The 109,050-nt window shown below is 46.5% G+C and overlaps 5 protein-coding genes across 7 annotated transcripts; 4 read left to right on the top strand and 1 right to left on the bottom strand.

The window, feature by feature from the left end:
• Positions 1-5,658: 5,658 nt before the first annotated feature.
• Positions 5,659-12,002, top strand: Tm4sf19 (transmembrane 4 L six family member 19). The gene is made up of 5 exons (XM_005071683.4): positions 5,659-5,926; positions 9,865-10,066; positions 10,770-10,835; positions 11,388-11,557; positions 11,680-12,002. Exons 2-5 carry the CDS (start codon positions 9,866-9,868, stop codon positions 11,861-11,863), a joined length of 621 nt encoding a protein of 206 aa, XP_005071740.1. The 5' UTR covers positions 5,659-5,926; position 9,865; the 3' UTR covers positions 11,864-12,002.
• An 11,371-nt stretch (positions 12,003-23,373) lies between these two features.
• On the top strand, positions 23,374-34,289 carry Dynlt2b (dynein light chain Tctex-type 2B). The gene is made up of 5 exons (XM_005071557.4): positions 23,374-23,596; positions 25,513-25,646; positions 27,590-27,659; positions 29,223-29,286; positions 34,139-34,289. Exons 1-5 carry the CDS (start codon positions 23,484-23,486, stop codon positions 34,184-34,186), a joined length of 429 nt encoding a protein of 142 aa, XP_005071614.2. The 5' UTR covers positions 23,374-23,483; the 3' UTR covers positions 34,187-34,289.
• A 1,649-nt stretch (positions 34,290-35,938) lies between these two features.
• Positions 35,939-72,656, top strand: Pcyt1a (phosphate cytidylyltransferase 1A, choline). Of its 3 annotated transcripts, none has more exons than XM_040750924.1 (9): positions 35,939-36,078; positions 53,275-53,401; positions 59,961-60,060; positions 62,520-62,636; positions 63,546-63,697; positions 66,099-66,177; positions 66,697-66,839; positions 67,819-68,007; positions 68,957-72,656. In XM_040750924.1, the coding sequence occupies exons 2-9, from the start codon at positions 53,285-53,287 to the stop codon at positions 69,161-69,163; spliced, it is 1,104 nt and encodes a 367-aa protein (XP_040606858.1). In that variant the 5' UTR covers positions 35,939-36,078; positions 53,275-53,284; the 3' UTR covers positions 69,164-72,656. The 3 variants fall into 3 exon arrangements, with proteins under 3 accessions (XP_040606858.1, XP_040606859.1, XP_040606860.1); XM_040750925.1 differs by lacking the exon at positions 35,939-36,078 and adding an exon at positions 36,104-36,346; XM_040750926.1 differs by lacking the exon at positions 35,939-36,078 and adding an exon at positions 36,360-36,489.
• Positions 72,657-73,006: 350 nt separating this feature from the next.
• Slc51a (solute carrier family 51 subunit alpha) lies at positions 73,007-84,173 on the bottom strand. Its single transcript, XM_005071555.4, has 9 exons — positions 83,934-84,173; positions 83,098-83,192; positions 77,642-77,796; positions 76,730-76,803; positions 76,024-76,182; positions 75,120-75,231; positions 74,739-74,885; positions 73,978-74,083; positions 73,007-73,510 (listed from the first exon to the last, which is right to left on the bottom strand). The coding sequence occupies exons 1-9, from the start codon at positions 83,969-83,971 to the stop codon at positions 73,374-73,376; spliced, it is 1,023 nt and encodes a 340-aa protein (XP_005071612.1). The 5' UTR covers positions 83,972-84,173; the 3' UTR covers positions 73,007-73,373.
• A 10,220-nt stretch (positions 84,174-94,393) lies between these two features.
• On the top strand, positions 94,394-100,944 carry Zdhhc19 (zinc finger DHHC-type palmitoyltransferase 19). Its single transcript, XM_040750923.1, has 10 exons — positions 94,394-94,460; positions 94,645-94,728; positions 94,828-94,975; positions 95,322-95,443; positions 95,990-96,129; positions 96,813-96,985; positions 97,290-97,395; positions 99,654-99,739; positions 100,061-100,235; positions 100,686-100,944. Exons 3-10 carry the CDS (start codon positions 94,830-94,832, stop codon positions 100,788-100,790), a joined length of 1,053 nt encoding a protein of 350 aa, XP_040606857.1. The 5' UTR covers positions 94,394-94,460; positions 94,645-94,728; positions 94,828-94,829; the 3' UTR covers positions 100,791-100,944.
• The last annotated feature ends 8,106 nt before the right edge of the window (positions 100,945-109,050 follow it).

The following is a 109,050-nucleotide window of genomic DNA, read 5'->3' as shown; positions in this document are numbered from 1 at the left end:
TCTGTGGTGTATTTCTGGTCAATGCGCCCTCATGGAGTTTTTCAGGTTTCTGGGCATTAATTAATTCCATAGTAGTAGGAGATCATTTATTGTTAGAATGATTCCCCAAATTGAGACCAATGAGATGGAGAAACTGCGCCATCCACTGAAGCTTTTATTTAAGATATTCGTGAAAGACCCTCCCGAATATCTAGTGATTGTAAAGGTGCTAGAGGAAGCCTGATATCAAAAGGCACATGGAGGCAGAGAGCTATAACTGCTGGCTAAGACACACTGGACTCCACTTGCTCTGAACATAGGGCATGTGAGACACCTGGCTGTGATGTATCCATGGACACACATAGGCTATAGGCAGATGCTTTCTGAAGTCAGGATTTCTCTGTTGATGATTCCCTGGTTTGGGCTGTACCAAATTGTGAATATTTGATGTGTTGTACCTAGTTGCTTTATATTAATATTGCAACTTGAGGTGGGGTGGGTGGGTGGGACAGCAGGGTGGGGGAGGGAGGGGAGTGGAATGAAGAAGTCTTTTGAAGACATCAGCTCACTGTGGTGAGAGAGGGACCAAACTCAAGGAAACCTCTGATCTATAAATTCAACTGCTGCATTTTTTATAAATACATGTAAATGTCCTGTTGTAATATTTGATCTTGGAAATAAAAACAAAAAATTTTCAGTATTTTTGTCATTGTTTTTATCAAGTAATGGGTATAACTTTTCATTTACATAATTCAGATTCCAAAATTTGTCCTTAAATTCTCATGTTTGAGACACTTAAGTTACTTTTTTGAAACTTGGTTTCTCAGTACTTTGAGGCAGGAGGATCAGGTGTTCAGCTTGAGCTATATATAGCAAGGTCAAGGTAAGCCAGGGCTACATGAAACTCTCTCTCAAAAAAACAGCCAGAAATGGTGATAGAACACCTTTAGTTCCAATACTGGGGTGCGCAGAACTCTCGTGAGTTCAAAGCTAAGCTGGTCTTCATATCAGTTCCAGCAGAGCCAGGGCCACATAGAGAGACCCTGTCTCAGAAAACCAAACCAAACAAAAAATATCAACCAACAAACAAAAACTAAGACACTTAGTTCTTATTGACCAAGGGTAGTTTGTATTTGTCAGGTGTTGTTTGCTCTTGTTTTTTCTCCATTCTTAGTAATATATTAAACATTTAGTTTAAAGGGTTATGAAAGCATTGAGTTAGCTATAAGGCTTGAAAGTACAATTATATAGTTAACAAATTTAGGCAATGAAGTGTTTACTCTTTTTTTTGTTTGTTTTGGTTTTTCGAGACAGGGTTTCTTTTTTTCTTTTTTTTTTTTTTTCTTTTTTTTTTGGTTTTTGTTTTACAAGACAGGGTTTCTCTGTTTTGGAGGCTGTCGGTCCAGCCTGGCCTCGAACTCACAGAGATCCGCCTGCCTCTGCCTCCTGAGTGTCCTGAGTGCTGGGATTAAAGGCGTGCACCACCACCACTCAGCTGATGCGTTTACTTTTTCAGACCGATAATAATGACAAACTCAGCTAAAATGGATATGTGGTGTCATTGGTAGTACAAGTCATCTTCAGCTACATAGCTAGTTCAAGGCCTGTCTGGGCTACATGAGATCTTACTTCAAAAAACTAAAAAACTAAAAACTCCATTTAAACAAATGAAAGGAATAATTACTAATAGGGCAAAAAGTCAGGAGATATAATGTTATATAATAAGCATTGAGGTTTTGCCAAACTAACCACGGGTTAGTTTGTACTTTCCTTTATTTGAACTGTTAGTGTCCTTAAGTGCCAGACTTGCCATGTTCCAACACACCTGTGATCCTTGCATTTTAAAGGCTGAAACAGAAGGATTGCTGAAAGTTGAAGGCTAGCCTGGACTACAGAATGAAAACTTGTCTCAAAAAATGAACAGCAGGGGACTGGGCTGGAGAGATGGCACAGCATTTAAGAACAGTCAGTGCTCTTAACCAAAGAACCCAGTTCAATTCCCAGAACCCACATACGGCAGCTCACACCAGTTCCAGGAGATCTGGCACCCTCATACAGACATGCAAAACACCAAAGCACATAAAAACTAATCTTTAATAAAAATGTGAAAAGCCCGGCGTTGGCGGCGCACGCCTTTAATCCCAGCACTCGGGAGGCAGAGGCAGGCAGATCTCTGTGAGTTCGAGGCCAGCCTGGTCTACAAAGTGAGTTCCAGGACAGCCTCCAAAGCTACAGAGAAACCCTGTCTCGAAAAACCAAAAAAAAAAAAGTGAAAAGAAAAAAAAAGGTGTAAGAAAATGGTAAAGTCATATAGTCCCTGTCCTCAAGGAATTGGTGAAGCCACAGATTTTACTAAGGTACGAAAAGGAACCAGTGGGTGATTTTGTTTTCACTAGAAAATTGAGGGGTAATAAGCATGGTAGAGTGCTGTCTACCCAGTTCAAGGGTTAGTACCCAGTATAGGAAAGAGGGAATTAGGTAGCATGAGCATGTTGGGGCGTTCATATTCATACTGACTCCTGACCTGAAGGCTGACAAACTAAGAGCAGGAGTATAAATGCAAAGACTGGAGCGGGAAAGGGAATTTGAGGTTCTGAGGGAGCCAGTTGTGTGGTGAGTGTAGGAAGTGGATTGGAATGTGTAGTTCAGAGGCGTTGGGAAGAGAAGGGGGGAGCTTGCAGTTTGATCTGGGATGATGAGAAAACATGAATGAAAAGTTTCTTGCTAAATGGCATCAGACATGATTGGTAAGAGCAAACTTTTCTCCATGTGTTAACTTCTAGGCATAGCATAGGAAGCCGGACACAAGAATGGAGCTAGGAGAGGAACTGGAGTTAGAGCTGAGAAATTACTGGCATAAGTGGAGCTCAGCGCTGAGAGTCAATGAGGTTCCCTGGAGGGGCAGTTAGGAGGGTCCAAAGCCTAAGAATCACCCTGTAAAGAGACTGCCCAGGAGGTACAGCTAGTGAGGGAGAAGAGGTGCCTGGGAACCAAGGGAGGGTGTTCAAGAATCAAGTGTCAAGCTACATCTAATGCTGCAGTGTCTGTTAGAGCTGGTCACTGAAAACAAAAGCAGTTTCAGTGTGCTGGAAATGAAGCCCAGCTTGAGTGGGCTCACGTTTTCAGTATTTCTGTACTAAGGAAGGAAACACCACCCACACTTCCTCTCCAATGACTGATGGTGTCTCTCAACCTCTTGAAACTTCTTTTTTCCTCCCTCCAATTAAAGCTGTGTGCTCTGTCCTGTCAGCTGTCAGTGGAGGGTTAGTCAGTCACTCTAAAGACTGGAAAACAGCTGGCCTGCTGGGCCTCTTTCCCTTCCTCCAAATCCTTTTGTCTTAACTTCCCCTTCTCCTGTCTCAGACCCCACCTCAGTACCCCTGAGAATGGAACATCTGTGTGTCCTGCCCCCCCCCCAGGCCTTCCAGCCTGCCGAAGCTTCTATGGTATTAACCTTCCCACCCCAGCCCCATTCATAATCTGACTTGCAAGTGCCCTGGTGAAGTGAGGTCCAGACGATGTCTGTAAGAGCCAAATTCCCATCTGTGAAAGGATGGTGACCAGCACTCTGCTGCTTCCCAAAGCTGAGCTCATGAGGAAACTGACCTAACGGGACCTTCGTAGATCTGTTTGCTGCCAGCATGTGCATAGTTTCTGTATAAAATGTAAAGTTACATTTATTTGTGTGTGCAAGCAAGTGTCACGGCACTCATGTGGAGGTCAGAGGACAGTTTTCAAGAATCAATTCTCATCCGCCGTGTGGGCCCTAGAGATCGTCAGTCTTGAAGGCAAGTATCTTTGCCCATTTAGCCCTCTTGGCAGCCTGCAGTATATAGGTTATTGTGTGGCTTGCAAGTTAATCATTGAGTTTTCACAAATTGACTCTAATGAGCAGTGACCCAGATATCGTTACCAGCTCCCCACTTTATGGTTTAAAGCTAGTTACAGTCCTTTCCCTTATTCCACACGTCATGCTTTGCCCATGCAAGCCAGGCAGTGGTACACAGACTATTCATCCTGGCTCAGGAGGCAGAAGCAGGTTGATCTCTGTGAGTTCAAGGCCAGCCTAGTCTACAGAGCGTTTCAGGACAGATTCCAAAGGTACACAGAGAAACCCTGTCTTGAAAAATCAAAAATAAGTATACTACCCACACATGATTGCCAGCCATTAAGTAAGCCTTTGGGCTAGAAACAATGATACTGAAAAGCTGAATGGTAACTGGTAATTGGTATTCTAATTTATATTACTTGTCTAAATAAAAGATGTTCTAACAGAAACCATATATAAAATTCCCTTTGCTGGGCTGAGGTCCAAGAATAGAAGGAAAGAACTAAAAAGATGTGTTTTGTATCTTATTTAAGTCCCAAAATTTGTGAGGGAGGCACTATTTTATAACATAAAAAAGGGGTTCAATAAACCGTCTGTGCTGGTTAGTTTTTATAAACTTAACACACACAAAGTAACCTGGGAAGAGTTGTTAGGGTCAGCGTCTGAGCCCTGAGAACCCTAACAAGACAGGCTTGGAACTCCTCATCACTAATGAGATGAAGTGCTAGTGAAAAGCAGAGGAGGGAAATGTAATCAGTGAGGCAGCAGTAGGAAAAGAGGTCCACTGAGTCGGCCACCCCTCAAGTCTTCTCAGTCTGGCGACATTTAGGTTTCAGTACAGGGACGGAAGAGAGAGCATGGCTAAGCAGCCCTGGTCAAGGGTTGCTTCTGCTCCTGTCTTCTCTTCTGCAAATGGACAGAAAAGTGGTGACAACTGCATGAAATCTTCCCAAAGACAAATTCTTCATCCAGCTGGCACCAAGCTTCAGACTTTTCCTCATCCCAGCATGAGATTCCTGGGGAAATTACGACTTCTTGGGTACCATTGATTCAGTAGTCTGATAGCACAGTACCTCCTTAGAATGTCCTCATTCTACCTGGGTGGCTGCCCACACTGTTAACCCCAACACTCAGAAGCCAGAGGCAAGCTGATGTCTGTGAGTTCAAGGCCAGCCTGGGTGCAAAGACATTCAGGGATACACAGAGAAACCCTGTCTTAGGGGAAAAAACAACATGTCCTCCTTGCCAGGATGGTTATACTCAACCTAGTATCTCTATTGAATTTCAAATTTCTGGAAAGATGAAGAATTCACTTATTGCCTGTGAAGTGGAAACTAAACTGTATTTAGTTTTTGGGTGGTCATCTCAGTTGCCCAGACTGGTGGTCCTCCTGCCTCAGTCTCTTGTGTACATCTTTGCTGTTACTGCGCCATGGAACTATTCTAAGCTATTTGCTTTTATTTGGGGTTTTGCTGTATTTTGCTTTTGAGACAGAGCTCCTGCTCCCACTTCCCTTCTTGGTGTCGGGGCGCCTGGACAAGGGGCCTGGAAGAGGGTTTATCTAAGGCAGGTCTGGTGCTCCCGTCACAGCGCAGCATACAATGTTTGTTGTGACTGTGATACTTATTAGAGGGTGGTGCCTGGTGCTTGAACAGTCCTGACGTCAAATATGAGAGGCGAGAAGGAAGAAAGGGTGGGCTGTGCTCAGTGTTGCTCCCACGGAGTCCAGATTCGACGAGCAATGATGATACAGCAGGATGGTGCAGCCGGTGTGGGGGCAGGGCGCTGGGGTAGCTCTCCAGCGTGACTCATTAACACCATTGAGTTCATGAGGCTAGGCCTCTTGTTTCCTTCCTTGGAGTCACGTGAAAATGAGCAGAGAGTGGGTCACAAGCTTAGGGTCCGCCTGTGACAGAATGATCCTTCAGTGGCAGCCCGTGGGCAGCTGTGGGCACACATCCCCACTCACGCGTGAATGTCCAGGCGACCTCTATATATACAGACCCTGCAAGCCTGGCCCCGTAGGAGTCCTGGCTGGGGCTGCAGGAGCCAAGGCCCACTTTGAACAGGGCACCCTCCACGTTGTTCTCCCATCCTGACTCTTGCCTTCAGACACAGGTAAGCCAAGATGAGAGGGTCGGATGAAATGATGTCCAGAACAGCAGGGCCTGGCAGTTAAGAGCGCCAGTCTTGCGATTCGGAGACTTCACTGCTGTGGGACTTGGGGTGGTCTCTAACATTCTCTCCGTGGTCTTCAGGCCACTCTCTGTCCCTGCCTAGAGTGCCTTTCCCATCCAGCGCCTCCCAAGCAGTCAAGCTCTGTGACAGCCCTTCCTCCTTGTCTTGCAGGCAAAAGTTAAGCGTCTCCGTGTGAGCCTCTGCCTTTACCACACTTCTGTCTTCTGCGTCTCCCACACTTCATTCTCCTTGCCTTTTGCCTGTTCTGCTGGCTTTGTAGTCCTCAAGGAAAGGGACTGGGCGCTAGCACGGGGCCGGGCAAAGACTAGGCATTAGATTAACATCAGCCGAGGAATTAAGGGGAAGGTGGGGAACGCGGTAAACAGACGCAGAGTTGGTGCTCCCCCTCCGAGACAATTGCTCCTGTGCCCAGACAGTGGCTGATATTTGATTGGATTCCCCAGCCTGCACCTCAGGTTCCAACCCGGGGCTCCTCTAGCCTGGTTTTGAGATTTGACCTACAGGGCGTGATGGTGCCTGCCTGAGATCCCAGCACTTAGGAGGTGCAAGCAGAAAGACCAGAAATTCAAGGACTACAAAAGACCCTATCTCAAAAACAAACAAACCCAAATTTAACCTTCTGATCCTGCCAGTCTCTACCCACATGAAAACGAGCCAACCTGTTTCCTAATCTTCTAACTCACGTATTTGGAAGGATTTCTGATAATTTTGAGATTTCTAAGGGAAAGGTCATGGAGAGTGTATTATGCTGGCATTATACTGGCCTGTCCCTGTCACCTGGCAGAAAGCACTTAGGCAGTAGCTACCCTCGTCAGCCCAGGGTTCCATGATTGTGTAGTCTGTGCGCAGGTGCAAAGACCCCTTTAAAAGAAAGGCCCCTCCCCCTTGCCAGGCTGTGGCGGTGCACACCTTTAATCCCAGCACTCAGGAGACAGAGGCAGGTGGATCTCTGTGAGTTCAAGATCAACCTGGTCTACAAGAGCTAGTTCCAAGACAGCCTCTAAAGCCACAGAGAAACTGTGCCTCAAAAAACCCAAAATAATAAATAAATAAATAAAAGTCCGCTCACTTAAGCTCTCTTTGGCGCGGTTCCCCTGGGGGCAGACAGGACTTTTCCTGTCTCCTTCTGTCCTCTCTCTGTGTCTCTTTACCTCTTTTCTCTTTCCTTCCCTCCCTCCCCTTTCTAATAAATCTTCTCACTAAGCTCTGTCTGCCTGGCATGTTTGTCCCTCTACCTCGGTCAATCTCGCCTGCCATGGAGTCCGCCAAGGTCCCCATACAAGGTTCCCCTTGCATTTTATCATAACAGAGGAAGCAAAAGTCAAACCACACCACAGCCCCCTGTTTCTTTAGATAGAGTAGGGCCTCCTTGTTTTTTTTTTTTTTTTTTTTTTTTTTTTGGTTTTCCTAGACGGGGTTTCTCTGTATTGCTTTGGAGACTGTCCTGGAACTCACTCTGTAGACCAGGCTGGCCTTAAACTCACAGAGATCCGCCTGCCTCTGCCTCCTGAGTGCTGGAATTAAAGGCGTGCGCCACCACTGCCCAGCGGGCCTTCTTGTTTTTACTGCAGAGTCCCATGGGCAGGCCAACACCGTCAGGGGCAGACTTGTGTTAATTCCCCGTCATGTGTCCTTTATTTTCACTTAAAACTTTATGTTGCAAGCTGAGCATGCCCAGAGACTTTTCTGTCCATTGCTTCTACATATGCACACCCCCAAATGTATCTAAATTTTCATTTTAGATTATGACTTGAGCTTGCTCAGATGACTTAACAGAGTTCACATGTACACTCTGCATAGGCCCCATTTGCTCTCCTTGACTGTACATGTAATACATCTTTCTCCGCTCTTTTACATCGTGACTGGTTTGGGACGGCACTCACCAAGACACCAGGAGTTCACTGTGTTCAGTTGTAGGGTCTCTCTGAATTCCACTCACCCAAAAGGCCACACTCAGGTTTGTAGTTTTTCCTCCATTTGTCTAAATTTGTTTGTTTGGTTTTTTGTTGTTGTTTTTAGTTTTTGTTTTGTTTTGTTTTTCGAGACAGGGTTTCTCTGTATTGCTTTGGAGGTTGTCTGAGACTCGCTCTGTAGACCAGGTTGGTCTCGAACTCACAGAGATCCGCCTGCCTCTGCCTCCCAAGTGCTGGGATTAAAGACGTGTACCACCAATTCCTGGCTTTTTGTTGTTGTTTGTTTTTGTTTTTTTTTAGACTAGGCTCATTTAGTTTAGGCTATCCTCCAATATGCTATGTAGCCACGGCTAGCATTGAACTCCAGATCTCCTACTTCCAACCCCAAGGAGCTGGGATAACAGGTACACACCACCATGCCTGACTTCAAGAATTATTTATTTGTTGATTATCTGAAGTTCAAGTTCAGCACTGAGAGTCTTTTCTTGTTTGTTTGGTTTGGAAGGTTTTGAGACATGGTCTCTTGCAGGCATGACTGGCCTCAAGCTCACTTTGTGGAGGACAGCCTGGAACTCCTAATCTTCTTGCCTCTATTTCCCAAATCTGGGGTTATGGGTTGCGTGTGTGCCACCATGCCTAGCTCAGGCTCAATAATTTTCGACCCCTTCCTGTGACTTTCCCAAGAAGAAACAGGAGAGTCTGGTTTTGATACTTGGGGATCTTGTTAGACCTCATTCACAGGTGATTATGAGCAGGTGCTAAACTCTGGGCCAGGTTCAAATCACAGTCCTGAACGGCCAGTAACATGCCAGTCCTTACTGGGCCCTGACAAAGTCAGTCCTCGAGAGACTGTGGGTTAGTGTCACAAGCGGAGCACTGCCCTTAAATGGCAAGATAATGCGAGGAGGAAAAACTGCCTACATCACAAGATGATGAGGAACTCTGTACAAGGGGAAAAAAATAAAACAAAGCGAACCCACCCCAGCACAGTGGGAAGGAATGCTTTCCAGAGGCCTTGCTTCTCCAAAGCTGGACACAGGTCAGATCCTGACAGGAGCCGGGGGGCTGAGTCTGGTGCCAGAAGGTAGGGCTTCAAAAGCAGGCCTCCATCACCTTCCCTAGCGGCTCACCTCGGCCTTCCTTCCAGGTCCCTGGCATCCCTGGGTAAAGGCTGTTCTTTACACCCACCTCCGCTTCCCTAACATGCCCCTCTCCTCTCGAGAGACCCAGACATCCTTGCACTTGGAGCAAGGATGTGAAAGGGTTTGGGAAAGGCCACTCACCACACAGACCAGAACTGCAGCCGGAAGGGAGGTGCATGGGGGCAGGGGAAACATGAACTGAAGGAATCACAGGCCACCAAAGGGCTGTGGGGCCCGCTGAGGAGAGAGCCTGCCTCTTCGGTGCTGTCCCTGGAAACCATCTCCTTACTGTAACTGTAGTTTACACAAGTAGAAGCAAGGCTACCTAACTAATGCCTTTTGGTTTGAGGCTCTTTTTATTTGTGTTTAGTTGTTGCTGCTGCTGAGACAAGGTCTCTCTTTGTAGTCCTGGTTATCCTGAAACTCACTGTATAGCCCAAGCAGCCCTCACTCTTACATTTTTTTGTTTGAAGCTCCTAAATTACTGGGATTGCAGGTATGAGCCACCTGCAGCATTCATCAGGACTTTCTTTTTATGGCTGAGTATTTCTCCATATGCATAGAGAAATAATCACTGGTTATAATAGGGCACACACAAAATGTAATGCACTATAGAAATGTGTGTGGTCGAAGCTTGGCAGAAAATGCAGGATGTAACTCCAATTATTGTGGAGGGGTTAGAAAGGCAGTGTGTTGTAAAATTGCCTCAGTTGTCCTTGATGTGACCTGTTCCCAGAACCCATCTATCTCCTGTTGGGTATTCCCACCCTGGCTCTGCTGTAACACTCTCCCATAATTCCAGGATGCTATCCTTTCCCCATGTGATGGCCTGCTCACGGACCTGCTCCCGCTTCCTCGGACTGAGCCTTGGGACCGCATCCCTGTTTGCTGCTGGGGCCAACATCGCTCTCCTCTTTCCCAACTGGGATATGACCTACCTGACAAGGGGCCTCATTGGCAAGCATGCCATGCTGGGCTCTGGGCTTTGGGGAGGAGGATTCATGGTATGTGTCTTGGGTTCCATGAGTGAGAATTCCCACTAGGAGGTGGTGGGGGTTGGGGTGTTCCAACAAATTGGTATTGGGTCCATAAACAGCCCAAGGAATAGGGGAACTTGTCATGGCTTTCTGGAGTTTAACTTGGGACCAGGAAAGCTAAATGAATGTTAGCACCTAAAAGTCAAAACAGGCCTAGCTCAACCTTGGCCCTACGACCATTTTAACAGCTGAGCTGTGTGCAACAGCTAGAAATGCAAATTACCCGGTCTCGCCGGGCGGTGGTGGCGCACGCCTTTAATCCCAGCACTTGGGAGGCAGAGGCAGGCGGATCTCTGTGAGTTCGAGGCCAGCCTGGTCTACAAGAGCTAGTTCCTGGACAGCCTCCAAAGCCATAGAGAAACCCTGTCTCAAAAAACCAAAAAAAAAAAATTACCTGGTCTCTTCTTCCAGGTTTACTTATTTTTATGTGTATGGGTGTTTGTTTGACTGTATGTATATATGTATGTGTACCATGTGGGGGTGCAGGGACCTTCAGAGGCCAGAAGAGGGTGTCAGACTCCCTGGAACAGGACTAACAGTGATTGTAAGCCATTGAGTGTGCTAGAAACCAAACCTGGGTTCTCTGAAAGAGCCACCAATGCTCCTAACCACTGAGCCATCTCTCTAGCTCCTACTTAGTCTCCTCTTAACACACTTCTCTGCTCTCCAGGTACTGGTGGCGGCGACTCTCATCTCCATGACAGGCTACTTCAGAAAGAGCACACCCTGTCTGTGTGTAAGTCCCCCCCACCTTTAACACAACTCTCACATTCTCGTCTCAAGGCTGAGGGTTCAAGGGGCACGTTTAGTTTCCAGTCTTGAAGTCACTTCAAGACTATGCCCTTTAACAACTTCTTCCTGCCGTTTATGCTTGGTTTGAAAAGAAAAGATCAAGAGTGGAATTTGGGGGCTTTAAAACCAATAGCTTGTCATTAGAGGAGAAAAGTGGACATGCACAAGCAGGTTTCTAGTTCTGAGCTGAGACACTACAGTAGACTAGCAAGGGGGTATCAACCTGCTGGAGGTCCAAAGACCCACAAGCAGGTCCATGTGCCTATCTGTCTGTCTTTCTGACCTTTCTCAACAGTTTCTTCTTGACTCTACCCAGGACAGACACCTCATCAGCCACCATTGGATATGTTTTAAAGGAATGTGTCACTCTGCACCCCCACCCCCCATGATAGGCTGGGAGAATGCCTGGCCACCAGAGAAGTTAGATTTGGCCATGTCACGCCACCAGCCCCTGACCACAGCTCTGAGTAACCTCTGTCTCCTGCCTCCACTACAGATGCTTATTGCTCTGTTATCAAGTGGCCTGGCTCTACTTGGGGCCTTGGTTTGCTTTGTCACTTCTGGAGTAGCCTTGAAAGAAGGTCCCTTTTGCATGTTTGACGTCTCATCCTTCAATCAGACACAAGCTTGGAAATTTGGCTATCCCTTCAAAGACCTGCCCAACAGGTAACGGTCACCCTCACAACTACAATCCTGTGACCTGGGCCACCAGAGCTCCAACCCTGTGTTTTTCTATTGCAGTTCCTTGATTGGTTATTTTTGTCTAACCCCCTTGTTATGGGTGCTAGGAATTATTTGTATGACCGCTCGCTCTGGACCTCCGTCTGCCTGGAGCCCTCTAAGGCTGTGGTGTGGCACGTGGCCTTCTTCTCCACCCTGGTGTGTATCAGCCTCCTCCAACTTCTCCTGGTGGCCATTCACTTCATCAATAGCATCCTCGGCCTGTTGTGCAGCTTCTGTGAGAAGAGCTAGGTAATGGATGTCCTTTCATGATGTGTTGCTGTTCTCACTGCAAGGACAGGGCTTGAATCCCTGTTAGGCCTTCCTATGGCTGCCAGCACTTTCTTGCACAGTGGGGGAAATAGTACAATAAAATGAAACTCACAATGTACTTTGAAGATGACCCAGTGTTATGCCCCGTTTGTGGGACCCCAAAAAACCCACCACCAAGGAGGCGACTCACCGAATGCAAGAACAAAGCTCTCTTTATTGGCAAGCTTCAGACTGGATTCTGCCTGCTCGGAAGCAAGCAGAATAGGGCTTATAGCTAAGGGGAGGTTTTAAAGGGAAAGTTCTAAAGACTGAAAGTCTCGAGATTCCAAAGCTTCCATGGTTACTTAGGGTAAAACAATAACTATGTTTAGGCAGGATACAATTAAGCAGGATATTTTCGAGGAAATAGTTTGTTAATTATCTCCTGGGTCAGGGATTCCTATAACCTCGAGTTGATGGCTCTCTGGTCTTCTTTAGGACAGAGACATGTTGACACAGCTGAGGTGTGCTATCTGGTCTCAGGCTTCTAGTCACATACCCAGTTCTTTGCTTAGCCTTATCTGTCAGGCTGCCTTTAGGAACTCAGAAGAGCTTGAATTTTTTTTCCTATATGGGCTTTGAAGTCTAAGTTTTCAGACTTTTACTAATTTTTCCTATTTGACCAGTAATAGAAAGAGCATCGAAGTCATTGCTGGTATATGGGGAGGAGCTTTTAACTTGAAAAATGGTTTCATTTCAGCCTCTTGACAGTCCCAGAAAAGCTGGCCATGTGTTAACACAGAGAAGCTGAGACTCCCCAATCTCATACACACAACTATGTGACCTCCTAAATTCTAAATTCAAGTTTGCCATTGTAATAGAACTGTGTTTCCTCAAAACCATAGGTGGGAGCCCTTGTGATAAAGGGCTTTATTTTGTTTTAAACAATTTATTTAACTGTATTTTATGTGCATTGGTGTGTAGGTATCAGATCTCCTGGAACTGGAGTTTCAGACAGATGTGAGCTGCCATTTGGGTGCTGGGAATTGAACCCAGGTCCTCTGGAAGAGCAGTTGGTACTCTTAACCCCTGAAAATTCTCTCTAGGCCCAATATGACTGTATTGGAAACAGGGCTTTACAAGGTAGTCAGGGATATAGAAGTCATAAATGTGAGGTCCAGATGCAGTAGGATTGACACCCTTACAAGAAGAGTGAGAGGCTGCGCATGGTGGTGCACACCCATGATCGTCAGTTCTAGACCAGCTGGGGCTACATATTGAGACCATGTCTCAAAATATTAGGGTCTAGGACGTAGCTTACTGTTACAACATAAGCAGAGTTCTGGGGTCAGTCTCCAGTACTGGAAAAGGGAGGGAGAGAGGGAGGGAGGAAGGGGAAGGGAAAGGGAGGGAGGAAGAGAAAGGGAGGGAAGGAAGGAAGGAGGGAGAGAGGGAAGGGAGGAAGGAAGGAGGGTGAGAGGGAGAGGAGGGGGAGAGGGGGAGGAAGGGAGAAGGTTACAGATCACCATGCTTATTAAGAGTGTGCAGGGTTTTTTTATCAACTGGTGAGTAAGAGCAGGCAAGTGCCTCAGAAAAAGACTTGGTAGAGACTTGAAGCACCTTAGTGTTCTTAAAGTCTAAGGGCTACAATCACATCCCACCAGGTGCAGGTTGAGGGCTTGTTTTTAAATAATTATAGACCCTTTTCTAGAAGGGAGAGAGGAGCCCTTTGATCTGTAAAACATACAAGTGTCAATTCTCAGAGAAACAGTTCCTTTGCATCCGTCTGTCCATCTCCCTACTGGAAGAGGGAACCTTTGACCTATAAAACACCTTGAGCATCCTTTATAAAAGGGAGGGAGAAACCCTTTGTTTACATGCAAGATGAGGCTCCAGAGAAGAAGTATGGGCTCAGGGTAAGCTGACCTTCAAAAGAGGGACCAATGAAGGAGGCTCCCTGTATAAAGATGCCTGCTGCTAACCCTTAGGACCTGAGGGTTAACTCCAGAAACCACGTGGTGGAAGGAAAGAACAGACTCCTACACACACACACACACACACACACACACACACACACACACACACACACACACACACAACCTGGGGGTGGGAGAGATGGTTCAGTGATTAAGAACACAACCTACTCTTCTAGAGAATCCAGAGAACCCAGGTTTCAATTCCCAGCCTTCACAAGGTAGCTCACGAACATCTGTAAGTCTAAATTCAAGGATTCTCACACCCTCTTCTGGCCTCTGTGGATGCATGTAAGTACACAGACATACATACAGGCCAAACATCCATATACACAAATAAAATAAAACAAATTTAATTTACATTTATTTATTTATGTATGGGGGGTAGGAGTTGTGGCTGTGCCACAGTGCATGACCATGCTTGTGGGGGGGGGGGGAGTAAGACATCCAGATCTCACTTGTTACTGAGGAGCAGGGAGTCAACCATCTGCAACCTGAAGAGACAGGGCCCACAGAAATCAAATCTGCTGTTACCTTGATCTTCTACTTCAAACTTACTGAACTGTGAGAAATATGGACACGGCAGCTCTCCTGAGGTAGGAGAGTCGTGACTGAAGAGAAAGACCTTGTCTAACAACAGCAACATCACAGGCTTCTGTTGACTAGTCCTCCCAGGCAGAGGAAATCTGTTGCAGTGACCCTTGGAGACTAATAGACCAGGCTGCTTTCAGGGTCTATGTTCTCTTGGAAGATTCCCCTCAACTCCCCCACTTCTCCCTCTCCGAACCCTGCCCCTCAGAAAGCCCTCCAAGAGGCAGCTCCTTCCCCAAACTCCTCCCCCAAACTCCTCCCCAAACTCCTCCCCAGGCTTACAGGGTAAGCCTCTTCCTTACCTGGAGATTTCCTGGGAGTGCTTTGTTCATATTATATCTGGTATTATTAATTTGGCTTGATTTGGCTTATTGCATCAGTGGAGAAACCCACTACCGGGGATCCCATACTTATCAGTCTTCAGTAGAGTTGAACAGGTCGTGTATTCTGAGTGCCCACAATACACATACTGTAACTCCAATCCAAAGGTGCCCAAGACAAGCTTCTCGCCCTGGTCCCTGCTCTGCCCTTCAGACTGATGATCCACTTATAATTTGGACATCATATGCTAAGAATTATGTGAGTGCTGGGTGATGGTGGTCTTTAATCCCAACACTCGGGAGGCAGAGGACGGTGGGTCCAGCCTGATCTACAGAGTTCTAGTACAGCCAAGGCTACACAAAGAAACCCTGTTTCAAAACAAACAAACAAAACAATTATGTTAGCACTCAACACAGGTGCCAAAGAGCTCAGGGCTAACCATGAACTCCAGAGAAAGCCTAAGAAAGACTTTGTGTCTGAGCTGATGGGACTTGGAAGAGTTAGTCCAGCAAGGAGGAGTGAGAGGGTGTCTTAGTTATTTCTCTATTGTTGTGAAGATATGCCATGACCAAAGCAATTTATAAAGTAATAGTTTACTGAGGCTTACAGTTACAGAGAATGAGTCCATGATCACCATGGCAGAGAGTATGGCTGCAGGCATGGTGCTGGGGCAGTAGCTGAGAGTTTTGTATCTTATCTGAAAATCTGGAGGCAGAGAGGAAGAGACTCTGCCTGTCATAGGCTTTTGAAACCTCAAAACCTGCCTCCAGCAACACACCTCCTCCAACAGTGGCATGCCTCCTAATCCCCTTACTAAACAGTTCACCATTTTCAGACCAAACTTTAAAATATATGAGCCTAAGGGGTATATTCTCATCCAAACCATCGCGGTGTCAGACAGATTTCAGGCTTGTCTGTGCAGGGCTCAGGCCAGAAACAGGGCTGGTGCTGTTGAGCCAAGGGGCAGCTACAAAGACTGTGAGCACTGAGCTAGTGTGGGCTGTGTGGTCTTTCTCCACAGCCTTAGTGTGCTGGCCAACTCCAGGAGGAAGGCATACAGCCAGCCAGATCATGAAGAATGCCCTGAGGACAGCCCTAGGAACCACTGAGAGATTTCAAGCTTGGGACACAGGAAAGCCACTCTGTGAAGGATGGTCAGGGAAAGTGGGGTTTGGGAGTTAGAACCAGGGAGACCAATGTAGGCCTCCCCGGTGAGCCCTTTGTTTTGCTTTGTTCTGTTTGAGATAGAGTTTCATATAGCTCTAGCTGACCTCAAACCCACCATGTAGCTGAGGATGGTCTTATACTCCTCCTGATCCTCCTGCCTCCACCTCCCAAATGTGCCACCATGTCTAGCTGAATAGTAAAATTAGTCCGTCTCTCTGGAACTGGTAATGGGGTATCTCCCCAGCAACTACCCCTTCTGAACATCATAGAAGACATTTTGGAACTTTTAAATACAACTATCAGGTTGAAGGTTACAAGAGAAGCTTGGATAGACATCAGAGAAGATTCCTTCTCTTAGTTTTTAAATTACATGTGTGTGTGGCATGTGTGTATGTGGGTATATGCACATGAGTGCAGGTTGACCTCAGAGACCAGAGCACTGGATTCCCTCTAGACCTGGGTTACGGCACTTGTAAGTTGCCTGATTTGAGTTCTGGGAACCCAACTGATGGGGGATATCCTTCTGTGTATATGTTTCTCTTATTGGTTGATGAATAAAACACTGTCTGGCCAATGAGGCAGGAAGATAGGCGAGACTAGGACAAGGAGAATTCAGGAAAAGGTATGCAGAGAGAGCCTGCCAAACACAGTTGCCATGTAGCCAGCCAAAGGGAAACAGGTCTGGTCATTCTATGGTACGCTAAGACCATGAGGAAATACATAGATGAATAGAAATGGGTTAATAACTAAGACAGAACTAGACAGCTAGGCATTGGTGGTGCACGCCTTTAATCCCAGCACTTGGGAGGCAGAGGCAGATGGATCTCTGTGAGTTTGAACTACAAGAGCTAGTTCCAGGACAGCCTCCAAAGCCACAGAGAAACCCTGTGCTCAAAAAACAAAACAAACAAAAAACACAGAGCTAGACAATAAGAAGCCCTAGTCATCGGCCAATAATTTTATAATTAATATAAGTCTTTGTGTGTTTATTTGGGGCTGAAGTGGCTGCAGGATCTGGCAGGACAAGAAAACTGCCAGCAGCACCCAACTCTGGTCCTCTGCAAGAACAGTAAGTGCTCTTAACTACTGCACCATCTCTCCAGCCCTCTTAGTTTTTGAATAAGGAAGAGGTCAGGATCTATAGCATTCTAAAACAGGATCCAGGGCTGGCACTTGTAAGCCTGGAAGCAGTCTAACCTGCTTCTTCCTGACTTGTGCCACAGAGCAGGTGTGGATTATTTGCAGCAGGATGTCCCAGGCTGTGGTTAGGGGTTGGAGCTGTGCTCTGCAAACTTTTTGTTTAAGGGACAGACCACATTGTAGGTATTGAGGGTCATGTAGTTCTTGTGCAACTTCTCATGTCTGCCATTCAGGATAAAAGCAACCTGGAAGATGCAAACCAGTGTGTTGTGTTCCAGGGGACTTTGTACATAGAAGAAATTTTTGGAAATTTTTAGTGAAAGTTTTGGTAAATCTTTCAATTTCTGAGCCAGGGGGTGGTGGCGCACACATTTGATCCCAGCACCTTGGGAGGCAGAGGCAGATTGATTTCCAAATTTGAGGCCAGCCTGGTCTACAGAGTGAATTCCAGGACAGCCAGTGTTAGTATTCAGGCATCTGTACTGGCCTGTCTTTGGTATTCTGACAGAGTATGCTTTCAGCTGCAGCTCCTAAGAGCACTACCTGTGTTCACTGAGTTCCCCTTTAAAAGGGCTCTGCCCACCTCCCTTCTCCTATTTCTCCCTCTCTGTCTGCTCCTCCTACCCACTTCCTCTTTCCTGCTGCTCCCCTTCCCTAATACAAAAGCCCCTCTGCTTGCATCCTGTCGCAAGACATCTTTCTCACACTGCTTTTCTTAAATTACAACAGCCAGGACTACACAGAGAAACACTGTCTTGAACCCCCCCCCAAAAAAAGCACTGTTAATTTCTGTAATCTTCACTTGTCACAAAATACCACTTCTGCTTTCTGTTTTCTTCTAAAATGGCCTCACTCTTAGTCCTGGCACTGGATTTATAGGAATGTTCAACTGTGGGGACACCAGACCTTGAGCAGAAACCCACTTCCCCTTCATCCTGGGAGCAGGCATCTATGTAATGTTTACTGAAAACAATTCAGTGCTTTAGGGCTCAGATAGGGCTTGCTCACTGAAATACCATGCCTTTCACACCCCCTACGGCTAGATGCCTCTTCCTGTTTCCCTGTGGTGCCTCCCCGATTCTGGGGCCGGAGATTAAACCACCAGCCAGGAGGAAAGAATGGTATGTAGATGAATGGCAGAAGTCCTTAAAAAGGGAAGCTCCTTTTTCTTAGAGGGACTTCTCCTGAGACTTCTCCTGAGACTCCTCCTGAGAGCTCTCCTAAGCGGACTTGGAATCTCCTCCTAAGCTGACTTGGGAAGCATAACGTTTTCTTAAAGCAACCGACCGGTCTCTGTGTCATCTATCCCGACCACCTCGATACATTCTTGGATGCAGGCCGCACAGCAGGTGCGACATTCAACCACACCACTTTTTGTTTTTTTCTTTTGACTTTACAGTTATTACAAAAATATAAAATTGGGATAGTAGTAAGGCCTGTAGTCCAAGCACTCCTGAGGCTAAGGTAGAGTTGCAGGTTACCAATCCAAACCTTGCCTCAGCTGATGGGAAGGCCCTATTGCTGAACCGGAGAACTCAAGCTGGTGCCTAACGAGAGGCTTCACCCCTGCTGACCAGCCTTCGTGGTACTGGAAGGAGTCCTGAACACTACCTGGGCCTCCAGTAGTGACTTGCCTGGAAGACAATGGTGGTGCAAATGTTGTGAGTGTAGTCAACCACTTTCTGATTAGATTCAAGGCTCACTACATGAGATGGAACCCTGCCTGATACTACGAGGATGGCCAAGAACCTGAAACTGGATAGGCCATGGGTCTAGGGGAAAACCAAACGCTATTCGTCTGCTAAAGGAACATTGCAATAAAATGACCCCTAATGACGTTCTGTTATACCTATATATCAGCCTCTTGCTCAACTATCAACCGAGAAGCTTCTTCTTGTAGTAGATGAGAACTAACTGGACAGTGCAGAGTGAGACTTTAAAGTCTCAGTCCTAAACGGCATGTCTTCATCAAACTCCTCCCCTCAGGGCTTGGGGATCTATTCTGAAGAGGAGGTGCAAAGGCTATAGAGCAGGGGTGATGGACTGAGACACACATAAACTCACAGAGACTGTGGCAGTGTGCACAAGACCTGCCGAGCTGCAAGCTAGACAGGGTGCCAGCTCTGAAAGGTAAAAACGAACGCAGCCTCCTATCCCCAACCAAGAAGCTGTCTGCAAATTGTACCCTCTGGCAAAGGAAAATTAGTTTCCTTCCAGTGAGACTCACTGGGGATATTAAACACACTTCAGGTAGACTGTATGCCCAGGAATAGTTGGTCAACACAAAATAAACGTGTCAGATCCAAAGGAAACTAATTCCCCGAACTCCAAAAGTCAGCCCAAATATCCAGACATGAGCTTAATGTGGACTATAGGAAGATTTCTGCAAGTTTGATAAAAGCCAGCATTCCTCAGAAACTTGTGAAGCTCATTCCCATCAGCCAAAAAAAGTCATTCCTCTTATCTCTAGTAGAAGGGCAGAGACAACGGCTGCTTCTTGTCCTGCACATGCCTGTTCTCTCCCCTCCCCCAGCAGCCTGTGAGAGACCCACAGTTTAAGCTCCAGCCAGCTGTGTTTTCCACGTGGCTCTGGCTCTTGCAGCCTGCAGACCCATGTGGATGCCTCCCGAATCTTCTGCTCCTCCCTGTGCGGTCAGACTGCAGTCCTAACATGCCAGTTCCCAGTTTCTACCTGCAGTCCTGAGGCTCGCTTTTCATTCCCAACTTCCTCACTCCTAAAACATCTTTTATTCCTATGGCTTCTTGTACTGTAAACTCTTATTTCAGGATTTTCAAGTTGGCCATCTGACAGGTTTCCTGTGAAAAGTTTTGTTTGTCTTTCTGTTCCATCTTATTTGTTTATAGGATGGAAATGTGTAAATGTATGTGGCCACATGCTTGTTTCTGACTGGGCTTGGATGTCTTGGTAACAACTAGTTGCCTGGGCTCAGAATTTGCCTCTGGGCTTTTCTGAATCTGATGTAATGACAGAGAAAGTTATTTTAGGCTATTCTACATTATTAAAGAAAAAACTAAGGAATTGGGTATGGTTAAAAATCTGTAGCAAAAGTTAATTTAAAACTGGTAATTCCACTGGACGTTGGTGGCACATGCCTTTAATCCCAGCACTCGGGAGTCAAAGGCAGGTGAAGAATGTCTGTGAGTTCGAGGCCAGCCTGGTCTACAGAGTGACTTCCAGGACAGCCTCCAAAACAATACAGCGAAGCCCTGTCTTGAAAAACCAAAAAACAAAAACCACAAAACAAAACCCAAAAAACAAAACAAACAAACAAAAAAATTGGTAATTCCAATTTATAACTGCTCTGAAAATAACACCATTTTGAATAGGGTTGAAAAGAGGGAGGTCATGTGACTTCACCGATACCTTACAACAGGTCTCCAAGATGCTTTAGATTAGGATGGATTTTTGTATGATAATTCCCATCCTGTCCTAAAAACAAGGTGTATGAAAGATAAGGTTTAAAACAATGCTGGTTGGGCTGGAGAGATGGGTCAAAGGTTAAGAACACTGGCTGCTCTTCCGGAGATCCTGAGTTCAATTCCCAGCAACCACATGGTGGCTCACAACCATCCGTAATGAGATCTGGTGCCCTCTTCTGGCCTGCAGGCATACATGGAGGCGGAGTGTTGTATACATAATAAATAAATAAAAGCTTTAAAAAAACCAAAACAAAAAAACAATACTGGTTTGCTGAAATATCAAAGCTGTACCTCCATTGCTAGCAGCCAAATTTTGTAATATAAGAGTAATTGTGAAAGCCGGGCGTTAATCTCAGCACTCGGGAGGCAGAGGCAGGAGGATCTCTGTGAGTTCGAGGCCAGCCTGGTCTACAGAGTGAGTTCCAGTACAGCCTCCAAAACAATACAGAGAAACTCTGTCTCGAAAAACCAAAAAAAAAAAAAAAAGTAATTGTAAAAGCACTAAATTGTTTACACTGTGAAAACTGGGTTGGTTTTGCTTTCTGGAGATACTAAACTGCTTATACCTAAGAGATAATGATGCCCCATCCTCTGACGCTACAGAGATCTGAGGATATGACATTTTGATAAAAATGGGGAAAGAACTCTGCTACTGCATCAAGAAATTGGGCCTGAGCTAGGCATTGGTGGCACACGCTTTTAATCCCAGCACTCGGGAGGCAGAGGCAGGTGGATCTCTGTGAGTTCGAGGTCAGCCTGGTCTACAAGAGCGAGTCCCAGGACAGCCTCCAAAACCACAGAGAAATCCTGTCTCGAAAAAAAAAAAGAAGAAAAAAGAAAGAAATTGGACCTAGTGGAAACTGATATCAGCCTCTAGAGATCCTCTTTGACCCTACTCAATCTCAAATTCAAGCCTGTATTTTATAGGTCTCATCCCCCTGCCAGACATGTCTTCTTACTGCTGAGAGGTAACCTTCACTGGGAACTCTGAAGGTCTGAAAGACAACTCAAGGTACTCCTGGAACAGGTCATACCCCGATTTGGCATGCAACACCCCCTGCCCCCCAAAGTTCCTGAGACATCAGTGCTGGTACCACCTCTCCAGACCCAAGGGCATAGCTCATTTACTCATCTAGCTCATTCACCCGTCTCTCTTTTTGTACAACCAGGGCACATCTCCATTCCATTCTTACTGGCAGTCTTCACTCCTCCTGTGGCTAGCCCCATTCATAGGGCTGGTGATAATAATCTATTTTTCTCCTAGCAACTTGCCTTGTCCACTTCCTCAAGAAACAGATAACTAAGGTCTGTAGGATGACAGTTAACCAAATGCTTCTTCACCCACACCTCCCACCGAGCATGAGCCCACTGACTACCAACTCCCTCCCCCACATCGTCTCGTGCCAACAGAAAGTAGCCAGAAGAAGCCAAAAAGGTTGGGCTGTCCAGTTGTTCAGTTGGGCGCTCCGCTTCAGAGCTCTGCTGCAGTCCTGTTCCGTTCCTCCCCATTCCAAACCCTGCCCCTAAGTCCGCCAAGTGGTGGCTTCTCCCCTGCCCACAGGGTACTTAAGCTCCTAGAGATGCCGCATGATTTCTCCTCCTCTGTTCTCCCAAGAGCACCAAGGGGTGCTTTGCTCATTAAACCTGGACTTTTAATTCCCAACTACCAGGGATTCAAAAATACCTATCAATTACCTGTGAGGACTATCATCATATCAAAGTTCATGCTGGCCTCCAGGCTCCCTCAGCATCACAAGAGCCTGTCACACATTTCAAAGTCCATGCTAGCCTCCGAGCCCTTCTCACCTCCTCTTCTGCCCTAAACTCCTCCATGGGCTTCCCTCCCCACAGCTACTCATTCTCCTTGTAACCCTGCTCTTCTTGCTGTGGTCTCTCTGTGCTCTGCTCCTGATTCTCTCACTATTTTTCCTCTGTTCTCTATCCCCCGCTATTCTCCCCTCTCTCACAGAGAGCCAGACCAGTCTGCTGACCCTGTCCACTCCGCTGCTTTCTCTGTCTGCTCTGGGCTCTTTCAGATACCCCTGACTGTTCTCTTATATCTATAGTAAAAACCTTAACCACATCATGGAGCAGTTGTGGCATCAGCTTACACAGAAATCAGTGGTATTTGGGTAGACTTTTTGCTTCATTTTGCTTTGTTTTGGGTATATCTTATTGATCTTATACTTGTATACTTTGGTTTCCAGTTTGATAGGCTGATGAGAGCCTGGGTAGCCTACTGTGCTTCCTGCAGGAGGTAAGGCAACCGGCTTCACCTGTCCTGAGTATCTCACAGCCAGAGTCCCTGTGGTCCAGCTTGGGCGTATTTCTGGGATACCCTTTGGAGAATTAGAGTTTTCTTTGGATCTGTCAGGGAGGTGGGGAGGCATTGGGAGAAATTGTGATGAGAATATAATATACAAAAATTTCAATAAAATACTTGCCTCAAAAAACAAAACACACACACACACACACACACACACACATACATATATATATATATATATATATATATATATATATATATATATATATTCTGGGGCTGGAGAGATGGCTCAGAGGTTAAGAGCACTGCCTGCTCTTCCAGAGGACCTGAGTTCAATTCCCGGCAACCACATGGTGGCTCACAACCATCTGTAATGGGATCTGGTGCCCTCTTCTGGTGTGCAGGGATACATGCAGGCAGAGCACAGTATTCATAGTAAATAAATAAATAAATAAATAAATAAATCTTAAAAAAAAAAAACCGATGGGTTTGGTCCTGCGGCTTGCTGTCTGCGAGCGGGTGGATAAATTCCCTAACTCCTCTTAAGACTGTTAGACACCAGCTGGTATCGCCAGTGCGCATGCGCAGGGAGGGCGTGGTTGTGGCATATCACGTGAGCGACCCGTTGCCCTGGGGACGCGCTCCCAGGACCTAGGGGCAGCCGCGATCGGCTAGGCCTCGCAGTAGAGAGTAGAGATCCGCAGGATCCAGATGCGGGATTATGTCTTTGTCTACCCGCTTATCTGTCGGCGCCACCGAGGGCTTGTTCGAGGCCGACAAGAACACAGGGGAGCCCGAGAACACCTATATTCTGAGGCCCATTTTCCAGCAAAGGCGCGTAGCCGTCGGGACCCAGCGGGCAATGTCGGTCGGGAGTGGGGCGCAGGCGCGGAGAGGGGCGGGGCTGGGTGGGCTTTAGCCTTCCGACGTGGCGACTTTTCCATCACTGAGCTCTGTGGTGGGATTGAAAGGTCTCCTCTTGAGCTATAAACTGGTGCGTGGGAGTGGTTGACCTCTCCGAGGCTTTAGAGGATCAGCACGGGGGACAGGAAAAATAGAGGTTGGAAACAGTGTGCAAGCAGTACTCCCAGAGTTACCGCGTGCTCACCTGTGCCGGGATACTTCTGGCGTCCGACTTGTGGGGAGTCTATACAAAGCCCCTCCCATCGACCACCACCCCAATAGGTTGCTTAGAAGAGGGCGGTCACTTAAGTCTGTAAAACCTTACATCACTAACATCATCTTATAAAAGAAAAAGGATTTCGTGTGTAGAGTGCACGCGTGCTACCGTGCACCCTGGTCAGAGGACAACTTGCGGGAATTGGTTCTGTTCTCCATTTTGTGGGTCCTGGAGATTGAACTCAGGTTACAGGCTTGGCTGCAAAGGCCTTTACCAGCTGGACAGAGAGGATTTTTTTTTTTTTTAATTCCAGGCGAGAGGGGGAGGAGTGTAGATTGGTGGGTGGCTGTAGAGATAGCTCTGTCTGTCATGTGCTTGCTCTGAAAGCAATTCCTGCACCCATTAAAGGAGTCATTGCATATTGTGATCCCAGTGATGAAAATTTGATCCCGGTATTGAAGAAACAGACTCTGGGACTCCCAGGGGAGCCACCTTTACCTGCAAATCCCAGTGAGAGACTGCCTCAAAAACCAAGGTGGAGAGCTGGAGATAGTCTCAGTGGTTTAGAGCACTGGCTACTCCTCCAAAGGACTGGGGTTCAGTTTCCAGCACCCACATGACAGCTTTCAACCATCTGTAACTATAGTTCCAGAGGATCAGGTGTTATCTTTTGGCCTCTACTGACAAACAAAACACCATAAGACATGAAATATAAATGCATCTTTTTTGAGAAGTAGAGATAGTCCTATATGTGATAGCAACTTCACGCTGCAGTTTCCCCATGGATGTAGAAATAGGTATGCTCAGTTACCTCAGTAAATGTTCTAAATGTATAGAATGGCACTGAGCTGTGTTCTCTTGTAGACAGTGCAGAATGGGGTCAGTAGCAAATATATGGGAATGATCCTATGAGGTCATATGAGACTTGTCTGAAGAAAGGCTTAGCATTTTGTGAAAGATGGAAAGAGCATAAGCAGGGGCTGGAGAGTGGTTAAGAGCATTTGCTGCTCCTGCAGATTACCCAGGTTTGGTTCCCAGCACCCACTTGGCAGCTCGCAATTGTTTGTAACTCCAAGAGCACCAGTAGTTACATGTGGTGTACATACATACACATAGGCAAGAACACATAAAAATAAATAAAATCATTAAAAACCTTAAGCAGACCAGTGAGATGGCTCAGCTGATAAAGGCACTTGATTTCAAACCTGACCTGAGCTCAGTCCTGGAGACGTAGGTAGTGAAAGGAATAGACGACCCCCCACACAGTGCCATGACACAAAATAAATATAAGAAAGAAGGGCTTAAGGAGAGAAGCAAATAGCAAGTTTGTTACCACTGAGCGACATTCCCAGGCCCTAGATACAGCATTCTGTCTGTTTACTGCTTTTTTGAGACAGGGCTTCCCTGTGTAGCCCTGGCTGTCCTGGATCTCACTCTGTAGACAGGCTGGCCTCAAACTCTCAGAAATCCTCCTGATTCTGCCTCCCAAGTGCTGGGATCTAAGGGCACACATCACCACCTCCCAGCTAGATACAGTATTTTAGGGCTACTGATGACAGAAAGACTGAAGTGTGAAGACACGTTGGGGTTCTGAGCTGACATTTAGATATTCTTAAATTGTTTGTCTTAGATTTAGACCATCTGTGGTTAAAGACTGCATCCATGCTGTGCTCAAGGAAGAACTGGCAAGTGCTGAATATTCTCCAGATGAAATGCCTAATCTCACAAAACATCTGTCAGAAATCATTAAAGATAAACTAAAAGGTAATATGATTACAGCTGGCAATGATGTTCCCTTCAAACAACCAGTTCTACCCGTTTGTTCCTGCCCCCCCCCCCCTTTGATACACTCTGTGTAGTCCTAGCTGTCCTGGAAGTCACTCTGTAAACCAGGCTAGCCTTGAACTCATAGAAATCTGCCTCCTGAGTGCTGTGATTAAAGGCATGGGCCATCGCTGCTCACCTGGCATCCTGCCCCATCTTTTTTTTTTTTTTTTTTGGTTTTTACGAGACAGGGTTTCTCTGTATTGTTTCGGCTGCCCCATCTTTGAACCCAGGAGATGAACTATGCATTCTGTTAAAGACAACTTTTTCTTCAATGTCTAGAATTTTATAATTATTTGGTGATTTTTACTCAGGTGGGATTTTGCAGACTATAGCAAAGAGTAAAGCTTTGCATGAAAGCATCACAGGGAACCAATGTCCAAGAAACCCAAATATTCAGAAAGGCCTCCTTTCCTTCATAATTATTGCTTGCTTTCCTACCAACTTTCGATTGTTTTGTCTGGAGTTCAGTACCCTCCCAGGCTGTCCTAGGCCCACTTCTTGCTGAGTCCTTAACTGCTTTTCTTATTCAGCCCTCTACTCTTGCCAAACTTGACATATGAATAGTACATTTTGTGCTTTTTGTCTCTTGCTAACAAACTTTTTTGTTTTTTGAGACTGGGAACTTTGTATGTAGACCAGGCTGGCCTGGAATTCATGGAGATCCACCTGTCTCTGCCTCCTGAATGATAGGAGAAAAGAGGTGTGCCATCATGTTCATTTTTTGTTTATTTGCTTCTGTTTTTGGAGACAAGGTTTCTCTGTGTAGCCCTGACTATCCAGGAACTTACTTTGTAAATCAGGCTGGCCTGGAACTCACAGAGATCAGTCTGCATCTGCCTCCTGAGTGCTGGGATTAAAGACAGGCACCATCACCACCTGGCTCTCATGTCCTATTTTTAATGTTAAACTGTCAGAAAAGTTATTTACTTCTGTCTGTGCTACCCTCCTTTTATAGTGTCAGAGATGGAGTTCTGGGCTTCCTGTGTGCCAGGCAAGTGTTGTACCACAAAGTCACAATCACAAACCCAGCCGTAGCCTCCTTTTTAGCTTTTCCTTTCTTTTCATTTTATTTGGTCAAATGTCACAATTTTTATTCCATTGAGGCTGTTCTGTAAGAGTGGAGGATTTGTTCTCAAAACAGTATTCCTTTCTTTTTTCTTCTTCTTCTTCTTTTTTTTTTTTTTTTTTTTTTTTTGGTTTTTCAGAGACAGGGTTTCTCTGTATTGCTTTGGAGGCTGTCCTGGAACTCGCTCTGTAGACCAGGCTGGTCGTGAACTCACAGAGATCTGCCTGCCCTTGCCTCCCGAGTGCTGGGATTAAAGACGTGTGCCACCATCGCCTGGCTCAGTATTCCATTTTCATCTAATACATGAATTGGCAGCTGTTCACAGTATGTTTAGTATTTGAATACTCACAGGATAAATATAAAGCTATATTTCTTCTGTAGTGTACACTCAATGGAAAGTAAGAGGCATTATTAGCAACAGCAGGTAAGAAGGTACAGGTTACGTAATAAACACTGGGGTACCAGGGTAAATTAATGACAGTTAATGAATATTAATTTTAGGGCATTAAATTCTTTACCAAAGAAAGTACTTTAGGTACATACTTATAATAAAATCCGTTCTCCTATGTCTCAAAAATAGTCGTGCTAAGCCAGCTGGCATGAGTGAGTGCTCCAGGGCCTTACATAGTCACGTGCAACTATAAACAACTCCGAGAAAGAAATTCACCCGTCGGCCAGTTGGTCATACTGTGAAGGCCAGGGCTATACAGTGAGATCATGGCTCCTTCAAAACCACCACCACCACCAACACAACAACAACTCAGCTTGAATACGTACTTGAATAGAGATAACTTTCTTTTCTCTTCCTTTCTAGAACTGGGATATGACCGGTATAAAATGGTGGTGCAAGTAGTCATTGGAGAACAGAGGGGAGAAGGAGTATTGTGAGTAGTTGGTTTTCCCTGTCATACCTGTGCTCCTTGGGAGTTATCCATTGTGTGGATAGATAATTCAGTAAGCCTTTGGCTTACCAGATGCAGCTATGCACTGAAGAGGTCCTGGCTAACGGTCTAGGTGGGTTCCAAGGTTGACGTCCTTAGAGTCACCTCTTAGTCATGACACTGTTGTATGTTGTGTATGTGGGTATACCAGGATCACTTAGCAGCCCATTGTCATCCGGGCCTGACTCTGACGTCATGACATTGCGTTCCACATTGTCTAGTTTGCAGTATGTGGGGTGGGGATGTTGGACTTAGGGCCTTATGCATAGGAAGTAAGTGATCAACCCGTCACTATAGTCTCAGCCTCCACAAATCTAGAAGCATCTTCAGAACGTTTTTTTAGAAACTTCTACTGATTTGGATTGACTTTGTTAGGTGTAGTCAGGCCAAGCTCCAAAGAGTCCTGGGAGCTGAAGAGACGGCTCATCAGTTAGGGCACCGGCTGCCAAGCCTGACAACCCAGGTTAATCATTGGACTCAACTTAGTGGAAGGAGAGAACCAACTCATAGTAGGTGCCCTTTAATCTCCATTTATGCCATGTGTACAAGTTCCTTTCTTCCATCCTTGCAAGACATTGTATAGGGCCCAGTACTCAGGAGGCAGAGGCAAGAGTATCTCTGTGAGCTCGAGGCCAGCCTGGTCTACAGAGTGAGTCCAAACAGGCTCCAAAACAATGCAGAGAAACCCTGTCTCGGAGGAAAAAAAGAAAAAAAAAAAAAAGAAAAAAGAAAAACCAAAACACTACTCTTTGATTTAGCTTTATTAGTTATAAATATAGTTTGATGCTGTATTTATATCCCTCCAGTCCCTAACCAGTATTTTCAAATTCTAGTTTTGTTTTGTTTTTTTCTGAGACAAGTTTTCACTGTAGCCCAGGCTGGCCTCAAGTTCATTTTGTGACTGAGGATGACCTTGAGTGGTGTTTGGATTACAGAGTTGCAAGACTGTACTTGGCTATTGTTTGTCTTTTAAACAGGGTCTCACTCTGCTGCCCTAGTTGGTTTTACAGGTTTGAACCTTCTAGTGCTGGTCTAGTTAGAAGACTGAATTCTAGCTCAATTGTCCCTGTCTTGTATAGGTCTCTACAAATGACCATGTTGGATGAAGTATTCTGTTGGGTCCTCTGTAATACTTCTTTTCCTATTATCCTGCAGGAATTGAGCCCACTGAAAGTCACCCACAAGTGTGCGAACTGAAGTAATCTATAGTGGAGGGCCACTCTAAGTACCAGGATTTGAAGTGATTGACCCCTGTAGTTGTCAGGTAGCCAGCTGGGGTGCTGAGGTGGCTAGAGGCCCTGGCTGCCTCACCTGGAGCTGCAAGCAGCCTCACCCATGACTCCTTTCTCCCTGGTTGTCTAACATACTTTGCTTTACAAATACATCGCTCTCCATGTGCCATGGACAGGGTTAGTGCAGGGTCCTGTGAGGTTGTAGGGAGTGAACTTGCCCGTGGCAGATCACAGTTCAGATGTACACTGCTGACATTCTTGATTGATATTTCAGCATGGCTGCTCGATGTTTCTGGGATGCAGACACTGACAACTACACTCATGATGTCTTCATGAATGTAAGTCTTTGGGCAACTCCTTTCTCCTGTCTGGGGATACATGGCTAGTGTATATCAGTATTTTTGAGACACATCTCTCAGATTTCTGGATAAGGTGCTTTTACTGAAACTGTTTTTCTTTTTGAGACAGGATTTCTCTGTGTAGCCCTGAATATCATAGAACTGTAGACCAGGCTGGCTTTGAACTCAGGGATCCACCTGCCTCTGCCTTCTGAGTGCTGGGATCAAAGGTGTGCATCATCACCGCCTGGTATCATCGATTTTATTTTATTTTATTTTTGGTTTTTCGAGACAGGGTTTCTCTGTAGCTTTGGAGGCTGTCCTGGAACTCGCTTGGTAGTCCAGTCTGGCTTCGAACTTACAGAGATCTGCCTGCCTCTGCCTCCTGAGTGCTGGGATTAAAGGCGTGCGCCACCAACGCCCGGCTAGTGATTTTATTTTAAAATGTACTATTTTATTTGTGCAAAAATCACAAGCAAAATTCATAGACATTTCTGCTTAAAGCAGGAAAATGATAAAGTGGCTTCTAATAAAATAATTTTGCACATGCACACATGATGGTGGTGCACACCTTTAGTCCCAGCACTCAGGAGGCAGAGAGAGGCAGGTGGATCTCTTGAGTTTCAGGCCAGCCTGGTCTACAGAGAGAGTTCAAGGGCAGCCAGGGCTACACAGAGAAACTGTCTCAAAAAAAAAAAAAAAAACATAAAAAACCTTTAGCCACCACATTGGCTACTTGTTTTACTTATTGCTGAGACTAGATACAACAGGAAGCCACTTAACGAGGAAAGGTTGTGTGGCCTCCAGTTCTGGCAGTAGAGTCCACTGTTGTGAGGAAGGCCTGGCAGTAGGAACAGTTGGTGGCTGTAGCAGGAGGAACTTGCCCGTGTTCAGGGCGGGTCTTTCCTCCTCAGTTAAACCTCTCTAGCGACGCTCCCATAGACTTTCCCAGCAGTGTCTCTGAGATGACTCTATACCTAGTCAAGTTGGCAGTGAAGATTAACCTACAACCCCATCTTAGAGTTTCTATGGCTGTGAAGAGACACCATGACCACAGTAACGCTCATAAAAGAAACAGTTGGGTGCTGGCTTACAGTTCAGAGGTTCAGTCCGTTACCATCACGGCCGGGAGCGTGGCAGTGTGCAGGCAGATGTGCTGGAGCTGAGACTCCCACACCTTGCAGGCAACAGGCAGTTTACTCTGTCACACTGAGCCAAACTTGAGCAAAAGAACCCGCCCCCCACAGTGACACACTTCCTTCAGCAAGGCCACACCTCCTATAGTACCACTCCCTTTGGGGGCTATTTTCTTTCAAACCACCCCCAACCTGCCACCCCCATCTAAATCACTGTGTTCCAAAAACTCATTCCTGATAATCCTTATGAGAGTAATAATAAACTTAGTTTAAAACTATCTGTTCATTTGAACAGACCACACTTCATTGAGCTACAAAAGAACTTGGATGAAGATTCTATAAGCAAAGATGAGTTTCTTTCAATAATAAAATTAGCTACTTTATCTTAAAACCACTTCTCAACTAAAGAGAAATAAAAGGAACTGTAAAAAAGAAGTAACTGGAAAACCAGAGTTCCTTCTGCCTGGCTGCTCACAGGTGCCAATGAGCAGAGACAGGAATTGAATCTTTGCTTTATTCAGAGAGCTGACAATCTGAGCGGACAGTAGATTGACACCCTCAAAAGTGTGTCTGCATCTCCTCATCAGGCAGATGATACCGGGAGATGCAGGGCTGGGTGGGAGACAAAGACAGTCATTCTGGAGCTCAGGCTTACCCCGTTAGTCGGGTGCTCAGCCATGTTTTGGAGGCCTGTGATGTCTGTGTGTTTCTCATTAACATCCCTCACATGCTTCCTTTATCCAGCTGATGTATGGGCTCAGGAACTTTAAATACTGGGTGATGGTTGTTTCTGTATTATCCTTGTAGTCCTCCAGGGGCATCTGGGATGTGGGTAGGGTTTACTCAGAACAGACAATTAGGGGCTGAAGACATGGCTCAGCAGTTCAGAACATTGGCTGCTTTTCTAAAGGACCCAGGTTCAGTTCCTAGTCCTCACATAGCAGCTCTGGACTGTCTGTAGCACTAGTCCCAGGAGACCCACCACCCTCTCTTCTGGCTTCAACAGGCACTGCACACATGTTGTGCACAGATGTAAATGCAGGCAAAACATACAAACAGGTAAAATAAGAGATTTTTTTAAAAAAGAACAATTAGCTGGGCATGGTAGTGCAAGCTTTTAATCATAGCATCAAGAAGGCAGATGAAGGCAGTTTTGTGAGTTCAAGGCCAGCCTGGTCTACAATTTAATTCCAGGATAGCCAGGGATATATGAGAGACCCTGTCTCAGAAATACAAACAAACAAAAAACAATGATGTATTCTGATAGCACATACATGCATATTCCTTTCTACAATATTAAGTAAAAATGTATTTTATAATACAGAATATGAAAGTACCCCATCTAGCCTCTCTTTCACCTATCACTTTCACTGAACTGGACATAGTAGTGTATGTCAATGTTCCCAGCACTCGGTGGATATAGGCAGAAGGATCAGGAGGAGTTCAAAGTCATCCTTGGCTATCCTGGACTACAAGAGAACCCTGTCTCAAAAACAACAACAAAAAATCATTAAAGAAACACACATACATACATACAAGACACCAAAAACAAGAAAACACAAAAGTTTCATTTAAACATCGATAAGTTATTGGTACATGTGTTCCAGGTCACTTACTTTGATACTTTCTTCCAGAAATCACCCCAACTAATTAATAGAGTTGTAGTTAGTAGAGCAGAACACAAATTGAACTGAGTAAACTAGGAAGGGGGTTCCATTTCTAGGTGAGTCACTTTGATTGACCTTAAGGAAACCATTGGATAATTCTGAGATTACATCATGAATATTAGAAAGTAGGTTTTCCAAAGATGGGTGTGGCTTCCTAATACTGAGGAAACTTATTTAAAAATATAGATGCCAGGGTGTTTTGCAAATAGATTCTCATCAATCAGTGACTCTCAGTCTGTGGAGAGTTTCCCACATGCTCCTGCTAGTTGCCAGGATTTACAAAAGCATCATTATGAAGTGGTGCATTTCTCTGATCTTAGCACTTGAGAAGTGGAGGCAGGAGGATTAGAAGTCCAAGGCTATGACTACATGAGACCCCCCCAACCCCCTGTAAATCCCCACAAACAAAACCAAAGTGTCATTCTGTGAATAATTGCAAAAACAAAACAAAAACCCAAAACCAAGTCTTCCTCCACAGATGTGCTCTTGTTAGAACACACAAAGGCAGCCATAGCAGCAGAGTGCTGCCCTTCAAAGGGCTGGCTTCTGACTCATAGTTAGGTACCGAGTTCAGCTTGTTTTCCTCCTTGCTACCAGGCTAGAGTAAGTTTGGCATGACAACCATTGATTGCTAAGACAGGTAGAACTCCTGGAGTAGTTCTTAAAAACAATCACAAGTCTAATTGAGCTCTGCAATTAAATAAAGTTTAATTTAGCTCTGGTGACGTGTAAGCGAAAAGATGGACAAATAAAGCTTAGCCCGGTGATGCAGGCCTCTTAATTCCAGGTGCTCAAGAGGCTAAAGCAAGAGGTCTCTACTTGAAGACCCTTTTGGCAAGAGTGAATTCAAGACTATCCTGGGCGATTTAGTGAGATCTTGCCTAGCATGTGTTTCCCTATCCAGAGTGTATGATAATATGCTGTTATTGTCAATCATAGTATCCTATAGTACTTACTCTGGGTAATGCACTTATTCCAATAATCTCAAAGCATTTGATAATTATTTCTGTGTTAAGTAGGGGGATATAGAATAATTTTGTAAATACTCATTATCTAAAGTTTCATTCATATATTTTAAAAATATGATTCTTTTTCTATCTTCCTGTAATTTTACCTCATTGTTTCAAAAATACATATATAAGTATATATAAGTGTGTGTGTGTGTGTGTCTTGTGGGTATGTTCATGTGAGTGCAGGTGTCCCCAGAGGTCAGAAGAGAGTATCAGATAGATCCCCTATGAGCCACCTGATGTGGGTGCAGGGAACCACTTAGCTCCTCTGCAAGAGCAGTGTGTGTTCTTCACCCCAGGTTGTTTCTACAGCCTGCTTTTTGTTTTTTTGAGACAAGAGTCTCACTTTATAACTCTGGCTGGCTGGCCTGGAACTTCCTGTGTAGACCAAGCTGGCCTGAAGCTCAGATCTTGCCTGTGTATACTGAGAGCAGGCATTAAAGGCATGTACCACGATATCATATAATTAATTATATGTATATATAATTACATAATTGATTATATGTGTGTGTGTGTAATTAAAGAGGCTGACCTCCCACTCTGTCCTCCTTCCTCAACCTCAAATATTAGATTCTGAATGTTAATTATATATAATGGGTTTCATTGGCATTTCCATACATGCAAATAGATTGCTTCAATTATCCACTCTCCTAACTCCCCTCCTACCCTACTTGGCACCTTTTAGTAAGCAGTCTTGTAGGTATCATCAGGAAAACGTTATAGCTGCTCATTGGAAACCTTGTTTCTTGAAGGAAGAAATCTTCATAATTGAAAATTGACAAAAAGGGAGGGTATGGAGGGTCAATCTGTAATCCCTACACTTGTTAGCTTGAGGCAGGAAGATTATTTCAAGTTTGATTGTCTATGTTGAAGTCTTTGGGTTACATGTGGAGATTCTCTGAAAATAGAAGAAAAAGTTAGTTATTTATACTAGTATAAGCGCTGGGTCAGTCTTCATTCCAGTTGCCTCGTTGACCTGCTTTCTCTGTAGCACTGATATCCTGGATTTGTATCTCATTTATTTATTTATTCTTTATAGGACAGCTTATTCTGTGTTGTAGCAGCGTTTGGTTGTTTCTACTATTGAATCATTGGAAAGAATGACTGTGACTATGAAGAAACCTCGACTTTTTTTATATTGTTAAATATCCTGACCAAATAAAAATAAGTTGATACTTTGGCACCTAAAATCTGTTGTTTTAGATTTTATATATTTAATAGTTTGACTTTACTATGCTGTCTGAGCTCTTACAACATTTGTTTAGTGCCAGGGTCTGAGAAGCTTCAAGTTGTAAATAAAGTAGAATCCCTAAAAATCCTGTGTTGGCTACAATATATACTATTTTTGCCATGACCACTTCCCCATAGAGGTCCTCGGTGTCTCCTCCAGTTAGCTGTGCTTATTTGGGCCATTTTATCTTGAACTTAAAGGTATATGTGTCAGATTTTAATCATTTTTCTCTTTGGACCTCAGCAGTTATCTTCAAGTAAAATGTGCAAACAAATGCATTCAAGCTTTTTTTCCATCTTTCTTCTGTAACTTTATGCACCAACACTTGCCTTATGTCTACAAAATCGAGCTGGGTGTGGTGGCTAATGCTTGCATTCTGGAGGCTGAGGTAAGAGGCCCACTGCAAGTTCAAGGCCAGCATGGGATACATAGTAAGTTCCAGGCCAGCCTGGAAATAGTGTGAGACCCAGTATAATAGTTACTTTTAATCCCCAAACAAAAAGCTCAGCACCACAAAGGGGATGGAGAGATGGCTCCGTGGCTAAGAGTTAAGAACACTTACTGCCCTAGCAGAGGACTAGAGTGTAGGTCCCAGCACCCTTGAAGGTGCTCACCAAGGCCTGTCACTCCAGCTCCTCTGTCGCCTTGTTTATGGCCTCTGTGGACTCGCACAAATCTTTTTTTTTCTTCCTTTTTTTAGATTTAAGTTAGAAACAAGCTTGCCTCACATGTCAATCCCAGCTCCCTCCTCTCCTCCCCGCCCTCACATCAGGCCTCCCAGCCCCCCACCCAATCTCTACTCCGATCCCCAGGGAGGGTGAGGCCCTCCATGGTGGATCTCCAGAGTCTGTCATTTCATCTGTCATTTCATCCAGGGCAGGGCTTAGGCCCTCCCCCAACGGTCCAGGCTGAGAGAGCATCCTTCATTGTGGGATGGGCAGCCAAAGTCCATTTGTATGCCAGGGATAACCAGCACATTTTTTTTTTTTTTTTTTGGTTTTTTCGAGACAGGGTTTCTCTATTGTTTTGGAGGCTGTCCTGGAACTCACTTTGTAGACCAGGCTGGCCTCGAACTCACAGAGATCCGCCTGCCTCTGCCTCCCGAGTGCTGGGCTTAAAGGCGTGCGCCACCACTGCCCGGCCCAACCCGCGCAAATCTTAAAAGGAACCTTTACAAAAGTTCACCGTAGCGAGTTCGCTCTCTTAGACTGCACACCCTGATTCGTGCATTTTCCTACCAGTGCCATCGCCTGTGCTCAGGCTCAACTACTTTCTCAGTCGATTAGTAGGGATCATTTCTTGATGGGTCACCCTAGGTCAACATAACCGGAACAGGTGAGCTCAGACCCGAGCATTCCCCGAACGTGGCTAGCGGGCTCTAATTCTGCGGTGAGGTTGGGTGTCAGGGCGCAAGGGACGCCGGGAGGCCACAGGCCGAGCGAGTCCCCGCCGGCAGGAGGCGCCACACATCCGGTATTCCGGGGCTGTTGGCCCCGTGCCTGGCTCCGGTGCTTTTGCTCCATCACTCCACCCGCCCGGCACTGCTGGAAGCGGAACTACTATGTCAGGTTGTGGTTTTCAGGGATGTGGTGGTGGGATTGACAAGAGGGCGGGCGGTAGGCGGGACTTCCGGTGCGCAGTCCGGTCAGATGTTTCCCGGGCGTCTCCCCGCAACCTATTTGACTTCGCTAGTCGGTGACGCGGCGCGAGGAAGGAATCGGACGGCCCCGGAGCCTGGGAGAGCTGCGGTAAGGAACCCGGGTGGTGTTTGCTTGCGTGGGAAAACGCCGGCTGGGACCGTGCGGGGGCTGTGACTGAGGCGCAGCGGGTCAGTGACAGCCAGGGAAGTGTGAAGCAGGGGCTGCGAGGCTACTGTGACCGAGGTACAATGACAGCCAGGACGACTGTGACCCAGCGGCGGCTGCTTGTGAGGGGTCTGCGACCCCGGAGCAGCAAACGCGAGGGACTCTGACCTCGGAGAGCACGAGGCAGAGGCTGCGACGGGACCATGACCGAGTAAGTATGCTGCGGTGACTACCGGGCACTGAGTGATCGATGGATAGTGACTGAGGGGATTGACCCGAGGGAGCATGGAGCCGCGGCTACGAGGGCACGCTCACCAACAAGCAGAGACTTTGAGGGCTGACCTGGAGAAGAATGTAAGATCAGGAATTGGGGTTGGTGCTCCACGTTGTGTTTGTGTACGGAGTGAGTGAGCGAGTGAGTGCCTGGGCACAGGTCTTAAACCACACTGCCGTGGGGCTTACCAGACAAGAGCTTGAACCTGACCGGCAAAGTTCTGTGGGCGAGAACTTAACTCAGCACCGAGTTACAGCTTCTTCACTAGTGAATGGGAAGTTCGGGTTCGGATTAATGCCTCCCAGCGATGCGTCCCTGTGTACTGGCTCGTTGTGAAGACAGTTTAGGGGGGTGGCAACTGAATAAAAAGACAACTGTACTAGACTAGAAATCCTCACTGTTAAGGATTATAAAATGGGTTTCAGGTATGTGTGTTTGCAATGGTGAGGTAAAGTTAGTTTTGTACATCTTGCAATGTATGCAGTAAAATGTAGCCAATGTTTGAAAACTGGGTGTGGTGACGCACAGCTATAATCCTGACACCCACGAGGCTGAGGCAGGAGTATTTACATTTTAATACAGCCTGGTGGGTTCAAGGCGAGCCTGGGATACCTGCCTCCCCCCCCCCCCCCCCCAGACGGGTTTCTTTGTGTAACCTTGGCTGTCCTGGAACTCACTATCCAGACCAGGGTCGCCTTGACCTCTCAAGAGGTCTTCTGGTCTCTGACTTCCTAGTGCTGGGATTAAAGGCGCGTGCCACCATGTCAAGCTTTTTGCTGCTTGTTTTGAGAAGCAGTGGATCGGATTATTTCTGAACTTTTCTTTCTGTGATGAGTCTATGATTAAGGAACTGCAGGGAAGTAAGTGCAAATATGAGTTAGGAACCGGGACCTGTTCCGGGCACAAGTTCCCACAGACGCGCTTAACTGAAGAAGGCTTTTTGGACATAATCGAGGTGACTAGTTACGATTGAAGACTAAAACTCAGGGTCTTTGGGAGAGCCTATAGCTATATTTAAATAGGGATAATGATAGTTATAGAGGCAGTGAGCCTATAGGAGTTTGTGGTAGGAGAAACTGCTTGGAATAGGTATTGAGGAAGGAGAAACTTTGAGGCTAGGAACCAAGCTTGAGGAGGGAACTGAAAACACAGATAACAGCATACTAAGAATAAAACAGAGGTAGGGAGATATATGATCTTCACATTCTATTCAGTCTTTAAGTTTAGAGAATTTACAAGTAAGTAGAATTGCTAATATAGAGGATTGGGCCAGGTATAGTGGCAAATGTCTTTGATTCCAGTGCATAGCAGGTACAGGCAGGGGAACCTCTGTGAGTTCAAAGGCAGCCTGAACTACATGTCAAAGACCAGGACTACATAGAGATACTTTGTATTAAAAAACAAAATAAAAATATTGGAACTGGGTAAGGTAGCTGGCACACACCTGTAATTCCAGCACCTGTGGGTTACAAAGCACAAAAACCTGGTTGGGTTTTTTTTTTTTTTTTGGTTTTTTTGAGACAGGGTTTCTCTGTATTGTTTTGGAGGCTGTCCTGGAACTCACTCTGTAGACTAGGCTGGCCTCGAACTCACAGAGATCCACCTGCCTCTGCCTCCCGAGTGCTGGGATTAAAGGCGTGCGCCACCAACGCCCGGCTCAAAAACCTGATTTTAAAGAAAAATTAAATGTAGGATCTGGGCTGGGGGCCAAGGAGATGGCTTAGCCATTAAAGGCGCTTTACCTTGATTCAAGCCTGCCTCCTTGAATTTAACCTCTGGAGTCCACATAAAGACGGAAGAAGAGAAAACTACCTTTCCTGAGCATGCACCATGGTATACATTCATGAGCAAGCACACACACAGGGAATCATAATAATACATGAAAAATAAAAAGAATGGTATTGCCCTATACAATGGCAAATAATGTGGTACTATATGGGAACTGTCATGGGAGAAAAGGGCAGAATGATGCTTGAAGTGTCAGCAGTCACGGAAAGGCTTTGATGCTTTCATCTCTCTAACCTGATAGTTTTTGCACTGTAGGCTAAGCCTGACACCTGGGAATGATACCACATTGTGGCTAATTCAGTTAAAGTTTTATCTTCTGCTTTTATTTCCCAATCACTCTCTTTCTTGAGGGCTATTAGTAATTCAGTTGAAATGAACTGAAATGAGTATGTTCTGTCTCCCCTAATCTATTTTGAGATAGGATCTCTTCTTTGTAGTCTTGGTTGGCTTGTAACTCACTATGTAGCACAGGCTGGCATTGAATTCTTGACAGTCTGAGGTGTAGTGGCCCACATGTCTTTAATCTCAGCTCTTGGAAGGCAGAGGCAGTTGGATATCTGTGAGTTCAAGACTATCGTGGTCTACATTATCAAGTTCCAGGCCAACCAGGACTACAAAGTGAGATCGTGAAACAAATATATGTATAACAGTTATATGTATAACAGTTCTCCTGCCTTAGCCCCCTGAGTGCTGGAATTACAAGGGTGTGCCACTATACTCATCTGCACTTCTTTCTTTTCTTTTGGAGACAGGTTTTCTCTGTAGCTTTGAAGGCTGTCCTGAAACTCGCTTCTGTAGGCCAGGCTGGCCTAGAACTCACAGAGATCTGTCTGCCTCTGCCTCCTGAATGCTGGGATTAAAGGTGTGTGTCACCATTACTATTTGATATGAGGACCTCTTCTTTTAAGAAGAATGGTCTCAGCTGGGCGGTGCTGGCACAAGTCTTAAATCCCAGCACTTCGGGATTACTTAGGTTTCCTAAGTAATAGAATTATCAGTATTATATACTTTGAAAAAACAATTTGTAGGTAGGTAGGTAGGTAGGTATATATCAGGACATCTCTTTCTGTCTCTGGTTAACTCTGTTGTAACCATAAGTTGAAAGTTATATTAGTTTGGGACTTTGTTTGAACTAGGATGACTGCCTATGAACTAGGGGGACCCTCAGATTTACAAGACTGTTCCATTACATTCACAGTTGTTTACAAACCACTTTTGACATGAGGGCTACTAAAATCAGTGACAGGGTTTTTGCTCTGTACTGAGAGCATGAATGTACAGAAGGGCTGGGTTTGGCTTTACTTTTGATATCTACCTTAGATGTGATTGTGTTTGCTTCCATTTTGGTCTCAGAACAGGGGGCTTTTTTTGTGGTCTGATGAGACCTCATGAAGGTCTGTTTCACAGTGATTTTTCCTTTTTTAGAGGCATGGTTTTCTATATCTTAGGCTGATCTTCAGCTTGCTTTGTAACTGAGGATAACCTTGAATTCCTGATCCTCCTGTATCTACCTCCCAGATGCTGGTACCACAGATGTAACCCACAACACCAAGCTTAGAGTAATTTTCTTTTCTTTTTCTTTTTTCTTTTTTGAAACTGAGTCTCTATGTAGAGTAGGCTGACCTTGAAGTCACAGAGATCCACCTACCCCTACCTCCTAATTGCTGCCATTAAAAACCTGCACCACCCCAGCAGAATAATTTTCACAAAGAATTAAAATACATAGAATGAAGCCAGGCGTTGGTGGCGCACGCCTTTAATCCCAGCACTCGGGAGGCAGAGGCAGGTGGATCTCTGTAAGTTCGAGGCCAGGCTGGACCGACAGCCTCCAAAACAGAGAAACCCTGTCTCGTAAAACCAAAAAAAAAAAATACATAGAATGATAAAAGAATTGTTATGTTGCAGTAATTAAAAAATATTTTAAAGTGTGTACTACAGCAGTTTTTTTTTTCCCCCGAGACAGGGTTTCTCTGGCTTTGGAGGCTGTCCTGGAACTAGCTCTTGTAGACCAGGCTGGTCTCGAGCTCACAGAGATCTGCCTGGCTTTGCCTCTTGAGTGCTGGAATTAAAGGCATATGCCACCACCACCTGGCCCCTTACTAAGTTTTAAAAAAATTTACTGTATATGTATGGGTACTTGTCTTGCATATGTGTTGGACACCAGATGTATGTCTAATGTCCTAGAAAAGAGCATTGGAGCTCCTGGAATGATAATTGCAGACAGTTGTGAGCTGCCATGTAGACATTTGGAATTGAACCAAGTCCTCTAGAAGAACAGTCAATGTTCTTAACTGCTGAGCCATCTCTCAAACTCCTATTTTTACTTTTTAAAATTATGTTTATATATGTATCTGTGTGAGGCTATGTGCAAATGAGTGCAGTGCCCATAGCCAAAAAAACGTGTCAGTTCCCCTGGAGCTGGATTTAGAAGTGGTTGTGAGCTACCAAACTTGAGTGCTAGAAAACAAACTTAAGTCCTTTGTAAGAGGGGTACACAATCTTAAAAGCTGAGCCACCTCTCCAGCCCCAATAAGTGCCTTTTATTATTATTATTATAGTAAATGTTTGTCTATAGGTCTTATTGCTATAGTAATTTAAATATAGTTATGGGTTTAAACAGTATTTCAAGTTGGTTGTAGTAATAATTATAACATCATGTGGAAATGTCCATGATGTCTGTTGGTGGCAAAGTCTATTTATTTTTCTACTACATGTGCCATTACTGTTGTGGCTCATGTTCCTAACACTGAAGGAAATGGTGAATCTGGTAGAAGTTAGGGAAAACAAATGTGTAAAGTGTTATGTCCAAATTCCAAATTCCATCATCCTTAGAGGAGCTTCACATCTCACCTTAGGAAGAGCGTAAGTTGAACAGTGCTTACTCATGGAATCTTCATGGACTTTGTTTGTTTGGCTGGTTTGGGGGGAGGGTGGGGAGATAATGCTTCACTTGGCAGCCTAGACTGGTCTAGAACTCATAGAAATTCTCCTGTCTCAGCCTCCCAAGTGTTGAAGTTACAAATATGAGCCGCCCACCATACATGGCCTGACTCTTTTGAAGAATAGTGCAAAATGAAATTGTTTATCTGGACCTGGGTTGTGTAGTAATAATGTGCTTGCCTGGCATGCTTGAAGTCCTCAATTTTGATCTCTTTCATTGTCACCCCCCAAAGAGTGCAAATGTAAGACTAGTGTTAGTGGGGGCTAGAGATGTCTCAGTGGTTAAGAACACTCTGCTCTTTCAGCAGACCACGCCAGGTTCAGTGGTGGCTCACAACTGTCTGTAAGTCCAGTTCCAGGGGGTATGACGAGTTGTCACTTCTTCAGGCACCACACACACACACACACACACACACACACACACACACACACACACACACACACACACACCCCACAGTGCACAGGCATATAATGCAGGCAAAAGAACAGAAAGAGGAAAGAACTAATGTTAGTGTCATTGTGTTATGTGTGAATCTTTTTCTGTAATACCTTACTCTGTTTCTAGGCCCAAGCAGATGCTTTACTTTGCTCTAGTAGCTAAATCAGGCTTTACACAGTACCCAGTCAGTGCTGAACAAGGGTGTCTTTGAATAAATTAGAGGGAGGAGAGCAAATTCAAGGCCAGTATCTTAGGGCAATTTTCAGACCTCAAATATTGAAGTATGTAGCATTGAACTCCAGCTTGAAGCTAATGTGGGTATGCAAGTTATGCCATGAAATTCACCTTTACATCTAGAAGTTCCAGATTAGATGTTCTTTTGATTTGTTGTTTATTTTTTGAGATAGGGTTTTTCTGTGTAACAGCCCTGGCTGTCCTGGAACTCATTCTGTAGACCAGGCTGGCATTGAACTCACAGGTTACCTCTGCTTCCTGAGTGCTGGGACTAAAGACATGTGCCACCACCATAGATCCTTTAAAAAAAAGTTATTTATTAGTGTATGTGTGTGTATACCTGTGTCACAGTAGAGGTGTGATGGTCAGAGAGCACTGGAGTTAGTTTTCTTTTTCCACCTTTATGTGGATACCAGGACAACTCAGATTGTCAGGCTTGTATGGCAGTGTCTTTGTCCACTTAGCCATCTCACAAGCCCTACAGTGTAATTTATCGAAATAATCCTATTCTTAGTACTGTCTGCTACCTTAGATTGTATAGTTCTAGGTAAAGTTTGTCAACATATGATTTGTTAACACTGACTCTGAAGCTAGGCATCATGGTGCATGCCTTTAATCCCAGCATTTGGAGACTGAGGCAGGAGGATCACTGTGAGTTCAAGGCCAGCCTGATTTTATATCTGAGTTCCAGGATAGCCAGACTATATGGAGAGACCCTGTCTTAAAACAAAACAAAACCCAATCTATCCTCATTTATAAATCTGAGTTGTCAAAACTTGTATAATGTGTCAGTAAACGTTTTTGGACCTGCAGGTCACACAGTCTCTTTCATAAATATTCTGTTGTAGACAGAGCAGCCAGTGAATGAGCTTGGCTGTGCTACATTAAACTTACAAAAGGAGGCAGTGGGACATCCTGGGCCTGCCAAGAAGTGTGTTTACCCCAGTCTGGGAGATCTGGTTCTTAGTTACATACAGTCCTCCTTCCTTAAACTTCAAAAGACTGTAGAGCAATGCCACTTCTTTGAAAGACCTGAGTGCAGAGTAGATAATACGATTAACGAATGATATGAATCATGAAATGTCCAGAGTGCTAGAGTCACTCTTTATTAAGGCCCAGCATGGCAGACACAGGTAAAGGTCCCACATACAGAATAAGCTTGCTCCCTCAGATGGCAGATGTCTGAAAATTGCAAAGGAAAAGTCCACCTCCCCTTTTTGCAGATAACTCCCTATGGTAATCGGTTAAACCTGAATTCGTTGTTTTGGTTTGGTTTTGGTTTTTCGAGACAGGGTTGAACTTTGGAAAGGTATATGTAGTTTCAATGTGGTACTATTTAAGTAGTCATATACTTTTGGAAGAATTTCCTTTTTTGCCCTGAGGTGCTTGCTAGATGTAATAGCAGTAAGTGTAATATGAGGGTTTGGGTGAGAGTGCCTAAAACTGTACTTACAGGGTTCTATCATCTTTAAGTAAGACACAAGCATGTGCATGCCTGAACTGAGGTTTTGTCTCCTTCAGGACATTCATATTGAAAAAGTACTTGATGGGGCAAGTTCAGTGGATAAAGGCATTGTTACCTGCAACCTACATGTCCTGCAAATTCTCCTCTGGTCTCCACACATATGCTGTGGCACATGCACACCAATAACATGCTCATACGTATTCCTGTGCGCACACAAAACTGCTTCTAAAAATGCGATTTTCAAACGAAAGAAAACCACTTGGCTGGTTCCATCCTTAGTATCTCTTCCCTGCTGTCCCACCCCCACGTGCACATTTCCATGGCCCTAGCTCAGTCGATGTGTCCAAGCAGGCTTGTACTGAACACTGAAGAACAAGGGGTCAGTGTGTGCAGGGAGGTGAGTCAGCAGAAGCACTGACTGCGGGGCTTGTGAGTCTGAGCAGAGATAGCAGGCAGATACTGTGTGTCTTGAGAGCACTTGGGAGAGACTGATGTAGCCAGCAGGCTGGGCGGTGCTGGCGAGGAGCTGACGCTGTCCACATCTAGAAGATGTGCTGGAAGTGAGCATTTGTGATTAAGAAGGTGACAGGTGAGTAGGCCTTACAGATGCCCCATTCCTCTGTCAGCCCCTTAACTTTTTGTTGCAGCTGCTTAGAAGAATTTTTCTAAATGATAAAGCATTAAGAGGGAAAGAGGAAATGTTTGCCCACCTTCACAGAGCTAATGAGGGAGGTCTGTGTTGTTCTATTGCAATGTCTTTCCTTCCTGACTCTTCCATGTTGAAGTAACTAAGTATTGAATGCTTCCAAGGCACTAGAGGTCATTACTAGACAAATACACTGCATTATGAGTTATGATTCTTTTTTTTTTTTGCTTTGTTTTGTTTGTTTTTGAGACAGGGTTTCTCTGTGTAGCTTGGAGCCTGTCCTGGAACTTGCTCTGTAGACCATGCTGACCTCAAACTCACAAAGATTCGCCTGCCTCTACCTCCCGAGCGCTGGGATTAAAGGTGTGCATCATCACTACCCAGCCATATTTTTAATTTTATTATGATTTTTTTTGTTCCAAGTGGTAAACAAACAAACAAATGAATCTTAGCAAAAGGAGAATGTATTGGTTGGTGTGATTAAATAGTTTGGGTCTGGCTTCTCGACATCAGGTTCACCTTATTTATACCTACTTCCTAGTCTTTCCTCCTGGTTACAAGACAGACACTGAGCTGGTCCCAGAGTGGTTCCTAAAGTCACACCCCCAGGTTCAAATACAGAACCCTGAGAGAATTGGCTCAGAGGTTAAGAGCACTGGCTGCTCTTCCACAGGAGCTGAGTTCAATTCCCAGCAACCACATGGTGGCTCACAACCATCTTTAATGAGATCAGATTCTTTCTTCTGATGTTCATGACGACAGAGCACTCATATACATAAAATACCTGAATAAATAAATGTTAGGTGGATGATCTCAGTGGAATCATTCAACCTTGCTGTGCTTTAGTTTTCTCATGTATAAAATGAGGATGAGGGCATGAGCTACTTTGTAGGGTTGTGGTGGAGGTTACGTTATTTAATATGCACAAGAGGCTTCTAACTTCCTGACACATAGGAAGTACTCTGTTAGCTATGATTATTGTAATCACTGTTTTAGCACCATAATATTTAGGACTGTCATATAGGAATGAGGAGTGTTTGCACAATAAAATAGATTTTACTTCTGTTTGAACATACTCATTAAGAATTCTAAATATGTAGTCGGGCATTGGTGGCGCACGACTTTAATCCCAGCACTCAGGAGGCAGAGGCAGGCGGATCTCTGTAAGTTCGAGACCAGCCTGGACTACCAAGCGAGTTCCAGGACAGCCTCCAAAGTCACAGAGAAACCCTGTCTCGAAAAACCAAAAAAAAAAAAAATTCTAAATATTTTTATATTTTCTGAAAATGAAATCTTTTATTGTACTTTACCTTAAGGAATATTAGGGTGCTTGTTGAAAAGGAGGGTTTTGGTGATAAATTGCATATATTTATTTTTGGTTTCTCAAGACAAGGTTTCTCTGTGTAGCTCTGGCTGTCCTGGAACTCACTCTGTAGACCAGGCTGGTCTCGAACTCCTGCCTGTGCTTCACAAGTGCTGGGATTAAAGGCATGCATCACCACCACCTGCAAAACGAAGCTTTTTGACAGACACGGTAGTTTGCACCTATAATCCCTGTACCTGAAAGACTGAGGCAGGAGGATTGCTATGCTTTAAGGCTAGCCTGGGCAACATAGGTTGTGCTAGTGTGGGCTACAATGTGAGACCCTGTCTCAAAAAAGAAGCAAAAGTAGCCGGGTGTTGGTGGCGCACGCCTTTAATCCCAGTACTCTGGAGGCAGAGGCAGGCGGATCTCTGTGAGTTCCAGGCCAGCCTGGTCTACAGAATGAGTTCCAGGACAGCCTCCAAAACAATACACAGAAACCCTGTCTTGAAAAACAAAAACAAAAAGAAGCAAAAGTTGCTTTTGGAATTTATAGATTATGTAAAGTTGTGGTAAGGAGCTAGCATGGTAGAAAGCATTCAAGATTAAGTTATCTCAACAGATTAGAACAAAAAGCATCATGAACCTTTTCAGAGTTTTGATTAAAAAATGAGCTTTAAAAGGAGCAAGTCTATTATAATCTTTTAGATATGGAAGTTAGTTGATATCTCTGTGTCACCACAGATGTTGGCTTGTGAGTCTCTGAACTCAGTAGAAAGCATTTCTCCATGCACATCTGACCTTTCTCTTTACTGCAGTGCTATTTCTAGTGAAAACCTGTTCTGGAATGCCTTATATTACCAAAATACAGTGGCTCCTGAGGTGCCCAGTCCCTTTGCAGATAATTCAGTTAGAACCCATGTCTCTACATCTTCCAGTAAGTAATCACTTTTGTTGCCTGGACTTCCACAGAATAAGTCTCCGCCATATCCATTGTGACACATTCGTGTATTTAGAGGTAATTATTATACACCTTTTTTGTTTGTTTGTTTGGTTGGTTTTTTTGTTTTGTTTTGTTTTGTTTTTACGAGACAGGGTTTCTCTGTTTTGGAGGCTGTCGGTCCAGCCTGGCCTCGAACTCACAGAGATCCGCCTGCCTCTGCCTCCCGAGTGCTGGGATTAAAGGTGTGCGCCACCAACGCCCGGCTTGTTTTGTTTTTTTTAAGACATATGGCTTCTCTGTGTAGCCCTAGCTGTCCTGGAACTCACAGAAATCTGCCTGTCTCTGCCTCCCGAGTTGCTGGGATTAAAGGTGTGAACCACTACCACCCCTCCTGAAAGAATTCATCATTCTTTTTTTTTTAATTATTTTTAGATTTGTTGATTTGGGTATTTGCCTACTACTAGTGTTTTCTAATATCATCTGATGTATTTGATTTTTTTTTTTTTCGAGACAGGGTTTCTCTGTGGCTTTGGAGGCTGTCCTGGAACTCACTCTGTAGACCAGGCTGGCCTCGAACTCACAGAGATCCACCTGCCTCTGCCTCCCAAGTGCTGGGATTAAAGGCGTGCGCCACCAACGCCAGGCTAGGAAAAGGGCCATTACCAGATGAGACCTTTGAACCTCCAAACTGAACTAAAAGGTTTCTTTATAAATTAGTCTCAGATATTTCATGATCGTAATGCAAAATGGTCTAAAATATAGAAAATTGATATGAAGGAGTGAGCTTGCTGTTGTTAGATCATGGATGGTGCCCCTGTAGAAGGAATCCATGTTTTATATGCTGCCCAGTACTGTCCCTGAGCTGCTTAGTATGTAGCAGCCACTTCAAAGGAACAATAGGTTTAGCTTCCTAACCTACTGCTTTGTAGTCTATCTAGTACTTTCACTAATCTGCTAAACTCAGAGAGCTCTTCCTTCAAAGTCTAGAAAAGCAAGAAAAGTCTTTGGGTCTCTACCTCAGTATCCCCTCTGCAAGTGGGCATTGTTACTATGTTTCTCCCAGAATCCATCTCAATATATCCCCACAACATCAAAAAAGAACTAGGTTTTTTTTTAAAGTTTATACTTCTCAGCCAGGCAGTGGTGGTGGTCTACATAGTGAGTTCCAGGCCAACCCAGACTTAGTAGAGAAACCCTGTCTCCAAAAACAGAAATAAAGCTGGGCATGGTGGTACACCTTTAATCCCAGAATTTGGGAGGCAGAGTTCAACATGGTTACAGAGCTAGTCTCAGGACAGCCAGGGCTACAGAGAAACCCTGTTTTGAAAGACCAGAAATAAAGGAAGAAAGAAAGAAAAAGAAAGAAGGAAGAGAAAGAAAAGAAAGAGAAGAAAGAAAGGAAAGAAGGAAGGAAGGAAGAACAGTAACTAAGACAACCAGTGAGCTATTTCTCTAGCTCCTGGTAGAAGGGATTTTAAAACAACAAAGTATTCATGCTGAGAACAGGTATTATTGGTTATTTTACCCAGATTTATGGTGAGATTAAGAGCAAAGGAAGCAAGGTAGAAAGATTTGGAGCAAAGAAAGTTAGTAGAAGGATGGATCCAGGAAGTTGTGTGCCAGAGAGTGGTGCTGGCACTTAGCACTGGGACAGTTGGAAAAGTCTTGTAGTGTATCTCAGAAATCAGGTTACTCTCCCATTACAAGCCTGGAGCACTTGCAGAACAGAATTATTTCAGCAAATGCCTTGGGGAGGAGGAACTTAGGTTCATTTCCCCATCTCAGACTGGCCAAGCACTTTGTGGCTACAGCACAAAGTTTAGGTACAGGGTGTACTCTGTTGTCTGTGTGTTAAATATGCAGGCATGCTGACTGCAGAAGTTAAGAGGTCATAGTGGCTTCTACCCAGATTTCAAAGGAAAGCCTAGGAGGCAAGGCAGAAGTTTCTCACAGGGTAGGAACTTTTTCAGAGAGCCCAGACAGCCCATGCTGAGCATGTTGAGCGTCAACTGGGACCCTAGAAAGGCACAGCTATCAGCAGTGTGAAGTGCATGCCAGGCGCTTGGAAAACCAGCAGTCTCAGCAGATGTGCAAACATGCTAAGCTTGAGTTACTTCAGTTAGTATCTTCCTTTCTGGGTTTCAGACTGGTCAGTCCTTCCTTTCTACTTATCTCTAGCCTTCTTTTGGTCAGGAATATCTATTCCATCCTGACCCACCATTTCATCTTGGAGATATGTAACTTGCTTATTGTTTTACAGGGAATCACAAGTAGAAGTGATTGCCTTAAGGTTTCAGATGAGACTTTGGACTTTTGAATGACACTGGAACTTGTTATGATGGTGGCTGAGGGTGGAATGAAAGCATTTTTGCATTGTGAAGTGATAAGGATGTGGGCTGACATGACTACAGTAATGATAAGAATGGAGTGACATGACTGCAGTCTTGAGTTGTAGCCACCATGATCGCTTCTAAGTAACCATAGCTATTTTTTTCCTTATTTCCCTAGCAAACCATAAATGGATAAAATCATTAGAGTTACATGTAGGGGCTTACCATAGGATCCAGGAATGCTCTTGACTCTTTCATATTATCTTAAGATAAAGCAGGTACATTCCAGTCATGATAGTCATTTTTGTCCTGACCCATAAATAACTTCCCTCCTTAACCCAAATTGCAGGATCTAACTGGTCTTCATACTGCTTATGACCATACCTCTGTCAGTAAATCCTCCAAAAAGTTGCATTCTGAATAGCTTAGGTCTGTTTGGTCCTTATTGTATGAGTATGATGGGACCTTTAAGAGATGGAGCTCACCAGGCAGTGGTGGTGCACCCCTTTAGTCCCAGCACTGGAAGGCAGAGGCTGGTGGATCTCTGTGAGTTCAAGGTCAGCCTAGTCTATAAAGCTACACAGAGAAACCCTGTCATGAAAAAAAAAAAAAAAAACCAGGGAGGGAGGGAGGGAGCATAATGGGAGGCTTCTGGGGCTCTACCCTTCAGGTATTAAGGTAGGTCTGTGGGACCCAGAATCTGTCTGTCTGTCTGTCTGTCATGTTAGTTTTTTGTAGTACTACTTGCTGTCCTGGAACTCAAAGGCTGAACTCAAACTCAAGAGATTTTCTGCCGCTGCCTACCTTTGCCTCCCAAGTGCTGCATAAAATGTATGTATGTATGTATGTATGTATGTATGTATGTATGTATATGTATATGTGTGTATCTCCCATATATAGATATATGTATATGGTTTTGGGGATAGAGTTTCTTGTGTAACAGTCCTGACTGTCTTGGAACTCACTCTGTAGACCAGGCTGGCCTTGAAATCCACCTGCCTCTGCCTCCTGAGTTCTGGGATTAAAGGTGTGCGCCACTACCGCACAGCTGCAGTTATATTTTTTATGTTGCATTCCAATTTTTAAATTATTTTTTATTATTTGAATTACGTGTATATTTGGGCGGGTAGGTAGATGTGGTATAGTGTGAAAGAGGCCAAGAGCACAGGATCCTTCTGGAGCTGGAGTTCCCGACAATTGTTGCCTGCCTGCTGTGGGTCCTGGGCACTGAACTGGGGGCCTCTGGAAGAACAGTCTACCTTCTTATCACTGAGTCATCTTCCCTCCCCATTGTGCAGTGTAATGTGTGTCAATTATACCTCAACAGAGTTGTAAAAAATATAGTATGCATTATATAGCAATGCCATCTATGTACATATGTTATATAGTACATGAGCATGCATTATGCAGCACATGCTAGGATTCAACAAGTTGGGACTGAGAAGGAACTCTAGAGATCTCATATGAGCTGATCTGTGCAGGGAACTGTAGAGACTTTTAAAATAAAATGTTTTATTTTAAAAAGAAAGGAAGCCTATGGGAAAGTTGCAGGAATACTGAGATGAACTTCCTTGTGCTAAATCTAAGGTCATACTTTGCTGTTTTGGGGACCCAACAGGGCCTTGTGACTGATAGGGAAGTGCTTTACCACTGAGTTACACTTCAGCTCTGTTTTTTTATATATATTATACACATTTTCCTTGTTTTCCCTTCCTATATTTGTGTTGAGAAAAGAAACCATAAAAAGTAATGCCTATCACAAAGTTCAGGAACATAAACTCCCATATGCCTCACCTAGAGTCATATGTTGCAAGTAGCTGTAGATCATGATTGTAGATTATGACTTTGTCTCAGGATACTTCTGTGTATCGCTCCTGAAAACAAGTAGTCCAGGACAGCATCATCACCTAGTGCTGGAAGATTAGTTCTCAGCCCTTCATTATTTTCCATGACCAACAGTTTTTGGAGATTAGGCTTCTTGGGGGATGTCTTTCAGTGGCAATTTGTTTGCTTGTTTCCTCCTGACACATTTGTAAGGCTGGTATGTCCTCAGTACCTCATAGTAGGCATGATATGGTTGGTTTTGTAGAGTGATACCTCCCTACTGCTGTCAAGGTAGCCGTTTTCCATTTGTAATTAATAATCTATGGAGAAATGTTTGACATTGTGTCAAAGCTCAGCAAACTGTCACGTGATAAGTTTGGAATCTTTTATCAAACATTCTGAAGGTGGAACACTGCATGTGGCTTCTATGTATCAATTGAAGTTTCCTTAAAATAATGGCTGCCTGCATTTAATTTTGTTGATATTTATTCATTTCCTTACTTTTTCATTTACTTATGGGAGGCATGTGCATATGTGGAGGTCAAAGGACAATGTGCAGGAGTCAACTGTCTCCTTCCACGGTGTAGGTACTGGACATTGAACTTGGGTCATCAGGCTTGGCAGTGGGTACTTTTACTCACTAAGTCATCTCACCAGCCTGCATTTTATTTTAATTGGCTAATAATAATTATGTATAGCTGTGTATGTATCCACCATGATAGTGGAAACTGAACCAAGTGCCTTTGAATGTTAGGCAAGTCTACCACTGAGCTACATTTCAGCCTTTCCTTTTGTGAGACAGGGCCTTGCTGTGTAACTCAGACTGACATGGAACTTGCTGTATAGGCCAGGCTGGCCTTGAACTCATCATTCTTCAGCCTTTGCCACCAAGTATTGAGATTACAGGGCTGCATCACTAACTCTGGCATACTGTGATGTTTTATATGTGTGCTGGTTAGCCTGTGTCAACCTGACACAGATGCAGTCATCAGGGAAGAAGGAAACCTTAGTTGAGGACTTGAGCAGATGCTTATAGAAGAGCCCTGTGATGAGCAAGTTAGAAACCGGCCTGACATCATTCTTAGCAAGCCTCTCAGATCAGTGCATATCTAGAAGAGTGACTGCTAACTGGGAGTACTTCGTGTCTCTGGCACTTGAGCTTCTTCCATGTCAACTTGTGTTTGTAATGAAAGGCAGTTTCTGGGCGGTGTTCCTGTCGCTCTAGACTGCTATCTTTCCTTGTCAGGCAGCTGCTTGGCCATGACTCACAGGGCGTCACCTTCAGCCTCTTAAGAGTCAGGCGAGGTTTCTTGTGGATCTGGCCACACAGACTTGAGCTGGAGGAGAGAGAGTGAAGCACAGCTGCAGTCAGAAGGATGTCTCTCTCGTTCGAGAGGCTCGCATGAGGCGTCCAGGCAGAGTGGAATGGCCTCGTTCCGTCTGGCTTTTGTTTGCTCCCTCTAGTCAGCAGATTTCCCACTGTGCCACTCATTATCTTTTTTTTTTTTTTTTTTTTTTTTGGTTTTTCGAGACAGGGTTTCTCTGTGGCTTTGGAGGCTGTCCTGGAACTTGCTCTTGTAGACCAGGCTGGCCTCGAACTCACAGAGATCCTCCTGCCTCTGCCTCCCAAGTGCTGGGATTAAAGGCATGCACCACCAACGCCCGGCGCCACTCATTATCTTGATCAGAAGTGACATTTGATCATACAGCTTCCTCTATCCCCAGTTTCTGGATGATACCTAACAATTCATCATGAAATGAATTAGTTGCTTCATGCAGATTGATTGCCCAAGAAAAATACAAATTTTGGCCTAGCAGGGTGGTTCATTGGGTAAAGGCACTTGTCACCAGAGCTGACAACCTGAGTCCAATCCCCAGGACTCGTGTGGTAGAAAGAGGGAACCAGCTCCCACAAGTTGTCCTTTGACCTCCTCCCTCCTACACACACACACACACACACACACACACACACACACACACACACACACACACAAATGTAGTAAGAATTGTAATGCAAATATTCCTGCTAGGATTGGAAAGGTGTCATAAGAACTACAGAACATCGGTGGTTCTGACTCTCAGGATGGGGAAGTACAACATACTCTGTGCTAAACCACACAGAAAGTGGGTTTTCTTTTAGAGAAAGAGTCCCTGTGTGTTTATTAGCTGGGAATTCTGAACCAGTTTGAGGTAGTGATCCTGAAAGAAGAAGAAATGGCATGGTGACTTAAAATTGAAATCCCAATGCCAGAAGACCGAGGCAAGAGTATTTTACTAAAGACGACTTTTCACATTGCACCTGCTATGTTTCTGGGTTAGATACAAAGAGTAGTGATAAGCTGGGGGTGGTGATGCATGCCTGTAATTCTAGCATTTGGAAGATAGAGGCGGCAGGAGCATCACAGTGTGGGCCCACCCTGGTCTATATGTTGAGATCTAGGTCAGCCAGTGCTACATAATGAGACCCTGTGTCAACTTCCCAATCCCCTCATACACATCAAAAACACACCAAACAAAAAGTTTGTATAGGTTGACCGTTCGAAGTCTGCTAAAAATACTTTAGATTTCATGGCATTTTGTATTTCAGGTTAGGAATTTATAGTCAGTAATCCTAAGTATATATTCCCAAATCAAAAAAACCTGAAATCTGGTAGTGCTGGTTCCAAGCATTTCAACTAGCTCTATTTGGGTAAGAATCTTCCTCAGCCAAGTTGATCCGGTCTTCTTCACACAGTCAAGATAGGAAAGGGCAGTGTGTGGGCTGCAGTGCCGGGAGTAAGTTTCAAGGCCAGGAGATGCACTGTGACCATTGTTCCACAGTGGTGTTTGCACAGCCTTTTTTTTTTTTTCATTGGCTCATCTTGGTGAAATGTATGCTTTTGTAATTTTTTGTTGAGTGTATTTGTGTCTTTGGAATACTGGTTCAGACATTTTTTCTCCTTTTTTTGAGCAGTTAAAAGAAGATGGATGCTCAGAGTTCAGCTAAAGTCAATTCGAGGAAGAGGAGGAAAGAGGCATCCGGCCCTAATGGAGCGGCAGAGGAAGATGGCATTCCTTCTAAAATGCAGCACTACTCAGTTGTAAGTGAAGAGCTGTGATTGGAAACAGGCTGCTGGTGGAGGTGGAGAGCGATGGAACACTGACATTGGTGTTAGTGTTCTTAAATAATGGGAAGAGCAGGTAGCGTGAGTGGTAAAGGCTGTTATGCTTTCTTGACATGTTGTGAATTACAGCTCAGCCATAGGAGCTTTACATGGGAATTGGAAAAAATGGTTAGGAAAACATGGAGGATGTACAAGTATTAGGCTAAAAGTTAAAATTTAATAACAAAACAGCAAAGTTTCAGTTCCTGGATATCATCTCATGGTGCCAGTGTCCTGTGCCCTTTCCTTACTCACTGCTGGGTACATCCCACTGTCTCTGTACCATTATTGAGGTTCTTCCTGGACTACTGCCAAGCCTTGGATGAATGACATCATTTCAAACTCCTGTCTTGTCTCAACTTGGTACCTTCTTAAAACTTCCCCTAAAGTGCCGGGCGTTGGTGGCGCACGCCTTTAATCCCAGCACTCGGGAGGCAGAGGCAGGCGGATCTCTGTGAGTTCGAGACCAGCCTGGACTACCAAGCGAGTTCCAGGACAGCCTCCAAAGCCACAGAGAAACCCTGTCTCGAAAAACCAAAAAAAAAAAAAAAAAAAAACTTCCCCTAAAAGAGAACTTGTCAAAAGACTTGGAGATGATTGAAATTACTACTGAACCATGATATTTTTCTGAAATTTGTGTTTCATTACCTCAATTGACCATAGCCATTTATCTAGTTGACAACCTTTGTTTATTGCTTCTGGAGCTCTCTGGCCCAAAGGGAAAGGTATTTCTACACTGAGACAAACCAGTACTCATCTGTTTTTTGTTTGTTCCCTTTGAGATAGGATCTCCCATGCTGACTTTAAACTCATGGCAGTTCTCTTGCCTCAGACTCTTGAGTTCTGGTATTACAGTTGGGATTACTTCACTCCCAACTTCAACAATTTCTCTTAAACAATGAAATTAACTGATCTCCACAAATAGGAGCCATGTGTTCTAGGCCTGGTGTTGACACAGGTGGGACAAATAGACGCTTTCCCATTGCTACTGTACAGTCACAGAGTGGACTGCTCTGGAGGGTAGAAGTTTCTAGTGGGTGTTGGAGAACTAAAGCCAGAGGCTGCTCACATTGCCTCTTTGTTTTCCTGCCCTTTCTTTCTATTTATAAGGATTTTTGTGATTGTACTTGTCATATCCATATTATCCATAGTAATTTTCCTGCCCTGATAACCTACATTTAGCCATATCTGCAGAGCCCCTTTTGCCAAATAAGGTAACATTGTCATAGCTTCCTAGAATAAAATGTGGACATTTTTAGGGAGTATGATTCTACATACCATAGAAAACTCTCAAGATGGTACAGTAATCAACAGAATGGGGCATTGTGCCAGCTGTGTTTATTCCCCGAACTGCAGTACTCGGCAGACAGGCAGGCAGACAGGCAGGGATCTCTGAGTTCGATTCCAACCTGGTCTACTTCTAGAGAGGAGGCTGGCAAACACTACATAATGGTATCCCATATAAAGAAGCAAAACAACATAAAAACCTAGGGCATTATTAATTTCTGAAAGTTTCTCAGAGAATTCAGATTGAAGAAATGATGGTGTCTCCAGTTCAGATGTGTTATGTAGAATAGGGACAACTCAACCACATAGCTCCACCGTCTATACTGAGGAACAGAGCAAAGGTTGTCCGTCAGTCTGCATGGTGAGATGAGCTTCCAGGAGACTTGTGGAGGAGTTCCACTATTTTAAATGACTTTGCTTCATAGTCTCTGTAAAATGATTTACATGGATGAGTCACTCTATCTCTCCGGTATACGCCAGCTGTTTAGTCTTGGCTAATGGCCCAAACCCCACTCACCCAGCACGCTGACTGCCTCTAGGGGGAAGAGCATCGGCTAAGAAGAGTGTTTGTCATAACCACCGTACACCTGTACTTTCAACTTCTTTTGAACTCCAGCAAAAACAATTTCCCTTCTCTTGTAACAGCTTATTGATGTATCTCCCTCACAGCCCAGCAATTTAGTAATTTTATATATATTCACAGTTTTTTCAGTCATTACCATTTTAGAGTATATTTACTACTCCCAAGGAAACCTTGTGTCTACTAGCAAATCACTCATTTCTGCTCAGCTTTTGGAAATCACTAAAGTTTCTGTCTCTGAGGTGCTGCCTCATCTACATATTATAGATAAACACATTATGTGGCTAGCCCTTTTCACTGTGTTTTCAAGATTAACCTATGCTGTGGTATGTTCACTGCTTAACTTCTCACTGCTAAATAATACCTCATGCTGTATCATACCATGTTGACTTGCACACTTACCTGTTGATGCAGGCAGACAGCATTACATGACAGTTCCAGTATGCCAGTGTGGCAGTAGACAGGAGGGCTAAGGACGGGCAGCATCTTCCCTTTGGGAGATGGAAGCATAGAGTGAACTCTGCTTTCCGAGCTCTTAGCCTCAGAAGAGCGCTTGTCCTTTCATGGAAAAAGGTCACCAAATGTTAGGTGGCTAAGTTGGAGGATCAAAATGAAATGGGCAGAAGAGAGGGGATAACATTGTCCAATTTTCTCTGTATATTTAGACTTTTTGCTGGTAGGGGTATTCCTAAAGGAAAAACCAAAAGGGCTAGGGAATGTGCTCAGTAATAGAGGGCCAGCCTCGTAGATAGCAGGTTCTGAATTTGATCTAACACACATACACACACACACACACACACACACACACACACACTTAAAAAATGAATCTCTGGGCATGATGGTGCACACTGGAGGCAGAGGCAGGCAGATCTCTGAGTTCGAGGCCAGCCTGGTCTACAGAGTGAATTCCAGGACAGCCAGGGCTACACAGAGAAACCCTATCTCTTATAACCCAAAATAAATAAATAAATAAAGCACAAAATTATTTATAAAAAATTTAAAATTTAGCTTATATGAATGTGTCATTCTAAAATACATATGTGTTACATATATGTGCAAGCAAGTATGTATGTATATGTGTGTGTGTTATGTATGTGTAAAGTACCTAAATTGAGGAAAAGCCATGGTTCTGCTTATGACTAAGATTTCACAGTCCCTTTTCAGCCAACTTATATTGAGAACTCCTGGCTGCCAGATGCTTTTATTGAGATTGCAAAGATGAGGATATGACCCACTTGAACAATGAGACTGAGCCAGGAGGATTTAAGAAGCTGGGCAGTATAGTTCATGGCCAGCTTTTGTTTTAAAAACAAAAAGCCAGGGCTGGAGAGATGGCTCAGAGGTTAAGAGCACTGACTGTTCTTCCAGAGGACCTGAGTTCAATTCCCAGCAACCACATGGTGACTTACAACCACCTTGAATGAGATCTGGTGCCCTCCACTGGCATGCAGGCAGAAGACTGTATACATAATAAATAAATAAAACATTAAAACAAAAAAAACCCCAAAAAACCAGCAACGATGACAATAAAAAAGGCAAGAAAGGAGCAAATCATATATAGTGTAAAAAGTACCACCTCGAAGAAAACTGAAGATATCAAGAAATTGCCATTGACTGAGGGGTGAGGGAAGTAATTTGTTATTGAACCTTAACAGGTGTTTCTAACCCTTGGCCCACAGATCATTTGTGGCCAAGGATAGCTATGAAGCAGCCCAGTGTAAAAGTGTAAATTTACTTAAACTGGGGCTGGCAAGATGGGTCAGTGGTTAAGAGCACTGGCTCAACTCCCAGCATTCACATGGTCCACAGCCATCTGTAACTTCAGTTCCAGGGGCTGATGCCCTCTTCTGACCTCTGCCAACACCAGGCATGTAAGCAGCACACAGACATATGTTCAGGCAAAACTCCCACACACATGAAATTTAAAAAAAAAAAGCCTTGAGGGGCTGGAGACATGGCTCAGCAGTTAAGAGCACTGACTGCTCTTCCAGAGGATCAAGGTTCAATTCCCAGCACCTAATGGCAGCTCACACCTGTCTGTAACTCCAGTTCCAGGACTTCTGACAGATACACATACAGGTAAAACACCAATGAACCCAAAATAAAAAAAAAACAATAAATTATATATATATGTGTGTGTGTGTGTGTGTGTATATATATATATATATATATATATATTTTAAAGCCTAGTCAAAAATATTGATTTTTTTTCTTAAGACAGCTTCCCTGTAGCTTTGGAGCCTGTCCTGGAACTCACTCTGTAGACCTGGCTGGCTTGCCTATGCCTCCTGAGTGCTGGGATTAAAGGTGGGCACCACCACTGCCCGGCTTGAATTTTTTCTTAATTTAATTTTGTTTTCTTTGAGACATTCCTTCTTTCCTCCTTCCTCCCTACCTCACTCCCTCCTTTTTTGTCATTGTACAGTCCTTGAGCATGAACTTGTAAATGGTAGCTTGTCATTTCACAATGTCAAAAGATTGAACATACCTGCTAGAGGATAGAAACTTTCTGCTCCATTGTTCTCATCTCTTTCTCTAGAGCCTTACTCCTGTCATTATGAAAATAATCATGATTCTCCCAGGGCCTGGTTTAATTTGTAGGCTGTTTGAGCAAAAGGGAATAAATAGCTCTGTGGCCATCGGAAACCTGTGCTAACAAATACTCAAGAATAGGAAAAGGAATCCCAGCACTCGGGAGGCAGAGGCAGGCGGATCTCTGTGAGTTCGAGGCCAGCCTGGTCTACAGAGTGAGTTCCAGGACAGCCTCCAAAACAATACAGAGAAACCCTGTCTCGAAAAACCAAAAAAAAAAAAAAAAAAAAAAAAAGAATAGGAAAAGGAAGAGCAGCAGCAGGAAGTTGCTGACAAGTTCTAGGTTCATGTTGATGTTAAAGATGACAAACCCAGGGCGCAGTTCAAGGTGTGTGTGTGTGTGTGTGTGTGTGTGTGTCCATCCCATTTGAAAGGTTTCTTCATGCACCCTGTTCAGTTTTCTCTGCCAAATAGTGCACTCAGATTAAAGACCAGACCTACTGAACACCTGAAAGGCTGTATCAAAGGTGTGCTGGACACAGGTACTAAATAGTCAGAAAATTTGTAAGCTGATAAAACCATTGATTGCTTGGAAGGCCCATATCAAAGTCAGACAAAACACAAGAAAGCGCAACTTAAAAAAAAAATCTCAAAACTTAGATACAAAAATCCTTAATGATATATTAGCAGATTGAATTCATGAACAAAGCCTATGCAAACACTGTAGTTTCTTGAGACTGCAAGATGGATTTAATAGTCTAATCACCATAATTAATAAATGAAGGAAAAATAAGCATGATTATTTCAATAGACACAGAAAAATCATTTGACAAAAAATCTAGCAGCCACTTATTATTAAAACTCTTTAGAACTCTATTTTTTTTTTTTCTTGAGACAGGATCTCACTATGTAGCTCTGGCTGTTCTGAAACTCATTGCAGACCAGGATGACCACAAACTCATAGAGATCCATCTATCTGCCTCTGTCTCCTGAGAGTTGGCTTTAAAGACATGTACCACCACCACTTGGATCTTTTTTTTTTTTTGGTTTTGATATTTATCTTTACTTCTGCTCAATGTTGTACTAGAAGTTCTAATGGCAATACACTGTGCTAAAAAGAAATAAAACACCCACATTGAAGAGAACTGTATTACATTGTATTTATTCACAGATATTATCTCATATATAGAGAATCCTAAGGAGTCAACAAAACAACATGACAACTACTATTACTAATAGGTGAAGCCAGGCATAGTGGCACACCTGTAATCTCAGTACTTAACTGATTAGAGGCGGAAGGATGAGTCCAGAGACCTTTTCTCAAACAAAACAAACCTAGTGGCTGAGTTAAGCAGAGTTATAGGACCAAAGAAATTCATTGTAATTACACAAATAAATCAATTACATCTCTGTATACTAGTAAGAAACAAGCCAAAGAGCTTTTTAAGATTCATTTATATAGCATCTGATGGAAATAAAATCTTAAGAATAAATTGAACAAAGTCTCCCAAGCAAAGCCATGTACAGAGAGACAAGCACACATGCATTCTGGTTTCAGCTTTGCCTCTTAGTGCATATAGTTCTCATAGCTCTCTGATCTTTGTTTCCTCCTATAAATAGAGGGTCCTGCTGTAGTATATCTTGCCTTACAGGGAGTATTTGAAAATACTATATGAAGCATTTAGCAGCCATGGTTTTACTCAGTAGCTGCTTGCCTTCCTGTTCTCTAGTTGAAGCAATATGAAAAGCACTTAGAAACCCTGGCAGATTTGTCACAGGTTTCAAGGTTTGGTATTCCAGCATGCTGCGGGGAGCCATCATTCCAGACCCAGTTTCTTTGGGCTGTACTTAGGTTCCCAGGTAGTTTTCTCAGTTTTACCCTGAAGTCGCCAGAAAGACATTTGTTCTTCATGCCATGGTTTACTCAACCTGAAGAAGGTTGCAGCTGTCACTCTTCACTTTGGAATACTTTCTTTGCCTTTTCTGTGTTGAAAAGGTTTAGGCACATCATTGACTAGCTGTTCTTAAAAGCTGTTATTTTGAGTACTTTTGTACATTATTGAATTTGACTTAATTCTCTATCACATTCTTGTTCAGGGCTTACGGCAGCCAGCTCCTTTTTCTGATGAAATTGAAGTTGACTTTAGTAAGCCCTACGTCAGGGTAACTATGGAAGAAGCCTGCAGAGGAACTCCTTGTAAGTAACCACTTAACTATTTTGTTTTCTAAAGTCTTTACCATGCTAGTCTGCCTTAATGTTCTGTTGCAGAAGATAACTTCACTATATAAAATTCTATCATGTTGATCACAACCTGATTCATCAAGTGAATTTAATTTATTTGTTTATTGGGTTATATTTTCACTATGTAGCCTCTTAAATTTTTAAAATTACATGTATCTATTTATTTTGTTTGTATGTATATGGTGTGCATGCCACAGTATACATGTTAAGGTTGGGGACAACTTTCAGTAGTCAGTTTTCTCCTACCATAAGTCTTGGGAATTGGACTCAAATATGCAGGCTTGGTGTCAAGTACCTTTATCTCCTGAGCCATCTCACTAGCCTGGAGGTCAAATTTCAAAACGCCAGCAGACAGTTCATGTTTCACATTCAGACGTCGTATTAGAACCTGTTGTAGTTAACAACTTTTTATGCATTATATAATGACTCACGTTCAGAACGCATACCTTGCTCAGCTCTGTTCACAATTATCCAGTTTGTTATTGGTATCCACATATCATCATGGCACATTAAAAACTGAAAATATGTGTAGTAGTGTGCTGAGGGTATAGCACAGAGGAAGCAAGGGCTTAGCTTGCCTGAGACACTGAGGTCAGTGTTCGGTGCTAACAGGAAAAAAGCAAAGATGATGTGGTATAGTATTTCCAGGCTGTGAATCTTATAATAAACAAACACCAATGATCTTAATTATTTAAATATTTTAGACAGAAATACACATATATACATATGTATATGTATATATGTGTATATATATATATATATATATTTTGAGACAGGGTTTCTCTGTACAGCTCTGGCTGTCCTGGAACTCACACTGTAGACCAGGCTGGCCTTGAACTCACAGAGATCTGCCTGCCTTTGCCTCCCGAGTGCTGGGATTAAAAGCATGTGACATCACTGCCTGGGGTTATTTTGGTATTGTTTTATTTTGTTGTTCTTTGTAGGCATTAGTGCTAAGTAATGGGAGGATTTTGAAGACATTTCAGCATCTTGTTTTTTGTTAATTTATTTTTTATGTGTATGAGTGTTTTGCCTGCATGTCTGCATGTCCACTATGTATATGCCTGGTGTCAGAGAAGGCCAGAAGAGGGCGTCTGTCTCTGAGACCTGGAGTTACAGGTGGTTGTAAGATGCCACACAGGTGCTGGGAACCATCCATCCTTCAGTCCTCCAGAGAACAGCAAGTACTCTTAACCCCTGAGGCACCTCGCCTACGGTTTGGGTGTAAGAACCCGTAGCAAGTTCTCCTGTAAAGCTAGCCAGCTGGTTTGACCTTTTGTTTTTCTCTTGCATCTTCTTCTTGCTATCTCTTGTGTTATATAGACAAGAATATATTTTTGTCAATTTAGGAAAAGGAACAAAACAAGGAAAGCTCTTGTACTGGTTAGGGAATTCTAATCCAATAATTGACACAGAAGTATTTCTTCCCTATTCCTCTCGCCAATGTTTTCCCTAGGAAATTTAAGAGAGATTAACAGGGAGTCTGTGTAATCTAGAAGAAAAGTCCTAGGTAGGTCAGAGGTAGAGATATGCTAAAACAGGTGAGCTAGCCTTCGGGCATCTACTGGAAGATACTGAAGCCAGCATTGTGTTTAACCCAGAGAAAGGAAATGTGTAAGAAGCAGGGGGTTCCATGATTGATGTTTGAGAGGGTGTCAGTGTGGACAGTGAATTGAAGCCTGGTTTAGCTACTTAGCTAGAGTAATGCAGCCACCTATTTATAACCCAGAGAGTGACAGGAGGTTGCTCTTAGTAAACTGAGATGGTTGTCAATCAGGGTGTAGTTTATTTGCTTGAAGAATTTCTGGTGCTTGCTTCTCCCAAGACCTGTGCAACAGTGGCCCCTTATGGCCACTTGGTTAATATACCAGCCTGTGTTACCAAAGACTGGAGGTGAGGTCCCAGGACTCAGAGCTGTCAGACGGGGGTTTCTCTGTGGCTTTGGAGGCTGTCCTGAAACTAGCTCTTGTAGACCAAGCTGGTCTCGAACTCACAGAGATCCGCCTCCATCTGCCTCCCAAGTGCTGGGATTAAAGGTATGCACCACCACCGCCCGGCATGTGTGCATTTATTTTACTTTAATTTTTATAGTTGTGGGGACTAACCTTAGGGCCTTATGTAGGATCTCTGCTCTTGGGTTATTTACCTATGCCTCTTTTTATTGTGAGACACAGTCTCACTGCTTTGTCCAGACTAGCCTTGAAGTCATTCTGTAGCCCAAGCTGGCCTTGAATTTGGTAATCTTTCTACCCCAGCTTCCAGAGTGGTTACAGGTCTGTATCAGCAGGCCTGGCCCCAGAGACCATCCAGGAGAATGAAATGAGTGAGCATCCCATGGTGCGGCCGTTCTGTGTGTCGGGTATGAGGGACTGATTAAGTGTACTTTTGTGATGAGTTCTTTCATTTGGATCCAGGTGAGCGGCCTGTGAGAGTTTATGCGGATGGAATATTTGACTTGTTTCACTCTGGTCATGCCCGGGCTCTGATGCAAGCAAAGAACCTTTTCCCTAATACATATCTCATTGTGGGAGGTAAGAAAACATCGGGTGACTTTAGGTGTTGTTCAGAAAAGAGCGCTCTCTCTCCTGTTTGTGTGACTTGAGTGCAGTGACTGAGCCAGGTCTCATTTATGAAAGGAAGGGTGTGGTACAAGCTATCCCAGTACAGTCTGTAGTGGCAGCGCAGCCTGGAGAGGGCAGCAGTAGGCTCACTGAGAGGGCCTGGGCTATCTCACAGTTCATAGCTGAGGTTCTAGGGTATAGAGCAGCACTGGTCAGTTGTCTACTAAAAACCATTTGTTCTTGACTTCACCTCATTAGCTTTGAGTCAATAGCAGTCTGCCAAGCAAACGTTATGATCAAGTCCAATCTTAGGAAACTAAAATATGAAAATGTTTAAGAAATTTATTTTATCTGTATGGATAGGTTTTTTTGTTGGTTGACTGGTTGATCTTCATGTGTATTTCTGTATTGCATGTGTACCTGGTGCCTAAGGAATTCAGAAGAGGGCATTAGATTCCCTGAGACTGGAGTTACAGACAGTTGTGAGCTGCCATGTGGGTGCTGGGAACCAAACTTGGGTAGTTTTTAAGAGTAGCCAGTGCTTTTAGCTGCTTAGCCATCTCTCCAGCTCCAGTAAAACATTTTTTAAAAACTTCACTGGTGTGGAAATATATAGCAGGAACTCAGTCAAAATCTGAGTTCCATATTTTACCCTTTACAGAAGTGTGAGCCTTGGTGTATTAAATGTGGCTCCTGAAGGTCTCAGGTTAGGAAAAACATTGTTATCCAGGCTGAACTATATCCAGAAGAATCTTCTCCTCGTTGGATGGGGTGGGGCAGGCATTTACAGGCCTAGAAAGCCCAAGATGGGAAAGGTTGGTGACTGAGGAAGGTTAGACAGCGGGGCCCTGACTTACGACTTGTGGTGCTGTGCATCAGTCTGCAGTGATGAGCTCACGCACAACTTCAAGGGCTTCACCGTGATGAACGAAAACGAGCGCTATGACGCAGTTCAGCACTGCCGCTACGTGGATGAGGTGGTGAGGAACGCCCCCTGGACGCTGACGCCCGAGTTCCTGGCAGAGCACCGGGTAAGAAACTGGCCACACGTACTCATTCCTAGTTCCAACATCCCCTCAGCTCTTGACAGAAAGCTGGTTTTCCATTTGTCATGTGCCCTTATGGTCATGTTCTGGTTGCTCCCCACAGCATCTTGTGGGGATAGTTATCTCATTTGTGTATGGAGAGCAAGGCCCAGAGAGACATAATAATGTGCTCCAGGTTACAGTGTCAGCTGGACTTAAATGAACTGTCTGGCTACCTCACACAATAGGTGTGTCCTCGCCTTATAGCATGCTAATCTCTTTAGACTATCTGTAGTTCTAGCCATGCACTGAGGACTTTATCTGGGTTAGTAAAATGGTTCAGCAGGTAGAGACACTTACTGTCCAGTCTGATGACCTGAATTTGAACTCTGGACCCGCATGCTAGAAAGTGAGAACTGACTCCTGCAAACCATCCTCTAGCCTACATGCACACATTTATGAACAAGTTGCACACATACAAAATAAAGAAATTTAATTTTTAAAATGTAAAAAAAAAGATGTTTATATTCCAAAGCCAAGACACTGAAGCAGGAGGACCACAAGTTTGAGGCCTTGTGTCAAAAACAAGTGAACACAGGCTGGAGAGATGGCTCAACAGTTAAAAGCTCTTGTGTTCTTTCAAAAGACCAGCGTTTTCCCAGCACACGCATGAGGTGACTTTCAGTGGCCACACACACACACACACACACACACACACAAATAATAAAATCTTTTTAAAGGGGGCTGGACAGATGACTTGGATTAAGAACACTGACTGTTCTTGTACAGGACCTGGGTTTGGTTCCTAGCATCCACATGGTGGCTTACAACTGTCTGTAACTCCAGTTCCAGAGGATCCAACAACTTCTGGCCTCCATGGACACCAGGCACACACAAAATATATAAAAATAAAACCTTTCAAAAAGACAAACAAAAACCGAATTAAAGAGAGAAAAACTTTTCATTTAGGAAATAACACATGCTCTCTTCTATTGATTTCAGTTTACTTTCAGCTTTGGATTGTGTGGGAGCAAAAACCAAGGGTGTTCTCACTCTTGTTTAAGAAGTAATTATTATTTTAAAAGCCCCTGCCTTTGAGTACTCCCTGATTGAAGCATGCTTCCTACAAAGGTGGGCATGAAAGCTATGGGTTTATTACAGCAGTTGAGACCCCAGCTTGGGAAGCCAGTGTGCATATTGTCACTTCTCTGTGTGGGTATGTGGGTCATTGCAGGAGGCAGGAAGGAGCAAAGATAGCCACCATGCTTCTGAAGCGGTACTTGAGTAGGCCTGAAGCCAGCGGAGATTTATTGTAACTTTAGGATTAGGATAGACCATTTACTGCATTTTATTTACTTATTGTATGGTATGGAGCTATGGCACACAGGTAAAGGTTAGAGAACAGCCTGTGAGCCGGTTCTCTCAGGGATGGGACTGGGGTTAACGAGGCTTGGCAGCAAGTGCCTTTCCCTGCTCAGCCATCTCACCAGCCTAGGACAGACCTTTGTGGCTCTCTACCTTTCCTCCATCAGCACTTAGCAGTGGGGCCAAGAGCGATGAGCAAGGTATTCTCTGCAGCACAGCCGGCCCCAGACAGGGGTGTCAGAGAACTTTGTAAGTAGTAAATCTCCACCACTCAGCTTGCTTGCTTGAGCCTGTACTTTGCTGTCCCTGGCAACTTGTTCTTGGGTGATGAAGATGTCAGCTCAGGTCCTGAGGAGCTTGCTCCACACTTGTGTAGCTTCTGGGGGTTGAGTTTGCTAAGGTTAGTATTACAGTAGCAATGTCTTACGGGCTATCTAGAAAGAGTCAATAAATGAGGGTTTGCAATTCTCCTAGTCTTGTGAAGTGTATTTACAGCAACACAGTGATAAACACTCGTAACTTTGGGTCTTACATTTCTTGGTAGAACTAATATATCTGTTCTGGTAAAAGGACTTTAATTGGTATTTCCAAATTCCCCTTTTCTAGGGAAGTAAGAGAAACAGCAGTTAAGTAAGCAATAACGAAATCTTTCTCTCTTCTAGAAGCCTTTTTGTGGCTCATTTCTATAGAGCTGAGAGGACAGGGAGATTCCCTTCTTTCTAGGCTCTATCTGCTAGCTGGCTTACCTCTCCTGCTCCACTGACCACGGCATGCTGATGGTGTACAGGGGGACAGTAGCACTTCTCTCAGACCAGGAGAGATAGCTAGAGAGGGGACTGCAAACTTCCTATGTAAAGTCATAAATAATCAGGTTAGTTTCTGAACAGATTATAGAATTATGAACCAGGCAGAAAGGTGCAGAGAAAAGGTTGCTTTGAGGCATGCCCCTGCCAGTTTCCCTTTTTCTGAGCCCCAGGATATTTACAGGGTCTTTCCAAATGGCAATTAGCCTGGAGATGAGATGATGTTTTCCTATTTTCAGATTGATTTCGTAGCCCATGACGATATCCCCTATTCTTCGGCAGGGAGTGATGACGTGTATAAGCACATCAAAGAAGCAGGTGAGTGGGTTAATGTCCAGCTTCACTTTATGGGGTCTTTGCAACTCCAGAGAGTCAGCCGTGACACTGCTTTACAGTAGAGAATGTGAACTCAGAAATTCACAGTCAAATTGTGGACAACAGTATACATGCGCATACTCCAACACCTGTCAATTTTTGGTCCAAACATCTCATTTTAATCTCTTAAATTTAGGACAAGTCCCACACTTCCTTACCATTAGGACAGTGTGTGCCTCCTTTATTCTAGGCCTTGCTTCAGTCCTCCTGTGTGCTGGATCTCTAGAGTTTGCTTATAGTAATAAGTCTGCTTTTTTTTCCCCCCTGTTCTGGAACTCAGTGTAGATCAAACTGGCCTTGAGCTCACAGAGATCTACCTGCCTCTCTCTGCCTTTTCCAAGTGCTGGGATTAAAGGGGAGTCTGGTTTTTTGAGAAAAAGAAGTGTATTGCTCCCAGAGTCTGTCTAGTCCCCATATGATGTGCCAGAACATCATAGTGTTTGTCTGTCTGTTTCAACTTAGGCATGTTTGCTCCAACACAAAGGACAGAAGGTATCTCCACATCAGATATCATCACCCGCATTGTCCGTGACTATGATGTATATGCAAGACGGAACCTACAGAGGGGCTACACTGCTAAGGAGCTCAATGTCAGCTTTATCAATGTGAGTTGCAACCTCATCCCGTAGTTCTCTGCCTCTCTCTGTAGGACACACCTTACTTCCCATGCCATCTGGACTGAGCACGCTTTTCAGTCTGCTGTGATACCACACAGAGCTCTTCACAGAGATGCACAGAGGCAGGCTCTGCCCTCATAGTCATATATAGTCTAATATATCAGTGTACTGATACAAAGACAGACAAACGAAGCTGGGTGTTGTGACACATGCCTTTAATCCCAGCACTCAGGAGGCAGAGGCAGGAGAGCTCTGTGTATTCCAGGCCAGCTAGGTTGCACAGTGAGATCTGTCTTTAAAAAAAAAGTATATGTATGTATGTATGTATGCATATGTATGTATAAATGTACACACACACATACACACACACACACAAAATTCAGCAAACAGGAATGAATAATTGAGTTTGCCTATAGTCCCAACACAGATATATCTGTTCTAGTGAAAGGACTATAGGCAAGATCAGAATTTTGAGGCCAGTCCTAGTAACATGACACTTTTCAAAAAACAACAAAAGTATAAATTATATAATACACTATATCAATATATTTAAAGAGAGGCTCTTAACTTTGTAGATTTGTAGACCAGGCTGGCCTCGAACTCACAGAAGTTCATCTGCCTCTGCCTCCCAAGTTCTGGGATTAAAGGTGTGTGCTGCCACCACCTGGCAATCTTATTATGCTAAATAAATACAGGACAGACTAATAAACAAAGCAGAATTTCAAAAATTGAAAATGTAATCATTTTATTGTTATGTATATGTCTATGTGATGTGAGTGCAGATGCCAGCAGGGGCCAGGGTGTCAGAGCTCTCAGGAGCTGGACATAGAGACAGGTGTGAGCCATCCTAAGCGGGTGCTGGGAATCAAACCCAGGTCCTCTGGAAGAGCAGGAAGCACGCTTAGTAACCTGAGCCATCTCCTCCAGCTTGGGTATTATGTCTTAAAAGCTGTTTGTTTTGTCCTAGGAGAAGAAATATCACTTGCAAGAACGGGTTGATAAAGTAAAGAAGAAAGTGAAAGATGTGGAAGAAAAATCAAAAGAATTTGTGCAGAAGGTGGAAGAAAAGAGCATTGACCTCATCCAGAAGTGGGAGGAGAAGTCCCGAGAATTCATTGGAAGTTTCCTGGAAATGTTTGGTCCAGAAGGAGCACTGGTGAGAGCCTGTCTTCCCGACACTGGAGGGCACATGGGCGGGGATGCTGCTTTTCATTGTTGCTGTACTGGTGATTGAGCCCAGGACATAGTATGCATACTAGCAAGCACTCACACTGGGCTACACCCTCAGCATTATCTATTTATTAATTCATCTGTTTATTTATTATGTTTGAAACAAGAACTTATTATGGGGTTGGCCTGAAACTTGGGAGTGTCTCCCTCAGGTGCCTAGACTGGCCTTGAACTCTATGTGGCCCAAGGCCAGTCTTGAACTTGTGATATTAATGCTTCAGTCTCCAGTCAATGTACAGTGAATTCAAGAGACTTGCAATGCTGTGGAAAGGAATATAGACTCTGAGCAGAAAGGAACATCAAAATGAAGACGTTATCTAGTCACATATTTTCCTAGTAATTTTGCCAGCTGTCTATCAGCCTTGACATCTGGAGTCAAGATAAGTAGGTAGCCTTGGCTACATATGTTTTGGGTTTACATGGAAGAGAAGGAAAAAAACAAGCTGCCTCTCCATGAGGCACTGCTGTGAGTCCCCAGTGAGAATAGCAGCGCCCTCAAACCAAATAGAGTCCCATGAGGGAGCCTTTGTGTTTGGCCTTGTGTGCACTGCAGACTAAGCAGCCTTGAAGAATGTCTCTGATGGGAGTCAAGGAAAGACTGACTGACAAACCGGTGCAAACTTAGATAAGTGGTCCAGTGTGGAGAGGAAACTGCTAGATTACAGCTGTGTCCTCCTGTCTTCTTCAGTCATGTTTGACACAGTAAGGGCAGGGTGTTTCCCTCCAATGCTTGAAGCCAGAGCTTTGGTCCTCAGCAATAGAGAAAGCATTCATTATAGGGGAGATTCAAAATAATTTGGGGTTTCAGAGGCTCTGGTGGTGACTCGTGTGGTCCATAGGTATATTCTAACTCTCCCTTTGGTCTGCCTCCCCAGAAACACATGCTGAAAGAGGGAAAAGGTCGGATGCTGCAGGCCATCAGTCCCAGGCAGAGTCCCAGCAGCAGCCCTACTCATGAACGCTCCCCCTCCCCCTCCTTTCGATGGCCCTTCTCTGGCAAGACTTCCCCATCCTCCTCCCCAGCAAGTCTCTCTAGGCGCAAGGCTGTGACCTGTGACATCAGCGAGGATGAAGAGGACTAACTTTTCATCCCTGTTCCCTCCCCCTCCCCCTGCCCGTCACCTCCAGAAGCTCTGTCGAATTCCATTTTGTGATCCCAACACTAAACCTAAGGACATCTACAAAGAAAAGACAATAGGGCCAGAGGACCTGGGAATGGGGGAAACAAAACAGCCTGTGCCCTGAGGCCTCCGTCAGCTGAGCACACCTTAGAAGCCTGCTCTGCGTCCATCTTCCGCCCCAGAACTTGCTTTACTGTTTATGCTCATGTAATCTTGACAGGGAAATTGTCATTTTTATTAATTGTTTAAAAATTAGTCTTTCAAATATAGTAAGTAGAACTAATTTTTTGCCCTGAGGAGTGGGCAGAAGAAGGAAGCGTGTACCACACAGAGGCCTTTCTTCCTGACACTAGTGCTTGCCTTCTGTTCTGGAGCAAAGTGGCTTGCCAGATCCTTCAAAGGGCCATGCTGATGCGCAATTTGGCAAGACTGTGCAATTTTAACTTCCCTAAAATACCTAAAGCCTGAATTAGCTCCTAATTCCGAGTGTCCTGCTGGCCGTGTATCAGCATGGCTGTGGGAAGGAGGAGATCTAAGCCTCACTTTTCTTACTCCCTGAGGAGTTTCTTTTTGGACACTGATGGGGACGCAACTGAACCACAGAGCGGCAGTTGTGGTTTTTCTGCTGTGTTCATCTTCTCAGAAAATTCTGTTGCCTGTTATTTGGGAGCTCTTGTCAGTCTCTTTCCTGCAACCTGCCTGTAAAGGAAGGGGCACTGAGGGCTGCTGGGACTGCAGAGGATGGTGGGATGAACTCAGTCTAGTGCCAGGGCGGCTGTGGTTGAGTTTCTGCTGGGAATACATCCCTCACCCTGCAGCTGCCATCTCAGCACCATGCCTGGCTTTATACAAAGGATGCTTTGTAAATGTCCCCAGCTTGAACTTGACCCCTTAACCCATGTTGCTTATTGCCATATTTAACACTTAGATTTTCACAGAGCGCACAGGCAAAGCGTCAGAAAACACTTTGATCTCTAAAACACTTATTGACCTCTGCTCCTCTTGAGAATGCTCCAATCAGTGTCCCATGGAGACGCTTTATTCTCCTAAGAACTGTGCCTGGCAGGGACTTCCTCTGCCGCCCCTCCAGAAGCCACAGGCATGCGTTAAACTGCTAGCACACAGAGGTCCGTGCCCCCTGGCCCACTGTGCTGGTGGTTATGCTTCCACTCCTGTTGGTTCCAAGAGGAAACAGAACTTGAATTTCAATCGAAGAATGCTGATTCTCAACACGTGCTACTGAGTGTGAGCTGATGTATTCAGACCCCTTTTGTCTCATCTCAGCTACGGGACCCAGGAGCTCATCACTGTCAGCCTGTAGCTGCATTTAGGGCAAAATTGTTTATTCCAGGACCTACTTGTCACTCATAAGTACCCCTTGTGGGGGTGGAGCTTTAGTGTTTTCAGCAAAGAAAACCGCATTTTCTTTTTCCTTGTACCTCTGCTAGGACTGTGAGCATTCATAACATGGTCCTCCCGAGGCACTTTCTGATGGGAACTGCTACTTCCTAAGGGTCTGAGGCTAGCACCACACAGTGCCTGCATGGCAGGCCTACCTAGGCCCTCAACTATCTTCCAGGCAGGCAGAGCACAGGAGAGGATCAGAGACGCACAACTTGGTGTCCCGATGGCCTGTGGAAACTCCATAACTCCTCATGAAGTGCTGTTTTCACTATCAGATAGGGTGTATATGGCCTTGGCCTGGAATCCTTTGTCAGAGCTGTTGAAATTAGTGTTTTCTCGTGTTATGTAGCACTGCATAGCTCGTTTTAACTGTTCTACTCTGGTCTTCTCTTTGGGGATCCGTTTCTCTCTGCCTTATTCTCCTAGGTATACAAAGGTGATGGCTTCACTGCTGCCACTCACCTGCTTGTTCTCTCAGTGTGTGCCACCCAAGCTAGCACTGTGGAGAGGGAAAGGATCTCCAGCATCAGAGCCTAGACACTGACAAGATGTGTACCTTAGCCAGACTAGCCTATGCTCGTGTTCTTGGAATGTCCCTCACCCTTTCTTTCTTGTCTCCTAACTCATGTTCTCAGATAGCAGGCAGAAGGGTGTGCAGCATGCTAGGTACTGAGGGTCAGTGTGCTCCTAGGTGCTAGAAAAAGGTGCTGCTGGGATGCTGCCCTGTGGGCCACTTGTACCTAGTGAAGTGTGGTTAAGCATCTGGATGTTGTGTCTGGCTGCAATCCTAACCTCTTCCTGTGCACTCTTAACTGAGAGCTTTCCCCCAAGGCCGTGTAAGAAAGCAGGCAGCTTGGGAGGGTCAGGGGGCAAGGATGGGAGAGCCTGAAGCTGTTTGGCCTCCACGGCGCGGCCTCCATGCCATAGGAAGTAGCTGCAGACAGGAGCCTTCTAGCCGGTTCTGAGAGGAGGCCGGCACAGCAGCCAACCTGGACGTGGGCTGCACAGGGACCTTGCTCTTTTCAGATGCTAGACTGGAGAATGGAGAGGAGAGGTTGCCACACAGAGAAAGTAGAAATGGATCGCTAGTGCCCGCAGCAGCTGCTCCTGAGAGTTAGGCCAAAGACCCTTTGAGGAAGGGGCTGAGAGGGTGAGAAGGCGGGAAATCCCGAAGAAGAGGCTGAAGAGACCGTTTCCAGTCACTTTCCTCAGCAGCACCGCAGTCACTCTCGGTGGTGGCTGCGCATCTGGCGGGCCATCTGGAATAACCCTCCACGGTAGCTCTCCCCAGCCCACGGTCACTCCTGTAGCTCATGAGATAGAGGCTGTTGTCTTTGAGATCTGTTCCTCATCAGCTTTCCAATCCCTTCTCTAGTCAGCTCTGTTTCCCTGCGTGCTTTCACCTTAAAACCAACGCTTCTAGATCTCTGTCAGCATACATGTGCCGAAGTTGAACCCACACGGGTTCAAAGGAAGCTTCCTTAACAATGTTTTAAAAACTAATGGTATTTTTTTAAGCTTACCAATATAAGTATTTTTAAAGGTATTTTTCAAAGTCATTAACAATGATTGTTTTCTCTCACACACAGATTATCATGGGATAAAGAATGGTCCCTAGCTTCTATTTTTCAGAAAAAATAAGTACAACATGTTCTTGGACTTTAATAATATTAAAGGTTAATTCTCCTAAAAGAAAAAAAGAAATATAGTCTGTCTGCCAGATTTTTTTTGTTGGTATGAGATTGGGTTAGAGACCAGGATTGCATTTGGATGGCCCAGATTGGGTTCTACTGGGTTTGAAGTGAGCACCTTCCACCACCTTGGAGGAGCTGTTTTAAACAGTGAGAATTGATTGCCTAGGTGCTTTGCATCAAGGCTCCCAAACAGAAACACTGTTGGGAAGAGTCCCGTGGCATGAACACCTGCTCATCACCAGAGTGAGTCAATGGGGAGTTTGCCTCAGAGTTCAGTGAGTCACTTTCCTGTCTAATAGTTTGTTTAAGGTTATTTTGGTTCTTTTCATTTAGCCAAATAAAGGCCACGTGGTTTTGCCTGGTGTTTCTATTTCCTGTAGCTTTGACCAGGCTTACATGTGTTAATGTGTTAAGTATTGGGGGCTTTTATTTGTATTCTCAGTTCCTTTGGATTTGTCCTGATTTCTGTCCTCAAGATCAAGCTTCATGACAGTATTAATGAGCAGTTCCGCTTGCGGCTTCTTTTAGAAAACTCAAAAAGCTGGCACAAGGGGATTCCAGACCTCCCATGGCCAACTGATACACCCAAGGAAAGAATGGCTTGTACTGCATGCAGAGTCTGGCTTCTAGAAGTTAGGCTCATGCTGTTCTGCCCAGCTAAGATCTATTCCCATTTTTGTATCAGATAAACCATACATAAAACACATACTCTTCTCCCGTTTATTCTGCTGTGCAAAAGCTCAATGTGACCAATAGTGACATGCACCCCCAGAAGACTCAGAGTGACCAATAGTGGCACCCTCAGAAGCCTCAGGGTGGCCAGTAGTGGTGTGCACCCCCAGAAGCAACATGCCAATGCAGACACTCTGTTATTATAAACTTCAAATGCCTTCCCTGAGCAAAACTCAAAACAGTTCAGCATACTGCACTTTACCTTCATCCCTATGGCACATGGAAGCTGCCAGCTGCACTGCCAGTGGGAGCCTTAGCCGCTGGTTAAGGCCAAGGGACAGAAGAAATCACATGCTCTCCTGAGAAGGACAGTATCTTTTCCATAGTCCAAGCCACTCTCCTCAGGCTTTGAGTTTCAAGTCTAGGTCTGGTGCCGAACAACTCTGGTACCCAATCTTGTCATCTTTCCTTCGATAGTACATCCGTGTCAGCACTGTCATCAGGAAGGTCTCCAGGATGAGCATGTGGCAGTTCATCACTGCAGTGTGGAGGGGAACATGACAGAGGTCATGCTGTGTTAGAGGAGGGAGCTATAGCAGCCCTGGCAAAGGGAGCTAAGAGGCACTCCAGTTTACCTCCCAACCAGGACCCAAGGCTACCAAACTGCTGTGTGGAGCAAGACAGATTAATGGTAGCCAGAACTCTGCTCTGGTATCTGTGACCTGACCTGGCAGTTTGCTTCCTAACCATACCCATTCTTGTTCCATGGGGAGGACTGAGCCCCTGCCCTCCTGGTTTGGCCATTAGGACTAGCCTCAAGCTGGGACGCTGCCATTCTCTATGATGAGAGAGGGAAGGGTCCTCAGAGCCTTTGCCTGGTTTCTTGGATTCTTCCTGCACATTCTGAGCAGACATCAGGCTGGCCCAACTTTTGTTCCTAGGTCCCCTCTTCCCCATCTGCTCCCAGTCTCGCCCGTGACACAGAAAGGAGCCCTAAGTGCTCACCTTGAGACCTTATTTTAGAAGAATAAGGAGGCGAGCAAGCAATCTGCCCGGTATTAGCCAAGACGGAGAAAATGGAGGGCTGCAGGGCAGTCAGGATGACAAGAACCTGTGGAATAGAAGAGACAGGTGTGGGGGTGAGGCTGGCTCTGCCACCCCTGGTCCTTAGGCCGGCACAGACTAGGTATACCTAATCTCTGCAGTTAATGGAGGATTGATTTAAAACTACGGGAAATGGTTGTAGTTTTCATCTTCAGGCAAATTATAACCCTGCTTCCACACCATTCTTTAGGGTTGCTAATAAAAAAAAATCAGTTTATCTCATGGCCACCATCAGATACCCAGTGGCATCAAGCACATAAAACAAAGACAGTCAGGTGGGAAAGGTCATACGATGATGGACACAGAGGTTGGAGTGATACAGCAGAAGGCCAAGGAAGGCCCACCATGGACTGCTGGCCAGATCCAGAGTGGGAGTGGCAAGTTGGGTTCTCTAGGTTCCAAAGAGATTATGACCCTGCCTGTATTTTGATTTCAGGTTTTTACAGGCTCTAGATCTGTGCAACAATGCATTTCTATTGTTTTAAGCTTGGTTGATGGTGTTTGTGGAACAGAAAGGCATATGAAAGATAAAATGGCAGGGGAGGAGATAATGTTCCAAATCTCCCAGAAAACCCAAAGATTGAGACTATGGAGTCCACTTCTGCCTCTGTGAGTCCTAACTCGTCCTGTGTTGCCAAACACCGTTTCTGGGGTGCAGTTACCTGGAACAGAGCAAATTTGGATCCCATATTCTGTTCACCCAGGTGCACCTTGGCTTGACGGAAAAGGATGGCCAGAGACCAGAGAGCAAATAGCGTGGACACGCCCAGGAAAGTGTTGATCCACAGAGCTGTGCTCTTCTCAGAGATCTGGTGGCAGACCAGAAAGCATTCAGGGAGACAAACCCTCTCTTTGCTTCTCCTCCTCCTCCGTGTGGGGGAAAGGGGATACAACAGCCCCAAAGGCTGGACCATCTCCCCACCAGATTCTCTGGGCTGTTACTCCCCTCTGGCCACCCCGCCCGTATATTGCTGGTGCTCAGATATTAGTTCTAGAACCCAAAGACAACAAGTCTTGGACTTTACTGCCCTCTCCTGGCTTACGTCTGATGGGTCAAAGATGCCATCAGGGATGAGAAAGAGGCCCACTATGCTCAGCATTATCTTCAAGACGGCATACTGGAAAGGGCCCAACATCAGCAGCTGGAGCTTCCTCCTGAGGGAGGGAGAGAGTTAACACGGACCCATAAACCACGCGCCCTAAGGAAGCCTGGCCTCTCCACTGAGCTCCTAAGGCTGGGCTGCCATCACGACACAAAATGTCTCAGGGATGAAGAAGGCACAGCAGAGGGTAGATGGAGGGTACTGGGAACCCCCGGCCTCACACTTGTCTCTGTTGATGCCTTTTGAGCACGAGCTCAAAGTATTGACTTCAAGTCCATTACTCAAAGTAGGCAGAGGGGCAAAGCAGGTTTTGCTTTGCCACTAAAGTATGCAGTGCAAGCTGGGCATGATATAAAACACCTTTAACCCCAGCCCTCAGGAGGCAGAGGCAGGTGGATCTCTGTAAGTTCGAGGCCAGCCTGGTCCACAGAGCAAGTTCCAGGACAGGCTCCAAAGCCACAGAGAAACCCTGTCTCAAAAAACAAAGAAAAAAACAAAACAAAATCAAAACAAATAAACAAACAAACAAAAAAAAAGAACTCTGATCTTCCCGAAGAACTGGTTCAGTTCCCAGTACCAACATGGCAGCTCACAACTGTCATTCAGTTCCAGGGGACCAGAAATCCATGGCAAAACACTAATCCACATTACAAAGAAAAAGAAAAAGAATTCTTCCTCTATTTCCCTCTCCTCAGGGGCGGGAGTCCATGTGGCGGTTTCTGGCTGTGGGATGTCTGCCTTTACCATTGACTGTCCCATACAGCCTTAATTTCAAGCGCCATGAACTGGGATTGCAGAGCCTCAAGATGGCTTATCCCTGTGGGATTCCCCTCCTCTGCCTTACCTGGTGAGCATGAGGGGTGGGCAGCAGGGGCAGCAGCAGCAGCAGGGACCTGTGTGCACCCTCATTGGGGTGTCCTGAAGTGCCTTCAGAACTGAGTCCTTCCCCCCAAAGCCTTCCACCATGACCAGCATCAGCAGGTAAAAGACTACAGCATAAAACCTGGGGGAGAGAGATGGGATTGCAGGCACGATGGGAGGGAGCACCACTGTGAACCCCTCTGCTGCTAAAGATTTCCGGGAGGGGCGGCACTCGCTGGGGGAAAGAGCAAAGGGACTGGCATATTTGTTGGTTTTTCAATTTCAAGACACGGCTTCTCCACGGCTGTCCTGGAACTAACTGTGGACCAACCTGGCCTTGAACCCAGAGATCTGCCTGCTTTTGCCTCCCACATATTGTGACTAAAGGCATGAGCCCCTGCTGCCCAACTGAGGCTGGCGTTTTAGATGCAGGACATGTGGAAGAGGGAAGTAACTGGGTCCAGAGGACTGGGAAGGGGCAATTTGGGAACAAACAGGTGACAGAGGAGTGTGCCCCAAAAAGGCATTCCCTGAGCACAAGCAGGATCAAGAGTCTCACATTAGCACAGGTGGGCAAGAGCTAGATTCATATCAATGGGGCTTACAGACAGGGCTCTGGAGGCTTGGGAATCAGAAAAGGACAGTAAAGGGGTGTTCATCCCCAGAGGTGGGCGGGGCCAGACACTCACGCCGTTATGGTCATTTCCACGAGTGTGAGGGCGCGAGGGATCCAGAGACCAAAGCAGCAGAGCACAGACACCACCTGCTTGCAGAAGAGCAAGATGCGTGTTAGGTGGGGTGGGGGAGGGAGGCGGGGGAGGGAGGGGGGTAAGAGGGGCAGACCATCCCAACTTTTTGTAGTGAGGGCTCAAAGAAGCCTTGTGTGTTTAAGGCACTAGTCCTGCTTGGTAGCCGCTGTGGCTGCATCAGTGGTAGAGCATGCATAGGACCCTGGGCTCTGTACCCAGAACCGACCAAAATAGAAGCAAGGACTGATGAGATGGCTCAGCTCATGAAAACCTGGCAATGAGTTTAATCCTCAGAACCCACATAAGAGCGAAAAAAGAGCAGAGACGCCACAAATTTGTCTTCTGACCTCTAACATGAGCTATGGCGTGCATACACACTAGCAATAATAATAACAATAATAATGCATTTTAAAAATAAAAATTGCAATTGGGAAATAACTGAATATATTAAATGCAGATCCTATGCACGGCTTACAGCTGCTGGAGCTGTGGCTCAGTGGTAGACTGTTCAGTACATACAGGGGGAACAAAGAAAAAACAAGCCCACAGCAGAAGGGCCACGCTGAGCACGGCCCTGTGGAAACAAATGCCTGTGTATTGGAAGGTGGCCTGCTTTTAACAGCAGGTAAGGGGGAAAGGAGTGGCATGGCCTGGTGCTGAGTGGCTTGCTGTCTCTTCAGTCCTTTGCAACAGAAGACTTCATCCCACGGGCCACTGGCCTTTCAAACAGGTGGAGATCAGTTCTCCAGTACTACATGGTGCTGGCAGGCTGTTCTGTTCTAGAGCAAATGAGTTTAGGAGAACTCTCCAGTCAGCCTGCCCCATCTCCAGGACCGGTGCCAGCATCCTCACCGTAGGTGCAGAGCTACTCCACATCAGAGTCCTCCTCTTGATGGGGCAAAGGGTGTTCTTGTACAGATAAATAGCATCCTCGACGTAGATGGCAACTGAACCCATGGTAAAAAAGGTCAAGATGATGGTGAGGGCAATTTCCAATGGACCCAGTTCTGGAGGAGAAGGGGGAGAGATGCCAGTGAACTGAAGGACAGTTGCTGTTCCAGTAACGCCTACTGAATAAAGTAGAAGCGTGCGCGTGTGTGTGCGCGCGCGTTTTAAGACAGGGTCTCACTGTATAGCTCTGGCTAGCCTGGAACTGGAACTCAGATATATAGAGAAGGCTAGACTTGAGCTCACAGAGATTCTCCTACCCCTGGCTCTCAAGTGCTTGGGATTAAAGGTGTGTGTCATCATGTCTGATCCTACAAAGAGTCTTTAACTTTTCCTCAATTAAGAACATCTTCCTGAGCCACCTCACTAGGCCTAACCTTGTTTGATCAGGTCTCTTACTGAACCTGGAGCTCACCAGTTTGACTGGACTTGCTAGGTAGCGAGTTCTGGGGGGAGGGTCCCTCCATCTCTGCCTCCCTAGTGCTGGTGTACATATATACCTCCCCATGATTTTTATGTGGGTGCTGGGGATATGAATTCAGGTCCTTAATGCTGTATGGCAAGCTACTGACCCATTGAGCTATCCCCCTTAGCCCCTGACATTTAAAAGTTTTCCATTAAAAAGGTGACACAGCTGTGCATATTCTGACACTAGCATACAGTGTGCCATGAGGGATGGTGTGCTCACACAAGCACACCAAAGCTCAAACCCTGTCTGCTCCCTTCTCGGACGTCTCCAAGGAGCCCATTCCTGGCTTCCCCTCTGGCCTCTGAATTGGGGTCTCCACACCCTGCATTCTCCAGACTCAAGGGAGTTTTTCTAAATGAAGTGGGACAGCATTGTCTTTCACAGCAGAAAGCAGGAGTGTATAGAGGGAGACTGGGTAACAGGGGGACACCTAGGGTTCCACAGTCCACTAAGGTGACTATAGTTCACATTTAATGAAAGACTAGAGATAGGAGCTTGAATTTTGGAGAAGTTAGCCACTGATTTGATTAGTGTACTTTGTATGTGCGTATTGGACTCCATCAATGTGTGTAATTATTCCACTAATTAAAACCCTTTCATCTCAGCTCTTCTCTGTGTTTCCAGCTGAAGATTTCACTCCTACACTTTCATCTTTCCGGCAGCCATGCTGAGCTGTTTCTGCCCCCCAAAGGCTTTCTTGTGGCCTCTGATTTTCTCCCTGACCTCTGCTGGGCTGGCTCTTGGGCCTGTGTTCTTTGTCCCAGTGCGTAGACTTCAGCCCACTCGTCCTGGCAGCCTGTGTGGTGAGGCTTGCCCAGCTCAGAAAGATTCTTTTTTTTCTTCTTGGTTTTCGAGACAGGGTTTCTCTGTATTGTTTTGGAGGCTGTCCTGGAACTCGCTCTATAGATCTGGCTAGCCTCGAACTCACAGAGAGCTACCTGCCTCTGCCTCCTGAGTGCTGGGATTAAAGGCATGTGCACCAATGCCTGGCTCAGAGAGATTCTTTACATCTTCCTATACTTTCATATTATCCCCTCCCCTGATGCAGGGAGCTCATCAGGCTGTTCTCTGTTCTGTTGCCAAATAGTAGTAACTGCTCTTTAAGTGTGATCACTATTCAAGACAGACTAGAGTCATCAGAGAGGTGGGGACCTCAATTGAGAAAATGCCTCCATAAGATAGGACTGTGGTCAACCCTTCAGAGCATTTCTTAATTAATAATTGATGGGAGGAGGACCCAGCCCATTGTGGTGATGCTGCCCTTGGATTGGTGAAACTGGCTTCTACAAGAAATCAGGCTGAGCTGGAGTTGATGGCGCCAGCAGGTGGATCTCTGCGAGTTCGAGGCCCCCCTGGTCCACAGAGCAAGTTCTAGGACAGCCTCCAAAACAATACAGAGAAACCCTGTCTCGAAAAACAAAACAAAACAAAACAAAACAAAACAAAAAAAACAGGCTGAGCAGAGCAGCAATAATGCAAGCCTTTAATCCCAGTACTCAGGACAGAGTCAGGAGTATTTCTGTGAGTTCAAGACCAGCCTAGTCTACAGAGAGAGTTCTAGAACAGCCAGGACTACACTAACAATAAATAATTACAATAAAACAAATATGCACAATAGTTTATGCAAATGGCATCTTACAAACTGTAAATGTTTTTGCCCAACCTTATTTCTGTAACTTTTATTGCTTTCATCATGAGAAGCTGATGTTGCAGCTAGTATCCTTGGGTGTGTCTCCTAGATGCAGACAGGAGAATTTACCTGGCATATGCCTGGAATTAGAACTTCTGGGCTGGAGGAGAGGGGCAGTTTGGGTTTCATGGGTACTATATGTTATTTGCAGATATTATATATTATACCAGGTGTGGCTGCCTCTTCACCAGCTTTTTTTTTAAACATGGGTCCTGGGTGTCAAACTCAGGTCTTCAGGCTTGGACAGCAAACATTTTTACCTGCCCAGCCATATCACTGGTCCTTTCTTGAATTTTAAGAAATTATTTGCTGTTTCTAATCATAAAGACAATTTGTACTTTTTAAATAAGAGTGTTTTCATTTTATGTTTATGTCCGTCATCTGCGTGAACTAAGGTCAATGTCCTGTGCATTCATTCCTTGGGGATAGGCAGCTGTTGCGTGTTGCGCACATCTTCCTAAGCTTCTGTGTGGACCCCATGGAGGCCTCGTGCTGCCTCTAGACCCGAGGCTTTGTGGTTTTCCTCCCCCAGGCCCTTTGCCATTGGGACTTCATTGCTTCAGCTGCCAAAGCTGAACCCAAGCCTTCATCGCTGCCGGGCAGCTTCCCTCTTCACACCTTCCCCAAACCGTCCTGGGTCTTTTAGATAAATGTTTAGGGCAGTTAAATTTAAAACCAAATTAAAATTATAACTGGAATCATGTCACAAACCCTAAAACACCTGATTATTAAAAGCTTCCACCGTTTTAGAATAGCCCCTCTTAACCACTTAAGAAACAAAGAAGCTGAAGGAGTTTCACCACCTCCTCCTTCCTGTCCTGTCTCCTGTCGGTCACGGCCACTACTCGGAATCACTCTCCTGTCTAAATATTTACCAGGGCTCCTGCTTTCTGTTGGCTGCATTTTCTATTTCTTTCCTTCCTGCTGACCTGTTCTGGCCTGCTCAATGGGGTCAACAACCTCTTGGTTTTTATCTCTGCTTCACCCAAGCTCTTTCCCCCAAGTCATTCTGATTACTGGTTAAAGGTCCTGAAAACGCCATTCAGCCCCTCCCAATGGTACAGCCCTCACTGGTGACTCCATCTTGAGGATAAAGTACAACCTTCAGGCTTGACCTGATTCAGGCCCCACCTCACCTGCCCAGCCCTCTCAATTGCCCCAAGCTCCTGCACGAGTAACCATCAACCTTGCCAACGTGGGAGCCCGCTGGCTGGTTCTGTCACCATCCTCACTGTGCACCCTGCGTGTCCCTCCTGCTGCAGCCTCACCAGGCAGCCTACTTGACTGAGAGACCCAGAGAGTCGACCTGTTTCCAAATCCTTGTGGTTCTACCTACGCATGTGGTAGAAGGAGTTATGAGAGTTACTGTGTTGTGCAAGGCAAGGTTTCAGAGGCCGGGTACTGCTGACACTTAACTCCTGCGGAGGCCTGCACTGCAGAGGGTTGTGTGGTAGAGGCCTGCACTGCGGAGGGTTGTGTTGTGTTGTAGAGGCCTGTACTGCAGAGGGTTGTGAGGTAGAGGCCTGCACTGCAGAGGGTTGTGAGGTAGAGGCCTGTACTGTGGAGGGTTGTGAGGTAGAGGCCTGCACTGCAGAGGGTTGTGAGGTAGAGGCCTGCACTGCAGAGGGTTGTGTTGTGTTGTAGAGGCCTGTACTGCAGAGGGTTGTGAGGTAGAGGCCTGCACTGCGGAGGGTTGTGTGGCAGAGGCCTGTACTGCGGAGGGTTGTGTGGTAGAGGCCTGTACTGAGGAAGGTGGTGTTGTAGAGGCCTGTACTGAGGAGGGTTGTGTTGTAGAGGCCTGCACTGCAGAGGGTTGTGAGGTAGAGGCCTGTACTGAGGAAGGTTGTGAGGTAGAGGGCTGTACTGTGGAGGGTTGTGAGGTAGAGGGCTGTACTGTGGAGGGTTGTGAGGTAGAGGGCTGTACTGAGGAGGGTTGTGAGGTAGAGGCCTGTACTGAGGAAGGTTGTGAGGTAGAGGGCTGTACTGTGGAGGGTTGTGTTGCGTTGGAGGCCTGTACTGCAGAGGACTACACTGCTGTGCTATGGAGGGCTGTAATGTGTCCTGTAGGTGGTCTAGTGACCTCCTTAACATCTACCCATTATATGCTAAGGGCAGGCAACCTCCAGTGTAACCTCTCAAACTGTCTCCAGACATGCCAAATACCTCCTGGGCTGAGGCCATCTGGTGTAAGATGACATTTGTCCCACCCTCTCCACTCTCTAAATATGAGGTGCTTGAAGATGGGCGCAGCAGCCACCTGCTGTCGCTAACCACAGCGTCACCAGGCATCTCTGGACACCTGCAGGTGACAACGCTCTGGCTCAGAGCATCTGAAACAGAGCTATCCTTAGCCCAAGGGCCTGGCCATATCTGCTCCCCGCTGCACACGACAGTGTCCCCATGCTTAGCCGTCTGTTTTGGAAGAAGTAACCAAGGGCCCCACATTTCAGAAATGGTTAATCATGGTGTAGGAGACAAGATAAAACTGGCTTGATTAGGGCTAGAGAGGTGAGAAATTGGGCCTAGGTCTTCCAGAAGACCTGGGGTTCAATCCCCAGCACCCACATGGCAGCTCACAACTGTCTGTAACTCCACTTCCAGGGGATCTGACATCTTCACACCAATGCACAGAAAATAAAGTTTATAAATTATTATTATTATTATTTTTAAAAACTGCTTGATTGTTTCCCTCCTAGAAGCACACACGTCACTTCGTTCTCAGTAGTTTGGAGGCAGGAAACATGAGCTCAGCTTTCCGACACCTTCCACTTACAAAAGCAGTTAGACACCGGGAGGACACGTTTGCAGGTTCATACAAACCAAGCCACTCCTCACAGTGGCCACGCCTCTGCAGAGCTGTGAGCTCCCTCAGGCCGTGTGCGCACACTCCGGGGGGCTTGAGCTACAAGGGGACCGTCTTAAAAGCCAGAAACACAAATAAATGTCCCAGACCCTAGTGTTCCCAGTTTGAGTATGTCTTGAGGCTGGGGTGGGTGGAGGCCCAGCCTCCAGTTTGTCCCCTGAGGTAGATTTTCATGTCTCATTGTGGTCCACTGATTCCTTGGGAGAACTGACTGTCTGAGGTCTTAGCCATTATTAACAGCAGGCCAGCCATCCTCTCACGTTGGCTGTGAACCAGCTCTCCTCAGCTCCCCCAGTTGTCCTGACTTCCCTCTGGGGTGCACATGCCCACCGACTCACCTCTCAGGTGCTGGGCTGCCGTGGGAGGGTAAGAGAAGCAGGCAGAGGAGATGCTGTAGTTGGTTTTCAGCAGCTCCAGAAGATCTGCTGTGTACCTGGAGAGACACAAGTTTGCTCAGAACCAGGCAGCTGGGGAAGGGGTGGCAGACTGGACAGTTTGATACACCCCAAACACTCCTGAGTGCACGGAGCTAGTCCGTCCATTGTTCCTTGAAGCCCTGGAGAACTGACTTAGTTTAGAGCATAAAACAAGCTGCCAGTTAGCCGTGGGCAGCTCCATCAGGGCAGTAGTCTAACTGGCCAGGGAGGATGAGCAGGGTCCACGAGGAAGAGTGGACTCTTAGCCAGACATGTTAAGGCAGGCTTGTAATCCCAGGACTGGAGAGGCAGGTGAGGCAGGAGGGTCTTAGTTTGAGGCCAGCTTCAACTACATAGTGACATGATAGGACTCTATCAGAAGACAGACAGACAGACAGGAAGAAAGAAAAAGGAGGGGAGGAGGAGCGGTTCCATAGCAGCACCAGGGACGGGCCTGCCCACTGTTGGTCAGGAGCTCTGAGCAAGTGTAGGGGTGCCTTCTGCAGCCCTCACCTTTGTAATCTTCCCCTGCCCCATAGGGAGTCAGTTCACAGCCCTGAAACAGTCACACACCGATCCAATCCCATCTCCCTGAGGCCCGAGGGGACTTGCAGGCGGTTTTCAATTTTGTCTTGTTCTGAGTGCTGGAAGTCAAAGAGCCCAGTGAGGAGGCTGGGCAGGGATGGGCCAGAGATACAGGGGCTGCTGCTGTTTCTTAGCAACTGACTCCGAGCCCAAGGCCCACTGCCCTCACTTACCTGGGGTCAAGTTTTATCTGAGTCCTTCCGGGCTCCATCCTTCTGGTCTCTCAGGCGGACACAGGGTGAGGGTGAGAGGCAGGCAGGGCCAGCAGACACTGAAGAGTGGGGAGGCTTCTGTCCCGTGCTGTGGTGCTAACAGCCTTGTTCTGCTGGGTGAGGGCTAAGAAGTGAGTGGACAGTCTCCCCTGCTGTCTCTACCTCTGCAAACCTCCAGTGTCAGCCTTTTATCTCCGAGTTCACCCGGGAGGAATTTGATCTCTTGTGCTGACTGATTCCTGACTCCCGACTCCTCCCTATGTGTTAGACTTGGTCCCTCCCACCTCTCTCTTATGCCTTTGATCACTGCCTGTCCCTGGACTACCCCAACCCTTCAAACTCCATCCCACCTTAAGAGCCTTTTAGGATTCACTGGATCCAAGACAGAATGTCCCTGCCAGCCCAGAAGAGAGGGACAAAGTCCTCGCTTGCTCAGTAACTCTGGGTGTTCCGGGCAGAAGCATAGGCTCTGGTCTCTTGAAGATGAGAGACTCAGGGCTGAGGCCTCGATGTGTCTGGGTTTGTGGCATGGTGTGTGGTGGGGATGGCTGGCTAGAAAGGCCAGAGGAGGCCTGTGACTGCTGCTGCTGCAGCGTTTTAGACAGGGTCTTGCTATGTAGTGCTGACTGACTTGGAATTCATTATGTAGACCAGGCAAAACTTGAATTTACAGAAACTTGCCTGCCTCTGCCCTCCTGAGTGCTGGGAGTAAAGGAGCACTCCACTTCCCCAGGTCAGGGTTTGCTTCTTAAAGGTCAGCCCAGGCCTGGCATTGGTGGTGCACGCCTTTAATCCCAGTACTCAGGAGGCAGAGGCAGGCAGATCTCTGTGAGTTCGAGGCCAGCCTGGTCTACAGAGAGAGTTCCAGAACAGCCTCCAAAACAAAACAGAGAGAAAAAAAAAGGTCAGTCGGTCAGCCCGTGCTGAGTTGAGGATGGACTTGGCCACAGCTGGACCTGAAGAACAAGGCAAGCAGAGGCTGCATTGCATCTAGGTGTCAGAGCACACAGCCCAAACAAGCAAATAAGGTCTGAGGAGATGGCTTGGTCTGTAAGTACTAGCCCTCGGAAGAAAGGATCCCCTGCACCCACACAGAAACGATGGGTGTGGCAGCACATGCTGTAATCCTACATCTGGGGAGGTGGACCCGGGAGGCTTCTGGGAGGTTGCTGGCCATCAATCTAGCGGCATTGGTGAGTTCCAGGTTCAGTGAGTGACCCCATTTAAGACAAAAAAAAATGGGGCCAGGTGACGGTGGCACACGCCTTTAATCTCAGCATTCGGGAGAGAGGCAGGTGGATCTCTGCTTTCAAGGCCAGCTGGGTCTATAGAGCGAGTTCTAGGACAGCCAGGGCTACACAGAAAAGCACTGTCTCAAACCAAACAAAGGAGGATGGAGAGCAGTTGAGGAAAACACTCCTGCTGACCTCTGTCTCCAGAGGCGTGCACACCACACCCACACGCCCTTAATCCAAGTTACAGGTTTACGAACTTCTTTATTGGGCTGGAAAGACGGCTCAGCAGCTAAGAGCACCCGCTGCTCTTCCAGAGTCCTGAGTTCAGTTCCCAGCATCTTCATGGCAGCCCACAACCATCTTCTGCCACAACGCCCTCTTCTGTCACGCAGGAGTATATGCAGATAGAGCACTCATCCTTTAAAGAATACATCAATTGATTTTTTAAAAGAAGTATTTCATTGGTTGGTGCTTTCTCCTTCCAAATAGGTATAAACCGCTTTAAGGCTGAGCACCAGTGTGCTGTGCCCTAGATTCCTGGCATGGAGCCTGGCGCACGCTCTGTGCTCCTTGGACCGCTGACAAAATAAGAAAACCAGAGTGACCGCAGCAGGTGCTTCAGGCGTGCCGGGCACTGTGGGAAATTAGACTGTTCCTCATCTAAACCTTATCACCTTCTTATAAAGTAAGGGCGGTCTTTATTCCCATTTCACAGACGACAAAGCTCAGGGCAAGGGAGGTTAAGAAACCAAGTGAACAGAGGCAAAGGCACCTGGGGTAGTCAGGGGCTCGCTGTGGAGGCTCAGTGGGAGATTACTGGTAGTGAGACCAGGGCCCTTGGGAGTGGGGTCCTTAGGAGGAGGAGGCTCCCCCCTCAATACATCACCGTGTCTGTCGGGTCCTATACTTTACACTCTATATAAAACACAGTTATCAGGACAAGACAATATAGCGCCAGGAGTAGGAGTCATGAGGCCAGTTACCTCCTGAGATGCAGGGAAGGTAGAAAAGGGGGTAAGGGCACTGATCCTGCGGGTCGATGGCCTTGACCACACCTAACAGACACAAGCTGACTCAAGTAACTTCCGCTAGAACACACCTCAGGTCATTCATCTGTGGCTGCTGAGAAGCTTCATCTTACCCTGCACACAGCCCTGAACTTTAGACTACCCTGGAGGAAATATCTTCAAGATGGGGGTGATGATGGGGGGGTGTAGGAAGGAGTTGGGGGACCTGAGGCCAGGCTGGAGACTGGTAGGTCCCAGGGGAGGCCCCAGGTGGAGGGGGGCAACCTGCTGGATGTCCCTGTCCTACCCCAAGTCTCTAAGTGGCTGTTTCTTCACAGTGTGCCCATGAAATCAGCCCAGGATGCCAGCTCTGCTCTTCAAGGCCGGCCCCCCTCAGCTAGAACGGCCCAGCTGGGCCAATCAAATCCTCCCGGATGCCCTGGACTGACAGCTAACTAATAAGAACTAGTCAGTCTTTGTTTATTTTTTAATAGTTTAAATTAGCATATGTTAATTAATTATATGAGATAATGATTTCACTTCGTTATTTCATTTTTAGCTTGGAGGCCAGCCTAGGCTATTTGGAATAAGATTCCATCTCTATGTTAATAAACAAAATGTTAAAAAAGCACACACATGTAACTGTCATGCGATATTTCCTCTTTTGTGGTGTCTGTTTAGCACTTATCTAGCAGAATGCTATCAAATTAGTCAAGGTCTATGTGACATGTAGCAAGCAGAGCTTTCTTCCCCGGCAAGGCTGACTGAAGCTCTCTTGTTGGTTTTGATTGCTCACTTGTCCGTTGATGGACAGTGAGTTTTAACTGCTATGAGCAATTGTTCCGAGTGCAGTCACACAAGCATGTCTGGGACTCCGTTGAGAGTTGCTTGGCTACATACTCTGCAGTGGGCTGGCTCAGGTGACTACATACTCTGCAGTGGGCTGGCTCAGGTGACTACATACTCTGCAGTGGGCTGGCTCAGGTGACTACATACTCTGCAGTGGGCTGGCTCAGGTGACTACATACTCTGCAGTGGGCTGGCTCAGGTGACTACATACTCTGCAGTGGGCTGGCTCAGGTGACTACATACTCTGCAGTGGGCTGGCTCAGGTGACTACATACTCTGCAGTGGGCTGGCTCAGGTGACTACGTACCCTGCAGTGGGCTCGCTCAGGCAAATGATCTTCTGTTTCTCAGGTTTTTGAGGGCAAAGTTTTCTATGTACTCTGGTATACAGAGCCCCTGTGGAGAGCATGGCATCCTCAGGCTCCCAGATAAGCACTAGAGAAACCAGGAGTGGCCAGGAGGTTGTGGCACATGCTTTTAATCCCAGAACTTGGGAGGCAGAGACAGACAGATTTCAGTGAGTTCGAGGCCAGATTGGTCTACAGAGCAAGTTCCAGGGACAGCCAAGACTTTTACACAGAGAAAGTCTGTCTTGGAAAACCTATTCATAGAGCCAGGCCACACCTGAATCCCCCAGATTCTTGAGCATTGTCAATCACTAGTTTTCTTTTTAATTCTTATTTATATTTTATGTATGTTGCTCTGCATGTATATCCACATGCCAGAAGAGAGAGAGCATCAGCTCCTGATAGGTGGTTGTGAGTCAACCTGTGGGTGCTGGGAATTGAACCCAGGTCCTCTCTGGAAGAGCAGCCAGTGCTCTTAACCACGGAGCCAGCGCTCCAGTACTTTTTTTCCTCTTTCTTCTTTCTTTTTTAGCTTTTTGAGACCGGGGTTCTCTGTAGCTTTGGGTCCTGTTCTGGAACACGCCCTGTAGACCAGGCTGGTCTTGAACTCACAGAGATCTGCCGGCCTCTGGCTCCCGAGTGCTGGGATTAAAGGTGGGCACCACCATGCACAGCTGTGATTACTTCTTTTACCCATGAGTGTTCAGTTGTTCTAGCACTGCTTATTGAAAAGACTACTTTTGGGCAGGAGACGCAGCTCAGTGGTTAAGAGCACTTGATCTTACAAAGATCAATTTCCAGCATCCTGATGGCAGTTCACAATCGTCTACATCTCCAGTTCCAGGACAAATATGATGCAGGCATACAGGTGAAGCAAAACACTCATACATATAAAATAAATCTTTAAAAAGTTCATGGCAAGATTTTTATTGGTTTTGTTTTGGGGGGTGTGAAGGGATGGGGAGATGAGTAGATTGGGGTGCATGATGTGAATTCACAAAGCATCAATAAAAGCTAAAAAAAAAAGTCCACTCTCCCCATTGAATAACTGGCAACCTTCCTGAAAAACAAATTGACGAGAGATATATAGGTTTATTATTTCACTCCATATTTCTATTTGTCTTGAGACAGGATCTCATATAGCTAAGGCTGGCCTTGAGCTCACTCCTGCTTCAGGCTCTGGAGTGCTAGGATTCCAGGTGTGAGCTACCACACCTACAGTACTCCAAACTTTATTCTCCTGACCTATATTGTTAGGACTAAGTGGCAGGAGTACCTTGGTGGGTGGGGTCAAGGTATGACTAGAGATCACACCCTGCAACAGATTTCACAAAAAAGACTTATTGGGGGTGTTTGGGAAGCCATCTCAGAGCAGGGACACGAGAGAGTGAGAGACAGAGAAAGACAGACAGACAGAGCAAGACTGAGAAAATGAGAAATCAGTCTGTGATGGTGGGGGCCTCCTAAAGGGCTGGGGGTTTGTGATAATGCAGCTGCCGGCCCTGAGGCACTTAAGGCAGGCTGCGGCAGTGCATGCTTTCTGGCGTGCATGCCTATATCCGTGCCACTGCCATCGTTTTGATTGCCGTGGATTTGTAGTGAGCTTTGAAACTGGGAAGAGGGAGTTTTCCAATGTTCTTTTTCAAGAGTGGCTATTAGGATTCATTTTCATTTCCATATGACTTTTAGGAGCAGCTTCTCCATTTATGGGGAGAAACTTTCAGTTGGAATTCTTCCTTTTCCATTTTTTTCAAGTGCATGTGCGTTCTTTTGTGTATGTGGTTGCGCATGTATGCACGTGCATGGGGAAGCTGATGATAATGGCCGAAATCATCCTCTCTTCCATCTTTGAGATATCACTTGCCAATGTGACTGGTCTTGCAGCCAGCTTGCTTTGGGATTCCCCTGTCTCTGCCTTCTGAGGCAAGACTCACAGGCAGACTTCTGGGGATCTGAACTCTGGTCCTCACATTTGCTCAGCAAGTGCTTTAACCACTGAGCCGTGTCCCCAGCCTGTCAGATGGAATCTGGGCAGATGATGCATGGATTGGGGCTGGGGACTGTAACATGGCCCCAGACTTTAGCCCAGCTGACTCCATGTTGGAAATACCAGTCAGGCTGTAACACTCAGCATGTAGACAGCACCACCTGCCCAATCCTTGCTTTTGGGCTTCTGTAGTTCTGCTCTGGGCTAACTGTTCATTCTTGCTAACTGAAGTGTGCCAACCCAGAACCTGGGTTTTGTGTTTAAAAGCTCATCCTGAGAAAGGTTCAGGGATCCTGAGCATCCAGTGTAGTCACTGGCCAGCTAACAATGCATGTCAGCACAGTCGTCTCTGGTGAATACCCCACAACAGGGATGTAGTTAAATTGGTAGAGTGTTTGCCTGGTACTCATGAAGGTTTCCAACCTTGGCATGGCGTAAACCAGCTGCGGTGCTGCATAGCTGTAGTCCCAGCATTTTCATGATGTAAGTGAGGGGGTCAGGAGTTCAAAGTTACCCTTGGATCTAGGGTGCTAGCTTGGGCTAACTGGTGTCTTGTCTTGAAGAAACCAAAAGATGAAAAACAGGAGGGAATTACATTGATTCATAGACAGATTGGAGACTAGTGCTGACCTGACAGTGTCAAGTCTCTAATGATCAGCTTAGGTTCATTGTTAATTTAGGGGTCCTTTGTCTTTCTTGAGCGTACTTTTCTGCACATAAGAATCATGCTTCCTAGCCGGGCGTTGGTGGCGCACGCCTTTAATCCCAGCACTCAAGAGGCAGAAGCAGGTGGATCTCTGTGAGTTTGAGACCAGCCTGGTCTACAAGAGTTAGTTCCAAGACAGCCTCTAAAGCTGCAGAGATATCTTGTCTCAAAAAAAAAACAATAATAATAATGTTAAAATAAGAAGGAGGAGGAGGAGGAAAAGGAGAAGGACAACAAGGAGAAGAAGAAAAGAAATGGGAGCAAGCCTTTGGTGCTACCTAACTGGCAACAGGCATTGCTCTAATGTAGCTGGAAGACATCCCTCTTAGTAGAGATTTGATAGGGACAAAAGGAGGAAGGAAAAATAAAGAGGTAAAAGAAAAGTTATCTTATTTAAGAAGGACTACAGAGTGAGTTACAGTTCAGTCTAGGCTACACAGAGAAACACTGTCTCGAACCCCCATAATTAATTAATTAGTTAATTAAGAAAAGAAGAACTTCTGTGCAGAGTGTGGTGGCGCACGCCTTTAATCCCAGACTCCGGAGGCAGGAGCAGGCAGATTTCTGAGTTTGAGGGCAGTCTGGTCTACACCATGAATTCCAGGACAGCCAGGGGTACACTGAGGAACCGTGTCTCAAAAAACAAAAACCCAACAAAATAAAACAAAAAAAGTGGGGAGTTTCTCTCTTTGGCAGTTGTCTGGGTTAGCTTGGCAGCTATCTAGAAGAAACAGCTAAAATCGGTGATTGCAGAAGCAGCTAGTTAATATACAGAAAGTCCCAGACTTTTCACACCCTTTTTCCAGCCAAGCAGATCTTTAAAGTCCTGTCTTAGTTTGCTTTTGTTGTTTGCTGATATCAAACAACTATGTTGCCTGGCTGGTCACTATTTGTTAAGATTTATTTTTAGTTTTGAGGGGATGTAGCAGATACTAGATGTTTGGAGCTCATTGATCAGTCAGCCTAGCTGAATTGGTGACCTCCAGGTTCATTGACTCGGTCTCAAAAATTAAAGTGAGCTGGGCAGTGGTAGCACTCAGGAGGCAGAGGCAGAGGATTTCTATGAGTTTAAGGCCAGCCTGGTTTACATAGTGAGTCCAGGCCAGCCAAGGCTATATAGTGAGATTTCTTTCTTTCTTTCTTTCCTTCCTTCCTTCCTTTCTTTTCTTCCTCCCTCCCTCCCTCCCTCTCCCTTTCTAAGGTAGAGGGCCGGGGAGATGGCTCAGTGGTTATGGAGCACTCTGCTCTTCCAGAGGACTCAAGTTCACTCCCCAGCACCCAATCTGAGCAGCCCACAACCTCCTGTGATTCTAGAGCCAGGGGCTCTGATGCTTCTCTTCTGGCTTCTGCGGGCACTTGCACACACATGCACACACATGCACACACATGGCGTATGCTCACACAGACCCGCAAAATACACATAAACACAACTAAACAAATCTTATTGGAGCTGGAGAGGTGGCTGAGGGGTTAAAAGCACCTGTTGCTCTTGCAAAGGACTGAGGTTTGATTCCCAGCACCCACATGGTGATTCATAACCATCCTTTACTTCAGTTCCAGGAGATCTGATACCCAATTCTGATCTTTGTGAACACCAAGCGTGTATGTGGTGCACATGCATATATTCGGGCAAGTAACTGACATATAAAATAAAACACATAAACCCAAAAAACTAAAATAAAAAACCCTTATTTTTGAAAAGGTAAAGGGCAATTGAGGACGACACCTGATAATGTCCTCTGGCCTCCACATGCACTGACATGTGTACTCACACTTACACACACACACACACACACACACACAAAGAGGGGGGGGATGGTACAGTACAGGAGTTGAAACAAGAGAGACCATGTTCAAAAAGGTTAAAGGTGAGAGAACTGACCCCCAAAAGTTCTCCTCTGACCTCTTGTAGCCTCCTCCCCCCACTCACACATATGTGCATGCATACACCGAAACAAACTTAAACACACATCTCAAACACGGTCATAGCCCCCCCCACATATGTGCATGCATACACCGAAACAAATAAATACACATCTCAAACATGGGCATTGTAACAGAACTGGTGCATTTAGTAGAACAACAACAAAACTAGTTTTGTTTGTTTGTTTGTTTGTTTGTAATAGGGTCTCACTATGTAGCTCTGGCTGTTCTGGAACTCACTGTAGACCAGGCTGGCCTTGAACTCACTCACAGAGATCTGCCTGCCTTTGCCTCCAAGTGCTGGGATTCATGCTGCCTGGCATGAAAACTAGATCTTACAGAGCTTTGAAGGCAGTCTCATTGCCATGATAAATAAAGGCACTGGAAACTACACTTTGCACATCCGATTGGCCTTAGGTGCCTATCCTTACACATGTCATGTTCTTTATGGAGTTTGTCATAGACACTAATAAGTGCCATTGTAATTTAACTTTTCTGGAATGTTCATAAGAAAGCTGTAGTTTTCTCAAACTTAAATTATTATAAAACTATGACTTGCCAGGGGTGGTGGCGCATGCCTTTAGTCCCAGCACTAGGGAGGCAGAGGCAGGCAGGAGGATCTCTGTGAGTTCGAGACCAACCTGGTCTACAGAGCGAGTTCCAGGACAGCCTCCAAAGCCACAGAGAAACCCTGTCTAGAAAAACAAACAAACAAACCAAAAATAAAACAAAACAAAACAAAACAAAACAAAAAAAACACTATGGCTTAGGAGCAGAAGGATAGTTCAGATGGCAGAGGCACTTGCTGCCAAGCCTAATGACCTGAGTTCAATCCCTGGGACCCACTCTGGATGGCTCTCTTCTGATTTCCATATGTATGGGTATGTGATACACACACACACACACACACAGACAGACAGACATATACACAGAGAGAGGGGGAGAGAGAGAGAGAGAGAGAGAGAGAGAGAGAGAGAGAGAGAGAGAGAGAGAGAGAGAGAGAGAGAGAGAGAGAGAGAGAGAATATGTGGGTGGGAAGAATACTATGTCAGAGGTCCGGGTGCTCTGTCGCCAGATAAACACGGCCAATAAACACATCATGCTTTGGCACCACACAGTGGAAAGCCCAGCAGCTTCCTCTTAACACTCAGGGAGGCAGTTCAGGGCTGGGGCAACCACTCAACAACACCACAGGTTGCGTGTTGGTAGCCCACTGACTTGTCGCTGCAGCATGTCTTGTTTAAGACAGACAGAAGGGGGCAGAGTTCTGTCACCTGCATCTTCCCTCCTTTAGTTGGGAGAAAAGCTTTTCCACACCCGTTCAACACCGTTCCTGTCTCTTTGAGCAAAACTGTGACATGGTGATAATTCTGGAAAACCATTCAGCTGAGATGAACACAATGGGTGTGTTGGTTTCAGTTAGCACTGGACCTGAAAAGATAATGTAAACCAGTGGCCTTCATAAGTGCTTTTGAATGTCATATGATCTTTTTTTTCCTGGAGCTAAGGACCAAACCCAGGCCCTTGCGCTTCCTAGGCAAGTGCTCTACCAGTGAGCTAAATACCCAACCCCAAATGTCATATGATCTTTGAAAAAGCCTATATTCTGTGTTACAACAAAATACTCAAGCATGGGACTTTAAAGAAAAGAAATGTATTTAGCTCATAGTTTTGGAGGCTTAAAGATTACCAGCCAAAAGCATTGACCTTTGGTGAAGGTCCCCTTGACTGCCTTACATGGCAAAGGACATCATAGCCAGGACAATTATGGGCAGAGGGGGTTGCATAGCTCTATCTTGAAACACTCCTCCTGGAGGGAGGATGGGAAGGTAATGAAATTGACAAGACCAGAGAAACTCAGAAAGGTACACTAGTCCTGAGGCCTGCCTGCATTGTGTAGGGCACTCCAGGTATTCAGCTCTTGTGAGCTTTTCACTGATGTTTTCAAATCCACCATGATTCTTTAAGTAAGTTCAGTAATTATTGGTTCACCCAGCTAGATTTGGGTGGGATCGGTCCTCTGGCCTATCATCAGTTCTGTCTGGGGTGAAGTAGTGTTCACCAGGAAGCCACATGACCAAGAGATTCTGTGACTGGGGAGAAGTCAGTCCTGCACTTTTTTTTATGACCTGCTAAATGGGGGTGCATGAAACTACATCACTCACTTTGAAAGTCAGTGTCCCTGACAACCCCTCTCTTGAGACCCCCAAACACATCAACAGGGCTGCAGCATGTGACCCTCTGGGGGACAAACCCCAGAGGAGGATGGCTGGTACTGAAAGTGACCAAAAGCAGACAGAGCCTCAATCCCTCTGCCTTTGTGACATCACACTGAGACCTTTTCTCTCCTTTCTTGGGCTGGGGTCTGTGTTGCTATGGCAATGAAATTCTGGGAGTCATTAGGGAAAAAGTAGCTAGTGGCTCATACTTGCCTTGTGAGCATGATAATCACCCCCCACCTTTGTGTGTGTGTGTGTGTGTGTGTGTGTGTGTGAGAGAGAGAGAGAGAGAGAGAGAGAGAGAGAGAGAGAGAGAGAGAGAGAGAGAGAGAGAGAGAGAGAGAGAGGTCAAAAGTCTGTTGTCTTCCTTAATTAACCACACTTCACTTTTTGGGACAAGGTCTCTCCGCTGAACCTCGGAGCTTGCCGTTTGGCTGGGGTGCCTGGCCAATAAGCCCCAGGGAGTCTCTTGTGGCCGCTAAAGGTATATACCAGCACACCCTGCTTTGACATGGGACCTGTGGACTGAACTCATGCTTGCACAGCAACCACTTGACCAGCTGTGCCATGTCCTCTGTCCTAGCCATGCCGCTCTTGAAAGACACCATGACCCTTGTGAAGGAGACGCAGCAGCTGCCTGTGGTCCCACTGTCATGGTTCCTCCCGAGCCTGTTTGCTGCCTTCAATGTAATGCTGCTGGTCTTTCTGAGTGGCCTTTTCTTCGGGTTCCCGTGAGTGTCCCATATCATCTGTAGGTTTCTTATTTGGAGACAGGATGAAAGGTAAAGATAGTACGGAACCAGAGGGATGCAGGAAGAAGTAATGGAAGGCCCAGGGAGCACCTGTCTCGTAAGGAAATGTGCAGACAGAGTTTTGGAGTATTGGTGCCTGGGAGTGGGGTGCAGGGTAAATGTAACTGATAATGAGGTGACATTTGGTGGGGCCTCTGTGAGTCTGTCGCGTACCTGGATACTTAGAGCTGGCTGCAAGTTCTGTGTATCCTAACCCAGCTGGACAGGGCCTGGGAAGGAGCTCGGGCTTGTTCCAGCTGATGACTGAAAGGGGCTGTGGTCTCAGTTGTAGGTGGCTGGCTCAGAACGGAGAGTGGGCCTTTCCCGTGGTCACGGGCCCACTCTTCATCCTCACCTTCTACAGTCTCGTTTCGCTCAACTTCTCAGATCCTGGTATCTTACACCGAGGTGAGGACTCAACCCCCTAGAAGGAGGAGGTGGCACTCCAAAGGCCAGTGCCCCACCTCTAGTCTCGGAACCGCTATACCCCATGGCAGTGCTGTTCCGGCTTAGCATTTCATTTCCTGAGCCACCAAGGTGTGTGTGTGTGTGTGTGTGTGTGTGTGTGTGTGTGTGTGTGTGTGCGCGCGCGCATGCTCAGGGGACAGGATCCTGGGTGTTTTCCAGTTGCTTCAGAAGGCTGGGTTACACAGACTGGAGAAGGAAGCTGCTAGGTTTGTCCAAACTGTACTGTCTTCAATAGTCTTCATTCCATCTTCCCACTACACACAAAATCAAATGCTACCAGTGTTTCAAAGGCAGAGTTCTACACACAAGGCTAGTTGGAGCATGCCCCCAACCTCTCTCTCTCTCTCCCCACCCCCATGGTCAGCTTGCTCCGTTAGGTCAGGGATTCCCTTGTCCACCCCTTCCGACATTCCCTGTGCCCAGTGCTGCAGTAGGGCTGCCGGAGCAGCAGTGTGAAGGCTACTGCCTGACCCTCTTCCCAATCAGGTTCCATCAATGAGGACCCCATGACGGTGCACGTGGTGAGTGTGAACCAAGGGGCCTTCCGCCTGCAATGGTGCCCTAAGTGCTGCTTTCATCGCCCACCCCGGACCTGCCACTGCCCCTGGTGCAACATTTGTGTGGAGGTGAGGTCCCCCTTGCTGCTGGTCTGTTTGCTAACCTGTCACCCTCCTGGCCAGAGCCTAAAGCCCCCTCATATGTGACCCAGGAGTGGGCATGAGACTTTGGTGACTGGTGAGGGCCAAGGGTGACAGCATGCCCACCTGATCTCGGCCCCTCACACAGGTCACTGCCTCTGTGCCTGCATCTGTCCAGGGAGGCTGGCATGCCAACATGGGCACTTTCATGTGTTCTGACCCCGGGAAGGGGACAGGGAAGACTGTCCCGTTCCACCTCCCGGTTTGCTGTCGCTGGGTAAACCCTTCAGTTGGGTCCCCTGGTTTGTACAAGCTTGTCTCACACGCGCTGGCACCACCCCTTCTTACAGATGTGGGGAAAGATGCTGACTGGGCAAGGCTGTTTTTTTATCTTCACCTAAAAGATGAGAAAGGAAAGCCCCAGAGATAGTCTATGTTCCACGGAAAACTACACAGGACAGGTCTCAAGACACGGTCTTAATTGTGTTCTACCCGGAAATGTCAGCATTAGGGACTTTAGTCATCAGGATCCCTCCTGGGGATGAAAGTCAGGGTGTATGTGTGTGTGTGTGTGGGGGGTGGAGAGCAAGAGTAAGTGACTACAGGGCTGAGTTGTTTGGGTGATGGGTCAAGGGACGGATCCTGGAGGCCTACTCCCCTCTCTGTCACAGGATTTTGATCATCATTGCAAGTGGGTTAATAACTGCATCGGTCACCGCAACTTCCGCCTCTTCATGCTGCTGGTCATGTCCCTCTGCCTCTACTCAGGCGCCCTGCTGGTCACCTGCCTGATGTTCCTAATTCGCACAAGCCATCTGCCCTTCTCCGTGGACAAGGTTATGGCGTATCTGCATATGTCCAAGGACCCGCGTGAGGAGCAGTGGGGGAGAGGTTGAGGCAGGTGACAGATGAGATCTCAGAGCCTGGAGCCAGTGATGGCCACTTGAGAGGCTCAGTGTGGGCCGACGAGCGTAGCGAAATGGAGTAAAAAACCAGAACAAAAACTTAGAAGTATTAAGAACCTAGTGGAGTCACATACTAAGGTCTAAAAGGGAGAAGCAGGGCCACAGCGTGGTGGGATAAGGAGGCCGGAGTATGGTGGAGAGGGGAGAACGAGCTGGACCAGGTGTAGCTCCTTAGCTGGACAGCATCCTCGTGGCTGTGCCCGCTGCGGGCTTCCTGATTCCGCTCGTCTTGCTGCTGCTGATCCAGGCCGTATCTGTGAGCTCGGCGGAGCGCTCCTGCGAGAGCAAGGTATGTGGGCGCCGGGATGTCTGACTGTGGGAAGCGTCTCTGGATCTTGATCCTCCACTGCCTTTGGCCCTGAGGGTGAGGCCTTTGAAACGCACGGCCATAGCAGCAACTCGGACCACAGCGCCGTCTGCTGGAGCCCTGTGGTCGCGCTCTGTCCCGATTTGCGACCTTGTGCTAGCTAGGCTGCCTGCGTTTGAGGACTGGGCATGAGGGACTTAAAGGTTGCACCTCCTACTTACCGTGGAACACACTAAGACAGGCCAGTCTTGGCCTGTGTAGTTTGGACCGAGAGAAGCAGCTAAGAGTTAGACAGGCCCTAAACACCACTGTGCGCCCTAGTGTGAACTTGAAGGCTTGATCCGGTGTTGCCAGCTTTGCAAAAGGACTAGGGAGCCAGAAAATAGGATTTTTTTTTTCCCCTTTCAGTACGGTGGATTGAAACTAGGGTCTGGAAAATTCTAGGCAAATGCTCTACCACTCAGCTAGAGTTAATGACATGAAGTCTGGCTGAAAGCAGAATGCCACTGAGAGACTGAGGAAACAGCTCTGGGAAAAGACGGCACTGGCAATTGAGACTGAGGAAACAGCTCTGGGAAAAGACAGCACTGGCAATTGAAGCAAACCCCTCAGAGCCAACCCTCAGAGCTGGTCACATAAGCAGCCAGTCACATAAGCAGCCAGTAAAACCCGAGCGAGCGTGGGAGTTAGCCTTGATGGAAATCCGGCAGGAGGATCTCTGTGAGTTCAAGGCCAGCCTGGTCTATAGAGCAAGTGCCAGGATAGGCTCCAAAGCTACACAGAGAAATCCGTCTCGAAAAACAAAAATCAACAAAAAATTTTTTCTTCTCAAAATCTACAGCTTGTTATTTCATTTTCTTTTCAGTGTGTTCCAAATAGCAGCAGTTTTTAACTGTGAAATATTTGTGTGGATATATATGCTTGGTGTGTGTGTATATGTGCGTTTTTGTGTGTATGCATCCCCAAATGGATCATGTGTAGGTGGTGTCAACATTAAATCTTTGCCTAATTCAAGGTCACAAAATTTCATTCATGTGTTTTTCTATGGAAGTTTTGCAGGTTTAGATTCTACCTTTAGATCTATGCTTTATTTGGGGTGAAGTTCTGTATGCGGCTTGCTTTTGTTATCTTCTACTGGATGTGTATCTGTGTACCATGTGCATACCCAGTGAATGCAGAGTTCAGAAGAGGGGTCAGATTCCCTGGAGCTGGAGTGACAGCCTCTATGTGGGTGCTGGGAACTGACCCCGAACCCTCTGCCACAACACTGAGTCTTTTCCTTTTGGCTTTTCAAGACAGGGTTTCTCTGTGTAGCTCTGGCTGTCCTGGAACTCTGTAGACCAGGCTGGCCTCAAACTCTCAGAGATCCGCCTGCCTCTGCCTCCCGAGTGCTGGGATTAAAGGCATGTGCCACCAACAAGCACTCTTAACTGTTGAGCTGTGTCTCCAGTCCCCAAAATTTGCCGTTTGCATATCTGTACCATTATTGGGAAGATATCCTTCCTCCATTGTGGTGGCTTTACATATTTATTTTAAAAAGCAGAACTGGCTATCGAGACATGGTTTAGTTCTGGATTCCACATTTCTGCTTGTCCTGTTCTGTCTTGGACAATATTGCTTCATATTTGGAAGCTGCAAGTTTGAGGCTAGCCTGGACAACAAAAGTGAGTTCTAGGCAAGGCTGGGCTACAGAATGAGACCCTCTCTCAAAACAGACAAACAAACAAACCAAAGAGGAAGTGGCCAGAGGAGGACTTGAACTTTGAGCTTGGCCTTTGCCATATCACCCTTCACACCCCAGTGGGTTTTCTCGGGCCATGTGATTCTGGCTGGGGAAACCTGATCCAACTATGACTAACCTGGCAGACGGTGACATTCAACGGAGACAGACATTCAGAAGGCAACACGGGGTGGTGGGAAAAGCCAAGAAGTGGCGGTTGGGCGGTGGGACTGTCTACCGAGGGGCTGAGTGGCTAAGAGAGGGTCTGAACGTCTGTCTGGACCAAAGGAGGGATACTTGGGGCACACAGAGAGCTGTGAGAAGGTGAAGGAGGGGGGGTACAGTGTCAACATCAGCCTTGGCAGAGCTATGCAGAATCGGGCTGCTCTTCCTGGGAGTCCCGCTCACTCTCCGGTTTCCCGGAGCAGCTGGAGCTGGAGCTGAGCTGACTGGCTGAGGGCAGGCTGCTGGGGGAGGCACTGGCCAGTTCTGACATTTTCCCATCCCCGTACCCCTCCAGTGCAGGCACCATCAAGAATACAATCCCTTTGACCAGGGCTTCTCCAGGAACTGGTATCTAACTATGTGTGCACCACTGGGTCCCAAGTGAGTTGCGAAACGAGACATTGAATGGTGGACCCCAGGGCTGGTGGATGAAGTGGCCCCTTACTCCGGGGTTCTCAGATCTTGCCCTGGTCAGATCTTTCCTTTGGGTGCACCCCCACCCCAACCCCTCCACCCCACCCCGACCATTGGGCCCTTTGGGAGTGCTTGTGGCTTGAGGGGGTGAGGGAGCTGCAGTCTGAAGAGGCTAGCCTAGCTCTGGGCAGGGCTGACCCCCAGGGTTATGTCCCCAAACTGAGAGAGGGAGGACGGGCTTCTGGCTAAGAAGGGCGTTGACCCCTTTCATCTGGTTTGCTTCTTTAGGTACATGTCTGAAGTTATCTGTCTGCAAAGACCAGTGGGGACAGGATGGGCCCATGAGAAGACACAGCCCTCACCACCGTGTCCTCCTGGTCCCCCTGGGCTGCAGCCCCAACCTTCGAACACATCAGGGAAGGGACCCCCTGGAAGTGGTGAGGCTGCCATTGTTCTCCGGGAGGTAAGAAGGCAGAGGGCATCTGTGGGAAAGTCCCCGGAAGTGGGGCTGGCCAGGAGCTTGGTGGAGGGATCTTGAATGAGGGTGGTCACTGGCCTTCAGAACACTCTCGAACGCTTACCAAAAACAAGGTCACTAGGTTTGGGGGAGTTTCCTTGACTGTTAATGAGGACAGAGATTAGCCTACAGTTTATACTGTTTTGAAGAATATTCCTTTATTTAGACAAAAATTTTCCACACGGTCTAATTTCACTGAAATATATGGGCGTAGAATGGGAGGAGCACAACGGGGCCGAGTCACCACAGGTCCCTCCCAAACTATGACTGTGGCTGTGGCTGTGCAGGTGTTGGAAACTAACAACAGGGAGTTGGGGAGGGGGTGGGGCACAGGGGCTGTCTGGGAGCTGGAGTTGGGGAGGCTAGAGGGTGCCTGCATGTGCCCACTCTGTTTAGATCGATGCCAGCCCGCGGCTGTCTTTGCTGTCAGAGACCCCTAGACGAGGCTCGCCTGGGCGCACACAGAGCCTGGACCACCTGAACCTATGCCTCCCCGTCTGAACCACCTGAACCTATGCCTCCCCGTCTGAACCACCTGAACCTATGCCTCCCCGTCTGAATCCTCGTGGTCCACTTGGGCCCAGGCCCGGTTGTTTCATTGGTGGGAGCACTGGCACTCACCAATCCTCATTAAATGTTGATTGTTGGTTTCTGATGAGGGTGTCAGGCCTGTTCAAAGGGCTTGGAGACAAAGACCTCCAGAAATGGGTGAGCCAGAATTCCTGGAGACTCAAGCACAGGGTTTATCACTGTCTGGCCCCGTGACCTTGGGCAGGAAACTAAAGCTTCTCTCATCCTTATGATGGTCGGACAGTATTAACAGCAGCCAGTCTTCCTGATGAGAGCTGGCGGTGGGTTTTGTGAGAGAAAACCACCAGTCATGTTTGCACTGGGGAAGGACGCGGACTCCGCCCTGCAGTACCTGTACCTGGCTGCAGAGGGCACCCACTGCCCGGGAACGCGCAAGTCTCGCTCGGGCACCTAGCACTGCAGCACTAGATCTTGTGACTAGGCCTTCTGACTAGGTGTGGGTACCCTTCCAGCGGCCGCGCTAAGAGACCTGGAGGAACGTGGGGTGCTCAGTCTTATGCTAAGCCTGCGTCTTTCCTACAACCGCATCTCATTTTTGATGTACCCCCATACTCCACCTGTCCCTGGTGTGATCCTAGGTCCTGTGAGTCTTCAGGTCCCTGGGGTGCTTGATGGAGCACATTTAAACTCTGGCTTTACTAGTGACCACGGTGCGGCCTTGTGCAGTACAGGCCTTCTCTCCAGCTCTTCAGACAACCAAGGCCAGCTTCACTCCCTTATCAACTCCCCAGCCCCACCCCGGCTCCTGTCCACTAGCTCCCCCATCCCTCTGCACCTGTCCCTGGATGCCCCAGCCCCTTTAATCCCAATGCTTTGGTGGCAGAGGCAGGAGGACCTCTGTGAGTTTGAGGCCAGCCTGGTCTAGATAGTAAGCTCCAGGACAGCTGGGACTACATAGATAGACCTTATCTCTAAATAAATAAGTAAATAGCGTAAAAACTAGATTTAAAAAGCTCAGCTCAGCCTGGCCCTTTCAGATGGTGCCAGGGACCACATTTTGGGCATTAGGGGGCACATTTAAATGTAGAGCCAAGACAGAGCTCTGTGGTTACATGGCAGCCAAGGACAGAAGTCGTCTTGAGCCACTGAATTCAGGTGTGTGTCGACGGGTGTCCCGTGTGTGTAGAGGATAACACCCCACCTTCAAGCAGATGGCAAGAATGTGGCCGTCAGGGGGTTCCTGCTGACTTCCTCCGAAGGAGAGCTCTCCAGGTAGCCTGGGCCTGGGCCAGAGGAATAGAGGGGCCCAGGAGCCTGGGTCAAAGCTGCAATTTCCTGGCTTTAAGGGCACCTGCTGAAGTCCCAGCTCCACTAGGGGCTTTGGGGAGACTCTCTCCCTGCAGCTCTGTCTGGCTATGTTTATTGGTTCCTAGCCTCCAGGTATACAGGAGATTCATCCAGCCTCGGGCAACGGGCCCTCAGAGGCTTAAACCACGTTATCCTCCCTGACTTTTAAGGCCTGTTTCCCCACTAGGCAAGGATTCTCAGAGGTCCTGACTTCCCCAAAGGCAGTCACTTCTTGCTCTGGAGTGAGGATGCTGGGTTTCTATTCTTCCTGGTTGAGAATTTCTACAGCTCTGAGAGGGACCTAGCCCACCTGTCCTTGGTTTCCCATTGCCCTCCCCTAAACTTTAGACCACCTTCATATGTCCCTCCTCCAGGCTGGAAGGGTTCGGCTTCTGTCCCCACCTTTCTGCAGAACTTGCCTCTGGTTCTCAGATGTACCCCACCCAGTCCTTGGCCAACAGATAAGATGAGAGCTGTTATCAGAACCCCATGATGGGGCTTACTCTCCACATGCCCCAAAAACCCTGCCACCTTCAGAGTGAGCGCCAGGAAGACCATGTGCCAAGTTGTAGCTGGATCACCCTGCTCAGAATCCCAGCCAACTCCTGGAGCCTGTAAGAGATACTCAAAAACATCTCCAAAGTGGTCCTCATGTTGAGACTTGTAGGGTAAGACAAAGCAAAGCTGAGTGACTTACCGACTACTCAGCTCTGTCTGCCAGAGTAGATAGATGTCACTTCCCTTTGCTCAGCCCAGGGGTCCCCACAAGAGTCATTAACCTCATGGAATGTCACTGGCTTTGACCTTCCTAGAGGAGGGAAGGGGTCAGAGGCCCTTCATCCCACAGCCCACTGCCAGCCTCCAGTTTCAGTCATGGTTTAGGGGCTAGGGAGTGAAATGGTTAGCTAAGATAACCTGATGGCAGGGATGGCAGCAAGCCTGGTGTCTGTTTCCCAGAAGGCCACTGCCATGCCTGCTCTTAGCGGCTCCAGCAGGAGGGCCCGAGCAGTAGCCGCAGGGGACCCGGCTCTGCCACCCCAGGCCCTGCTGATAAGCCAGTGCATCCCAGTCTGGGTCCTCAGGGAGCTGATAAGGAGACTGCTGAAGCCCTCTCCAGCCTGGGCCACCTGATAACGACTCCTGCCGCCTCTGGTTCATCCCGCCCTGCTCTGCCCTAACCACCCCACCCAAGAGGGGGCCCTGCAAGTGGCTGAAGGTGGGGCAGGGTGAAGAGGCAGAGGAGACTCCTCACACCCACCAGGGCACCTTGCTGGTCACCCTCATGGGCACCTGGGTCAGGAGTCACGCCTTTGGAGACCTCCATCCGGACTTGTGTGTCTTTAGTTCTTAAACAGATACAGCCCAGGGATGAAGCCTGGTTCCAGGTGGCATCTCTACTACTCACTGTCCTGTTAGGCCTATGTGACGTTATTCATGATATGTCCTTTAATCTTCACAGCAAGCCTACAACATTGCTATTCTTGTTTTAGAGATAAGGAGCTCACCATTCAACAAACCAGTAGCTTCCCCTGGTCATGCTAAGTGGGAGAGCTGAAACCCTCTATGACCTTTCCCATGACACGTTCTTCAGGGTGAAGACGGACTGTGGGATTCTCTGCGATGAGAAGTCGCAAGGCACAGCATTGTCACGGGCATTGACCAGGCAGAGCCGGACTCCCAGCACTAGTCAGGGCCGCTTAATCAATGGTGGTGTCATCAGAGTGTGACCCAGGGACTGCAGGAGGCAAGGCTTTATGTGACTCACTTAGGACTCCATGCCAGTTACCATGACAACAGAGTCCACTGCTGCCCAGTTTAGAGTGGGATCCCTTGGGAAAGTAAGAGTGCTGCTTCATGGGAAAGTTTGACAGAAAGTCAACCCCTGGGGTGTCTCCAGGCCAAAGGGACTGCAGTGTAGACTGGGGGGGGGGGGAGGGGTAAAAGCTGGGACTCCCTTGCAGAGCAGCAGTGTGTAGTCTCCCTGGGCCGGGCCGTGCACTCTGGTTAAGCAAACAGATGCTTACCTCTGTTCAGCTGCACCCAGGCAGAAGGAAGGCAAAAGCCGCAGTTGTTCCTGGCTCCTGTTTCTCCGAGTCCCGGACTCCATCTCCAGTTTCCCCTCCCGTCACGTCTCCACTCTCCTCTCCAGTCCCGTGTTCCTCGTCTTCCTTGCGTCCTCTTCCCTGCCACGCTCATTCATGCTGGTCTCTTACTCACCATCCCTTCCACTCCCCCACCCATGCCCGCCCTCACCCTCTCCCCCACTTCCAGGAACAAGCTCAGAGGAGGACTTTCAAGCAAGGATGTCTAATTGTGATTCTTGGAAGCTGTGGGATCTGGGTACAGAGCTCAAGGACTGGAGGCACCATGTCTACAGGGCGCCTTTGTCTACTGCAGCCCAGCCAGGCACCCGCTCCTAAGCCTTCTGACGGGAACAGTTTTGTTTTGCTATGGAAATCAGAGATTCCAAACTGGGGGGGACCCTGTGGGCTATCTAACCACCTCATTACTCAGGGAGAAGGAAACCTAGGATGTGGGCATCAGGGAGGGCTTTCCCTGGAGTCCCACAGCTCACAAAAGGCTAGCCTTAGCTGTCTCCAGGTGGGCCAGGTCCTGTCTGGTAAACAGGAAGGGCCTAGAGACCTCACTGTTTGGTGTCAGTGAGCAGGATCATAAGGATGACAACAGCAACTACATTCACTTTGAGTGCTTTTCTGTGTGCCAGGCATCGGGTTAAATGCTAAGCTTGCACTGGCTCATTTAATCCATACACGGAAGGCACGGCTAGTACCTTTGTGGGTGTGACCCTGGACAGTCCCCAACTCCTCTTGCCTTGACGTGGCATCCCTTTTTAAGTGCTGGGACTCAAAACCAAATTTTCATGTATTCAAGGCAAGTGCCCATCATTGTGGTACAGTTTTAGATTTTAAGACAAGGGCTCATCAAGTTATTCAGGCTGATCTTGAACTCAGTCTGAGGCCCAGCCAGGCCTTGAATCTGTGTTCCCCCTGCTGTAGCTTCCCATCCCAAGCAGATGGGATTACAGGCCTGTGCCACCATGCCCCTCATACCTAGGATTCTGGCTTCATGAATAGGGCTCTGACTCGAGCTCAACACTGCAGTGGCTGGCCCATTAGGATCATTTGCCGAGCTTGAGTCATGCTGACCCTCCTCGATCCCCTAGCAGCAAGGGAGTCAGCAAGGAAAGGTACTGATGCTGTGCAGAGAACCGAGTTGGGAATCACCCCCAGCCCACTCATTTCCAGATCTCTCTTTGAGAGCCATGAGCAAAAATGGAGAGACGCCCTCCAGCTGGCCCCATCCTGGTCAGGACAGCAAGGTGTTGTGGAGACAGCAAGAGTGGGTCTCTGGAGATGTGGGGTGGGACGGGCTCAGGGGCTTCCTGAAGTGTGTCCTAGATAGCTCCCAGCCTCTCAAAGTCACCCTTACTCTTCTGCCAACAAGAGAGTAGAGCCCATGTCTGCTCTTGAATGCACTGTCGGGTGGTGTGGACTGTCTTTTTCTTGGGCAAGGACTAAGGTGGAATGGCTGCCTGGGGGCAGTGGGAGGACCAACCAGTCTCGGGACTCTGCAAAGGACTCTCCCACCCCACCCCTGGAGACTGAGTTCACAGTTTCATACATGCTAGGCAAAAGCGCTGTCCCTTATCCCCATTTTTATTGACATTATAGACAGGTACTTGCCCTTTAGCCCAGACTGAGCCTGAATTTGCAATCCTCCTGTCTCAGCCACCAGCCTGGGTTCTCATCCCCTTGTGTTTGTCTGCTCTTTTTGGCCTCCTGCCCTTTCACACGCTCTGGATTGAGATGACTCGGAAGTAGCCAAGGCTGAGGGTAGGCCACTTCATTAACTCCCAGGCACTGAGCCTAGATCACCTTTCTGTAGTGACCTTCAGCTCCCTCTCCTTTAGCCAAGTTATCTGTTTCTAAGGGAGGGAGCCAGGCTTGGTCTTGGGGGAATAGGGGTGAGCCCCTTGGCTGCAGTCAGAAGCCTCTAAGCCCCTGCTGTGGGGCCTTGGGGTGAAAGCCTTTGTAAGGCTGTGAGATCTGTCTGTGCCCAGTCCACTCTGACTAGCCGCAGGGACTTGGGCTGTTGGCCTGGCTCAGACCTGAGGTTCTGGCTGCCTTGGGCACAATCCAGAGCAAAGAGGAAAGCAGCCTTTTCCAAAGCCGAGGCCAGAAGGAGGCACACAGGGGCTCTTTGCTGTGGACCTGAAGCCTTTCAGATCTGTTTTCTTTAAATATCCTGCTGCAGGAAAGAGAGGCCCAAACCCAGACATTCCTAAAACATTCAGGTGGCTTTAAAGGAGCAGTTTGTTTGATTTTCAGCCTACCCTGTTTCTGCGCAGTGGGGTCTCGGGGACCTCCCCCTGGAGTTCGGTTGGAAGGCCACACCCGCTCCACCCATAGGGCTGCTGCACAGAGACCTTAGTGGAACTTGCTGTTCCTGCTTTGGTCTGTTTTTGTTTTCTTTTGTGGTTCTGGAGATCAAACTCTTGGCCATGTGTGTACGAAGCACACAGTACCACTGAGCTGCATCCCAGCCCAAGTTTTGTTTTGCTTTGTTTGAGGTTGATTTTCTTTGATCCCCAGCTGTAATGGCACCACTGACTACACCCTTTTCCTGAAAAGTCTTTCCCTTGACCTCTGGGGTCAGACACTGTGACATCTCCTGACTCAGGGCTCTGCTGGACTCTTCTCACCACCCACCATTAACCCCGAGGTCCCATGGGGGGAGTGCCCGGCTTCCAGAGTCTTCACCGATTTCCTTGCCTTCAGCATGGAGGCTTCTCCGGTGCTCAGGGCTTTGTGTCTTCGATTTTCACGTGGAATGAACCTGGTAGAGATGCTACATGAGATGAAGAACGCTCAGGGCTAACCCAGATTCTAATAGTGGGGCAGGAACAGTCACAGAGAAAGAGGAGCGCTAGTCAGTGTGAGAAAGAGAAAAGTCCGCAGTGTTTATCAAAGCTGGCCTTGGCCAGAGGGAAACAGGAATCCTTCACTCCCCTTTCCTGTCTCGAGTCCCTTGCTATGGGGGAGGTGGGGGTGCAGGGATTAGGATCTGATGGGGAGAGGAAGTCCTGGGAGAAGAGGCCTTTGGAGGGGGAACCATTCAAGACCTCATTGCTAAGAAGGGGAGATGGCTCAGTGGGCAGTAAAGGTGCTTGCTGTGCAAGTCTGAGTGCCATTCCCAGAGCCCACACTGGGGAAAAAACCAGTCAGGCTGTAATTCGGGCACTCTGCTGTGAGACAGGTGGAGGCGTGAAGGACCTGGACGCTGCAGGCCAGCTACACAGAACAGGCAGCAAAGCAGCAGAAACGAGAGAGACGGTCTCAACGAGGGGCAAAGAGAGCCAACTCCTCAAAGCTGTCCTGTGACTGTCACACGTGCTCTGTGTCGTGCGCATGGGCAAATACACATACCACACGTTAACACACACACATGCCACGCACACATTAACACACACACACACACACACACAAGAAAAGGAACCTTCTAAGTAAAAATAATTTCATGTGTATTATTTTTAAAAGACCAGAGGCAAATTAACCAAATATGGCGACTGGGAGTTTTCTAAGTAGGGGGATTCTAGCTGTGGGTGGAGTATCAATAGGCTTCATTTCCAGGTCGGGTGACTGTGAAAAATCTTTCCACTTCATGCAGGGAACCAGACACTCTCCCACTCAGACATTACTTGAGAATAATCAGGACCAGGTGCTTATGGGCAGTTTTATTGGCACAGTTGGTACTGCCCAGCCCTGTTCAGGCCTAGCCAGACAAGCCCTCACCCCAGCCTGGGCCTCTCTCCTAACCTGGGAGGAAGCGGCCCCCACAACCCCCTCCTCCAAGCTGTGGGCTCTGACCTCAAATTAGAATTCCGCCTCTTTCCTCTGCCTGGGTATGAATCATGAAAAAAAAGCCACCTACGCCATCAGCTGCAGCTCCAGGAACAGAGAGGCTTCGGCAGAGTGGTTGCCTGGACTGCCACCCTAGGCCCAAAGTGTCACAGGGAAAGGAGGGGACTAAACAGGAGTGTATAGAGGCAGGACACAGTGGCTTGTGTGTCATAGGGCCCTTCTTATACCAGGACCCACAGCTCCCTGGGGGAGGGGGGTGACAATGCGGTGTGCACCGCAGGGAAGGAGGTGGCAAGGGAGGCTCAGTCAGGGGGATCCTGGCTCAGGGTGGGATGGATTCTCCCTAGTGCTGAGGCTGATTGTCAGCTGTCAATCACGGCTGGGCCTCATCCCCATCCCTTAGCTTAGTCTGTGGTAGCAGGAGTTTAAACCCGCTTCTGAGTGAGTCCATGAGAAGCCCGCTCCTCCCCTGAGGAAAATTCAGTAACAGCTGATTCTCCCTCTTTGTTCTCAGGCCTCGGACCTCTCTGGCCCCCACGCCCTCCCCCTCAGAAGCCCGCAGATCCAGAAACTTATGTGATCTCTCAGTGGTGGCTGTAGCTCAGGTTCTTAGGAGAAGCGGCCTCTTCACCAGGGTAGGACATAAACCACACTGGTGTCCCTGGCCCCACTTGCTGAGCCACTGCCAACTACCTGCTGCTGTTTCCTTTCACAATGTTCCTACTAGATCAACAGATTCCACCACTTTCCCTCAGCCGTACCTCATTTCTGCCCCCTTTGTTTTGTTTTCTCCTTAAATCCTAAAATAGAAGAAATTATGCCCATTCTTCCGTCTGGCTTTAGCTTGTCAGGCACACAGTCAAGATAAACAACCGTTGGTTTTTTAAGACAGGATTTCTCTGTACAACCCCAGCTGGCCTGGAACTAGCTCTGTAGACCAGGCTGGCCTCAGACTCAAAGATCCGTCTGCCTCAGACTCAAAGATCCGTCTGCCTCTGCCT

This window comes from Mesocricetus auratus, unplaced genomic scaffold (assembly GCF_017639785.1).
Source record: "Mesocricetus auratus isolate SY011 unplaced genomic scaffold, BCM_Maur_2.0 Super-Scaffold_100008, whole genome shotgun sequence".
Taxonomy (NCBI): Eukaryota; Metazoa; Chordata; class Mammalia; order Rodentia; family Cricetidae; genus Mesocricetus; species Mesocricetus auratus.
This window is presented reverse-complemented; position numbering and strand designations above follow the sequence as displayed.

What these genes read in the sequence shown, in the direction of transcription:
- Tm4sf19 (XM_005071683.4), top strand. Translation starts at nt 9,866, where the DNA reads ATGCTATCCTTTCCCCATGTGATGGCCTGCTCACGGACCTGCTCCCGC. An exon ending in AGAGCACACCCTGTCTGTGT is followed by an intron (nt 10,836 to 11,387) that starts GTAAGTCCCCCC and finishes CCTCCACTACAG; the next exon opens with ATGCTTATTGCTCTGTTATC. An exon ending in TTCAAAGACCTGCCCAACAG is followed by an intron (nt 11,558 to 11,679) that starts GTAACGGTCACC and finishes TATGGGTGCTAG; the next exon opens with GAATTATTTGTATGACCGCT.
- Dynlt2b (XM_005071557.4), top strand. Translation starts at nt 23,484, where the DNA reads ATGTCTTTGTCTACCCGCTTATCTGTCGGCGCCACCGAGGGCTTGTTC. An exon ending in CAGAGGGGAGAAGGAGTATT is followed by an intron (nt 27,660 to 29,222) that starts GTGAGTAGTTGG and finishes TTGATATTTCAG; the next exon opens with CATGGCTGCTCGATGTTTCT. An exon ending in CTCATGATGTCTTCATGAAT is followed by an intron (nt 29,287 to 34,138) that starts GTAAGTCTTTGG and finishes TATTCTTTATAG; the next exon opens with GACAGCTTATTCTGTGTTGT.
- Pcyt1a (XM_040750924.1), top strand. Translation starts at nt 53,285, where the DNA reads ATGGATGCTCAGAGTTCAGCTAAAGTCAATTCGAGGAAGAGGAGGAAA. An exon ending in AAATGCAGCACTACTCAGTT is followed by an intron (nt 53,402 to 59,960) that starts GTAAGTGAAGAG and finishes ATTCTTGTTCAG; the next exon opens with GGCTTACGGCAGCCAGCTCC. An exon ending in TCAATGTCAGCTTTATCAAT is followed by an intron (nt 66,840 to 67,818) that starts GTGAGTTGCAAC and finishes GTTTTGTCCTAG; the next exon opens with GAGAAGAAATATCACTTGCA.
- Slc51a (XM_005071555.4), bottom strand. Translation starts at nt 83,971, where the DNA reads ATGGAGCCCGGAAGGACTCAGATAAAACTTGACCCCAG. An exon ending in CAGATAAAACTTGACCCCAG is followed by an intron (nt 83,193 to 83,933) that starts GTAAGTGAGGGC and finishes GTGTCTCTCCAG; the next exon opens with GTACACAGCAGATCTTCTGG. An exon ending in GGAGTAGCTCTGCACCTACG is followed by an intron (nt 76,804 to 77,641) that starts GTGAGGATGCTG and finishes TTCTGCAAGCAG; the next exon opens with GTGGTGTCTGTGCTCTGCTG.
- Zdhhc19 (XM_040750923.1), top strand. Translation starts at nt 94,830, where the DNA reads ATGCCGCTCTTGAAAGACACCATGACCCTTGTGAAGGAGACGCAGCAG. An exon ending in GGCCTTTTCTTCGGGTTCCC is followed by an intron (nt 94,976 to 95,321) that starts GTGAGTGTCCCA and finishes CTGTGGTCTCAG; the next exon opens with TTGTAGGTGGCTGGCTCAGA. An exon ending in TGTGCACCACTGGGTCCCAA is followed by an intron (nt 99,740 to 100,060) that starts GTGAGTTGCGAA and finishes TTGCTTCTTTAG; the next exon opens with GTACATGTCTGAAGTTATCT.